At 34.4% G+C, this 124,064-nt stretch overlaps 6 protein-coding genes and 1 long non-coding RNA gene across 13 annotated transcripts; 4 read left to right on the top strand and 3 right to left on the bottom strand.

Annotated features, from left to right (window-relative positions):
• Positions 1 to 8,540: 8,540 nt before the first annotated feature.
• LOC117926575 lies at positions 8,541 to 13,654 on the top strand. Of its 2 annotated transcripts, none has more exons than XR_004653169.1 (3): positions 8,541 to 8,656; positions 10,207 to 10,496; positions 13,397 to 13,654. It is a non-coding gene; the product is annotated as an uncharacterized LOC117926575 (long non-coding RNA). The 2 variants fall into 2 exon arrangements; XR_004653168.1 differs by having other exon boundaries at positions 10,207 to 10,481.
• Positions 13,510 to 22,745, bottom strand: LOC117926572 (KH domain-containing protein At1g09660/At1g09670). 2 transcript variants are annotated; one of them, XR_004653167.1, is made up of 8 exons: positions 22,167 to 22,745; positions 20,854 to 20,939; positions 19,127 to 19,272; positions 18,066 to 18,200; positions 17,854 to 17,970; positions 14,364 to 14,507; positions 13,993 to 14,270; positions 13,510 to 13,751 (listed from the first exon to the last, which is right to left on the bottom strand). XR_004653167.1 is itself a non-coding variant. In XM_034845708.1 (7 exons), exons 1-7 carry the CDS (start codon positions 22,265 to 22,267, stop codon positions 14,112 to 14,114), a joined length of 888 nt encoding a protein of 295 aa, XP_034701599.1. In that variant the 5' UTR covers positions 22,268 to 22,745; the 3' UTR covers positions 13,771 to 14,111. The 2 variants fall into 2 exon arrangements, 1 of the variants encoding a protein (XP_034701599.1); XM_034845708.1 differs by lacking the exon at positions 13,510 to 13,751 and having other exon boundaries at positions 13,771 to 14,270.
• A 4,818-nt stretch (positions 22,746 to 27,563) lies between these two features.
• Positions 27,564 to 70,730, top strand: LOC117926773 (regulator of nonsense transcripts UPF3). 3 transcript variants are annotated; one of them, XM_034846063.1, is made up of 13 exons: positions 27,564 to 28,005; positions 30,776 to 30,882; positions 31,131 to 31,226; positions 31,333 to 31,431; positions 31,648 to 31,727; positions 35,232 to 35,345; positions 48,203 to 48,350; positions 63,821 to 63,894; positions 64,904 to 65,330; positions 65,602 to 65,700; positions 65,800 to 65,924; positions 66,032 to 66,083; positions 69,900 to 70,730. In XM_034846063.1, the coding sequence occupies exons 1-12, from the start codon at positions 27,866 to 27,868 to the stop codon at positions 66,068 to 66,070; spliced, it is 1,548 nt and encodes a 515-aa protein (XP_034701954.1). In that variant the 5' UTR covers positions 27,564 to 27,865; the 3' UTR covers positions 66,071 to 66,083; positions 69,900 to 70,730. The 3 variants fall into 3 exon arrangements, with proteins under 3 accessions (XP_034701954.1, XP_034701955.1, XP_034701953.1); XM_034846064.1 differs by having other exon boundaries at positions 64,907 to 65,330; XM_034846062.1 differs by having other exon boundaries at positions 27,565 to 28,005; positions 64,892 to 65,330.
• A 648-nt stretch (positions 70,731 to 71,378) lies between these two features.
• On the top strand, positions 71,379 to 76,752 carry LOC117926772 (prolycopene isomerase, chloroplastic). Its single transcript, XM_034846060.1, has 9 exons — positions 71,379 to 71,712; positions 72,334 to 72,557; positions 72,839 to 72,949; positions 73,363 to 73,416; positions 73,570 to 73,857; positions 74,553 to 74,744; positions 74,830 to 74,988; positions 75,531 to 75,767; positions 76,082 to 76,752. The coding sequence occupies exons 1-9, from the start codon at positions 71,580 to 71,582 to the stop codon at positions 76,394 to 76,396; spliced, it is 1,713 nt and encodes a 570-aa protein (XP_034701951.1). The 5' UTR covers positions 71,379 to 71,579; the 3' UTR covers positions 76,397 to 76,752.
• Positions 76,753 to 82,273: 5,521 nt separating this feature from the next.
• On the top strand, positions 82,274 to 97,726 carry LOC117926425 (shaggy-related protein kinase kappa). 2 transcript variants are annotated; one of them, XM_034845519.1, is made up of 13 exons: positions 82,274 to 82,541; positions 87,993 to 88,229; positions 88,415 to 88,507; positions 88,634 to 88,693; positions 88,788 to 89,060; positions 92,276 to 92,350; positions 93,781 to 93,837; positions 93,927 to 94,067; positions 94,168 to 94,218; positions 94,926 to 95,021; positions 95,335 to 95,418; positions 95,521 to 95,623; positions 97,036 to 97,726. In XM_034845519.1, exons 2-13 carry the CDS (start codon positions 88,083 to 88,085, stop codon positions 97,122 to 97,124), a joined length of 1,269 nt encoding a protein of 422 aa, XP_034701410.1. In that variant the 5' UTR covers positions 82,274 to 82,541; positions 87,993 to 88,082; the 3' UTR covers positions 97,125 to 97,726. The 2 variants fall into 2 exon arrangements, with proteins under 2 accessions (XP_034701410.1, XP_034701411.1); XM_034845520.1 differs by lacking the exon at positions 88,634 to 88,693.
• A 275-nt stretch (positions 97,727 to 98,001) lies between these two features.
• LOC117926426 lies at positions 98,002 to 100,616 on the bottom strand. Of its 2 annotated transcripts, none has more exons than XM_034845522.1 (3): positions 100,385 to 100,616; positions 100,062 to 100,292; positions 98,002 to 99,069 (listed from the first exon to the last, which is right to left on the bottom strand). In XM_034845522.1, exons 2-3 carry the CDS (start codon positions 100,288 to 100,290, stop codon positions 98,288 to 98,290), a joined length of 1,011 nt encoding a protein of 336 aa, XP_034701413.1. In that variant the 5' UTR covers positions 100,291 to 100,292; positions 100,385 to 100,616; the 3' UTR covers positions 98,002 to 98,287. The 2 variants fall into 2 exon arrangements, with proteins under 2 accessions (XP_034701413.1, XP_034701412.1); XM_034845521.1 differs by having other exon boundaries at positions 100,062 to 100,311; positions 100,385 to 100,428.
• Positions 100,617 to 104,708: 4,092 nt separating this feature from the next.
• LOC117927041 lies at positions 104,709 to 105,520 on the bottom strand. The gene has a single exon (XM_034846411.1). It carries the CDS (start codon positions 105,384 to 105,386, stop codon positions 104,895 to 104,897), a length of 492 nt encoding a protein of 163 aa, XP_034702302.1. The 5' UTR covers positions 105,387 to 105,520; the 3' UTR covers positions 104,709 to 104,894.
• Between the last annotated feature and the right edge of the window lie 18,544 nt (positions 105,521 to 124,064).

Genomic DNA, 124,064 nt, shown 5'->3' on the forward strand with positions numbered 1-124,064 from the left:
AAACCCAGGAAGGAGACCAATCTGCCCAATAGATTCATCTCATTGTATGATTCTGGTTTTTGGGTGAGAAAAGGAAACTACAGCTGTTCTGATGCTCTCATTGACAAGCCTAGAGAAGAACTACTGTGGAGATAGAGGTGTTCCTTCTTCAGTCTGTACCAACAGAATCTGTGTCCGTGCGTGCATGCCCGTGTTCTTAGAAGACGGGTATAAATCCTTTCAGGGTACCATAGGAAATCTGAGAGCCCACTTTGACTGGCAATCTTTGAATGCTGATGTGTTTTTCTTCTTTCTATTCTTGCATTAGCATTTAGAATTTAATTTCTCCGTTCTCAGATGAATTACCAAATGCCTGAAAGGATATCTCTCTCTGCATTATGATGTGTCCAAGGGAGCCTAGAAGAGGCTTAGATCTTGTTTGTATTGGCTTCTTAAAATGCCATGGGCTTTCCTCTTAGCTCTAGTTGCTCCATTAAAATAGTTTGTGATCAATGAGAAATATAATGAGCATTTCATTTCAAACTCTCCTAAATTCCTTGAATCACTATAAGTGATTTTTCAATTCTGTTTCATTGAAATGCTCTCTCTAAAAGCATTTTTTTTAACAATCGATTATCAGGTGTTTCTCACATAAGTATTGTAAGTGATTTTTCAACTTTTAAAAGTACTTTTTAAATTTTACCTAATTCTTGAACTTTTTTTTAAAATGTTTTCTTAGGCTAAAAGTGTTTTTGAAAGTTACTTTCATATGGAGTCTAAAAAGTGCATGATTATGAATAGTGTTTTTAGTTTTTTTAATATTTGAAAATTTTTATTTTTCAAGTATTAGAAAAGATAAAAACACTTTTTAGAATCATTGTTAAATGCACTTTAAGAATTTGATAGATAATGTTTTTTAAAAAATGTTTATACTCCTAAAAGCATTTAAAAACCTTTTTAAGGTAAAAAAAAAAAAAGATATTTGACAATATTTTAAAAAACACTTGAAAATAAATAAATAAAAACACTTAAAAGAGTGTTTTGTAGAGAAGCACTTCCATTTCTTTCTTACTCTCTTTTTTATAAAAGTGATTTTTGAGTGTTTTTTAACAATATAAATGTTTATATATATTTGTGTAATAAAAGTTTCGGGTTTATTATAATATTTTCTTTTTTAAATAATGGTCATTTTTAGTAATTCATTATTATTAAAAATGTTTTTTTTACTTATGCAATATATTATCAAAAACAATATTATAATTATTTTTCTGTTGTAAATGAAAAGAATGAATGACCACATTGATGGCCATTATGAACTCCCATTACTCATCTTAAAGATGAGTAAATGGAGTTCATATTATGAAGCCTATAAAAGGCTTCTTACCCCTCCATGTAAAGGCATCTCGAGAAAGAAAGAAAGCTCTTCCTCTCATTCTCTCTCTTTCTCTCTTTCTTTCACTTTCTCAATTCTCTTCTTTGATTCCTTCTTCCATATTATATATCAAAGTAAGATATATTTTATCTCTACTACTTTGATTTGCATTATATTTGTCTTTGTTTTACAACACGTTATCAGCACGAATTGCTCTGAAGGTAATTCTCGTATCTTAAACTTGAAGTTATTTATATAGAATAAAATTTTACATATTTATATTATTGTTGATTTGTTTTGTTACATATTGTTAAAAGTTATAAACAAATTATTTGATTTTGTTTATAATCAAAGTTATACCAATGCTATCAAGTTATTATAACTGATTTTAATAATATTGTTTTGTCATATATATGAAGTTATTTGACAATGTCGAATATCACAAAACTCGAATTTGTGGCACTTGACATTTCGGGAAAGAACTATCTATCTTGGATCCTTGATGCTGAATTACATCTTGATGCAATGAACCTTGGAGCTACGATCAAACAAGGAAATCAAGCATCCCTGCAGGATCGCGCAAAAGCATTGATTTTCCTTCGCCATCACCTCCATGAAGGTTTAAAAAATGAGTATCTTACGGTAAAGGACCCATTTACTCTATGGAGTAATTTGAAAGAAAGATATGACCACCAGAAAACTGTGATTCTCCCAAAAGCTCGATATGATTGGATGCACCTAAGGTTGCAAGATTTTAAAACTGTTAGTGAATACAACTCTGCACTTTTCAAAATCAGCTCTCAATTAAAGCTGTGTGGAGAAAAAATCACAGAGGAAGACATGTTAGAGAAAACTTTTACTACGTTTCATGCCTCGAATGTGCTCCTGCAGCAGCAATATCGAGAGCGTAGATTTACAAAATATTCTGAATTAATATCATGTCTTCTTGTTGCTGAACAAAATAATGAGCTTTTGATGAGAAATCACCAGTCTCGTCCAACTGGATCTGAACCATTCCCTGAAGTGAATGCAATATCGTCCCAAACTCGTGGACGTGGACGAGGACGAGGACGTGGTCGTGGTCGTGGAAGAAATCCCCGATACCATGGTTCTTATAGTAATAATTCTCAGAAAATGAAAGCCTCATTGCACCACCAGAAGTGGAACAATACTGAGACAATACAAGAAAATGGGAAGCGTATACAAGATAAACCTCCTAAGAACCATGAGAATAATTGTTATAGATGTGGTATGAAGGGGCATTGGTCGCGTACCTGTCGTACGCCCAAACATTTGGTCGACCTCTATCAAGCATCAATAAAAGCTAAAGGAAAAGAGATAGAGATGAACTTTACCGATGGTGATGGATTGGACCTAACCTACTATGACATTGATTTCTTTGGAGGTCCCAATGAAAAAACAGATCATTTGATAAATGATGAAAAAATTAACATTGATTGATGTTACTTTATATATAAAATAATATATTATTATGTCTTATATTTACATCTGATTTACTTTGTTATTTACATTATGCCCTGTTTTTTTTTGTTATATATGAAATCCATGTGTTATTTGGTCTCAAGATGAATGAGGATGATGTATGTCTCGCGGACTGTGCGACCACGCACACAATTCTTCGAGATAAAAGATATTTCCTCGAATTGACATTAATAAAAGCTAATGTAAGTACCATATCTGGTACTACAAACTTAGTTGAAGGCTCTGGAAGAGCAAACATAATGTTGCCAAATGGAACTAGATTCCATATAAATGATGCGTTATATTCTAGCAAATCCAGAAGAAATTTGCTCAGTTTTAAAGATATCCGCAGAAATGGATATCATATTGAAACTATGAATGAAGATAATGTAGAATATCTTTATATTACTTCCATCATATCTGGCCAGAAGCTTATAATGGAAAAACTCCCGGCTTTCTCCTCTGGGTTGTATCATACAACTATAAAGCCTATTGAATCATATGTTGTCGTGAACCAGAAGTTCAACGACCCAAAAGTTTTTGTCCTTTGGCATGACAGGCTAGGTCACCCAGGGTCTTCAATGATGCGTCGAATAATCGAACACTCACATGGGCATCCACTAAAGAACCAGAAGATTCTTTCGCCCAATGAATACTCATGTGCTGCCGCTCACAAGGTAAATTGATAATCAGACCATCTTTTACTAAAGTCATATCTGAGTCACCAATCTTTTTAGAAAGAATACATGGGGACATATGTGGGCCTATCCATCCACCATGTGGACCATTCCGTTATTTTATGATCTTAATAGATGCTTCTACTAGGTGGTCACATGTTTGTCTCCTTTCTACACGTAACGTAGCCTTTGCTAGACTCCTTGCACAAATAATCAGATTACGAGCACAATTTCCAGATTATCCAATTAAGACAATACGTCTTGATAATGCTGGCGAATTTACTTCTCAAACATTCATTGACTATTGCATGTCAGTAGGGATAAATATTGAGCATCCTGTTGCTCATACTCATACCCAGAATGGTTTAGCAGAATCCTTCATCAAACGTCTCCAATTAATAGCTCAACCATTACTAATGAAAACCAAATTACCTACTTCCGCCTGGGGACATGCTATTATGCATGCTGCAGCTTTAGTCCGTATTCGACCTACAACTTACCATGAATACTCCCCTTCACAACTTGTGCTTGGAAAACAACCAAATATCTCTCACTTACGAATCTTTGGTTGTGCAGTATATGTACCAATTGCACCTACACAACACACTAAAATGGGTCCCCAACGAAGACTTGGGGTTTATGTAGGTTTTGATTCTCCATCTATCATAAGATATCTTGAACCTTTGACAGGCGATGTTTTTACAGCCCGCTTTGCGGATTGTCATTTTAATGAGAGTGTTTTCCCATCATTAGGGAGAGAAAAGTCGATTCTTGAAGAACGACGAGAAATTAGTTGGAAGGCATCTACTATGACCCATCTTGATCCTCGTACAAATCAATGTGAACTAGAAGTTCAAAGGATCATTCATTTGCAAAATCTTGCAAATCAATTACCAGATGCATTCATTGATACCAAGAAAGTGACAAAGTCACATATCCCGGCTGCAAATACTCCAGCACGGATTGATGTCCCTGTAGGACAGTTAACAAATGAATCTAAGATACGCCTGAAGCGTGGTAGACCTGTCGGCTCAAAGGATGTAACTCCCCGGAAGAGGAGAACCCAAGAAAAACTTGGCACTCTAGAAGAGACCATCAAAATGACTGATCAATTTAAAATTGATAAATCTATAGCCCTAAAAGAGGCACAAATAATGCAGAAAGCCCCCAAGAGGCACAAATTGAACAAGAAGCCCCCGAAGAGGCACATATTGAACAAGAAGCCCCTGAAGAGGCACAGGTACCTGAAAATTGTGAGATCTCAGTAAGTTATGTACAAACGGGAGAAAAATGGGATTGAAATAATATTGTTATTAACAATATTTTTGCTTTCCAAGTGGCCTCTGATATCATAATAAATGATGAAGATCCCGAACCACGAAATGTGGAAGAATGTCGACATAGAAATGATTGGCCAAAATGGAAAGAAGCTATACAGGCAGAATTAAACTCATTAACAAAACGAGAAGTTTTTGGACCTGTAGTCCAAACACCTGAAGATGTAAAGCCTGTTGGGTACAAATGGGTATTTGTACGAAAGCGCAATGAGAATAATGAGATCATAAGATATAAAGCGCGATTAGTAGCACAAGGTTTCTCGCAGAGACCTGGTATTGACTACGAGGAAACATATTCTCCTGTCATGGACGCAATCACATTTCGTTTCTTAATTAGTTTGGCAGTCTCAGAAGAACTGGATATGCGTCTCATGGATGTTATTACAGCATATTTATATGGATCCATGGATAATGATATATACATGAAAATCCCCGAAGAATTTAAATTGCCTGATGCAAATAATACAAAGCCTCGTAGCATGTACTCAATCAAGTTACAACGATCCTTGTATGGATTAAAGCAATCTGGACACATGTGGTACAATCGCCTTAGCGAATACTTGCTAAAAGAAGGGTATGTGAATAACCCTATATGCCCATGCATCTTCATTAAGAAATCAGAAACCGGATTTGCAATTATTACAGTGTATGTTGATGACTTAAATCTTGTTGGAACTCCTGAAGAGCTCACAAGAACAACAAATTACTTGAAAAAGAATTTGAGATGAAAGATCTTGGAAAAACAAAATTTTGTCTCGGCCTGCAGATCGAGCATTTCCCAAATGGAGTTTTAGTACATCAATCAACATACATTAAGAAAGTTTTGAAGCGTTTTTATATGGATAAAGCGCATCCTTTAAGTTCTCCAATGGTTGTCCGATCACTTGATGTGAAAAAGGACCCATTTCGTCCTTGCGAAAAGGATGAAGAGTTACTTGGTCCTGAAGTACCGTATCTTAGTGCTATTGGTGCACTTATGTATCTTGCCAATTGTACACGTCCAGACATTGCTTTTTCTGTCAATTTATTAGCAAGATACAGTTCCGCTCCAACTCGAAGACATTGGAATGGTATCAAACATATATTGCGTTATCTTCGCGGAATTACTGATATGGGTTTATTTTACTCAAGGGAATCAAAGCAACAATTGCTTGGATATGCAGATGCAGGATATCTTTCAGATCCACATAAAGGCAGGTCACAAACAGGGTATGTGTTTAATTGCAATGGTACTGCTATTTCATGGAGATCTGTCAAACAAACAATGGTAGCCGCATCATCAAATCATTCGAAAATACTGGCAATTCATGAAGCAAGTCGTGAATGTATATGGCTAAAATCTATGATTCAGCATATTCGAGAATCATGTGGACTCTCCTCTATCAAAGGTGACCCGACAACATTATTTGAAGATAATGCTGCATGCATTGTACAAATAACAGGGGGTTATATTAAAGGAGATAGAACTAAACACATTTCACCAAAATTCTTTTATACACATGAACTCCAGAAGAGTGGTGAAATTGATGTGCAACAAATACGCTCAAGTGATAATCTAGCAGATTTATTCACAAAATCATTGCCAACCTCAACATTCAAGAAGTCAATACACAGGATTGGAATGCGTCAACTCAAGGATATCGACATGAGAGGGAGTATGCTTGTAAAAGGGTGTTAGTGTACTGTACTCTTTTTTCCTTCGTCCAGGTTTTGTCCTACTGGGTTTTACTGGCAAGGTTTTTAACGAGACAGTCCTAATATACCAAGAAAAGAATATTGTACTCTTTTTCCTTCGCTAGGTTTTTCCTATAGGGTTTTTTACTAGCAAGGTTTTAATGAGGCATATTTTTTTAATATGGTGGTCATCCAAGGGGGAGTGTTGTAAATGAAAAGAATGAATGACCACATTGATGGCCATTATGAACTCCCATTACTCATCTTAAAGATGAGTAAATGGAGTTCATATTATGAAGCCTATAAAAGGCTTCTTACCCCTCCATGTAAAGGCATCCCGAGAAAGAAAGAAAACTCTTCCTCTCATTCTCTCTCTTTCTCTCTTTCTTTCACTTTCTCAATTCTCTTCTTTGATTCCTTCTTCCATATTATATATCAAAGTAAGATATATTTTATCTCTACTACTTTGATTTGCATTATATTTGTCTTTGTTTTACAACATTTTCTAAATTCCCATAAAAATATTTCACTAGAAACCGGTTCTAAATTTCATTGAAATCCCTTTTTTGAGAATATTGTAATTTGCAAACATCTTAATGAAATTTTTACTTCTAATTTTGATTTTGATTTTTGATTTTTTCCCTTCCATTCCCTTTTTCAGAAACAAGGGCATAAGAATAAAATTATACATTCTTATTCAGGTTCTGTTTTTTAATAAATTTTATAATTTATAAACATCTCAATCTTGATTTCCTTATTCTCTTCCTTTATTTTAAAGTCGTAAAGCGTCGGTTTGAATATGAAAAAGCAAATAATATGCTACATTATGGAGCATATTAAGAAGGTGTGGATGCCGTTTAGTGCACTACAGTGAATATTGAGTGTTTGTCAAGGAAGAGACTGAAACTTTTTGGGTGGTTCCACTTCCACCACACACCACCCTACCTCACAATAATCCTTTGGAATATATGAAATTTGTTAATGAAGTTTTTTTTTTATTTTTTTGTTTTTTTATTTTTTTCTATATTAAAATAAAATACTAGAAAAAAAATCATTTTTTAGTCTTTTGAAAAATTAAACATATATCTTATTTAAGAACTGTTTTTGAAAATGATTTTTTTTAAAAATTGATAATAGTTTTTAAAAAATTGTTTTTTGATGTTTTATAAAATAAAAGTATGTTTGAAACCTAAAATATTTTTAAACTATTTTTAATATTTTTAAATATATTATAAAAACAATTTTTATATCTAAGGTCTTATTTATAGTCTTTAAAACAATTAAATTTTGAAAAACCTTAAATTAAGTTATTTAAAAATTCCGCTTGATAACTGTTTTTGAAGACAGTTATGAAAAATAATTTTTGAGAATATTTGAAACTTATTTTATGATATATTGCAAAATAAAAGTCTTTTTGAAAATCCGAAATGTTTTTAATCTCTTTTTAATATTTTTAAATAAGTTTTAAAAAATCATTTTTGTATCCGGTACTTTATTTTTAATTATTTTATATGCTTATATAATTATTTTTTAAAACAATAAAAAATAAGTAAAAATAATAGAAAATGGTCAAAAGATATTCTTTAAAAACACGCTATTTTATATTCTTAAAAACAAAAAACAATTTTCAGTTCTCAAATATGCTTTTTTTTTCTTTTTTAAGAACAAAACAAAAAAATATATATATTAAAAAAATAGAAAAAAAGTTTTAAAATTTTATTTATATTTTTAAAAATAATTTTAGGATATCAAAAAATGCATAAAGTCTATTTTGTACAATAATTACATCTTTTAAATTTCAATAATATTTTTTGTATTTTAGTTATATTTTTTATTATTTTATAATTATTATAATTTAATATTTTAATCACATTTTTCATATACGTTAGTACCTTCCAAGAAATAAAGCAAAACATGGGAGGAATACTACAAAAGGCCTATTCCTCCATTTTTCTGGCCAAAAACGACGGCGTTTAGGATCCAGAGGGCATTTTACAGGGAGAAAGAGAAAGAGAGAGAGAAAGAGAGAGAGGGCTTTAGAGAGAGAAAGTAGAGAGGGATGATGGAAGCTTCGAGCCGGAGATCTCTGCAAATCCTGTTGTTGTTCTCTTCGATTTCTCTGCAATTCTTTTCAGGTTTGTCTCTCAGATCTATTTCTCTCTCTTCCGAATCCAAATTTCACCAGTTATGTACAGGTCATTTTGATTTGTCTTTTCTGTTTCTGAAACCATTTTTTTCCGACAAATTTCATGATGTTTGTTACGGTTGTATGCTTTTGGACCTAATTCAGATCCAATTTTGGAATTAGAGTTGTTGTTGTTGTTTTTTTTTTTTTTTTTTTTTTTTCCGTTGGGAATAATTTTCTGAAATTATTATTATTATTATTATTTGTGCTCTAACCTCAAATTATGCTTTCATTTTTTGTTAGGATTGTAATTCTATACCGCGTATCTTTTTTTTTTCCTTCTTTGTGAAAGCTCTTTGGATTGATAAGTTGGTTTGCGGATCGGATTTTTTACACACTGTGATTGCTTGTGCCATCGGTTTGGTTGCTGAGAAAATTGAGGAAAATTAGAGAAAATAAAACGTTCCTTTGTTTTGTTTTTGTTTTATTTTTTATTTTTTCCTGGTGTCGGTTTGTAGGTTAAATAATTGAACATTTAATCTCGGCTACGGGGCATGGTAGTAGCGTACATTGGGAAGTCTTAAAGATTCATAATTGCTGAGAGAAGAGGAGAAAGAGAAGAAAATTTTGGACCTTTCTTTGGGTTTTGAATAATTCAAATAAGCCAACTGGTACTGGAGGGTCTTCTTTATTTTGGGTCACATATGTTGAAAATTTTGAAATTTTGGAAATTTTACCAAGTCACTCGGTTTGATTTCTGTAAGAAGAAGGAAAAGAGAACTTTGAAAGTTATGTTGCTTTTTGTTTTTATTTTCTGAAACCTGAAAGCTCAATTCAAATAAAGAAATAGTTTCCACAGAATCATTTGACCCAGAGTTTCTATTCTTGAAGGTTCCTGGATAATGGAAAACTTATATTTTTTTCTCCTTACACCTCCATGCAAATGATTTTGTTTTTTTTCCAAGTTAGGGTGATCTCAAAGCATATTGCTGTGAAACATAGCTTTAGCAGCATTCAATAATTGCCATGAAGCAATAGTATGTGCAATGTTAACAGGAAGGTGAAGAATTACCTTTTGATTTTCTTTTGTTGGCAAACATAGCAACTCTATTAAAAGAGCGCCAAAGAAAGGGGGTGCCAAAGAAAATACCTTTCATAATTGCATTGTTTGTAGCTTCTTTTGGAGACTTTGGAAGCAAAATTTTTTGGATCATCAGCATTAAATATATTTTGTATTTTATGAAGCATAATCTGTTATTTCATGTTTGGAAAACATTGAGCTCTGGACCAACATTTAGTCAGGGATTTGAGTTAATGGGTGGCCCAGTTCCACCTTAATTCATTATTGCTAACCTCTCTATCGATGATGAATACAAGCAATGAGTTAAATTGCCCTTGCTCAGGGTTTTTGTTCATGGATAATATTGGATATATTGTTACATGTTGAGCTCTACCACATGTGTACACCATAATTCTATGTTCCGGCCTATTGGAGCTCTTGTCCTATTAGAATTTCAGTGTATCCTTAGCTGGTCTCAGTCATTTTTCTTGTCTTTTCAGGCCTTTCTGATGACTCATCAAGTTCCAAAAAGAAGGTTGACTCTCATGCCACTTCACATAGCAGCACAGGCACTAAGGTAGTCATCATATGCCTTGCTCTTGTGGCAGTTGGGCTGTTTTCCTTTTTCCTTTTCAAGTTATATCAAAAGAAGAAAAGAGAAGAGCAGTATGCCCGCCTTTTAAAGTTGTTTGAAGAGGATGATGAGCTTGAGCTTGAACTTGGTCTTCGGGACTGAACACATGTTAAGTTGAAGATTGATTTGAGTGTGGTTGAGGTGCGCCTTCCAACTGTATGTACTGTATGCTTTTCTGATTCTCAATTGATACAGATTTCATTGCTTTTCCTTTTTAAATTTGGTTAGGAATTTTAACTTATTATTCGTCGTGCATTTTTTTCTATTTTTGTTGACTCTGTACCATCTTGTACAATCATTGCAATTTTCCAGTAGATGGATGTTCTTTAAATATTTCTAGATTTCCACTAGGATCCCACATTTCACTATTTACTTAATGGCGGTAAGGAAAAAAGGAATATAAAATGTTTGAGGATATTGAGCTTACGATCATTTTTTATTGGCATTAAAAAGGAATGCTATTTTATTGTTATATATATATATATATATGCTTACCAAAATAATAGAAAATAAAAAGAAAAGCATATATTGCTTCCAACCATGAAGTGGATACATGTTGGATATGGGAGAATTTTCTTTCAGCGTGGAACTAGTGTTTTAGGACACGAATAATCTTTTCTTGGTTTCTGTATCCCCTTTTTGAGTACCCACTTGCACATATCTCCCCTTTCTCTTCTATAAAAAATTCATTTTGTTTATGTGTTCCTAGTTTCGTATAAGTTGTCCTCTGTAGCCTTTGTACACCACCTGTGTATATAGGATGCTCCCTTTTTGTTAGGCGCTGCTTAACATATTCTCTGATTGCATATCAAAAACAAAAAGTTTTCTGTAATATAGAGTTTACAAAAATAAAATTTTAAAAAATCCTCATAATTTCATTCTATATTGCAGTTGACATCACTCTCAGAGATCAGTTTGTATATTTGTTTTGCAATCTAGATGCTCTTTAAGGCCCCATGTGCCTTAGTTGATGTTATACTGAAGTTGCAGTACCCATGTCAGAAATGACACAAATGGGTTAGGATATAGATTGTGTTTGACAATTGACATGCCTGCTACCAGATATGCAACCAAGAGTTAACAAAGGAAGAGAGAAAAAACTTCTTAATTTATATTAGTCCTCTGATATACTCTTTCCACTTGCTTTTTTCATGTGATAACCTTTCAATATGAGTAAAGGACTCATAGCAGACATGCCATGTTATATATATACACATTAGATCGTGCACGAGGATTTGAATAAAGTGAACAAAACTACTTGACACTGGGGTTGGATGTTTGTATTCCTTTCTCTCATGCTGTTTCTTGACGTATCTTATACCCCTTTATTTGAATGCCCGCCTGCTGAGGTCTCACATGGAACATTTTACAATGTGGATATGTTGAATTGTTGCTGATTTCTTTGTATAAGTATGATTGCTAATACGCTTATTTAATGAAATTATGAACTGCTTTGTGATGCCTTGGTGGATACCAAGTGAGGCTAGCAGATTTCCTTAATCACTTTTATCAACCTAGTTTATGCATCCTTAATGTCATGTTTTGGGAAATGACTTGAATGAGCATAGAAAACAGAGAAAGTTGTTATGGTATTTGAGAGCAAATACTCAAGCTGTGCAAACAAATGCTCGAAATATCGTGTCTCATCCTTAAAGGGGATTGTACTAGAAACGTTTTTTCTTTCTTTTTCTTTTTATTATTTTATTATTTTTTACTTTTGATTAGCAAACAAAGCAATTCTATTAAAGGAGTGCTAAAGAAAGTTGGCACACCATACGTATACAGGAAGTACACTCAAAAAAAAAAGAAAGAAAAACAAACAGGAAAAGGCCAAAAAACCACAGCTACCCACACAAATATCTATGAAATCAATTGTTGACAAGATTCCCAAATCTTGTGAGACATTTGTCCATTCCAAGAGGGCTCCGATGAGGTTCTCTGTTGTACTAGAAATGTTCTCCTTGACTCTAGAGCTCAAAAGCTGTAACCTATAAGATTTAAAACTGCCATTCACATCTCCTATCGTGTGGTAGTTGTCTCATTTAGGGTGTAAAATCTACTTCAAGAAACAAAATAGAATAAAAGTTAGAGATTGCTTAAAATTGTGAACTAAGGTAAGGGTGTAGAACTTAAAGCCCAAATTGGCACTTCTTAGGTAAGTTAGGACCTAAAAATCAGAATAGACCAACCTTACCAATATTAATCAACTTAGATTCACCAAGAAGTTTGTTGTAACAATTTGCAAACCAAATAATCTTATAACTACATAAGCTCTTTTTACTTTTAAAATATCAATGACTCTTCCTTTGGACTTTTTTTTAAACTAGAAAAACAGAGATGCAAAATGCTTAGCAACAAAGATTAAAATAGGTTGTAAAAATGTCAGCTTTTTAATTAATAAGATATTAGTAATTTGAAGTGAAATTAAGTAATGAATGTGTTTGTAATATTAGCTTGTAAACAATGCCGCTTAGTATAGCACTGCCCAGAAGTGATGTGGATATTGTGCTCCATGCACAAAGAAGAAGATTTGTTCTCAAATAAAAAGAATGTGGGGTAAAAACCTTACCTATGCTGCATCACATGGCAGAAATTGTAGTCCTACTTAGAGAGGATTTGCGAAATAGCATTCATGTAAATTAAGGCAATACCCAGGGAGTGATTTGGTCAAAGAATCAGGAAATTGAGTTCCATTGCAGTCTTTGAGGTGGATCCCATATGGATGGTGCTATTGTTCCTTGGTGCCATTGTCGGCTATACTCTTTCTAAGCTAGTAATGAGGTTTTGCAATTCGGGTTCTCTAAGATCCTGAATATTAACAAATCCTTACGCAATGTTTGGTTCATTAAAAAAAAAAACTTATACATTTTCAAATTATTTAATCTTCATACAAAAAAATTTAAATAAATCAAATAAATTTAATATAACTATATAAAAATAATTTATTAACTTTAAATCTATTTTTTATTTTCTTTTCTCAATTTTTCTGATCTGTTCAGCTACAATGAATATCAGTAGCATTATTTTTCTTAATCTGGGTTTCTTTTCTTTTGCAGGCTTCACAGTCATTCATTGTCTCAAAAACTAGTTCCACGGGTTGCGAGGCTTGGGATGTGGAAATGTGCTGACATGAGGTTTGCTATGATTCAAGGACAAGCTGTATTTGTAATGATATGTTGAAACCAAAAACAAAAAGACAAAATCCCACGAACATGAATTCTTTGTCTATGTTACAGATAGAAAACAATAAGATTTTGTATGACATATGCTTGTAAAAATGACATTCATTTTGATTCACATGTTCCATTGAAGTAGATGTTATGTGATGTGGCTGCATGAATAAGATGATCTGTTTTCTCCTCATGAAGCAGCTTTATGATCCGAGTGGAATCGATACGATAAAAGCCCACCCTGTTACCATGGAGCGCACTTCATTTGAATCGAACCAGTAACATTAAGATTTTTGTTTAATGTAGTATCAATGTCAGAGCAAATAATCGTCAGAGCAGTCTAATGATACATGAAAGAATAGAGATGATAGATGTTTGAGAAAGCATACTGAATTTCAATGATGCAGAAGAAACCTGTCTCAGATGCCAAACATCAGAAAAAGAAAAACCCCCCAAATCAAACTCAAAGGGTGTACGCTCACCGTTTGAGGACTCTCAGTCTCCTGACTTTTTGAAGGCAAATTCATGAAGAAACTATCAGGAAACCAATCAACCAGCTATACCATTGTCCAGAAATTTTGAAGAAGCTGCTGCCTGCATTTTATCGGCCAGTCTTGGCTCGTTTCATTCCTGCAGTGTTGAAGGGTGACATGCTAGGGCTCATGCTGGGGCTCATACTTGGGCTCTCTTCCCTTAGCGTGCCGTTGAGCATGGCCAGTTCCCTTAGCTGTTGCTTCTTGTACTGATCCAAGGACTCATCCTGAAAGCCAGAGAAACAAAGAGATTATTATTAAAAAGCCCTGGGAGGGTGAGCTGAGTAAGAATGAAGGCTGTGAGGGGATTAGTGTCGTACAACAGGCTTAAGAAGGTTTTCTAATATCGCCACTGCTTGCTCCAACCGGGAATTTATTATATCTTCTGGAAATTCAGCCTCTACCAAGACATGAAGCGGCTCATTAAGATGCTCGTACCCCGGTTTATCTTTCAGTTTCTCTTCCTACATTGAATCAAAATGGATATCAGTAAACAGGCATTCAACTTTATTTTATTTTTTATAAGTAAAGAGAGGTAAATATATATTAAAAAGAGGTGTCAAAACAGCGACTCAAAGTAAACAAAAAATATACATCAACCCCAACCCAGCCAGAACAAAAACAGCTGTCAAAAAGAAGGTTCTAAAAAAGACCCTACCCTGACAGCCCAACTAATCATTGAAACCAAAAGGACCATCTTTTATGTACAATTTCGTCACCAAAGAAAACAAGCAAAAGAACTTTTAAGTCTTTGGATGGACAACACATCATCTTCAAATGTAATTTTGTTCTTTGCCTTCCCAACCATCCAAAAAACGCATAAAGGGCTTACTCTCCAAACTTCCCTTCTCTTCTTTCCCACGAAGGACCCATCCCATCCCAAAAGTGTCGCCCATGAATGCAGCACCCACTACACCCTAAACAGGCATTCAAAATTTTCCACCCACTTTCCATGAATTCATAAGAAATGCAGTGAAGATGGGGAAGATATGAGATACGAGCTCAACTAGGAAAATTATAGAAGCCTCAAAATATATTTTTATCATCAAATTACATAGTTTCCCTTCCCTAATGGAAGGACCTAGTGAAGATGGATTCAGTACAAAGAACTTCCAAAAAGAATCAACAGCAAGGAGAAATTCTGTGTAGTAAAGAAAGTCCAAAAATGTAGAATTTTGGCCAGAAAAGAGACGAACAAACATTATAGAGGGATCTCCGTTTCTAATTCGGCCATCTCTAAGAGATAAAGACATACCCTTCGATTTATAGGGACATGATAACCAAGAAAAGGAAGCTACCCACTCAAAAGAAGCTATAGCTTTAACCTCAAAACTCCAAAATGGCAACCAGTTAATAATTTTTCTATAGCTTTCGGAGCTAATTTCACTCAAATGATCACTTTTAACTCCTAGAAAATTCAACTATTCCAAGGCTCTGATTCTATTTTAAGTTTAGTATGAGCTCCTTTCATCCGGCAAAGGACTAGGGTTTACGATTCAGCATTTTCTAGGGTTTAGGGTTTTGAGTTTTGAATCAACTTTCGAACAACCCTTGCCAGAGGAAAGATCATAGCCAGAGGCAATAACCTCATTACCAATGATTAAATCGGTTCAAGAGCAGCGAAAAATAATTGAATTCCGATGAGGAGGAATCACTGGGGAATTGATCTGCAGTTGCCCAAACATCATTTTCACAAATAAACCAGAACCCTCATCAAAGCAACAACCCAACATAAAGCAAATCTCAGAGTGCAGAATATGTCAAAAGGCAGGACAAAATAATGAAAAACAAACTAGTCAGGATTAGTTTTAAGGTCCAAAATAGTATACCATATAAATAAAAGCAAGAACATTGTATGATTAGGATTATATTAAATCCACACACACACTCACACACAAATATATATATATATATAAAGAGAGAGAGAAGAAAAAAAGTGTCAAAAAGACTCGTCATTGGTAAGAATTTAAATCAAAACACAACATTTTGGGAGTATCTAATTTTTTCACACTGGAAGGTACTTGTTGTGAGATCCGAGAAAAATGCACTACAAAGGAGCATGTGTGGATTAAGAAATAATTTTTTACTGAACTATTCTAATCATAGGAGAAGGAAACATAAGGAGTATGTTTGGTTGCAGAATGGCACAGGACAGGATATAGAAATACTTATCCTCGTATTTGATGCAGCACCATTAGACTTGATAAGAGGACAAGAAAAACCAAACATAAGGAGTATGTTTGGTTGCAGAATGGCACAGGACAGGATATAGAAATGCTCATCCTCGTATTTGATGCAGCACCATTAAACTTGATAAGAGTACAAGAAAAACCATTGACACCCTCATTTGTATTTCTTGTTTGTGCAATATAAAAATCCCATGCGGAATCCAAGATTCATATGTCTCACAGACAAAGCGTAATCAAGGTCTGGGTTTTAAATCCTATCAACAATATATTAAGACGTAAACAAGATTTCGGTTTGGATACTCCAAGCTATATATTAATTCTAAGCATCTCCATTCTCCAAACTACTCCACCTTCTCAATTAGAGAGCAGGAACTATATGATCACATTTTTTTCTCCAAATTAGTCCATCCTCTCAGATGAGAAGTCCATTTTTTTCTCTTGTAACAACTCCAGCAAGGGGTAGTATATCTCTGAAAATTATTCCATCTTCTGAGTTAAAGAGGTTTCTTCTCTTTGAACATCATCACCATAGCTTCTCATTTGGCCAGGAGGAGATATCCAATTAGCTTTCCTATGAGGATCGGTACGCATGAACATCCTTACTAATGTTGCAATGTAATCTATTAACTTATACATTCATCATCAGTATCATCCAACACTTGGCATACCATGTGAAGGCAGTTGCAAAGATAATACACTCTGCCAGCATGAAAGGCTTAGGAGAAAAGGCCCCTACATGTCAAGGTCGTAAATATTGAACAAACTTCTCATTATGGCTGCTAGTAGTCTCAAATGGCTTTTTGATAGTTCTATGAAGGAAATAAACATCCCCACTTCCCGAAAGCGCTACTTTACTATTATTGTGGAAGAAATTCAAAATGTGCATCGGTATTAGCCTCTTTCAGCCTTATCTCTTCAAATAGCATTTACTTACTAAAAGAAGAAAGCATTCCATCAGTATCTATCAATTTATTTTGGAAGTATCAATCATGTTGTTTTCTTTAATGAATTTAATAAGTTAAAGATCCTGAATTGTAGTTTTGTAGAACTCGCTCTATTCAACAGCAAACTCCACCTCATGCATTGAAAGCTATATTGGAGCCAAACCAGGATAGTAATGATCTTCAATCCCCGTCATCATAACCAATAGACTCTATCATGGAATAACTTATATCAAAATAATTATAGTGCTAATTAGATCATTAAAACTTTCTCGGCTAAGTGCACATGAATACTGTAAGTCTATGTATAAATATGTAACAGGAGACACCCATCACCATCAGTTAAAACATGCAATAGGACTAATTGTGCAATCAACTACAACATAGTATCCCCTCATTTACAAGATTGGATTAGGGGAGAGATTTGATTTAGAAAGAAATAATAATCTACTTAATATATCATTATGATGTACCATACTCCAACAAGCAAACAGGGAACAGAAACAACAATTTCATATGCTAACATGATGCCTATCAAAAAATAAATAAGCTAAAAAAAATTTATTTTTTTTTTTTGATTGGTAAGCTAAAAGATATGCACAACAATTGGATGCAAAGGTGCAACTTTCCACACAAAAAAACTTCATATTAACTGTTCATGCTGGGAATTATCAAAATACCTTAACAGCATCCTTCACTGACCCCTGACCTCTGATATACACTCTGCATTCAGTCATGGCTTCAACTCTTTTCAAGGAGTTCCCACGTGGTCCCAAAATTCGGCCAACAAAATTATACTGCCCAACCCTTGAGTTAGATTCTATTATTTCGAAATAGTTAACAAAATCTGAAACTCAACTCCAGATAAACACATACAACAAGTTTTACCCACATTTGGATATTTGTCCACAGGAACATCAAGTCTAATGACTCTCTTTACAACAGGAGTGGTCGGTATTCCAGGTGCCCGATGCCAACCTAGTGAGGAAGCTTGAAAAGGGGCCATTCTTCGTAGAGGTCCATTTTCCTAAAGCAAGACAACATAAACAAAAATTTCTCATAAGCAGGCAAAAACTTCTGATGAATCTCCTGCATATGACTTTCCTTACTACAAAATTGTTTTTTCTTTTGACAAGTTTGAAGAAGGATTTAGTCATACTTCAAAGATGCTTTTATTTAGTGCATATTTGTGTATATATACACATACATATGTATAGTACTTCAAATGATGCTGGTGAGCATCTGTTTGTGGGCACACATGTAAACAACATAACAAAAATATCCTAAAATAGAATGTGGGCATGAGTCAGAAATACTCTTTAATCGTTATCTAGAACACTTCCCAGCTCATTCAAAGGGAGATAATCCTGATGTTTAACAATCACCCAGCCAAATCTCAAAGAACCATCAAGGAACTTTATTTACTTATGAAGAAAGGCCCCAGTTAATCATCTTGTAGAACATAAGTTGCCTGTTGACAGTGTGCTTTAGAAAAAATTTATACATAACAAGATGTGTGAATCAGAACATTTTCTAGTCAACTAGGGGTGTTGGCAGTCACCATGTGTTTGTTACTCACCTTACATACCCTCCTCTACCCTCGTGTTGCTTTACAGTCACCACAGTAAGAGGTTCAAAATAGAAGCAGGATTGGTTAGCAAGGTTTTAATTTTCTCAAATTACTACTTCATCCTATTTTTCTTCAACACAGAGAAAGAGAACAGTTATTCGAGTTACTTACACAGGATATCCATAAGCAGTGTTCCCTTAAAATAATATTGTATATTAGTTGTGTATTACTTAAGGTGGTTATAATAGGGATAATGGAAAACTAAGATTGGCCACAGTAACATCAAGTTTGCTGCAGGATGGACGAACAATTAGAATCCATTTTCCATGTACAGTTTCAACAAGAGATAGTACAAAGCTCAATATAAGTATCAAGTAGCATACCTCTGTTTGCATCGCAGGCCAACCCTCCAAATCCATTGGTCCTCCATTCGGATGTTGACCTAATGACCTAAATGGACTATCATGCTCAATTCGTTCAAGATCCACAAAACCTTGATTGGGTGCTAAAGCTGAGAACTTTCTGATTTCTGCAATGAGATGAAAGAAACCATAAAACAGTTAAGTGCCCTGTACAGGATTACACAGAACTGTAAAGAGCAGTTGTTTATTAGGTGTACGTATGTCTAAGTGCTTTGCAAAACATTTAGATTGCCAACAAATATTACTAGCACGGTTTTAAGTATCAGAGAGCCTCACTTTGTATTTCTGATACATGTCATTGCCCCTGAAGAACAATACCATACAAACTCCTGATTTTCTTCTTTTAAGGAAGCATTAGGTATCAACCTATTATATTCTAATATTCTTGGCACAGTTCTGTCAGCAGCTTATATCTTAGCATAAGGCAATAATGACTGCATGATTTAAGAATTTTTGATAAATTCAACATTGGAACACATTGGTGCAGCCATAGGGAAGGACACAGTCAACTTCAGGTCACTCTTATCATGTCCTAAATCACAAAATGAAATAAAAATGCATATATGATGGTGGATCCCTTCCGACCTTCAAATCACCAACAATTATAAGTGACAGTGAAAATCATCCATTAGAAAAATCAGGTTTGACTTCTATGAATTAGAAGCAACTTTTAGCTAGGCCATGTAACAATTTATCTAAAAGATTATGATGTCTGGAAGGAGTGTAATAGAAGGAGAATAGGCATGCACTAGGCCATGGTATTTATAGCGCATCTAGCTGAAAGAAGCCAAACTCTTTGCAATTAAAGCATCAATCATTTCATTCCAGGCACAACTAAACCAAAGAGCCAAATTACAGAATTGGCTAGCACATGCCACCACTGATGTGATCTCCCGCTGTAAGTTGGTGAAGTGAAGATGAAATGGTAGCTTATAGTAAGGAGGCAAGAAAGCCTGAATAATGCAAACAACAATCTCCCTGTCAGTGGGCAAAATTCTAGGAAATGCTATTGTGTTATGCTTCTTGAAGATGGAAAACAATCTATAGGGTTTAAGACTAGGTCTTAAAGGTAAGTAGTTGCTAGGATTCCAGAAAACAGATTCCTGGGACTTCTTGACAGCAGCTAATTTATGGTTTTGGGATGTCTGCGAAACTATCCTGAATCTAAACGGGCCACTCTTAATTTGGCCCTCACATGTCTTATGATGCTAAACTTCTGTTTGTTCACGAAATATAAGTAATGAGGCAATCAATGTCCTGCCTTACTTGGAATCAGACTTGGCGTGTTTTTCGACCTGAGATTCATGCATACCCTCAGATTGTAGGACATAGGGACATGGCTAAATAACATAATTCCCACCTATTCTCTTGTTTAATACCCTGGTCCAAATTGAGTTATATGTCTGATATAGAACGTTTGACATGGGTACTTCACTCATATCCTAGTAATAAAAAGAACGTATCACGGGCTAAGTCAGAATGAACTAAACTTGCTCTTCTTCTTTATTGGACCCACCTGTTGGAGAAATATCAAAGCAATAGTAAGTTAGACAAATATCAATACCCAAGCCATAGCCATGTCATGTCGGATGACTAGATCACATCATTTAAAGCGTCTGTTTAACAAAGTCAACACACAAAGAATAAACCATTAATTGCAGCATAGCATAGGAAGAAGATTCAATAACCTTGATTCAGAAGCCTACTGCATTGTGGTAGAATTTGCATAAATGGACCCAACTTTTGCTTCTCCGCCAATAATTCAGCTAGATATCTGCAGTCATTAAACCAGCCAAATCATGTAACAAGACCTAGCATATCCCAAACAAGACTGGAACAATTGCTTGCACAACAGTAAAAATAACGCCCCAAAGTGTTCTAATATAAGATTAACATCTTTAAAAGAATAAATTAATTATTAATTTAGTTTCTGAAATTTAACATTTGAGCATTTGTAACTGGTTTGTTTAGGCTGAATACTTAAATACTCCCAAGCGTATACACTCTTTGATCCATGAATGAAGTAAATATGGACAGCAATATTTCAAACTAAAAAAAGATAACTACCATTTAAACTGACTCAATCAGCAAGCTTCGCAAGAAAAGAAAACAAAAATATGCATTGACCCAAATGAGCGTTTGCAATGGAACTCCCAAATGGAATCTTTTATCTTGATACACATGAAACTTCAAAGAAGAACCGCTTCGATTAACAGCATGATTCAGCATCCCCACAAAATTAGATGGCTTTAACTGTGGCAATTACAATCATTTTGATAGAGACATTCCATTTCATGTATTTCCCCCAAATGCTATGTGAAGCACAATGCAACCACCCAATTTTGAATGGGACGCCCAAACAAATGCCTAAAAAGTTTTGCTTAAAGTGATCCTATGTGAAAGCTACAATCACCTGTTATTTATGCTGATTCAAATCTGGACATTTTGGATGTTCAAACAAACTTACTCCTCTGAAATTTCTTGATTTGTAAATTATGTCCAGTCCCTTCAAATTAGATATAGAAAATAGGTTTCCAAGAAATATTTGAATGTTTATCAGAACTTATTCTTCCACTGAAATGTTTAATGGAACCAAATCAAAATTACACCAACATAAATCAGATTTGAAGCATGATGGAACTGTCCTTATAGTAGTCAAATTAAAAACAAATAAAGACGAAAAAAAAATAGTACATGAAAGAAAATCAAAAGCCATAATTAGTAGAATCACAGAAAGAACCCCCCAACCCATGTCATAAGCCCTACATCAAATTCTGAAGATTGGAAGAATCCATCAGACTAATTAATGCACCGTGTGGTTTCTGAGAAACTCCAGCAGAAAAGAAAAGGAAAATCAAGAATCCAGCAACAGCCACTTCAACGTCAACCGACTCCCAAATTTTCCTTCAGTTCTCACTCTTTTTATCGGGAACGAAACAAAACCCATCAACAAACAAAGAAAATAAAAGCACTAGCACACCAAACAAGAACTTGAACTCACCTTTCTCGATCTGATGAGACGGAAGATGACCTGTGAGGAGAAGCATGGAGTCCAGAGGGAGGGTACTGAAAGAAACTCCCATGTGGCCTCCTATCATCCATCACAGACCAATCAAAAAAACTCACCTCCACCCTCTTCGACACGCCCAAAAAAACTATCACCACGCCAAGAAAATTCAAACCAGAGAATTGGTTTACGCTGATCTTAACAAAAGGGTTTGAGAGAAACCCACAAACCAAACAGACTTCAGATTCAACTCTATTAAACAAAAAATAAAAATAAATTAAAAAACCCTCCTCTGCCCTCCTCAAAACGCTAAAAATCCATACTATAACAAGCAGGATCAAGGCAGAAGACGGAAGGATGATGGGTATTTTCAAAAGGGTGAGAGGGAATTGGAAACGAAAAGAGGGAGATGGGGTTAGAGTATGAGACGGAAGCAATGAAAATTCAACTTCCTCTTTACCCTTGTGGGTAGTGCATTGGGGGTGGGAAAGGGACAAGGAGAGAGAGGAGCCTCCCACTGAAATAGTACTGTAGGATCCTTTTGCTTTGCTGTATTTATACTCCCAACCATATCATTCAATTCTCTCTCTCCTTCCAAATCTTTGGGGCTCTCTTAATAGTTAATACCATCCAAGTCTTATAGATTCTAACCCTAGTCAATTATCCCAATTATTTTCTTTTTCTTTCAATTAGCTTTATAAGCCCATATTCACATTTAGGGTTAGGGTTAGGGTTATGAATAAGACTAGAACCAACAAAAACTAGGGTTGAAGATGCTCACATGAATGATATAATGGTAGTAGGTAAAGTGACATTTATTATATAATATACTTTATTGATGAATATTTAAATTAAAAAATAAAAGTCATAAATATAATTTATATAATATATGATTTATGAATATTTAAATTTGAAAATGAAAGCCATTTATGAAATTTTACTATTTGACTAAAATTGACTTTTTCCATTTAGCACAAAAACAAACATCACCTAAAATTGGGAATTTTGTATTTCTATGAAATTTTATTTTCCTTCCATGATTTAATTATCTAAGCAATTAATATAAATTTTTAGAAATTATATTATATTTTTAGAAATAAATTTTTTATAATTAATTTGATATTTCTATCAAGTTTTATTTTCCTTGGGTGAATATTCTTATTATATTGTGAAGGAAAAATGATGAGTGAGTAAACAAAAAGAAAAAAAAATGTTTTATTTGTTTATACTATTTTTTATTTTAATTTTCAAAGAAAAAAATAGACAAAAACATAGTTTGAATTATATTTTTCTATTTATTTTTAAGAAAATGAAAATACCAATTGGTATATTCAATTTTTTTTAAGAAAAATGAAGATATTTTTGTAAAAATAAATAAATAAAAACATATAAAAATACCTTCGAAGAAGGCTGATGATATAGAAAAATACAACTATTATAAAAACTAATATAAATAAGATATAATTCTTTTTTTTTATTTATGGAAGTGAACTTTAAAGCATAATATCTACACATTTAATTGAAATAAGAAAGGTTATAATCTTCAAAGTCAGATTTTATAACATTTAAAGTCAAAAATATTATCTCATATATATTTAAAGTCATATATTATCTTAAAGGTATTATATAAAAATGTTATGTATAGTTAATTATTATAAGTGGATATATTTTTATATTAAAATAATCTATTTGGTTTATTATAAGTATATTGGAATATTTTATTAAGTTATTTAATATATATATATATATATATATATAAATTTTTGACAAAATTATATATAAATGTAATATAATAATAATATCATATGAATATATAGAGGGTTATTTGATTAAAGTGATCATTTGAAATCCAATTTTTGAAATTTAACCCTCCGTTATTTTTTTATTTTATTTTAATAAAATACCCTAATTGTTTTCTTGTAAAAATAACTCTTTCTTTTAAAACTTACATATAAATACTTTTGATAAAATAAAGGTTGCTCTTAAAAGAGAAAACGCCAAAGAGGGTAGGTGAATTGGGATTTAAAAAAATATTTTTAAACACAACAAATTTAGGTATAAGAGAAACAAATATAAAACAATAAGGTTAGAGAAATCAAACTCAGATTTTATAGTGGTTCGACACTTTATTACCTACATCCACTCTCCTCAAACTCATAATCGAGTAAGGGTTTCACTAATTTGAAGTTTCAACCAAATTTCTAATCACATTTACACTTGATTCCACCTTCAACCGACTCTTACACAATTTTTTCAAGTTTCAACTCATTTTAAGGTTTTATTACTCAAATAATAAGTTTAAGTCTCTCAATCTAATTCAACAATGGCTTAAATACAACTCGATACTATGATAAATCACGAAGGTGCACTAAATAATATGCAAATGGAGATTTAATGCACCAATAAAATAATGAGAGCTTTTAAGACATCAACAAGTAAGTAAACAAATAAATGTAGGTGTTCTCTTACTCATAAATGAAGTGAAACTCTCCATTTATAAGTTTCTAAATCGAGAGCTAAAAAACCAAAAACAGTCTTAACCGGTCGAGTTAGGGGTTGACCAATTCATTAACCGTTGGAGCATTTAATTATTGGCAGGTGATTGTTACCCTCGATCGGACCTCAAACCTTGACCGAAAAGACAAATCCCTCGATCGAGAAATAAAGGCTACTAGAAGAGAGAGAAGAGAGAGAGAGAAGAGAGAGAGAGAGAGATAGAGAGTTTTTTGCGTCTCTCGACCAAACCTTGACCGGGAAGGAGTAACAGGTCGATCGGTACCCTAGCCGGTTTGGCCAGTACTTTAACCGGTTCACCATTTTTAGCTCGAAAACCTATATTTTTTCTGTTTTTTTGCTTCTAGCACTTAGGCAATGTCTTTAGGTAAAATTATATATCAATTTTGAAATGTTTTGCCTAAGGTTCATTTGATAGATCTCGGATTTTGATGGAAATGTAACTTTAAAACATAAACCAAATTTTTCAAAGATGCATGAAATGACATGTAAATTCTAAGTACACAAATGCATTAATCTTATATATGTTTCCTATTATTATAGGTCTTTCAAAAGTCTTGATCTTGCATCATTAGGTCATTTAATGAATTTTCAAACTAACACCTGAAATTCTTTATAATTCAAACTAATTAGTAATTTAATCATGATTTGTTATTATCAAAACATGATTAGAAGAACCTTTAGGCTAACAAATTTAAATAGTTAATAGCATTTGTGTAAAAAAATGAGTTATTTTTTAAAATAAATTTTACATTATATTTATTTTCATCATTTATAGCAATGAAAATTAAAACTCATATAAGATTTTACAATTTTCATTTTTTAATCAAATGTATTTTCAAAAAAATAAAAATATAAGAAATAAAAAAATATTTTTAGAAAATAAAAGCTATAAAATGTTTTATAATTCCTTATTATTTTGAGAGACCTCGCATACAAGGAAATAAAATTTTCCAAATACAAGTGAATCCTAATTAGGATGATATTATATTTTAATTTATTTTTTATCTTTTATTTGGAACACGTCTAATTTTTACTTTTTCTAAATAAAATAGTGAAAGTTTAATTAATTATTTTAAATCGTATTTGTTTTAATATAATGACCTACTTATAAATTGCACAAGTCCACTCCCCCAAATTGGAAATGCGAATGAGAAGTATTGAGACACCTTTATTCCCACCTTTCTAATAATAAAACTTATCATTAGAAATTAATCTCAAGTTCTAAAACTTATCGTATGGTAAGATCTTTAAGTATCAATTTTTATTTTTATTTTTTGATAATTTTTCATAAATACCATGATTATAATGGCATGAAATTCATCATCCTTTTTCCTCTTTTGGTTATTGTTACTTCAATGAAATGACATGTAACAACATTTAGTTAGGTGTAAAAGAACATTGATGCCGTTGAAAATACGATACTTTGATTATGAACTACCATTTATTTGAAAGTGAAATATCTACTTAGGCATCAATATTACTATACATTGATTTTATTTTGTTACGGCTTCTTCAAATATAATATTAATATACATCATTAGCGGTCATTTTATTCATGTAAACATCGATCTTTAATTGCACAAATTATGCATTTTTTGCATTACTTTAACTTATACCGTGACGAATAGACTTTAGACATGGACATGGTTTAAGACTAAGTTTGTTGTTTGCTTATACTCAAGCTTTTGAACAAGGCTTTAACATAACTTTGGAATTTATCACGATCATTTAGTTACATGGTATCAAGTAATAAGGTTGCACTCACAATTATGCGGAAATGATGTCAATGATTTTTAATATGAATTGTATGTTATCATGTTTATCGAAAAGAAAAAAACAACTCGTATTTTTAGTTTTATACAAATGATAAAAAACACGATTCAACTAACTTAAAAATATAAATTTTTAATAAATTGATCCATTCGGTTCATTTTACTTCCTTTTTACACATCAAATGCGCAAATTATACAAAAAAAAAAGGTTGAAATTAAGGTGCAATCAATAAAACGAAAACATTAGTCATTAGTCCAATACATTTTATTCATAAATTAAAGTAAAAGCTAAAATTTAATAAGACCATTATTTATATTCATAATAGTGTATTTTATAATTTCACAAAATTTGTGTGGTTTTATTCTTATCATACATTTTTGGGTACATCGATTATTTTTTCCGTCTTTCTTATATTGTTTTTCTCATTACCCAATAAGAAATTAACAAAATTTTCAAATTACAATAACTCATCTACTTCCATCCATGATAAATGACAATCAATGAACTTACACCTTTTTTTTTTGTTTTATACACAATTAAACCATTAGCTAATTAATGATACAATATTTGACCATAATAATTACATAACATGTTTAGCTTTATGACACCCTCACTATTAATCATCTACAATGTACAAATCAAGGGATCGTCACACTGAATATCAATAAACGTAGATTTGTAATTTAACATAATTAATAATATATCGTGAATAGTCTTAAAATTACTTCGAATACATTGATGATGTAGACTCGTAATTTAATACAATTAATAATATATCTAGTATAATTTTGTAATCACTTTCATTGATCTGTTACGATTGTGATAATATCAAATCATTATTTTTTTAAATTTATGTTATTTTTCAATACAAACTTATTAACAAGATAACCTAAAAGTTCAACTTTTTTATGGAATAAAAATTCAAATAAAATAAGTAAAATAAGAAATAAATACCAAAACCAAAAATTAAGAAAAAAAATTATAATTTTAACTTTTTTAAGTATTAACTTTTATAAAATAAATTAAAAAAAAAAGGGCAAATAAGCAAGCCTACAAATCAAACAATATGTATGGATGCTGAATAGGGGGAGAGAGAAAGTAGAGAGAGAAAGAGGCTCTCTCAACTCTCCAAGTCTCAACACCACACCACCGTATAAGTGAAACGCAAAGGCCCTTTTGTTCTCTTTATACGTTCGTTTGATTTTCTCTCTCTAGCTTCCGCATGCATGTCGATTGTGGATCAAATTCGAAGCTGGGGCACCGAACCCACCTTGATCGATGCCTAAAGAGATGTGATTTCTAGGAGTTTTTCGAATCTTTCTACCATTTGGGGCATCGAATCTGCGAAGCGTCGCCTTGTTTTCGTCAATTCTGATAGGGGTTCTGGGTTGGGAATTTCGCACATGAAGGGTCCGTTGGATCGAACCAAGGTCGTGGTCCGGCACTTGCCGCCGACGATTTCGGAGGCCGCGTTTTTAGAACAAATCGATACCGTCTTCAAGGGGCGCTACACCTTGGTCAAGTTTCGTCCCGGGAAAAACAGGTTAGGGTTAGGTTTTGTGTTTCATTTATTTATTTTGGCATTTAATCGGAACGGTGTTTTTGATGATGGGTTTGCTTTAATTTTCCGTGTAGTGTTTAGATTACGTGGTTTGACTCATTATGAAATTCAGATTGTTTGGTTTGATTGGCTGTAGAATTCCTTTTTTTGCTTTACGTTTATTGTAATCTGTAAGAGTTAGGGTTTATTGGGGTTGTTTCAGGGGGAAAAGTAACATTTTGGTCATTGTTGTTTCTGCAAACCCTAGAGTGAGCAAGGGTTTTGGATATCTGAATGCATGTCTGGCTTGTGGCTTCTAAACCGTTGGTACTCAAAATGTTTGAAGTAATCCATGGTTGAGGGTTTATATACATGTTATACAGCTTAAATTCTGCATGCATGTTTCTATTGTCACTGGGAGAAGGTTTGACAAGTGTTAGAAATGGTATGGAAAATACATTCCTGAAATAATCAGTTTTATTGATAGCTATGATGTAGGAAATGTTCAATCGGTTTGGGGGAAATTGGCAGGGCTTATGGGCTGGTGAGAGGATGGTTCAACCTTACGCCAGTGAGAGGAGGAGGTGAATTAGGGGCCTGGTGAGAGGATGGTAGAAATTTTACAGGAAAGGTGAGAGGACAGTGGAAATTTTTTGGGATGGTAGAAGTTTCATGGAACAGTGAGAAGATAGGGGAAGCTTTTTGGGGACGGTGAGAAGATGGTGGAAGTTTTATGGATATAGTGAACGCATGTGGCAATTTTATGAATTTTTGGGGATGATGAAGAGCACAGTGAGAACATGGGAGGAAATTGATGCTAGTTTATTTATGATACATGTGTGAGTGCATATATGTATTACCATGGTAATTGTTGGCTCTTACCGCTGGAAATACCTTTTACTTGTATTGCAAATAATTATGTGATTTAGTTTTGGCAATTAACATTTTGTTTTTGGTAACGATGTTACTTGAAACACGGACTGATATGCCACATGAATTGGGAACTGTTATTTTGTATCTCACTTTAGCTGCAATGTGGTGCAACAGGATCAGTCCGTTTTCATTACTCCAATTGGATCCTGATAAGTTAGTTTCAACGGCAACATTCTTGCTTGGTTTTATTTGATTTTATTCTGTGAGGTGCTATTCCTTGTAGAACTTAGAAATATGCAAGGAAGGATGGAAATAAAGTTCTAGATTTTTTCAACTCAGTCATGTGTGACAGATCATTGAAGGTTTTACGTTTTCCAACTCTCTAGTAGTTCACAAACTGCCTTTCCTCTATGGCGTAAACTCCCACTTAACATCTGTTTGGAAGAACATAAAGAAGTGCTAATCAAAGGATGCATGGGTTGTACATATTTGGAGTGGACAGGGGTGTGTGGACAATGGAGTCCATGTTTCTCAAGATAGTTTAATGAAGGAGTTAGAAAGTGTTGAGGCCTTTCTAGCAAATTTTGCGAAAGTATTCAGTGAAGTGAGGTTTAGGGATTCAAAGGGTGGATGTTTCTCTGTCAAAACCTTCTACCCTTGCTTGGTGCCAAAAAGAGAAGCTGTCTTTCCAGTAAAAGTAGTATGGAACCTGTGGGTGCCAGTGAAAGTAGGATTCTTTGCTTTAGAAGCAGTCCGGGGGAGAATTTTGACTCTAGATCAGTTAAAAAGAAGGTGATGACCTTTGGTGAATAAATGTAATCTTTGTAAAGTGGATGAGGAATTAACCAATCGAAATTAGAATATTATGACATTTATTATTCTCATTGTTTAAAGTAGAGTGGGTGATGCCTGCTACGGTTAGAGAAACGTTATCAAGTTGGCCATGGATGATTAGGCGAAGAAGTGCATGAAGGTGCAGAGGGTAGCTCTTTTATGCTTATTTGGATCATCTAGAAGGAGAGAAATTGTAGTCTCTTTGTCAATGAAGAACATTTGGTTCAAACTCTAAAAAATTATTTTCTTATGCTTTCTTTAGCTTTGGGCAAGAAAGTCTTTAGAGGGGGCCTCTATGTCCATTTTAGATTTTGTTGATTAGTTGGATTCTTGTTAATGTAAAAGGCTTGTCTTTTGTCAATCTCTCTGTCTAATGTAGAGAGGTTGTTTTTGGTGTACTCCTCTACTTGGTATGGCCTCATGGTGCCTTTGTACACACATGGTATGGCCTCGTAGCGCCTTTGTACGAACATGGTATGGCCTCGTGGCGCCTTTATATACACATGGTATGGCCTTGTGGTGCCTTTGTATGCACCATGTATACTGCAGTGCACTCTTTTGTTAGGTGCTATATTTACTTACAGAAAAAAGAAATTCTCTATACTCAATGTATTTTGGTGTGCCCTCTTTATATTTTTTCCCTATCAAAAAAAAAAAAAAAAAGTGCTAATTAGCGGGACACTCATTCCCACAAGGAAGGACATATTGTGGTTGCATTTAACATTTTGCCAGAGAAGCATAAGACATGTTTGGGTTGTATGAACCGTATTGCAGATTGCTAGCATCCTAGTCTTGTAGGGGTTTGTGGTGTTGTTTTTTGCTGACCACTTTCCACAATTCAAGGTTGTTCTAACAGATATTTAGCTCAACTTACCTTGTCAGTAGATAATTTTTTCATCCTCTTCTCAAGTTTTCTATCGTTGGAAATGTTGATCTTTACAGGGGCAAAACTCTTTTTCCCTTTTAGTTAATTGAAATTTTCAATGGTATTATCATCCACTGGATGGATTTCATATGTAGCTGAAAGCTTTCTTGCATTTATACTTGTGTTAAAATCATTTTGCAGCCAGAAGCGACAGTCCTATTCTAGAGCCTACCTTGACTTCAAGAGGCCAGAGGATGTTATTGAGTTTGCTGAGTTCTTTGATGGGCATGTTTTTGTTAATGAGAAAGGTAATACTGGAGCACATATTCTGAAGAGAGATTGATTATTCCTCTCATTTTTTGTTTCCTGAATTAATGTGACAATATCTTTCTATTCAAGTTAAGCTTTTGTATTTGGATGGTTTAATGAAGAGTATTCCTTCCTTCTGCTACTAACAGCTGAAGAAATTTATGAGATGTAGGGTAATTTTGGACAAAACTAAAATGGGGTTTCTGATGATTTTGATATTGAATTCAAACAAACTTGTCCTTTTCAGGTACTCAGTTTAAAACTATTGTTGAGTATGCTCCTTCACAACGCATTCCAAAACATTGGCCTAAAAAGGATGGCCGTGAAGGGACAATATTTAAAGGTAATTATTCACTTGCTTGTAAAATCTAACTCATACATTCATTGCACAGACTCGCAGATGTGATCAATTTTCTTTTTGTGCTCACAAAGTAACACTTGATATCTAGATCCTGAGTACATGGAGTTTGTTGAACTTCTTGCGAAGCCTGTTGAGAATCTTCCCAGTGCAGAAATACAATTGGAGAGAAGAGAAGCAGAACGAGCTGGTCAGTAGAAAATGTTCCCGGGATGTCATGCACATGCGTGATATTCTTGTTTCTTATCAAAATGAAAATTGCATCCACGTGTATCAAACTGAAATTATGTTAGGAAAAAGTATCAACTCGATAAACACAGAAGAGAGCAAATAGAATGAGGAAAGAATAAGGGTTTTTTTTTTTTTTGAATTATTATTAATTTTTTTCGTTCTTCTGCTTTTCTAGGTGCTGTGAAGGACACTCCTATAGTTACGCCTCTAATGGATTTTGTCCGTCAGAAAAGAGCTGCCAAGGGTGTATCCCGGGTTCGTCAAAATTTCAGTTATCTCATGAATTACTATTATATCATAAGATTTGGAGAAGCAAGCAAATTTGAGAACCTCAACCCCAAGCCTGGGAGAGAAAAGTGGTTCTATTATATTTTAAGATATTCTTTGGGAGTTTACTTAAAGCATCCTGTTAACATGGGTGTTGTGGATTTCCAAGGCAATGATTTGGCTGTTATTTTGCTGTCAAACACTTGTTTTGGAAGAATCCAGAAAGATTTATGAAATTTTATTATAAGGCAATAAAAGATTAAAGATACAAAGCAATTTCTAAAATTTTCATGTGAAATCCCCATTCGGAATGCTTCTAAAGTTGGGAGAATCCAGAAAATTTTTCTTTGATATGGTGTTGGGAAGAGAGCTTATTTAGATAATGGCTTTGGATATTTCCTAGTGGAGTGGCTTGTTATGGAATAGGCAAATTACAAGTATCTGTGGCATGCGCTCAAACAGGTGAGATACCGACATTGTGATTAGGTGGTCACCAGTTTTCTAGAAAATCATCATATGGAGCTTAGTAGACTTATCTAAGTTTGTTTGTTTCTCAGGAATTATCGGGGATGATCTCTTCCTTCTGCTTTTAGTTAGAGGCAAAAGTAAAAGCTAAAGCCATTAGTTTGATAGGGGAACATTGGAATTGTTGAAGTTCCTTAAACACAGAACTTCTACTTTTATAAGCTGAAACAGGACTGTTAAAAGAAGCAATCCTTTCCTTGTTTCCACATTAAGCTCTATTCAGCGCTTATTGAGCTTAAAAACTTACTTTGGCCTCTAAAGGTGATCCAAACATCGCATTAGTGGTTGATGGCTCAAAATTTTACTATGAGAGGACCTTTGTTGGGAGCAGTGACCTCTCAGTATTTTCTATCTCTACCTAGTTGTCAGTATTTTCTCATACCTAATATCCTTGACCAGTCTTGGCCTTCTCAGTCATGGAATTTTGATTTGCTGCATTAATTAGCAGATGCTGAAATTGGTTTTTTCCCCCTTTCTTGCTTTATTTGCATCATGTGTATTTCCCTCCATTTCTCTCCCTTCCTCCTCTCTCTCTCTGTCTCTCATAATTTTGTATCAGAAGCAAATCAATTCATTGATATTAGTTTTTAAGTACAAATGAAGGATGTGATATCCCTCCAAAATATGCAAAATCTGATCAAAAGAAGAAATACAAAAAATTTCTCCAATATAATTAGGAGTACAGCTATACATCACAAGAATACCGCATGAACTTGTATAAGGTAAAACAACTTTACACTCTTCAAGGGGGGTAATCAGTGACATTGTTAGTTGAATGAGAATTTAATATCCTTCCTCTATTTTAATTAGAGGTATGGATTTGGTTCTCTTTAGGCCTCTTTTTCTTTATGTCCCTTTTAAGAGTATTTTTCTTGGTGCCTTTCTTCAGGTTAATTTTATTCGAAAGTCTAAAGTTCTCCCTCATCATTGGTTGCTTTTGAAAGGGTTTAACACAAATGATTTGTTACAGAATAGGAGGCCCTTCAGGGCCGTCAGTTTCACATTTTTTGCTTGTGCTGTGATGAGGGGTGACCATTTTTCTCTCATTCATTGCCATATAACTTTGGGTAGAGGGCTTGACCTGGGTTCCTCCTAGAGTTGTTGCGGATTTGATGCTCATTGCATTTAGAGCGATAGAGGTATTGTGGTTTTGAAAGGGGCTGTGCTTGCTATTTTCTGGGTGATTTGGTTTAATAGAAACATCAAGATTTTTAGGCATAAGTGGAGGCCCCTCAAGTCATGGGAAGTTTACGGTATCTTGCATCTCTCTTACCTTTTCTGTTCTCATTAACTTAAGGGGCTTCATGTGGACATAATTCTGCCATATTTGGGAGGGGGTACAAAGGCCACAGGATTCGAGTTAGGGTTCTGGCAGATGGGGGAGCCTTCGGGGATTCTTGAGCTTAACTTTGTTGGGTGTCTGTTAAGAAATTTCATTCAGATGGTAATTGGAGGTGTTTTTGGAGAATGTTAGTTACAAAATGATTGGGGCTTTTGCACATTCTTATTCATTGCTCTAAGGCGAAGATTTTGTGGGATCTCGTGTTTTCTCTTTTTGGTGTTAATTGGGTCCTTCCTCTCACGGCTAGAGACACGCTTTTAGGTTGGCATATTACTTTTAAGGACAAGAAGCATAGAAAGGTTTGGCGGGCAGCTCCTCTTTGCTTATTTTGGACGGTTTGGAAGGAAAGAAATAGGATAGTTTTTGATAATGAGGTCCTGGTGGTTCAAAGATTGAAAAATTCCTTTATTTGTAATCTCTTTTCTTGGGCTATATCTTCTATAGCTGTAGGCCCCTTAACTTTGTTTAACTTTGTGGATTGGTTGGGTTCTTGTTAAGGGATGGTGAGGTTTTTTCCCTTTTGTTTTTTCTGTTTTTAGGTGGCAATTGTATACTCCCTGTATGCTCTGGGTAGCCTTTCAAGCTCCCTTTATCTAATATATCCTTGTGTGTTTATCTATCAAAAAATGACTGGGGCTTTTGCAAAGCCTATTGCTTATGGGTTGACCATTGAGATAGAAATTCTTGCCTTTCTAGAAGACTTGTTTGAGGTGAAGACATTAGGGATTAATAGTCTTAAACTGGAGGTGGATTTAACTAATTTTTTTTTTTTTTTTGCAAGCATCTTAGAGGAAGAGAGGGGCATGGAATCTCAAAATCAGGGATTTCTTTTGGTTGATGGGTTTCTCATTCTACTAGATGCCTATTTCTGCAAAGTGCAATTATTAGTTTGTTGGGAACTACCTTTCCCTGAATGCTTGTAGGGTGTGTTGGGTTTTTCAAATCCCTTTTTCGGTTCCCTGGTTTCTATTTTTTCTTTTTTCTAGTTTGCCATAAACGCACTAGCCTTCTTCCTTGTATCCATTTACCTTTGTGATTGGAAGCAGTTCCATGTTAGCTTCTGATCTTAAAAAAAATGGGAATGCTTATATTGGAAGAGGATATTTCCACTGCTGGAGCTTTAATTGACAGGGAAAGGAATAATTGCATTACTTATAGATGATATTTTGTTCTGAAATGTCTTCTGTATGGTAACAAGCAAGGAATGAATTTTGTATTCATCAGTGATTGTTGTGGTAGTTTGAGTCTATAGGTTTTATGATATTGACAGTTGAACTTTATATTTTTGGAGTCCTAGTGTCTTTTATCATCTTCTTCTTTGTCCTCCTCTTCTAATGTGATATCTAGCAACTCTTCTTCTTCCTCTATGATAATATCTCCTCAGTGTGTCTATGATTTCGGACTACTTTTCTAGTGTGATATCTCCCAAGTATTCTATGATCTCTGACAGAGATCTTCTCTTTCTCTAGTGTGATATCTCCTGAGTGTATTCTGTGATTGATGAGTTCTTCTTCTTCTTCTCTAATCTTATATATTCTGAGTATATTCTATGATTGAGGAGAGATCTTTTGCTTATTTAGTTTTTAGTGTGATATCGCCTAAGTATATTCTATAATTGGTGACAGAGATCATTATCTAATGGAAAACTAAGCAGAAGGGCCAGTGGGTCATCATCTGGAAATCCAAGTCTGGGCTCATCAAAACGGGGTTCTGAAAAGAGAAGACTCTCCACCACAATGGTATGTATTTTTCTCCATTAGTTTAATTCAGTCATGAAGGAAAAAGTAGTTATATTGATGATGGTGTTAGATATTGTTATTTCCCTAAAAGAGGTTGTAGTTTGGTAGCTTGGGTGGCATCAACCTCTCTGTGATCTTATTTGAAGTACTTATAACATATGTTGCGACCTTTATGTGATTTGTTGCTTAGGTTTGCTTGCCTTTTTGTATAGATTTATTGGCTGCTTTCGCTTTTATTTTTCAGTTTCATGAATCTCTTTCAATCTGTCTTTTATGTTTTCATGTTTGAAGTTTTAGTAGCATACATTTTTATCCACCCAAAATCAAATCTTGGACTACCTATTTTTCACCCTTGAAATCATACACGGAGGCAAAATCGGTGGATACTTGTTGCCTATTAGAAAAAAATTGGTTGATACTTGTTCTGCTATTAAATCATTCTTACAATTGGCTTGTGTTCATGAAAGGAGCCTAAGACACAGGCAACATCTTAAATTTGGTGAACCCACCCAACATACTATTTCATTGTTGTCATCAGTGTTGGCATTATTCATGATGATTATTGTTTTTTGAAGGAAAGAAACAGTCCTTTTGAAAATGAGGAGCTTTCGATCCAAAGGATGAAAAATTCTTTTGTTTGTAATTTGTGGTCTTGGACTAAGCTGTTTATAGATGATGGGCTTCTATCTTGCAATTTCTTTGATTGGTTGGGCTCTAGGTTGGGGCAGGTGTTGTTTTCTGTAGCCTTCTTTGCTTTTGGTTCTACCCTTAGGCGACTATTGTATACTTCTTGTATGCTTTGGGACGCCCCTTTCTTTTTATCTATACACTTTTGATTTTACCTATCAGTTCCTCTTTTTTTTGGTTTTTTGATAAGCAAGCTAAAAAGGATATACTAACAGCGCCTTTAAAAATTGCACATCAGAGTACATGGGTTGTATACAAGGGCACCAACAGCAAGATCAAAATGACGAAACAAAAAGCAAAAAACAATAACCTCCCTCCCCTTACGTAACACCCAACCAATGGACTAAGTCTACAATGGACATTGTTGCTTCATTTAGGCCCACCCTCACCTACTTCAAAATAAACATATAGGAGAAAATTTTAGCACTTGATCCTTTTGTTCCTGGTCCTTGAAGGACCTATTATTTATGTCATTCGAAACAGTCCAAAAAATGCACAAAGGGGCAGTCCTCCATGCTTTCTTTCTTCTCTTCCTGATGAAGGATCCCTGCTAGCTTAAGAGGACCCCTTTGCTGAAGTTTTTTTTTTTTTTTTTTTAATCTTTTCATTTTTTTGATACGTCTTTGACTGAAGTTGACACCACCCATTGTTCTGCGAACAATGAGAAAACTAGTTGCCACAAAATTAAGAGGACTTGTATTTTTTTTTTTTTTTTGATAGGAAACGGCAAAGGGATATATTGATAGAAAAAAAAAAGTACAAGAGAAGGATGAGAAATCCTCCCACTAAAGAAAACTAAACTACAAGAACACAAAAAAAAAAGAAAGTACATAGTTAAAACAAACAAACCCTCTAGATTAGACCAACCCTTTGGAATTACATACCGCTAACCAGTCAAGTTGTAACACATTAAGGAGAGTCCCCTTAAAAACCTTAGAATAGAAAGCCCAAAGAGATGAAAGGAAATAAATAGAATTCCAAAGATACTCTGAATTCACATATGCCTTTTGTGACTCTAGATTTATTTATTTATTTATTGAATGCTTAAATGTGTTTTTGGAACGCTCTAGGGTCAGCCTTAGGGGCTCCTAGTAGGGCCATCTCTGTGTGGGATGGGGTGGAACAGAAAGTGAGGAGGAGACTTGCGCTTTAGAAACAACAGTATATCTCCAAAGGGGGAAGAATTACCCTCATAAAAAGCACTCTAGCTAGCATGCCAATCTATCAAATGTCTCTTTTCTGGATGCCCAAGATTGTTGCTAGAAGGTTAGAGAAAGTTCAAAGGGACTTCCTAGGGTGGGTGGGGGGAACTTGGAGGGGAAAACCCATCTAGTTAATTGGGAGGTGGTTTGTATGGATAAGAATAAGGGGGGGCTAGGTCTAAGGAAGCTAGCCCTGTTGAACAAAGCCTTGCTAAGTAAGTGGATATGGAGGTATGCTTGTGAAAATGGCAACCTTTGGAAACAAGTAATCATGACGAAGTATGGGCAAGAGCGTCTTGGATGGAGGACAAAGAAGGTCAATGGGGCGGTTGGAGTAGGGGTTTGGAAGGAGATCTTGAAAGAATTTGATTGGTGCTGGGATAATATGGTGTTCTTAGCTGGGAAGGGCACAAAAATAAGATTCTGGACAGATATTTGGTGTACTGATACAACACTGTCCCATTGCTTCCCCCACCTCTTTGTCATGGTTGCTCATAGGAATGCAACAGTGGAGGAAATGTGGGACCAAAATTCTGGCCAAGGAGGTTGAAATCCAATTTTTTTGAGGGACTTCAATGATTGGGAGCTGGATATGGTAGGAGATTTGATCCATGTTTTGAGGGGTCATAGGCCATCTTTGGAGGAAGACTTAGGTTTGTGTAAGGGAGGAAGAAATGGACAGTTCAAGATCAAGGAGGCGTATAGCCTGCTGGAGAATCCTAATGAAACCGTTTTCCCTTCAAGGAGTATCTAGGTAGATAGAGTTCCTACCAAAGTCGCTTTCTTCGCTTGGGAGACGACGTGGGGGAAGGTGCTTACTCTTGATAGGCTCCAGAAAAGAGGGTTACAACTCCCAAATTGCTGTTTTTTGTGTGGTTGTGAAGAAGAAAATGTAAATCATATTCTTATACGTTGTATAGTGGTAAGAGTTTTGTGGGATATTGTTCTTGGGTTAGTAGATGTTAAGTGGGTCTTTCCAGAAACTGTAAAGAAGGTTTTAATTAGCTGGAGGGGCCCTTTTGTGGGGAAGAAAAGGAAAAAGGTTTGGAAATCCATCCCGTTGTGTATTTTTTGGACGGTTTGGAAGGAGAGAAATAGATTAACCTTTAGGGGTGTGTGTTGAATATTCAGAATTTAAAGAATTTTTTTGTTTGTAATTTATGGAGCTGGGCTAGATTGTATATAGGTGAGGAGTCTCTATCCCTTATAGGTTTTTTGGAGTGGTTAACATCCACTTAGGGGGTGGTGAGTCTCTCTTGGTTTTTTTTGTTTTGAGGCCTTAGCCGCCTTGTATACCACTTGTATACTATGTGGCTTTTTGCCTCTTCTTTAATGAATTCCTGATTTACTTATCCAAAAAAAAAAAAAAAAAGATACTCTGAATTTCTTGTTTTATCCTATAAAATCATCGCGTTTCTTTCCCGCCACACAATCCAAATTAAAGCGATGCTCGCAGCTTGCCACAACACTATCCCTCTCTTAGATAAACCAAAACCATTATACTTGATGGACAACATGTCAAAGATGCTCCTCGCGGGGACCCAATCCATCTTGGCTAATTGGAATAATTTGTGCCACAACCCCATCGTCAAAGAGTAATGTAAGAAAAGATGATCTGCTGATTCCCCATACTTCATGCACAGAATACAAATATCAGGACTAAGAGCTTTGTAGGGTCTTCTCAATTATAGCAAGTCATTAGTATTTACCTTTTTGTGTGCCACTAACCAGACAAAGGATTTGACTTTGAAAGGTACTTGAGAATTCCAAATGAACTTAGTAGGAAAGATCGAAGGAGAACCAGAAAATTGGGATAAGGCTAGAAAGAAAGATTTGACGGAAAAAAGCCTTGAAGAAGATAAAGGTTAGGATCTGGCATTTGAAACCAAAGGTGATAGATGCAAACCATCAAGTGATCGTATGAGGCCTTCTAAATCTTCTATCTTAGAATTTGAAAGGTTACGACGGAAATTAAAGTTTCAAGAGAAAGGATGAGTAGAACCGAGAATTGAAGAAATATGAATATTTTTATTGGAGACTACTCTAAATAGTCTTGGATATTGGGATCTCAAAGGTTGGTCCCCCAACCACAAATCTTCCCAAAACCGAATTCTTTCCCCATCTCCTACCACAAACTGAGTAAACTTGGAAAACTTCTGAAAGACTTGTGTAATAGCCTTCCAAGGACAACAATGTGACCATCTAACTATAGTGTTAGCATCCCAACCATTAGAGTATGATCCATAAATGCTTAAGATGACCTGATGCCATAGAGCTGAACCCTCTCTAGGGTACCTCTACAACCATTTCCCTAAGAGAGCGAGATTCCTTAGAGAAATTTTCCCAAATCCTAATCCCCCTTTTACCTTCGGATTACACACTACATCCCAACTAACTAGATAATCTCTTTTACCTTCCCAATCCTTGACCATAAAAAATCTCTTTGCAACCTCTCAATTTTTGCAACTATTGAAGCGGGTATCTTAAACAAGGAAAGGAAGTAACAGGGCACATGGGTGAGGCAAGATTGGATAAGAGTTATCCTTCCTCCAAAAGATAAATAAGCCTTTTGCCACCCATCTAATCTTCTCGATATTCTCTCAATCACTAGATCCCAAAAACCACAAGCCTTGGGATTCCCTCCCAAAGGAAGACCCAAATAGAGTATAGGCCAACCAGAAGCCTTGCAATCAAGCAATTCAGCCAACCTAGAAAGATGATTCTGAGCAAGATTGATGCCATAAATATTACTCTTTTCAAGGTTGACCTTGAGCCCAGAAATATGCCTAAACACTAACAAAAGACTCTTGAAAGTCTGCAATTCTTCCTCCCTAGTGTTAGAAAAGAAAATGATATCATCTGCAAATTGCAAATGGGACACCCTAGTTTTGTTCCTACCCACCCTGAAGCCCTCCAACAAATTTCTTTCCTCTGCTCTCAGTAACATCTTGCTCAGTACATTTGCGACTAAAGTAAACAAAAAAGGGGATAAAGGGTTGCCTTGTCTTAAGCCTCTAGAAGCCTTGACCCACCCTTTAGTGTTTCCATTCACCAAGACTGCATAAGATACCGTGGACAAACAACCACTCATCCATTTCCTCCATCTAGGACTAAACCCCTTCTTCTCCAACACGTGATCCAAAAAATCCCAACTCACATGGTCGAAAGCCTTTTCAAAGTCAATTTTGAATACGACTCCTTCCTCCCCCAATCGCCTTTTCTCATCCACTATCTCATTGACTATGAGAACTACATCCAATATTTGTCTCCCTTGAACAAAAGCGCCTTGAGTAGAATGGATGGTTTCATGTAGTACCCCTCTTAGACGCCCTAAAAGCACTTTGGCTATTATCTTGTAGAGACTAGTGATCAAGCTAATAGGTCTAAAGTCTGAAATTTTCTTTGTCAAGCTTTTTTTGGGTAATAGAACTATGAAGGAGGCGTTAGTGCTTTGATTGATAATCCCGCTTCTGTGAAACTCTGCAAACACTCTCACTAAATCCTCCTTGATCACATCCCAACAATCTTGAAATACTGCAATGGTAAAGCCATTAGGCCCCGGCGCCTTATCCTTATCCAATTGAAAAATGGCCTTAGAAATCTCTTCTTCAATGAAAGAGGAGTCCAACCTAGACGCAATCTCTTTCGATACAGGGGACCAATCTAAACCTTCAACACTCCAAGACTCTCCAGTAGGACTCGCGTAGAGCTTTTCAAAGTAAAGTAAAATGTCCTCTGTGATACTCTCAGAATTATTCAACACTAAGCAACTTTTATTCTCCAACACCTTGATAAATTTCCTATTTTGCTTGCTATCAGCCACTTTATGAAAAAACTTTGAGTTACAATCCCCTTCCTTAACCCATTTCACCCTAGCTTTTTGTCTCCAATGAATTTCTTCCCTTAAAATTAATTCCTCTAGCTCCCCTTTTCTTTAGGCTCTTTGAACTAAAAGTTTAGAAGTGAGACCCCCTACTTGCTCAATGGCATCAAAGTTAGCTAAATCATTGAGCATGCTTTTTTTCCTTTCATTTAACTCTCCAAAAGAAACCTTATTCCACTCTTTCAAATTAGCTTTAACAAATTGTAATCTCCTCCTGAACTTGTGACCTTCCCACCCATTTCCTTGAAAACCTCTCCACCAACTTTTAAAGCTCTCCTTGAAACTAGGATGTTGCAACCACATATTCTCAAACTTAAAAGGTGTTGGGCCCCACTTGAATGGGTTGGTATCCAAAACAATCGGCCAATGATCCAAGGTCCTTCTAGGAAGGGCTTCTTGAAGGCTTTGGGGAAAGAATTGCCCCCACTCATTTGAGTAAAGAAAACGATCCAAATCTCTTACACATGAGAGACTCTTGCATGTTTGACCAAGTGAAAGATGCGTTCCGTAAAGGTGGATCAAGCAATTCACATTTTCTTATAAAACCATCAAAGTCCTTCATGCTTGAAGTTAAATTAGAACCACCCAATTTTTTTGAACTTCTCCTTATGACATTAAAATCACCGTCCACACACCATAATGGGAAAGATAGGCTAAAAATGTCTAAATGCTCCACCCACAAATCCTTCCTAAGTAAGGGGCTGTTTGGACCATAAACTGCGAATAGCCAAAAAGGTCTGTATCCATCCAAAACAAACTTGACTGAGACCGAGAAGGATCCTATTACCACCTCTTCATTGCGCAGTTTTTTAGAGTCCCAAATAATCAAAATCCCACCTAAAGCCCCGCCCACAAACCTTCTGTTACACTCCACCCTTTTTATTTCTTGAATCATCACAACGTTCGGATTCTTTGACCTAAAAAAATCTTTAACCACCCTTCGCTTATTCCTTGATCCCAAACCTTTGATATTCCAATTGATTATTTTCATGGAGAAACCTTATAGACCCTAAACCACCAAACTAGTTCCAATAGGTCTCATATACCTGTGGAGCATTTGCTCTTCCTCCTGGAATAAACCTTAATATCCAGAGAACTTAAAACCTCACGCACTTTATCCATTTTCATGGGGGACAGACCATCTATTTGGAACTCGCCACCCTGGCTAACTGTAACCAGATTGGAGACCTCCTTAGGCAAAATGGGTTTAGACTTATTGGGGTTAACGCTCTCGGACATCTGGTTTGAAGAAGCAAACTGGGCCTCCACCTCATCACGGACAGGATTGCCATCATATTTTTGATAAAAAGTGCCAACAACGTCTTTTGTAGAAAAAATTTCAGAAATTACTTGATTTTCCATAGGAGACTGAGAATGAGAGACTAAACTAGGAAGATCTGGACCAGAGAGACTCGGCAAAGGAAGTGCCAAACCACAAGAAGGGGTAGAAGAAGACTTGGGTGATTGAGAAGGAGAAGAAAGGCATACCTCCAAGTTTTCAACTATCGGCATTTCACAATTCCCCTTAAAGCTGAGCCCTTTACCTCTGATTTATGGATTAGAAGGTAAATCCGTGATTGATGAACCATGGAGATACGACCCCACTCGACCCAAAAAACCTTCTTTGTCTTCTTCGAAATGGGGATTGCGCAAAACCGCTTCGCCCCTTGACGACGAGGCCCCTTCCCCCGAACACCACTTTCGATTCCTTGTTGATTGACAATGAAAGAGAGGACTCGCTCTTAGTCCTCGTTCCATCTGAGATCCCGCCCCGAAATCCTCTTCCATTAGACACTCTTCGCTGACTGACGATGACTTCCCGAGCAAAAGAGGCTCACTGCGACTTCGAAGTCCTTGACGACGATCAAAACTTGGAGGAAAAAGGGTAGTTCACAACTTCTTTGAAACGACCTTCTCTTCCTTCTGCACAAAGCCTCTCGTTTGAACCTCAGAAGCTTTCCCCTTTCTCATTGCAGAATCTTCTTCCCTTCGTAACAAACCTGTCTTAACAGAGGGCTTCATTCCTCCTATTCTTTGGCCCAACCACGACGGGCCTTTTAAGTTACAACCCACTATTGTGGCTGATGGTGGGCTATGGTTGGGAAGAGACTGGGCCTTTCTCTCAAAGGCCTGACCATCCTCATCAGAGAAAGCCTCGTCCTCGTTGGCCCTAAATTCAACTGGATCTTGCGAGTGTGCAAACAACAGAAGATCTTGCGCGCTAGAACGTTGAGGATGACAACGCTACAATCTCGTGGGCTTGAATACCAATTGGACCAGTAGGAAGCCCACAGTTTTTCGTCCCAATCTGGGCCTTAACAGGTCGGGCTTTAACCAAGGTCTCAGGCATAGTGGGCCCATTATTGTTTCCTTCCGCTGGGCCCAGGAGACTCCCTCCCCAGCCATTCTCCCTTTTGGAAGCCAAGTTTGAACTTGAATAACGATAATATGATCGGGGGAGAAGCCTCCTACTACAACACTCATTATCCCTAGTGTTACCGCATAGCCCCTCTGCATTTTTTGGCCTCTGAGAGACGCAACCTCCCGCTGGCATCAACTCGTCCCTGCTACGGGTTGACTCAGACTTGAAAAGGTTGTCTTCTTCATCTTCTCTGGTGACTGAAACTGTGATTGTGAATGACCAGGCCCCATCTTCCACCTCTAGCAATGTAGGTAGCACGACATTTGGAAGCATCTCCACCCACAATTTCACCTTCGACAAGTCTATAAGCTTCAAGGAGTCCCGTGCCACCTTTGTTACCCTCTCCCACTTCTTCAGAATGTATTTCAATTGAACTTCATCCCATAAATGAAAAGGAAGACCGTTTAGTTCTAACCAACCCCTTCTGAATTTTCCAAATACAACCATATTTTCTCTTGGCGACCATCTCCTCAAAAGAATAGACCTTCCTCCCACTAATAAACTTCCTTGCTCTTGGTACCATTTAGCTCTCCTTATAGAATCCACAAAGAAACACCCCTTGTAAGCGGAAATAAGGGTTACAGACACCATTCCTTTCGTATCCATCATCCTCGCAATATCTTTTCCTACATGAACCCAATCTTGAACTTTTTCTATGCATTCACAAATTACAGCTCTGGCCCATTTTCCAACTGGCAACAGAGCTCCATTCCTAGGTCCTCCCTTTGCAACCACGTTTGCGTAGGACCGACATCCTCTGTAAATGCCCTTACTCGCCTGAAAATCTTCAAACGTCTCCTTTGAAACTCTTCTAGCTTGATCAAAAAAATCTTGCACTGAAGAAATCGCCTTCCTAAGGGCTTCCCACCCATTGCCTTTAACACCCTCGGGAACAACAAGGATTAATGGTTTCCTTTTTGTAACAATTTCTGTAATTTTCATGAATCGCCCTCTATTATTGTGACAAATCTCCATCAAGTGAGTCCTAGTCTTGCCCCTAATCTTTCGAATAAAACCCCTGGAAGCCTCTAACTCCACAGATTTCTTCAAATGCTTCGACAACCATTCCAACTCCTCCTTTCCAAATCCTACTGAGACAACAAACCCTCGACTCCTCTCTGTTATTGAGATCCAAGTTCCCCCATTGGAACCTTCAAACTTTACCTAGAGAGCCTTTTTCTCCACTTCAAAAAACTTCGCCATCTTCTGAAAGATTCTTCTTTAGATAACCTGTACAATAGCCTTCCATGAGCAACAATGTAACTACCTGACTATGGTGTTGGCGATTTTGAACCATTTTTTCTGTTCCAGCTTATTTGAAACCATAATTCCAATAGTAATGTGTTTTCAGATATGTTGACAATCCAACCCATCTTGACAACCACAAACTCAAATTACTCAATCAATGGGGAAACCATCATTGATCTTCATGAAACATTAGATGGGTGCAACTGTGCACATGGGATCATTACGGCAACGGACATGGAAGGGATAGAAAGAGAGCTAAAATGTAAAAACTCTTTGAGACTTAAGTTAAGAGGACTTACTGTTCACGTTGGTCATTATTCTTGCTATAAGAAGAATGTTACAGTATTTTGGACTTCATTAACCTATACATAATGGTTTTTTAGGTTGATTTTTCCTATTTTTTGGGTTTTTGAATAGAAACTAACAACATGACAGAAATGAATACACATTGTACTAAGGATAGAAATAGAAGTGTTAATTAAAGGTGTGCAGACTATAGTGCTACTAAATTATGAGTAGCATAATGGAATTTGGGAGTGGTCAATCAAAGTGCAAGACATGAAATGGAGGTATAAAGAATTTCAATTGAGTTTCTTAGTCTAGGAGATTGACCTTGGAAATTATTTTCAAATTTATAAGATTGATATAACCATTTAGAAAGAAAATCCTTCTTATGGTACTCATGCATTGAGTTTGTAAAGGCATAATTATGCCTCTGACAAGATGATATGCATCTTTTTGAAAAAATAAAATAAAAAAGTAGGTCTCTTGAGAAGATGTGAGTTTTTGAAAGAGGGGTCTATCATTGTATGCTAATCTAGTGAATGTGAATTTTGTTTTTTGATTGGCAAATAGAGATATGGTAATCAACACTTAACTCAAGTGGTAAAGGGATGGGGAGGGTTTGTAGGAGGTTCTAGGTTCAAGTCCAAATGGGGACAAAAATTTACATATAAAAAAAAGAGGTTAGGGGGGTGGGGTGCTTCTGTGTACACTGGAAGTATACTGTGTACTAGAAACAGAATAAAAATAGTGAATGACATGGCATTTGGCTACATCCTTTTTTGGAATGGTTATGGATGAATTTAGTGGTATATTATGGAGGAATCCAAGGATTCTGTTGTCTATATGGAATATGATTTTGGTTGATGAAACTGGAGCATCGGTTAACTATGAATTTGAAATGGAGAGTTCCTGAATGATTTGGGAGTTCTAGGATAAACAAGATTAAGACCTAATGTATGGAAGTAAGTTTATCAAAACTAGGAGCAGAGTTGAGGGATGAGGGTGAGACTGAAAAGGATGTTTCCGCATAAGTAATTCAGGATGAACAAATTCCGAAGAGTTACTTGATTGTTTACTAAGCATCAAGGTTGGGATTTACAAATGGGGTTTTGTAATGTAGCTATACTTGTTGGCCATGCTTTACAGCATGGCATGCTGGCAATCGAGAAACAACTGTTCAATGAGCCTAACTAAAGTAAGGATGTTGAGATGCATGATTGGCGGTAAATGAATGCATCTTTTGAGAAGTGAGAGGTAGCACTGACTGAGGATGAAATGAAGGAAAGTTCTCTATGACGATTTTGTCACCCAACAAAGCCGATAGGAGTTTGTGATCCTCTTTGATTTCAGGAATGCATGGTATATAAGGACTGGTGATGCACCATGAAGAACCTATCTGCTTCCAGTTGAATGAGTTATATGATCTGGAGGACGGCTAAAAAGAATGTGGCCCTAGAGATTGAGAAAATGGCTGATAGCTGATGTATATATAAATAAGTGGTTTCCTTGTTGCCCAAAATATAGGATCTTTGGTGAATTCAGTTGACTCATATAAAACAATCTTGGACCTCCTTTTTTCTTTTATTTTTTTGTTTTTTGTTTTTAATTTTTGTTGTTGTTAGACTCATCATTATGGACCAATTGGTAGAAGAGAAATAGGTGAGGATTCAGTAATATTGCAAAAGTTGACCAATCAATCGAACAGTCATTTATGTATAATTTTTTGGAGCGAGTTAGAGTGTAAATGGGATGACTTTCTTTGTCCATGCTGGATTTTGTTGATGGACAGAGCTCTATGTAGTGGGTGGGAATTGTTTTTTGTGTATTCTACCACTATTAAGTGTGCTTTTGTGTATTCTACCATTAGGTATGACCTTTTGGTGCCTTTTTTATACTGTGTATTAAGTGCACTTTTTGTTAGGCACTATTAATATAATAGATATTCTCCTATAAAAAATAATGGTTCGTAGAGACTAACACTATTCCCCCAAGGAGTGACCCCTTGTGCTTGGATCTTTCATTCATCCATTTTCTGCCACTCTCTTTATATGGGGGATAGCTTACTCTACTCTTCCAAGATGGGGAAGCAAGATGGGCAAACATTCCTCTAATGTAAACTTCTAATTATGGGATTAATTCGTAGTCCACAGAGTGTACACTTTGATTGCTACGAATGCACACCTATCTTTTATTTTTTTTATTTATTTTTATTTTTTTATAGATAAAAGCAGAAGAAAATTTTATAAATGAAGAAAAAAGAGGCCCAAAGCATATAAGAAGTATACAGCAGGCGCCAAAAGGCAAAAATTAACAAAAAATAAGAGGGGATACAAAAAACCTTACCCACCCTCACCTAGAACCCAACCAATGAAAAATGTCGATTAAAGGTAAAGGTCCATCGTCTATATAAAACTTAATCCAAGACCAAAAGCTACACACAAAAGAATTCTTCATCCTATGTATTGAAAGCTCTTCATTGTCCAAAGTTATCCTATTTCCTTCCTTCCACACCTATCTTCTTGTCCCCAATTTTGACTGAAATATTGGTCCAGAGTTGCATCAGAGCTGTTAACCTGGGATCAGTCATAGTAATATTGGCACAAAGACATTCACTATGCCCCAGATGTATTTCCAAAAATTGTAGAGAGGTTATTCTCATTCTCTCTTTATGTAGGGTGGTTCTCCTTGCCGCTATTATCAAAGTCATCAAAATTTTGCAGATTGCATATGTGATCCATTTGACCTTTCATATGTAATATCTTATGTGAAGTGAGTGACCAACACTTCAGAAGCCCAAAAAAAAGAAAAGGAAAAATGGTACAGAATGTATAAAAATTGGAGAAAATCAAATTGTATCTGTTTGGCTTATAGATTGAACATGTAAGTGGAAGGATGCTTTGCCACCAGTAAACTCCATGCATGATTCTTTTCCAGGTGGAAATGGCTTTTATAGTCTTGTATCATTTTGTTGTGTGTGTGGCCTGTGCTTTGACCCTCATCCTCATTTTAGCAATGTTTATTGTATGTTCAATTTTTAGTCGTGTTTGCCCATCTAGATATCAATGGTTGATTGCAAGGTGAGATAACAGAAGTATAGTGGTAAGTAATGCTTCTCTTGTCTGATGAGCAGTATGTTTTACGGGATACTGCAAAGAACACAAGTGCAAAAGACAAGTCAACGTTCATTCTGGTTCCAAAGCGAGATGACCAGCTGCTGTCTGATAAGTCTGTTAATCTAGCTGCTGGAGGTGGAGCTGAAGCATTGGAAGAGGAAAGTGGTATGGCTGGGAAATGAATTCTAATTGCTCAGTGATGATGTGTCGTACTTTATATCATTGAACATTATAAATATTTGTGCACACACATTTTCTTGAGGTTATAATTATGTTTCACATGCACATACTCTTGCTGGTGACACTGCTGGAATCTGGATCAAGTATAATTTTGGGTCATTAATGCATGTTATTAGTGTACTATTATTATTATTTTTGTTGTTTTTGTTCTGATGAGTAAATTGTTGTCTTCACTGGGACTTGAACTGGGAACCTCTCACAAACCCTTCTCAACCCTTAACCACTTGAGCCAGGCCTCAAAGGCTTGGTGTATTGTTATTTATTAAAAATCTAATCATCTTGATTGCGTGCATCACTTTGCTTTTTTTCCTGCATTTCATTGTGAAGGTTTAACTTCAACCTGCTGTTGCTGTTCAATTATAGTAGAAACTAGAATTAATGTTCAAATGATACTCTGCTAGAACTGTAATTACCTGCTTAATTTAATTTTAAAGATTGCGTTTTGCCTATGGACTAAACTTTTATTTCTGATTTTTCAATTGAATTCTTTTAAAATATGCCCTTCTGTGGAAATATCACCTAGTCAATTTTTACATTTCCAACCTCACTTTTATTTTAGAAGGCAATTAAGAAAAACAAGAAGAATGTTTGTGATTCGGTAGGAATGGCATAGAAGATCCGCTTTTTCTTCGTTGTCGTATGGAGAGGGAGCTTTGGAACAGAACTTTTAGGCTTGCTTTTCTTGGGTTTGGAGGCAACCACAGGGGTAGGGTATGCTGGCCCATAGCTACACTTTATGTTGGTTGGGCTGGTTGAGAAGAATGCTGAGATTTTCTAGGATAGATGGAAACCTATGGATTCAGTTTGGGAATTGGGTTATATCTTTTCCCCAAAGTTGTTGGGCATCCCATTAAATGCAATTATGTTTGATTGATGAGAAGCTACGTATTGGCTAATGGTAGTGTTTTGTGTTTCTTCTCCAGTAGGCTGCCTGAACCTCTGCTTCGATGATAGTTCTCTAGGTGATCTAGGACAGTTAGGCATTGGTGGATTTAACAAAATCATGAGGGAGGGGTAGTTAGACTTTTTTCATTGGCCAATGTGCTAACCTTGTTGGAAGGGTTGACCTGGTAAAGATTTTGGATATCAGTACTTTGTTTGTGGGGGGAAATTAAGCGACAATTGTAGCCCAGATGTCTTAGAGAAAGAGAGATCATTCTTTGCTGCACAATATTTTGGATCTGTCTTTGGAGGTTGGTTGTTCTTTTTGGTCCACATTCCAAAAATAACCATTTGGTAACTTATTTGGCTCATGGTGCAATTAGGTAATAGATTTTTGCAGGGCAATCACATGCCTCTTTGAGTTGTTATAATGTTTGTTGTATGTTTTATTATATTGCTTTACTTTCAGGCTTCATTAAGGGTATCTTTTCACATCTCCACGTATTTATGGTTTGCAGGATCTTGTTGTTTCTGGTAAAAAATATTAAGGTTTTTTTTTTTCTTCAAAATTTTATGTACTCGATGTTTATTGCTTTCCTTCCTGCCTTACATTGTCTCGCATGAAGCATGACTAACTGAGTGCTTGACACAACATCCTTGTGGCCATTCAAACACTGCAGATGCATTCTCTTCTCTTAATCAGTCACGTATAATTTGATGAGCAAATATCCCCTTTTTTTGGTCAGAAAATCTTCATTCATCAATCAATTGATAAATACAAAAAGGATGAACAATCCTTCAAGGACGTACAAAGATTTGTTAGAAAGTAACCAAGAAACTGGATCCACAAAAACTAGCCCAACCTCAAAATGGAAAAAACCAACTTATGTACAGTAGATAAAAACAATAGACACTGAAGGGGGAAGAAAGTCCTCAACAAAGGAGGCAAAATGCTTAGCTCCTTGTTTGGCTAACCGATCTATGACTTGGTTGGCTGAGTGAGTAACCTAAAAGAAAGAACAAACCAACTCGCTTGCAATATTTATGATTTTGTGCGTCTTGTTGACAAATTTCTATGGGCCTCTTTCTCTATTAGTCACCAAAGATATTAAAGTGCCAGAATATCCTCTACAACTAGATTGGATAAGCATAAAGCTTTAGTCTGCAGCAAACCCTCCAATCATGTCGATATCCCTTCTTTGATAGCCAATCTTGCTTCTGCATTCTTAGAATAAGCTCTTGATACTTTATGAGAGTGATTTCTAATCACACCTCCAATACCTATCCGACCAAGGTTACTCAAAGAACATTTGTCAAAGTTTAACTTTGCTGAACCTATTGGAGGGGGTAACGAATTAATCATAACCAGTGTTGAAAATGTCAGGATATTTTGTCGAAATATCGGTAAAATTTCACGTATCAGAAGGGCTAGATACGGCATATGGAGGAGAAATCTTGATCCTTTGATTTTCCTAAGTTTCATTGTTTTGTCGATAAATCGTAGATATTTTGACATTTTGCCGATAATTTTTTATATTTGACCGATTTTCTGGAAATTTCGTCACCCGTGCTTCTCTTCTCTCAATTTTTTTAAGTAATTGGGCCTACAAAGAAACATGACTAATCAGACCCAATCCAAGCCCAACTCCACCCTAGGCCCATGTCCAATGTGTGAGTTGACATTGTGGCGATTCTTATTAAATGTAGCCTTTTTTCCTTTTAAACTTTCGATGTGGGATTGCCCACACTTAAACCCCACAAAAAATTCATAAAAGGCCAACTTCATAGGCAAGGTTCAAACCTAGTTAAAGGACATGAAAAGAAGTGGCTCCTACTATTGGACCATTGTTATAAATAAATAATTTAAAAAATATTATAAATTAATTAAAATAACATTATTAATTTTAATTAGTTTAATTTTTTATAATAATTAAATATAAGATAAATATAAATTTATAAATAAAAATATGAATATTTTTAAATAAAAAAAATATTTATACATATATTATCATTTTTTTATATCCTTTAATATATCCAGACTAAATAAATTATAATTTTAATATCAATATGTTTTTAAATTCGATATATCATTATATAATGTCACAAAATATATATAACAATTTAAATATGTATATTATTTCATATTTTATCATTTCTTGAAGTTTTCATGGACATTTCTATAAGTTTTCATCGATTTCTATCTCACTGATATTTTTTGTCAAACTTCCCACCAATATATATCAATATATCTGTAAAATTCAATGAACGATATATTCGTAAAAACCGGTATTTTCATTCTTGATCATAACTTTCTTCTTCGATCCGATCGAGTGGCTAACACTCTTCCGATCAAGTATTAAATGATACAAAGGAATATCAACGATAAGCTTGGTGATTGAGGCCTATAGGGGGGAGAAAAAGTAACTCAAGTCCTGCATGGCATCCACACATTTCCATCTATCCTAAAAGATCCTTAGATTCCTCTCTAGCCAAATAAACCAAATCAAGGTAAAAATAGCTACTTGCCAAAGAATCTTCCCTTTTGGTAGGCTTTCAAAGCCTTTAAAGGAGATTCCAAAATCTCTACCATGCCTTTGGGAGGAACCCATTTGAGATTGGCTATGCCAAACGATCTATTTTAATGTTCTAGTGCAATGGGACATTGAAGAAAAAGATAGTCGACTAATTCACTACTCTTTAAGCACATAGCACACTGGTTTGGTCTTAAGAGCTTTGTAGGGCCTCCTCATTTGAAAGAAGTTGTCAGTATTAACATTCTTATTAGCCACAAGCTAAGTAAAAGCCTGAACCTTAGCTGGAGCTTTTGTGTTCTAGATTAACTTAGTAGGAGCAAGCAAAAGAGGTCATAATAGTAGAGTGAGGAAAGTCTACAAGTGCTTTATAGAAAGAGGTACAGAAAAGTTTTGAGGGTGTCAATAACCAAACTCTTTTATTTAGAAAGGAAGGTAATATGTACACATGATGTAGGGATGATAGGAGGCTAGGTAGATCCTCAATCTCTGGATTAGAAAGGTTTTGATGAGAATTGAAATTTCAAGATAAATTTAAAGAGGATCTACAATTGAGGAAACAAACACATTCGTAGTTCTCATATCTTGTAAAAGATTTAGAAATTGAATCTTGAGAGGAAGCTCACCCAACCAAGAATCCTCTCAAAAATGAATTTTTATGCTATTTGCCATCAAGTACCCAATCAAATTTGAAAAATCATTGAAGACCTGTGATATGGCTTGCCAAGGGCAAAATGTGACCACTTAATAGCAATGTTAGCATTGTAGTCATTGGAGTGCAACCCACAAATGCTTAGGATGATACCAAAAAGTGTTGCAGTCTCTAGGAAACCTGTATAACCACTTACCTGGAAGGGCTATGTTCCTCAAGCAAATATCCTTTTTAGTATCCCTCTTTGCGAGTCATTAAACAAGGTTGTGGAATTGGTTTTTATGAAGTACCTCCCCATTTTTCTATAAGCTAATATAATTATAGTTGATAGGAACTTACAATGCATGATGGAATAATATGATTCCTACACTACTAACTATTTTTCATGGTTTCTAAAGAAAAAAAATTGAATTAGAATTTTTTTTCCTTAAAAGAATTATTATATTAATTGTTTAAAATATACTTTAAGGTTAATAATTTCTAGGAAAGAACATCTTCAAAAAATGAGTTGAATGCTCCTTGTTATCAAACGGCATGAAATTTCTTTCCTTCCAAACTGTCCAAAAGATACATAAAGGAACTACTCTCCAAACTTCTTTTCGTTTTTTTCCCATAAATGAATCGTGCCACCCTAATAGGGCCTCCTTAATGGTAGCAGCTTACACCCAGTGGATATTGAAAAGATCAAACAACAACTGGCAAAGGATCTGAACCATTGAACAATTGAGGAGAATGTGATCTATGGATTTTTCTTCTTCTTTACAAAGAAAACATCTATTGACCAAAGACCACCCTCTTTCCTAAAGTTGATCTAAAGTCTAAACTTTCTCCAAGTAGCCTCCCACGCAAAAAAGTTAACTTTAGAAGGAATCCAAGAATTCTAGACTACTTGCTTTGAAAATAAAACCAAAACCCTCGATTGCAAAGTGGCATATAATTGCTCAATGAAGAACTTATTATTGTACAAGTTCATCCACACCATTTTGTCATCCCTTGCACTATCAACTACCTTTCCTTACAACCTTAAAAATAAATCCTTGACTTTATCCACTTCCCAATCATTCAAGGGTCTTGAGAAACAAGAGTTCCAATGACCCCTCTCCCCTGTCTAAACGCAAAGATCTGACACCCATGCCCCTTTTGAAACAAATAAGGCATATAAAGAAGGGAAGAAAACATACAATAGTTCATCCTCACACCATTTGTTCTTTCAAAACTTCACCCTGCTCCCGTTTCTCACCATAGAAAAAGAATTACCCAAGAAAGTGTTCCATTCCTTCCTAATGGATTTCCAAAGTCCGACATCATACCCATATCTAACTTCATGGGACTACCACCCATCCTCTTCCTATTCATATTTTCCACTAATTACTTGTGTCCAAAAGGCACCTCTTTCAACTGCATACCTCCCGTTCCATTTGCACAAAAGTGTCTTACTCAACAAAGAAAGACACCTAATCCTTAACCCCCTTGCTCTTCTCCAAACACATTGTCAACCACTTCACAAGATATAACTTTTTCACCTACCCACCACCACCCCATAGAAACTCTCTTTGAATTTCCTCCAATCTCAACATTAAACTCATATTTTGATAAATTGAACTTCTCAAAGCTCTAGTGCCCAGTGTTTTTGTATGATATAACGCAATTTAACTTTTTAAATCCTATTATTTTTCATAAAAAAATGATTTTTTATTAGTATATTGATGCTTCCAATATATATGTATTTCATATATGCATGCTTATTTTTTTAATTTATTTTTCATTATTTAAATAAAACGTACAATACAAGATTCGATGTGATGTAGGATATGGAAAAATAAAAAATGATACACGATAGATTTTATGAGTTAATGACCATAATATAATATGTAAATGAGCTTGGGTATGCGTTGGCTTTTTCAAAGGAGGCTTAGGTGGGGGATTTATGGGAAGACTTAGGAGCCGGTGGTCATTAGATTTTGTGCTTCACTAGGCACTTTAATGATTGAGAGTTGGATGTTGTTGAGACCTTTTTCTCCACGTTGCTAGGAAAGACAATTAGAAGGGAAGAAAACAACAAGGTGTTTTGGAAGGATGCTGAAAAGAGTATGTTTTTAGTCAAATCTTTCTATTTTGTCTTGGAAATAGGGAGGGCAGTCCACTTTGCAACAAACATTATTTGGAATTCGTGGGTCTCGTCCAAAGTGAGTTTTTTTGCATGGAAAGCTAGTTGAGGAAAGTTTTGATTTTAGATAATCTTTGGAAGAGAGGGTGACCACTAGTGAATATTTGTTTTCCTTGTAAACTTGAGGGGGTCTATTGATCATATTCTACTTATTGCACCAAAACAAGGATTCTATGACATCTCTTGTTCTCCTTATTAGTGTAGTTTGGGTGTCCCTTCTTCGGTGGAAGATAACCTATTAAGTTGGCATGGTTCCTTCATATGGAAGGAAAAGAAAAAGGTGTGGAAAGCTGTCCCCTTTTGCATGTTTTGGACAATTTGGTGGAATGATTGGTCAAAAGATAAGGTGCTGGTTGGGAAGTCTTTTTGAAAACAGTTATGAAAAACAGTTTTTACAACAAAAGATAAGATGTTTTGTACAACAAAAGTGTATTTGGGAATTTGAAATGTTCTTTACACAATTTCTATGTTTTTAAATATGTTTTAAAAATAATTTTTATTTGTAGTGTTTTATTTTTAATCATTTTCTATATTTGTATAATTATCTTTTGGATTAGGCCTTAGAAAACAACTAAAAGATGTTCTTTGAAAACAATGTATTTTTGTTCTTAAAAATAGAAAACTGTTTTATGTTTTTTGGTTGTGAAATGTGTTTATCTGTTTTTTTTTTGTTGCAGAGAACAAAAAACTATTTTAAAAAATAGTTGCCAAATAGGTCCCTGTTTCCTGTTTTATATGCTTTCCTTTTTTTTTTTTTTTTTTGGTGGGGGGGAGAGAAATAGAAAACTGTTTTCAAAATATTTGTCAAACAGGGCCTAAAATTTTTGTTTCTTTGTACTCTTTCAGCTTAAGGTTAACATGTACAAGTGAAGGCTCAATGCTTTTGTTTGACTTTGTAGATTGAGGGGGTCTTGTTGAGAGTTAGGGTGGTTTATTGTGTCCTCTCTTTTGACGCCTTCCTTTAGGTGCTCCTTGTATATGTCATGTGTACTCTGGTGTGCTTTTTCCTATTGTTAAGTTATACATACCTATCTTTACCTATCAAAGAAGAAAAAAAAATTGTAAATGAGCTTGATCTCACCATTTCCCCATTTCTACTTCTAGATTTTGTAAATTGAAAATAATAGTGCATACATTCGATTCTAATCTTACTTGGTTTGAAACTTTTGATTATTAAAGCATCTTGTTACTTATTCTATTCCTATCTTGCTTTTTTTTGAAATATCTAATTCTTAATTTTTTTTTTTTTGTTTTGGATAGTTCTAGAAAGGGGGGCTTAGCCCATGTACACAGGATGTATACAAATAAAAGGAAAAGAAAAAGATCATTCACACCTTAATTACCACCAAATATGTCAATAAAATCTATACGCCTACTTTGTTAGGGAATTTAGTACTTATCTTCATGTTCAATACATATTTATCCGGCAAAATCATCCTTGTGCAGAGCAGCCAATGTTGTCACGCACCTGTTGTTTGCATTAAATCATTTTGGACATTGTAGAATGGTCTTAATTGCCGTTTCATCATTTTAGAGGAGTGGAGAAGTAAAACTGTTTAGGAGCAAAACAATGTGCTCCACCCACCTTTTACCACCTGAGCCAACTCTTTGGTGCAGATTAATATTATTCTTTGATTTTGGCTGTGTTTTGGTTTCTGATTGATGCTGATTCAGTTGTTGGAACTTGGATAAGTCAAGGACTCTAGATTATCTTCTATGGTGGTTCTGTTTCTTCAGAATTTTTGACAAATCTTTCTAATATCATTTTGTGAACTGCATGAATTTGACCTGTGTGAATATTGGAACTTTGGGCAGCCCTCATATGTTGGAGTAATGGCAGAGGCATCTGGCAGTGTTTTGTATTGCTTTGCTTTGGGTAATTTAACTTGATAAACATGACGAAATATTTGGGCATGAATGAAAGTCCATGAAGGCTCTATGGGAGGTTATGCGTTTTATTTTGACTCTCTGTGCTTCAGTCATGGATGCTTTTGGTGGAACCTTATCGAGCTTGATCTTGCTAGATTGTGGCCTTGGAGGTTTGTTTAGAAAGGGAGGGTTGAAGTTGCTTGCTGGACAAAAAACTCCTCTAGGCTACATACTCGAACTTAATCTTACTGGTTACTCATTGGGTGACTGGGGCTGGATTGGAGGATTGGTTACAGAGCATATGTAATGCATTGAGAGGATTCTCTAGATTTTCCTTTTTAGAATCAACTATTGAGGTGGAAATTAATACATTTTGTGGGTAATGCTTTTCACTAGATCTTTGGGACTGTCCAATCCCATAGTTCAGGGGGGGATTTAACTATTGTTGTGTCTTTGGAATCAAATGCAAAGCAAGGTCAATGATAGTATGGGGGTTGGTTGTGTCAAATCTTTGACATAGCTAGAGTTGATATTCTTTCACCTAGATTATTTTTCAGATATCAGATTATCTAGCTAACTTCAATTTTGACATTTTTATAAGGGATCCCTCACCTTCATAAGCACTGGTTTTTGTGCATGTTTCGCTGCTATTTTGTTTTCGTGGATTTTTCTTCTATCTCCTCTTTTTTTTTTACTATCTTTTCTAGTGGGTTTTTTCTTCAATCAGATTTTGCTTTTTGGGAAGGATAACTCATCTTTCCTATATATATATATATTTGATAGGTAAAGAAAAGACGTATATAAAGAATAGAGGAAACTTAAAAAACAGTGCCCTCATAGTATAGAGGAAGTATACAGTAAAAGCCTAGAGGCATAGCCCAACGGGGAAGGGAAAGAAGCAAAAAACATCACCTGCCCTTACTTAGAGCCTAACCAATCAATGAAGCTAACAAGAGAAATAGGGCTTGTATCCACAGACACCTTAGACCTAGATTACATATTACATACAAACGAATTTTTCAATCTTTGAATCGATAACTTCTTATTGTCAAATGCTAACATGTTCCTTTCCTTCCACACTATCCAAAATATACATAAAGGGGTCGTTTACCAAGCCTTTTTATGAGCTTTACCCACAAAAGAAGAATGCCACCCAGGAAGAGTTTCCTTCACTGAACAGGAGAGACCCCAAGACAAACCAAAGAGGGAGAAAAGAAGATTTCAAATAACCTAAGCCTTTGCACAGTGAATAAGAAGGTAATCAACCGCCTCTACTTCAAAGAGGCAAAGGAAACACCTATTTGCCAAATAGTGCCCCCTCCTTTGAAGTTAGTCCAGAGTTAAGACTTTCCCCCAACATGCCTCCCAAGCGAAGAAAGCCACCTTAGGTGTCGTGTTCGATCTCTTAATGCTCCCACAAGGAAACAAAAGAGAATTTCCGAGCTCCAAAATAAAGTAGAGAGAATGTTTGGGTGGCTTACAATCTGCTGGCAGCCCCTAATTCTTGTGTTTTTCCGGGAAAAAATGTTTGGGTGGATAAGGTCCCAACCAAAGTGGCTTTCTTCGCGTGGGAGGCTACTTGGGAAAAAATTCTTACGTTGGATAGGCTGCAAATGCGTGGTTGGCAGCTTCCAAATTGTTGTTTTTTGTGTGATTGTGAAGAGGAAAATGTAAATCACATTCTTTTACACTGTACAGTGGCTAGGACCCTTTGGGATATCGTCTTTGCCTTATTTGGGGTTCAGTGGGTGTTTCTAGAGAAGGTTAAAGAGGCGTTGTTCTGTTGGCGGGGTCCTTTTGTGGGCAAAAAGAGGAAGAAGATTTGGAAGACCATTCCGTTATGTATATTTTGGACGGTGTGGAAAGAAAGAAATAGGCTAGCCTTTAGAGGGGGTCTCTTGGCTATTCAGACTCTCAAGAAGTCTTTTGTAAGTAGTCTGTGGAGTTGGGCTAAGTTGTATAGGGGAGAGGAGTCCTCTTCGCTTATAGGCTTCTTGGAGTGGGTTGCGATCCCATAAGGGCTGGTGAGGTGTTTTTGTTTTTGGCTCTTTGGCCTTGTGGCTGCTTTGTATACTTCCTGTATTCGGTGCGGCCTTTCGGCCTTCTCTAATATATTTTCTGCTGATGCTTATAAAAAAAAATAAAGTAGAGAGAATTGACCAAAAAGGCCTCACACCTTGCAGTTGTCTAAATCACTCTTATCACCCACATCCCTCTTAATCCTATTTGCTTGAATTTTTTACAACTCCACCAAATCTAACTGCCAATCATTAAAGGCCTTAGAGAAAGAGGGGTCCATCCACCCCCTTTACCTTTAGGGTACCAAACATCAGCCATCCAAGCTTCCCTAGTCAAAGAAAGAGTAAATAAGGGAAGGACAACTCATTTCCTCACCACCCTCTAGAATCTCACTCTTTGCCCATTGCCCACTTGGAATGCCAACCTTCTACTCAAAATATCCCACTCCTTCCTAATAGATTTCCACAACCCCACATCAAACCTCTCACTCACCTCATGGGAATGCCGCCCCCATCATCTTCACCATACTTTTGATTGATGACTTGCCTCCAAAGGGCCTTTATTTCATTGATATACCACTAACTCCACTTGCATAAGAGGGCTATATTCATCAAAGAGAGATTTCTCACACCCAAACAACCTTTCCTTTTCTCCAAGCAAACCGATTTCCACCTTACTAGATGCGGTTTATGCACAAGAGGCTTACCACCCCAAAGAAAATCCCTTTGAATCTTCTCTAATCTCAACCTCACTTGTTTTGACATGCAAAAGAGAGACATGAAATAGATTGACATGCTAGATATAGTGCTTCGAATAAAGTGAGTCTCTCTCTCTTTGAGGTGTACTTACTTTTTCACAGGGCTAGCCTTTTTTGAAATCTCTCTCCAACACCATCCCAAACCTCCACAAATTTGAAGGGAGCCCCTAAAGGAAGACCCAAATAGCGAGAAGGGAGATTGCCTACTTTACAACCCAACTCCAAGGCCAAGTCACCTATATTATGCACCCTACCCACCGAAATTAGCTCACTTTTCTCCAAATTGATTTTCAAACCCGAACAAGCCTTAAACCAAATAAGAAGCCAACTCAGATAAGTCATCTAGTCTTGCAACGCCTCACAAAACACCAAAGTATCATCAACAAATAGCAAATGTGAGATCAAAATCTCATCACCACTCCTATCTCTCACCTGCCAACTAGATAAGTAGCCCTCACTATTTGCCCTTCTCAAGAGACAACTAAACACCTCCATGACAATCACAAATAAAGGGGAGAAGGGATCTCCTTGTCTCAAACCCCTCGAACTTGGGAAAAAACAAGAAGGGGAACCATTTACTAAAACATAAAACTTCATAGTAGAGATGCACCAATCTTCTCATTTAATCCATCTCTCTCTAAAGCCCATTTTTCTTAGCACTGCAAGTAAGAACTTCCAATTCACATGATCATACGCCTTCTCGATATTCAACTTGCACAAAACACCATCTTCTTTGCTTTTCTACCTTGAGTCCACAACCTCATTTGTAATCAAAATCTGCCTACCCTCCAGAAAAGCATTTTGGGACTCTGTAATCACTTTGCCCAAGACCTTTTTAAGTCTATTGGCCAACACCTTAGCCAACAACTTATATAGGCTACCCACAAGGCTGATCGGCCTAAAATCTTTCAAGTCTTCTGCACCTCCCTTCTTTGGAACAAGAGTTAGGAAAGTAGCATTCAAAGACTTGACAAATCTACCCCTCTCATGGAAGTCCCTAAAAAAACCCAAAACCTATATCTTCACAACATCCCAACAAAAAAGCCAAAACGTTATGGTGTAACCGTTCGAACCTGGAGCTTTGTCCTTACCCAAATAAGAGAGAGCAATGAACACCTCTTCTTTCGAAAAAGGAAGCTCAAGCCTCTTAACCTCACTACTATCTAACCCCTCAAAGGACAACCCGTCAATACTGGGTCTCCACCTCTCTTCTTTTGAAAAGATGTTATGAAATGCCCCAACCACACTAGCTTTTATTTCGTTCTCCTCAGTATGCCAACAACCACTTTCACCTTGGATAACCAATTTGTTCTGCTATGTGCATTCGCCATCATGTGGAAGAATCTGGTGTTGCTATCCCCCTCTTTCAACCACATTTCTCTTGATTTTTGTCTCCAAGAGATTTCCTCTCTCAAAACCCATTTCTTATAAGACTCTCTTGCCTCCTTTTTGGCTTCAGACTCTTCCAGGTTTAAGACTGAACCTTTCTCCTTCTCGTCCCAATACACAACTTGCCTAAGAGCTTCTCCCTTTCTAGCCTCAATTAAATTTAACACTTTTTTATTCTAAGTCTTCAATACTGCTTTTAAGGCTCTCAATTTTGCATCTAAAACAAAGCTGAAAGTCCCATTAAAATTAAAGCTCACCCACCAATTCTTAACCAGTTCTTTGAACCCCTCCTCTGACCATATGTTCTCAAATCTGAAAGGAGAGGTCCCCTCCTTAGACCTCCATAAAGCAAAATGGGAAAATGGTAAGAAACCGGTTTGGGTAAAACAACTTGCATAGACCCGTTAAACAGGTTGTCCCAATTATCTATCACTAAAAACCGGTCAAGTCAAGAATGGGATTGGTTATTCATCTCACCCCTCCCAAGTGAAAGGACCCCCCTACAGAGGAATTGTCCTTCAACTCCAGCTCCTCTTAACACCTCTGAAAATCTTCTCATTGTTGAAGTTAACCCTCCTCCCCTACTTCGTTCCCCAAGAAATCTTATCATGTTGAAATCCCCACCTACACACCAAAGGTTACTCCATAAACCTCATATTGCCCCAAGCTCATCCAAAAGTTCTCCCTTTCCCTACTGCAAACCGGGCCATACACACCAGTAAACACCCACAACACCATCCTCACAGTACTTGAAGCGACATGAAATTGAGTACTCCCTTATTTCCAAGCCAACTAATTCGAACACCCTTTTATCCCAGAACACAAGAATGCTACCAGCTGCTCCCCTTGAATTAATTGCACTCCAACCTAAACACCTACCCATCCCAAGGCTACGTACAAGCCCAGTAGTCATTTCTTTAATTTTGGTTTCCTACAAACACACCACATCCACCCTCTGTGATTTAATTATTGACTTTATTATCTTCCTTTTATCCCTGTCGTTTGTCCCTTTAACATTCCAGGATCACATTCTTATCTTCATTTACACCTCGACACAGAAACCCCATCGGATTTTCCAAATCCAATATCAATTCTAGCTTTTTTATAGCTCACTGTCCACTCCAACTTTTTAAGCTACCTATCAGATTTTGAAGACAGTGACTTCGCCTTTCTAGAAGTCTTGTCCTGCCCCTTTTGGTCAATTATCCCCTTCATCCACCTCAAAAGGTACAAAATTTCCTCTTTGAAACCTTTCGTCGACATGCCAAGACACTGACTGAACTTAGCGAGGCAACTAGTGTTCCGCCTTTCATCCTGCTCCCCCACTTTCGCTTGAAAATCAGTCAACGTCGCCAAGGGCCTAGAGGAATCCAACCCAAACGGAACAATTGCAAGCTCAGCCTATACATCACTGTCCACCGAGCCACAAGAAAGCTCCTTCCGGCCCTCAAGGACTAAAGCAGCTTCTGTTGATGCTAATCGCAGAGGGTCACAGTCCACTGCCACTGCCTCAGAACCATCCGACCCACCGAAAGCCCCTTCTCTCACCATCAAAGCTTCGTTGGGACTCAAGAAAGGAGTAGAAGAGAAAGCTAAAACCCCAAAGAAAAGAGTGAGCAGGAGTGAGAAACAGGGTACTTGGAGGCTTTCGTAGCAGCACCTCATTGGTGAGCGTCGGTCGGCCTGAAAGCGACCCCTTGACAGTCAAAGCTTCATCGGCCAACACCTCCGGCTCCTTCCCCATTGCTTCCACGAAGGTCTCTGAGGAAGCCCTAGGAGAAATGAGCCTCCCAAAGAAGACAGGGAGGATCTATTGTGATGCATAAGCAAGGACAAGCTGACAGTTGGTTATAGAAGTTCTGATAATGAGTGAACAAATGACATATTTCTTGTGCGGTATAATTCAATGAATTGTTTGTAATGAAGCGATGTTCTTGTTTTTCAAGAGGACAAGTGCTTCTGAAAGTTGGAATAGTAAATGTATAATTTCACTAGAGCCTAATATTTGTGCATATCAAGGTATAAAAATGAATAATAAAATGAAAAATTGTACCTAACTAGGGTTATTTATGGTTCTCTTTTCTTTACAGGTTCTGAAACATTGCATATTTTAGCCCAATTAAAACCAGATTTAACCTAGTAAAGTTTGATAGAATCCTTAGAAAATGGAGCCTCTGTCTTTATTAGATTTTATTAATTGGTTGGACACTTTTTTGATGGGAGAAAGATGCTTTTTGCAACTCTCTCATTTTCTTTGCCAGTTTGGCGCCTTTTGTAAACCCCATGTGTACTTTGGTGCATGCTCTTTTTTTTTTTTTTTTTTTTTCTGTGAATTGTTGTTAATAATATTCTTATTTATCCATCAAAAGGAAAAAAAAAAAAAAAAGAATTCTTTAGAGTAAAACATCCTTCTTGTTGCAGTTGACTTCTAGCCTGTTTGGAAGTGATTCTAGAGGGTTAGTAGCACTTCCTAATGCATGGGAGCACTTTCCTTACAAAAATTAGGCCTTTTGCGTAGTTCTAAAAATCTAGAGAGCAGAGAATCACTTGAACTGATTCTTAGACTAGTACTTGATAGGTGCTTCTTCTGAAAAGTGCTTTCTGTTATGTAAAACATTGCCGAAAACATTATGAAAAACACTTTATGGTTTATATCTAAACACTAATTCTTCAGGAAAGTGTTTCTCATAAAAGCACTGCTAAATCATTACACACTAAAATCGCTTTTACCAGAATCACTACCAAATGAACCCTTCTTCTAGTTGTCATGAAAAATATGTCTGCACATCAGAATTTGTGAAAACAAAAGAAAAAAAAAAAAATCATTAATGATCAGTATAGCCTTTAATGCAAGATTTTGGGAAAAAAAAAATCATTAATGATCAGTATTGCCTTTAATGCAAGATTTTGTTACACCCGATCTTCTTTTCCCCTTCTGTTGACAAGTAATTGGTAAAAGTTTTATATTTCTCCCAATTTGCATCTTTAGAATTTATTGGTAAATACCATATAGATTGATTATTATATATATATTTGTTGTGTAACAACTTTGTTCCTCTTCCAATGTATGATTTCTTATTCATAATGTTCTATTTGTTTGTTCACCACTGATGGTTCTGCTTGTTTCAGGAGTTTCTGGAGCTGTTGATGCTGGGAAGAAGAAAGTCCTCCTCCTGAAAGGAAAAGAGAGAGAAATTTCTCATGTAAGCATTTTTAAAAAGAATTAAGATTTATGTTTTTCATATAATAGAAATTTAAAAAGTTAAGATTTTTTAAAAACATTAATGAATTATGGTTTATTGCTTAATATCTGTAATAGAAGTTTAAGAGCCCTTTAAACAAGATTATCTAGGTCTGTTTGGTGGATCAAACATTAATGAATTCATTATAACTGCTGAACTAATTGGGAATGCAAATCGATAGAGAGGTTTCTGGATTTATGGATGATCATAGACATCTCATTATGAGATTTGATGGAAATGAATTTAGATTGAATTTTTTTTGGAAAAAGGAACATAGATATCCGTATGAAATGACATGGATATAATTTACAGTTCACTAGATAGTTACTATAGTGAAAAAGCTCTCCTATTTGTTTATCACTGCACCAGTCCTAGTTGTTGAAGTGCTTTTTCCTTTTATGTTGGTGCTGTTTGATGGCTTTCATATCCTTACCTTTTCATATTAGAAATATCCAATCCTATTGTAGTTGTCATTTACTGACTTATATTACCGACTTACAAGCTAAACTATATATTCCTCTTTTCCTTTAGAAGTTTATATATGTTGAAAACGTCATTTTTGGTGCTCTTAGAGAATTTCTTATTGTTTTCTTTCTGAGAGTAATTCTTGGGCATCAGTATCTACTGTATAATCATATTACAGATAACTTGCATTCACAAAGTTATGTTCTCATGTGCAAATGAGAAGTTTATATAACTGGTGCATACCAAAAGGTGGTGCAATGTAGATGTAGGAAGGATTCAAGGAAGCTTGAAACAAGAAAGAAAAGAAGCCAGGGCCACATCTTGTTTTTCATGAGAAGAATTGAGTGTGTTGTGTATTGTAAATATGTTTGAACGTTAAAGTCATATATGCCATTTGTAGTATATGTAAACTTTTGACTCTTCACATTTCAATTGATCTCCATCATAGTTTCAGTATGGAGTTTCTAACTATATGCATTGTTTAATTACATAGCATTTACTGCAGCAGAATGTAACATCTCCAGTAAAGAATATACTTGGTGCAAATGCTCCCAAGCAGAATCAGAGACGTGAAGGTAGTGGAAGGATAATCAGAAGCATACTTTTAAACAAGGATGCACGTCAAAGTCAATCTTCTATGTTCCAGATGGAGCAACAGTCCCAAGCCTCTAACTTAGAGAAGGAGAAACGACCTCCTCGCCCTCCACACATTCAATTGGCTTCAAAGGAGACAAATGGAGCTCAAGATGACAAGGTTGTTGGGAATGATGTGCATAGTTTTGTCAGTGAGAAGCAGGACAAACGTACAAGAAATAAGGATAGACCTGACCGTGGTGTATGGACTCCTCTTCGCCGTTCAGATGGATCACATGCAAGTGATGAGTCTTTGTCATCCTCTGCTTCTCAACCTACATCTTCAGATTTTCCTGAAGGTCTGACCATTCAACATAGATCTCATGGGGTTTGTAAGACTGGGGACATTGTAGTGCATAGTGTGACTAAACAAATAAATTGAAGTAATCATCCTCCGTCACTATCACTATCAAATTCCTCTGCAAGCACACATAATACACATGAGCACACATAAGAGAAAAAGACAAAACAGAAATGTTATACTTTCAAATTCTATAAACCCTTCTGTTGCCTTAAGCAATCGTGAATTAGTCAATCATTGTAACTTTTCTTCTCCATAATATATTTCAGGAAGTCTTGGAGAAATGAGATCTGACATGTCAAATGCAAGGAGTGGTGAAGTCAAAGCACTTGGAAGTGGACGTGGTGGCCATTCTGCATTAGATAATGGTGAGTTTTTTCGCTGCAATATTTTTAGCTACAAATTCTACTTACTCTTGGCATACATATATATATTCACGGTTCTTGTTATTTGCATACCCTATGTAGGATCCCATAAACACAGTGGTCGCCGTGGACCAACACACAGTGTAAAGGATGCTGATGGCTCTTCAATTGTAAGTGAGGGGAAGCATTCAAAAAGAGGAAGTGCTCCTGGATATGGTTCCCATGAGGTGCTTGGATTTAATCTTTTGCCTGTTAAACATGCACCATCTTTTCTATGTTATGCCCATATATTTTGTGCTAATAAATTTTGAGTCCTTTCAAATGTATATGTCAGAAACAAGTGTGGGTTCAGAAGTCAAGTTCAGGTCCTTAGACTTCCTTAAAAGGTGAGCTTTTATTCTTAAGAATAATCTGTGTTTTTATGTCATATATGTGATACAAAAACATAGATGTTAATTTCCAAATTAAATTGATCAAGAAATACTGAACAAATGACTTAATTGCCGTCATATTAAAATTTTCATTTCTCAGAGCAAATATCAAACTTTCAAAAAAGTTTCCAATTTCCTATCCCATTGTGCATGTTTTGGTCATGTGGAAGAAGAGGAGCCAAAGATCATTTGAAAGCAAAGAAATGTTTGATCAAGCACTAAAATTCATGGCTCTTTTTAATCTTTTATCATGGGTTAATATGTATATAGATGGGGGTTCCCTAAGCCTAATAAATTTTATAGATTTGTTGTGGTCTTTGTGAAGGGGCATTTTTTGTCTTGTTGCCCCTTCTTTTTTTGCTTTGCCTTTTGGCATTCTTTGTACATGACCCATGTTCTTTGGTGCACTCTTTGTTAGGTGCTGTTGATATATATTTTTTTGTTTTCCTATTAGAAAGGGAAAAAAAAATAAAAATCAAATTTACTGATAATTGGATGGAAAAAAAATTCCTTAGAATTTCAAATATGTTTGATCCTTATTGGAGTTTTCAGGAAAAGTATCTGGCATGATTGGTAATGGTAGGTGAAAAAAGTCCTTGCTTGTTATTACATTATCTTTATTGCTCATTGTTTTTCCTTTTTCTGCCTTTTGAAGCACTTTATTTACATACTGTCTACTTGGGTTAGTCCCCTGTTCTTTTGCTAGGCACCTGTTAATATATTCTTGATTTGCACGTCAAAAGGTTGATTTAAAATGAGGTCTTACATAGCTTTTTCTTAGAAATCAAAATATGAGGCAAAATATCTGTGGTCAAATGTTATATGATAGACTGTTTGATTAGTCCTTGGTGGAAGGATAGTTTCCGAGGTATTTCCTTTTGCTGCAAAGTGAATCTTATACATTAGACACATGTCAGACTAACATATGTAGCACCACATGTTCTAACTGCATCTGTGAGATGTGATTATTAGGAGGTTTAGTGCCCTGGAACTTCATGAGCAATTTACGAATTTTCACTCTATTAAAAAGCCAAAAGCTATTACATCCAATCAGCTGTTCACCCAGCTGGTTAACACTTGGTCTGCTAAAAGCAACTGGATTGAGCAGATCACAGTGGTTTTTACGAGGTGACAGTTCAGTTGTTGGACCGGCTGCTTTGTCTGTTTTTATGACCATAAATTTATTCCCTAGTATTTGTATTTAGTAATTTTGAGTGCTTCGTCTTTCTTTTCTCTGTTTTTGTTTCTTTTTACTGCTTTGGATTTTGTAGTTTGTCCCTCTTATAGGTTTCTATCCCTAGGCAATAGCATTCAAGGATTATGCTCAGCAAAATAGGAAGGGCCTTCTTGAACCTTCCACAAGTGCAAAAACTTTCTATTTGATAATGAAACTGGTATGACTGGCTTGGAGAATCCCAACTTGTGTGCCTTCATGATCCTCCATTTAACTGACCTGGAGTTTCTAGAACACAACCATGAGCATTCAGAGAACCAATTACTTGTAAAGATGATCTATCTTATGAAAATGAATTGCACACTGAATTCTTGATGTATGTATTCGTCAAGAAAAGGGGATACCAATAAAAGATCAAAGATCTGCTCCAACTTCTTGTAATTTGAAATTGGGGAGAGATACAGAATGAAGAAAAGAACAAGATGGTGATTTTACTGAAGTACAGAGAATTTATTGCTACTGCACAAATTTTCTCTCATACTCCTTGGTGACTAAACTGTAGAGAGCTTTTGAAGAATCCTATCTCATAAGGTCCTAAGCTGGAGTGATTCTATCAGTCATGTAACCGAAAGAGTAGCTAAAATGGCACTAAATGAGAGAACTTATTTCTTGTCCTCTTTTCTAAATTCTCTGAAAGTGATGTCCAGGAAGTTGGGTATTTCAGAGGGAGCTGCCCAACTTATCCTTACAAAAACAAACGGTTGGTTAATTTGTTTCCTTTGGAGTCCCCAAATAGGTTGTGTTAGGTCTATCTGATTTGGTGGATGACATAATTAATTCTTCAAAAATGAACCTTCCTGAAGTTGCAAAATTTTCTGCACTGAGTACTAATCAGGGAGTCTTGCTGAAATGTCAATGAGTTTGAACCGAGTGTCAAGTAGACATGAAGACAAACTTATCAAAAATAAGAGTATACATGAAGACAACAGGATCCAAGATGGGTGTAAAGAGACATCAAATTGACACAAACTAACAATTTCCCAGTTCCCTCTCTCTGAAAATCTGAGAGAACAACATAGAAACAAATGCAACTAGTAGTCACCATACACAGCTTTCTATTGCCTCAGCCTGTGACTTAGTCCTATTAAACTTTAGTCCTCTCCTTATGAACTGACCAAACATTTTCAAATTGGAAGCTCTGTGCCTAGTTGATTGGCCGAGACCGGGGGCCTGGTGGCTAATACTCAGAATCAGTTTCTCCATAAGGTCTTTAGGAGCCAAGTGATCCTGCATTGTATGGATGGAACAGGGGCTTATATTGTAGAGATGATATGCAAAGGAATAAGCAAGAGAAGGGGGACAGACTAGTAGGAATTTGAAATATATTGAAGGATCATCTCAAGAGAGAGATCAAGCTGTTTTGGGTTAGTTAGATGAATTTTGTTCAATTTAATTTCAGCATCATCCTTTTCTTTTTCAAATGTATGCATTCATATGTTTCACTACATTGCTCCATGTCCTTTTTGTGTTCCTTGGTCAGTGCAATGCCTTCCTTCTCATAAAAGAGTACTGCTGTAGTGGAAAATGCCATCATCAGAGGAAATAGCCACCATTAAAGTGGAAATCTGCAAGAAAGTTCCTTATTATCTTGTTTGGTTGTTGTGAGAAATGCATGAAAAGGAAATTGAAATTTTTGAACCTTAGATTTTTTGGATTGTTGTATGGGTTTTCACAGAGAAAAGAGCATTGCATTTAGTGAAAGTGAAGAAGGGACTTGATACTTCGCATATGAAGCCACATGCTGTGTTTTGACTCTTTATCAAATATAATTTGCCTCCAAACTCTTTTTTCCGCAAAGGAGACTTTTGTTTGGATGTTCAAGTTAATAGCATTAAACAAAATATCTTTTATTATCAATGCATTTTTTATTTTTTATTTTTTTTCTGATGAGAACGCAAATTTTTTTTTTAATACCATACAATGATAAATGGGTTGGTGACTTGTATTAGGAAATGTCTTTTTTTGGGCTTTCTTCTTCTTCTTTTTCTTTCTTTTATTTTGATAAGAAACAAGAAAGTATTGTGTATAGAAGAGAAGAATTGCAAAAAGGGACAAGGGATCCTTCAAAACAGAGACAGAAAAAAGAGAGAAGAAATAAAAAAAAACCACCAAAAACAATGCACTTAGCAAAATTATGGCACAATGAACTCAAAGGAGGATGATCCCCAAACAATTGGAGGTATAGCTTATACTGTTCCATCTTGGTGAGCTTATTGGCTTCCTAGGATTCTAATCTGGACAAGCAAGAAAAAAAGGCTATTCCAAAACTATGCTGACGGTCATCAGCCAAGGGTGTGGGGTTCCTATGCTGATATCAATTTACAAGCAAAGTTTCATTCCTTCCAGAATTTTAGAAATAATTTCACTGGAACTGCTGCATGATAAAATTACTGGAGCTCTGTCATGATAATTGAGGCTTTCTACTATGCTGTTTCACTCATGCCCTCAGTATCTTTTTGCTGACTGGGCCAATGTTCCTGACTAATCCTGTATGGCTTTTTGTGGAAATAATTGATTTTGGTTTCTTGTCTTATCAGTTTCTATGCAGTGAAATACTTGGGTCCTTTACCGTTTTGGAGCATGCATCTGCTAGTGAGTGGAGACTCTCTTTTTGCTAGGCAGATGATCAAATGTAAGCAAATTTTCAACGGCAGGGTAAGAGGTTCCTCTTGGAAAACCCTAGAGGAAAATTAAGTTGTTCTGGATGATGCAGATATTGATGTATCTACTACATGCTGATTGAAGAAACTCTGGTGTTCATCAAGGATGGCTCGGAATAGGAAGGAAAAAAAAAAAGAAAGAAAAAGATCATTGTTATAATGATATATAACCCTCAATTTTCATCAGGGTGTCCCTTTGATTGGGTTCTGCTTGCCAAAGGAGCTATGGGTGTCCTCATTCTTGCCATGACTCAGCTGGGTATCACAAAACTCTGGGTTTATAGATGGGTTTCTTCCTTTAGTTAAAACTGTAAATATGATACCAGAGAGATATGTACTGCTTGGTTTCTTTTAGTCCCTATATGCTGTCTTGTTGAGCAGGCTGCCATTTGGGTTTGGAGTGCATTTTGTCTATAGCCTCGGGTAAATATTAGCGCTCCTCTGTAATTATGCCTGTGTGAGGAGGAAAGCTGGAAGCTGTCAGTATGTTTTTCTTTGAATGTTTTTGACTGATCACAGTGCAGTGACTTTAGGAGAGGCTTGGAGGAAAATGTTAGGGCACCAAAAGAAACTCATTGGTATCTTTTAACTTTTGGGTGTGTGCTTTATGGTGTTTTTGGATGGAATGAGACACTGCGGACTCTGCTTTAATGCTATATATAACCTGTAACCCTTCTCATGGTGCTGCATTTATCAATAGTTGTGCTACACTAAATCTCTCCCTTTGTAGATATGTGGCTTATTTCATTTAGTTTATGGTTATGTGAGAAGCTTGGATGCAGTATGGTTTATCCTTTGCCCCAACTGTAACAGATAACAGAAGAAAGGTTCTGCTTTGGCTTTAGATGGAACTATGTTAAATCATAAACCCTAAACCCTAATGAATTGGTGGAGGGGAGAACTACTTGCATTTAATCCCCATTTATTTGAAGAAAAAGAAATCTAAAAATTGGCAAAATAAGGCTTATTTTGGGACTTTTGATCAATGTTTTGAAAACCCTACTAATGTTTTAAAAACCGGACTAGTGGATTCCAACCAGATGCTATCCCAATTAAACCAGTTATTCGCAGGTTGAACCAGCTGATCGTATGGACCCGTCACCATATTGGGCCGTCATCCAAATTAAACCGGTTATTTGATGATTGAACCGGCTGATTGCCTGAACCGGATGGTCCGGGTCCTGTTTTGGCCCAACATTCTCAGTTGCAAAATCTTGTTTGAAGTGAAAAGCTAAAAGGGAAGAATTATGTGCATTTTAAATCACATTTTTTCGAAGGAAAAGCAGCAATAAAGAATTGTCAAAATAAGGCTGATCTTGGTTCTTTCTAGCTTCTCAGCAACCAAACGGACCGAAGAGTCCAATCCATACACATGGATGACTAATGTGAGTGGAAGTGTGAAGTAACGTGGCTAATTTCAAACTACAAAACCCACATCCAAGTCCCTCCCTCAGACCCATCTTTGCCTTCCAATCTCTCTCTCTCTCTCTCTCTCTCTCTCTGTGAAATCATACAAATGTGTATATTTTAGAATTGTTTTCACGTCTTTAATCTTCTATGGCTTTGCCCATTTTCCCAAATTTCAGTATCAATTTGAAATCCAACACCGAACCCATTTTGGCGCGAATTTCCAACGGCTCAGTCCCCGCGACTGCCTCTCCATCTCCCAAACAATACAAACCCTTTCAAGGTCTCTCTCTCTCTCTCATATGCATATGGGTTTTTAGAATACAATGTTGGGTTTTGTTCTTTGTATGACTGTCGGATTGAAAGCTAGTATTTTCAGAATTAAAACATTGAATATGTGAGCAGGGGTTTCAATTTTGTTGACGGCAGATCTTAGAATGAGTTTTAGTTTCTGCAGAATTCAAGCAAAAATGGGACAACTTAATTTTTCTTGGGATAAGAAATGTCTGCTCAGTTTCAAACCACAAATTTAGTTTTGCTAGATGATGATGAATAATGCCTGGAGAAGATGGCAGATTCTGCATAACCCTAAAAATGCAGCTTAGCAGCTATTTGAAGCTATGAATTCATCGTCTATGGGGTCGATGGATCAGTTTTTATTTGATTCCTAGAAACATAACCATCTCTAGAAGACAGAAAATGGATTCTATTGCGTGAAATTCAAGGATTTTTCTTCCATCACCCCAAATTTCTCAAAAAGGGAAAGAAAAATAGGGTTTTTGAAGCACTTGGGAATGAAACAGAAGCAAGGTTGTATACTTTACAACAATTAGATAGCTGGTGTTCCTAAATTTTAGGTTAGATTGAAAGGAGACATGATAATCCAATCGTGATTGATGTGCAGGTAAGCCAGAGGCCGATGTTGTTGTGATTGGGAGCGGTATAGGTGGACTGTGTTGCGCCGGTCTTTTAGCTAGGTACCAGCAAGATGTTTTGGTGTTAGAAAGCCATGATCGACCTGGAGGTGCTGCTCATTCCTTTAAGATCAGAGACTATGAATTCGACTCGGGTCCATCTCTATTCTCTGGGTTCCAGTCAAGAGGCCCTCAGGCCAATCCCCTAGCACAAGTAATTTGTTCCATTCCAGTTTTTCCACTATGTTTGGTTCTGAAAAGTTTTTGAGAGAAAGAAAATAAAGAAGAAAAGAAAAAGGGTAAGAAAGCAGTATGCTACTTGTATCGAACTATATCTTTGTCTAACTTGTAATAGTATTGGTCCATTGTTTACCCTAGAAGGACATTTCACAGAATTGTTATAATTAGACAGTGCTACAAATTAAAGGTCTTAGAAAATTTTACTTGTGGATCTATATCTGATGACTCAAATCACCATGTTTGTATGATTTGCAGGTTCTTGATGCATTAGGTGAGTCAGTTCCATGTGCCAACTACGATTCATGGATGGTTTACATACCTGAAGGTGAATTCTTATCTCGCATTGGCGCCACAGAATTTTTCAAGGTGGATTCTCATTGTTCTTTCTTTTTCTTGTTTTTGATCCATATTGTTAGCATAAGAACTAATTTGGGATGTTTTTCGTAGGGCAGAGTTCTAAATTCATTGTAACGTTATGCGGTCAATCTCATCATTCTTAAACATATTTAACAAAAGAAAAGAAAGAAAAAGAAAAATAAACCTCAAGGATATATAGATACTTGAGTGACAAAGAACAGTAAAGAAACTGTGAAATCTAACGACTTGCATTTGAGCATATCAACTTGCATAGTGTTCAACATAGTACCTTCTAACCTCTTCAATATGATCATATTGTTTCAATGTGATTGCTTTCATTATATTGTTTTGGGCTCTGAAGTTTAGGTTGTGCCTAACTGCTTTTTCTTTGTCTATTTGCCCCCTTTTTTGTGATTACTCAGGATCTTGAGAAGTATGCAAGTCGGGATGCTGTGCGAGAATGGCAAAAACTTCTTGTAAGTTCCAAGAAACGTTTTTGGAAGTTCAAAAAATTAATTAGCAGATAGGATTGTGGAATCTCTTGATAATTCGTAAAACAAGTTTTTGTTTTCATGTTTCTTTTCTGTTGCTTCTTTATCTCTTGAATAAGAACTGCAATTCTTCCATAGGATGCAGTACTTCCAATGTCTGCAGCTGCAATGGCTCTGCCTCCTCTATCAATCCGGGGTGATTTGGGCGTTATTTCCACTGCTGCAACTAGATATGCCCCCTCGCTCTTGAAATCATTTGTTCAAATGGGACCTCAGGGAGCTCTTGGTGCTACTAAACTTCTCAGACCCTTCTCGGAAATCATGGATTCACTGGACCTGAAAGACCCCTTTATACGAAACTGGGTGGATCTCCTGGCTTTCCTGCTAGCAGGGGTGAAATCTAATGGTATACTCTCAGCAGAGATGGTAACTATTATGACTATAATATACACTCTTAGCATCTGTTCCTGTGGTTTGTTTTGAGTTTTGCATTTTAATCTAGAACTAATTACATGTGCAAACAGAAAAGAAAGTGCTAATTAATTACTGAAATTCTTGTACTTGAGTTTTTGGCATACACAATATGTAGAACAACATACTTTACCATATAAGGTTACTTGCTGGACGTTCACTTATATGATGCTTTAACCACTCATTCTCATGGTCTTGTTAAGAGATATATTAGCGCTTTTCTCGTGAAAATTGTAACTGTGCATCAGTAAACATGTCAATACTTGATTGCATCCAGGATTAAATATTTAGTTATAATTATTAATCTATGCACGTTCGGTTTCACATTTGAGAGATAAGTCTTACTATTAAATGCAAATCTATGCTGCTAAATAGGTTTGGTGTCCTTACCTGGTCTGTTGAATTAAACTTTAGAAACTGATGCAGGACATTTTTTATTTTTATGTCTCCATCTTCATATCACAAAGTAATATAGTTCATGCATTGCAACTTAAATTTCATGACCTAATCTCATTTCATGCACTTCTACTTTACATTTCCCTGTTATTACACATGAGTTTGATTTTTTTTTTTTAAGTAAGATCGTATTAAACAACTCTTGCTATGGATCTAACTGGTGATATGATATCTTTATTCTGCAATATTTTCAGGTTTACATGTTTGCAGAATGGTACAAGCCAGGTTGCACTCTTGAGTATCCTCTTCAAGGAACTGGGGCAGTGGTTGATGCACTTGTCCGGGGGATGCAGAAGTTTGGAGGGCGGCTATCTCTTGAAAGCCATGTTGAAAAAATTGTTGTTGAAAATGATCAAGCCATAGGAGTGAAGCTAAGAAGTGGTCAGGTAATAAATCAAGAACCTAGAACTGATCTATGTTTAATTCTACGTTACTTATCTTGTCATAATTAAAAACTAATCTATGTTGCAGTTCATACGTGCTAAGAAGGCTGTTGTCAGCAATGCATCTATGTGGGACACTTTGAATCTGTTACCTAAGGAAGTAGTTCCTAAATCATATCAAGACAGGATTAAGACAACCCCTCAATGTGAATCATTCATGCATCTCCATTTGGGTTTTGATGCAGAGGTGAGCGGTCACAGCAGCCAAAACTGGTTAATTATTCATTTAAAGAAAATCTTCATTTTATCACTCCTACTATTGGATGTTCTTGTCAAATCTATTGGTGGGAAACTCTAAACTTGTGGAAGATCTGTGTTCATGCCAAATGTTTCCTGCATGAATTCAAATCTACAAAGCATGGGCACAAATGCCTGTACAGGATACTAAAGCACATATTCATCCATATCAGAGACACTTCTAATATCAGAGCATCTCCTCCAGGAACATCTTTAGGGTCTATATTTATAATATTCATGTGCATTGATAAACACCAAAAAAACATGCACATGGATGTGTATGTGTGTGTTACGTGGTACATGAATCGTATTTTGTATTATGTGTATGATATCACTGTTCCATGGAATACGCCATGCAATCTTCTTCCTCTGTGGTATGAAGATTTTTCTTATTGTTAGGTAGCTTCATGACAAGCTCTTACAGGCCTCTGCTTTGGATAGAAACTCCCCACATCTAAATAACTTTGTTCCAATGTTTGTCTTATTAACCAGGGCATACCAGAGGACTTGGGAATTCATCATATAGTCGTAAACGATTGGGATAGAGGAGTTGACGCTGATCAGAATGTTGTTTTGATATCTGTACCTAGCGTACTTAGTCCCAATCTTGCACCTCCTGGGAAACATGTGTTGCATGCTTATACACCAGGAACTGAACCATTTGAACTCTGGGAAGGACTTGATCGTAGAAGTGGTGAATACAGAAAGCTCAAAGCTGAAAGATCAGAGGTGATTAAAAGAATTTACTGGCTTTAATTGTTGTTGGTTTTTCTCGTACTGTTAACAATTCATGACAACTCATAATTCAAAAACTTAAAAGAATTGATCCGATTCAACACATGATAATCATACAAGTGGATTTCGAAGAACAAGAAAATGGAGCTATTCATTTAGATTTCTTTGAACCTTACTGAGCTGACTGAAAAGAGCGGCCCTGGTTATGTTAACTTGAGCAACTTGACATGTTTTAATGAGAAGACAAAGTATATCAGATAGCTAATTTTTGTTAAGTGGAGTGTTTATGTGATTTGTATGTAAACCAGGTAATGTGGAGAGCGGTGGAGCGTGTACTTGGTCCAGGTTTTAAACGGGAGAAGTGTGAAGTGAAGTTGGTAGGAACGCCATTAACACATCAAAGGTTTCTCCGAAGGAACAGGGGAACCTATGGGCCAGCCATGCAAGCTGGCAAAGACACCTTCCCAGGACATTCAACTCCAATCTCACATCTCTATTGCTGTGGAGATTCTACATTTCCCGGAATTGGAGTCCCTGCAGTAGCTGCCAGCGGTGCCATCGTTGCTAACTCCCTGGTTTCTGTCTCTCAACATTCCCAGCTTCTTGATGCCATTGGAATTTGACTGCCCTGGTGAGTTCAATTTATCTTTTTCTGGAATATTCATTCATGTTGGTTACTTTCTCCGGATTTTAGCATACCCTCTCAAACTTTGGATTCTTTCCATGTACAACAATTGTATAGCACCAGATAATGTAAATCATAACATTACATGTTTGATGAGAGTATTTGGTTGCAATTCTTTCTACCATTGTCCCCTGAAGCCATACTAGAACATTCCCACAACCCTTTCCCGTTGTCTCTATTGATCAAGACACTCGTCTACTTATTTGTTCTTGAAGCATGTCCTTTTTTTGGGTCATCAACAGACTAATCTGTATTATTTAATGATTTATGAATACAATATAAATTATATGCGTATTTTTTGGGTAATAATGTGTGCTGCTTCATTATTGATATTGCATGTGTCTTGTTTCCCCCTTTGGTTTTTCTGAAAGAGTGGGGCTTTAGTGATCGATAGATGTAGATAGGGTCTTACAAGCTGCCAAACTGATCCAGGAGAGATGAGTTCACCTATTTCTGGTGGTGGGCACTGGCGGCTTGACTCTTCTTAGGCAGAGTAAAAGCTTGCGCGGTTTAGTTATCAATGATCTTAGAAGCTTAACTTGTTAGGATTTAGATCCATAATGAATATCATGTTCTAACAAGTATGATGGGTTTCTATGCAAGGACAGGTTGTCATTTAGAAGAAAATACTTGAGGGGGATGTTGTCTGATTATGATAACAGTTTCTAGGTGGCTTTCCATTGCCAAAATCATGGTTATAGTTGTACTTTTTAGATACTATTAGAGTTGTTTGAGAATGGTCCTAGTGAAATATGATCGATAACCCGAAAATTCAGTTTGAATTTTCTTGAAACTCAGGTGCTGGTTATGAAGACAAGAACCAGAAATGATGTTTGACTCATAAACAAAATATGTAGACAAAAAGGTAATGGAATTGTTCAGGATGATAGGTACTCCCAGGAAGTGCTTTTTCCTGTTTCCCTTTTGTACAAGTTCTAGGTCCATTTCTTTTAATAACACATTGCTTACTCTTAACCCTAATTGCCTCTTGATCATCACATCTTATATCCTGTGGTTAAAACTTAAAACTAAAAGAAAGATTCTTTTCTAATACTAAGCTTAGTCACAATTAGGTTCTAAAAATATAATCATGTGTATGAAGAAAATAATCAGACGTACGAAAAATATGAAGAAGGTAAGAAAAAAATAGTTATTGTATAGATGACAAAAGTGATTAGATACAAAAGAATGTGATAAGATGGTTAGCGTATAGATGAAAAAAGTGATTAGATACAAAAGAATGTGATCAGATACGAACGATATGATCAAGAACAAAATTTACAAAATTGAATTTTTCATAATGGTATTTTGAAATTAGGGTTTTCATAGAACTTGATTGAGTGAGATGGCCACTTGCACTTGATGATGGGTATTTATTCAATTTTGTTGAACAAGTGGCCATTTTGTTTCCCCTTTTGTCAAATGGGTTGGTGGAGTGGGGAAGAGGCTGTTCAATAATTGGTACATGGAAATAGTCTTTTTTTTCTTTTTCTTTTCTTTTTTCCTTTTTGGGTATCCAAATAATTCTCATTTGACCATTTTTCTCATCATGGGTTTGATTTTTATGACCCAAAAAATCACTTCCTTCTACCCTACATTAGAACTTCAATCACTAACAATGAGTATTGACAATGGTAGGTTACTAATTGGTCCTTTTTTCCATTTTATAATAATTTTTCAAAATAGTTTTTTTCCATTTTCTATTGTACTTATCTTTTAAATTTTTTATAAAGAAAAATTAATTTGAAGTCACATCTTAAAATTGTGGTTTAAACTATGATTGTAGTACATATTAAAAACTATATTTTAAAACAATACTTAATTTAATAAAAATAAATAAATAGAAAAGTCATCTCAAAAGGGTGTCACACAACAATTAACATGTCACCATCCAAAGGAAAAAGGAGGAGGCCCTCTACATGTAGTGGCATTAGGTGAAGTTTTTCAATGTGTCACACATCTCACTTTTAGGGGCTTTCAATTCATATTTTTTTCTTTGGACCACCAATGTATTTGCCCACATTTGTAGCCACTACCCTACTACATGGTGCAATTCATCAAACTCAAAATTGATGGCCCTTTTTGTGGAGGACCCCCCTAACCCTAGGACATATAGTCATCATGTAACAAATTCAACATCGATTCACGGACATCTTATTAAATACTATTATCGAATTATATCTCAATCTATGGATATTATCTGTTTTAGGTCTAATATCATATAGATTTAAAATGTGTCTAAAAGTGTGTTTGACAATAATTTTAGAAAGTATTTCTACTGTTTTTAAAATTTTAAAAATTTTACTTTTCAAATATTAAAATTACTAATAATGTTTCTTAGAATTTAAGCATATTCTAAATAACTATAACTAAGATGAGTCTATTACTTAGAAAATATTTGAAACTTATCTTTTAAATTTTATAAAGCTAATTTAAGAGTGATTTTAATAAAATTGTTTTTAGTCTATGATACTTTTGTCAATAATGCTTTCATTGAGGAGAGATAAGAGGTATATATATACACACACACGCCTATAAAAGAAAGAAAAACCAATAAAAAATAAAAATAGATTTAAAGTAAATAAGTTATATTTTATATATTTTTTAAAATTCATTTTATTTATTTTTCTTGTAATATATGAAAATTAAATCATTTGAAAATATATAAATTTTTAAGTGATTTGATTTTTTTTTTAAATTATTAGAAATAACTTTTAATCCTCTCAAATGTCTCCTGTAATTTTTCTTTTTATATTTTTTATGACCTAAAGACTCTTTCTATGTGACCAAAACCTCATGATACTTACCACCTCGCAACAGAGTAAATTTAGGGTATTATCAATGATGAGATTCATACTCAGCACTATATGTCACTTATTACGATCATACTTTTTAGTATTCGTCTTAATCAACTAGGCTATTTTGATGAATCAAATGTTTCCTATAAGATGTCCTTATATCATATAAATTCTCTTATTTTTTATATAATCTAAATAATATGAATGATTTTTCAAGAAGAAAAATGCTTTTTACTTGTGATGTGGATTTAAAAAAAAAATTCAAAAACAAATATTTTTTAATAAATAAATAAATAAATTTTTATGAAAGAGGTGAAAATAGATATTCCTCTTGGATAATAATATGCCAAAGTGTAGGTCTGCTTCATTAGGAAAAAAAAAAAAAAAGCAAAAGATTTATGGTGAGAGTGAGATCTTCTTTACAAGAAAACAAAGGTGACAAAAAAGTCAACAAACTGTGTGGTCCAAGATCTCCACATCATTTTGATGCTGACCTTAGTCTAACGAATCTAGTCCCCTGGGACCCACTGGCGTGCTCCGGCAATAGTATTTAGCTGCCACGTGTTAAGGATAAATCATAAAAATAAATTAATTAAAAATTAAAAAGATTTATGGTATACAACATATTATCATAAAATCAATCTTTTCATCGGGATTTATTTATATTTATTTTTATTAAATATTTTTTTTAATTACAAAATTTTAAAATTATTATTATCATTATTATTTAATAAAAATGCTTTTAAAATATGGGTTTTCAACATAAATTGCAAAAAGTTGAAAATAACAATTTTTTATTAAAAAAATTAATAAAAAAGTGTTTTATTTAGTGTTTGTTTCCTAAGAAAGTGATTCATTAGGTGACATGTGGGGAGAGGAGAGTGGACAAAAGAGAACACAAGTGGCTTTGTCATGTAGGAGAAAGCAGTTGAATCTTACCTCTCTCTCTCTCTCTCTCTCTCTCTCTCTCTCTCTCTCTCTCTCCTTATCTTCTTCTTCTCAATCATTTCCACATCCAATTTTTCTTTAGGGTTTTCCATGGTACCAAACTTTTCCTTAGCGTGAAGAAAGAAAAAGTGGTGACACAAGCACATGATAAAAAGAAAAAAAAAAAAAAAGTTTTTTTGTTAATTAGAATAGATAGATTTTTCCAACTTATAAAAATATACTTAATAAACCTTTGACTTTATTTTTTTTAGAAAATGTTATAAAAATAGAATATTTTTTAGAATAATTTTAAGGTAATTTTTATATAGTATTTGGTAAACAATCGAAAATAAATGTTTAATTTTAATAATTCAGATTTTTTTATATGATATAATTCAAATAATTTGTAACTCGATAATATTTTTTTATCGATGTTACTCATCAAATATTGTCAAAATCATTTTTTTTAATCGATTTTATTTATACTTTTCACTTAATTTTTTTTTTAATGATTAATATTCTTTTATTTTTTAATCTATTGAATTGGACCCCAATGGGATGATAGATGATATTTGATTCAATGTACATAGTAGTAGCCCACACTCAATAATTTCACTTAATTCCCAAAGTTGGTAGACCTAATTAATCAATGAATGTACATTTTCCATAATTTCATAATTTTTTTAATAATTTCTTGTGTTTTTTTCTCTCTAAATATTGACTACAGAATTCAATCAAATCCATAAATTTTTATTTATAATATAAAAAAAAATTGCATAGATTCCCTCTTTTCCAAATTTTTATGGGTTGGTAGAGTATTATTTTAATTTTGATTTTTTATATTTGGAAAAAATTATTATATAGTACATGGACAAAAAAAAATTCTTTTTTTTTTCTTTTCAAATTCTTATAATTTCATGTTCTTTATATCTCAGTTAGTTTCCAAATTAGGCTTAAAGCCAAAAAAAGAATTAAATCTTGTTATTGACTCTTTTTTTTTCTAAATAGAATTTAAATAATAATTGCTTTTGAAATGATTGCATCATTTCAAAGAAAAAATGATTAGAATGTTTCCTTTTGAAGCAATTTCGTTGTTAAATTGATTATATTTTGGAAAATTATCATAAGCACCACCTTCAAAACACATTTTTAGTACAACTATGTTTTAATTTAATTTAATTTAATTTATTTACATTTTTTATATAAAAATTAATTCTCATTTTTACCACCAAGTTCAACATTTTTTTTTACCATTAATATATTTACTATGAGATTCTAAAGTACTCTTAATAATTCTGAATATATATTTAGTAGTATTTTACTCGAAAGTGCTTCAATAATTATCAATAAAATGTTTCTTCAAAAAATGCTATTGGTCATTTTTACAAAACACAAAAATATTTTTTTAGTTTAAAAATATTTTTTAAAAACACTGCAAAATGGTAAGTTAAGTCATATAAAATTATTTGAAAAATTCGATATCTCAGTGTTGTGTTATATCTCAATCACATTTTTCATATATTAATTATCTTTTTCTCGTATTTTAGTCACATTATTTATATTTGATCGGATTTTTCACTTGATAGTGATATTTATTTACACATGTCAAGTGATATTGGATTATGTTTCGAAGTGTTATAAAGAAGTGTTTAACAATAAATTTTATCAAAATTTTACATCTCTTACAACTATGAATATTTTGAAGGGAAATTCATAAAAAATATTTTGACTAAAGAAAATGATAATTTTAGATATTTATCGAAAATGCATTGTTAATTAAGTGATACCATAAGAACTCGATTGGTTAATCCATCACCCGCGGGTGGACAAAGCAAACTCAAATGGTTTTAGAAGACCATGGGCAGAACTCGATTGGTTAATTCATCACCCGCGGGTGGACAAATCAAGCTCCAATGGTTTTAGAAGACCAGAGGCAGAACTCGATTGGTTAATCCATCACCTGCGGGTGACCAAATCAAACTCAAATGGTTTTCAGAAGACTAGAGGGAGAATCCGATCGGTTAATGCATCACCCGCGGGTAACCAAAGCAGCATCAGAATTTCTAGGAGCTACACACCCAAAACACTCCACACTCCAAAAACCGAGAAAACAAAACTCAAATATCGAAGGGAAAAAAAAAAAAAAAACCCAGAAAAAAAGGGAAAAACCAGAGGAATCTGAAGAAATTGCTCAAATTCGACGATTGAGAATCTCTTCCATCGGTCTATAAGTCGAGTCTCATCGCATATACGCAAACATCTGGAGTGAAACCGATACAAAATTTGGAGGATTAAGCTCAGCGTACAGATGCGCAAACTCTGCTTCGAATCGGCGTTTAAACGCTTCGAGGAAGATAGGTGAGTCGGTTTGGTGATGTTTGGGGTTTCTAGGGTTTGTGGGATCATTTTTTGAAGTTGGAGTGGCGGGTTTTGTTTTTTGGGGTTGGAACGTATGGTCTTTGTTTGATGCGATTCGAATGGGAAATTTTAGGGTTTGCGGGTTTTGGAATTTTGGAGAGCTTTTTTGCGGAAACTTGGATCTGATCTGATTATGTGATTTTGATCGGGAGTAGGCTCTGTTTGGTTGCGGAGAAAACTGAGGAAAAGAAAAGAAAATGAAGTTTTGAAAATTACGATTTGGGTTTTTTGTTATTTTTGTTTCCGGTGTTGTTTCAATTTCTTTTAGAATTTTTTTTTCTCCTTAATTTATTTTATTTTATTTTATTTGTTTGGAAGTTAAATTGGTAAAGCAGAGATATAAGAATAGAAATGGGATAACCTATTGGTCTTATAAATTTTACAAGAAGAAAAGCAGATGTTCTATTTTAAATCAACCATATGTGGAAGAACTGGAGTTGTTATAAATCCTTTCTGAAATTCCTCTGGTTCTTTGGATATTTATGTGATGTTCAAAAGATTGATTCACTGAACTTCTCTGTCGTAAATGCATTTCATAACTTGTTATAGCAATCCATGAGATTTCAATTTTTCCCCTGAATTTAGGATTGAGAATTTAGGTTATTGATGAACATCGAATGCACTTCCAGTATGCAATATTAGCTTGTCCAATCAAAGTAAAAGAAATTGTTTTAGTTTTTATTATCCCCTATACTTTCTGCAGCTTAAGTTTTTCTGAACAGCAATTTTAGCACTAAAGATTTGCAGTACTTGATTTTTGATCATATCAAATGCTGCCTAATTGACCCACATATTGGAGATGGTATAAAAAATTCGACCATCCCGTCATAATCTACCCACATTTCTTCCTTTGTTTCTTTCTTTTTATTTTTATAATTATATTTTGAATGAGAGGTACTGAATCTGTAGCTTGGATGAACCTGACTAAAATCCATGTATGCACCAAAAAACAACAATGTTGCAAGTTGATGTTTGACAGAAGTTAACAAAAAAATCATGGGTATCGATGACTATGTAAGCACTTTTGTTGTTTTCTTGTACTGGATAAGACCCAAGACTCTATATATGTAGTTTGCAAGTAGATGATAACTACGTGTTATTCATAAAATATTTAGTCAAATTCTGTGTCACATGGACTCAAATAATTGGGAACAAGTGTTTTATCCAGATGTGGAGTCATCTAATGCAAATCTTAGGAAACTGAAACATGGGAGTGTTTCATTTCATGTGTCTTGTTTCTACTTTTGTACCCTAGGGTAAAATGAATTGTTTATCTAACATGCTGTCTTCATTTTAAATAATAATATAATAAATGAACCATATGAGAATTCCAAGGAACTGTTGTTGAATTAGAAATACTCTGTTCACGTTCTTTGTTAGACACACCTATTGGGAAAGGCGTCAAACACACATCCTTGCCCCATACTTTTTGTGTTGTATATGAAATTTTTTCTGTTATATCTGACATAGGTTCTGTCTCGGTAGTTGGAACTATCCATTAATTCATGTAATTTAGGTTACATATGTAAAGCTTGATTTTATTTTTATTTTTTTTCCTCATAAAAAGGCTATAACCTAGAGCACATGGAGCAAAGTAAAATGAACGTTCTACTATTAGTTTAAACATTGATGTTAAGAAAGTGGTCTAGCACTTTCTTTCAGATTGAATACTAGCTTGTCAAGTAATCATATTATTCTAGAAAAATTTTGGAATTTTAATTTATTGGAGATAGAACATAAGGGTTGGTGATGGTGGAAGGAAATGTGTAATACTTGTTCCAAAGCCCATCTGGTGCCTAGTTGGTTAGGATGAATGCCAGGATGTGTGGTAGAGGTGCACAGTCCTCTCTCTATAATGAGAATTAAAATAATGAAAAGATCCCTCCTATCTCTATATTCTTCCCGTATACTAAATAAAAAATAAAAAGAGGAAAGAAACATTAAGAAGTTTAGAACTCATGGAGGAGGTATGGTTGTATAATTGATGGATGTAGATGTGAAAATTACTCTATTATGAAGAATTTCTTCATTGCTTCTTTGTTCAAACTTTATATTTTGTTTGGAATAGGCATTAGCATTGAAACTGACAATCATTTGCAGTTAGTCTAATTTACGATGGTATAAGATAAGACAAAGAAAGAGGAAAGAAGGTAGGTTGAGTTGTTTGACCTTAGGCTCATGGAATCTCATCACTAGTGTATGGTACAAAGCACTAAGCCACAATATTCTTTTCATTTAATTTATGATATAAAAGGCTGCGAGTCTACATAATTTTTTTAATGATGTTACTTAATGGTTGAATTTTCAAGGTTAACATCCGGAAGATGATGATGAAGTAATTTTAGCGTAGGTGTAGGTAAATCAACTTACAAAAGTACTTTTGTCTAATAAATTGTCTAAAATAGTAATTTGTTCTTTTAAGTTTTCTTCCTTTGACTTTCTTTTGCATAGGTAGAAGGAAATATATAGAGGTGCAAGAAAGTGGGGCCTGACCTATGTACATAGGCAGTATGCTTGTACATAGTTTTAAAAGACGCGCTTTAAGAGCACCTAGGCTCAAACTTTAGGGGTTACAAGAATATGTCTTGCAACACTTGCAATTAAATTGCATTTGGGGTTGGATCGTCTCCTTGCAAGTGTCTCTTATTTGAGAGAAAAGGTTAGATCTAGGATGGAGGAAAAGCATGTGCTTCCTTGAATGTGATGGAAGAAGCAAAGGTAAAGAAGATCTCTCCTGGTGGTAGATGCTGGTTTGGAGTGGAATCAAAATCTTTTGAACTTTTGTTGGAGTCGGTGAATGGTAAGGTGGCAGGGAAGATTGCAGAAAGGGGTCGGGGGTGTTCCTTGTGGATCAGATTTGGGGAGAGAAGTCTTGCTTGGCTCCTTGAGGGGATGGAAGATTGCATTGTAGGGAAGTTTAGGGAGCCTTTTAGAAGTGTGTGGAACGAAGGTGGAAGGGGCTACAAGATGCTGTTGCACAACAACAAAGCTCGAAGATTTCTGCCGTGTTCAACTGTGTGCATAGAAGAAAAAAGGTTCTCTTTGGTTTTCCTAGAGGGAAAAGTTTCCTAAGGGGGTTGGTAGATCCTTGCCTCCAAACTTAGGAGCATTGAGGTTGTCCCTGAGTCTAGGCCTTTAGAGGAGTTTAAGGAGCTGGTTAGGCGATGGGAAGAAAAGGGAGGTGGCCATTTGTTAAAGCATGCTTCCTATGCAAAGTGTTGAACAAAAGCAAGAGGGTTTTAGGTGATGTTGTGTGGATCGAGAGTTAGACGGAGGAGGTTGTAAACAACTTGGTGTTTCTCAAGAAGTGTTTGGTGGGGAGATGGGATGGTCCTTCAAACCATTTGCCAATTTTGGATGTGCTGAAATCTTGGGCTCAACATTTGTGGGGTGTGAAGGGTGATTTGAATTTGCTTTTGTTGGGAGACTCTCATTTTATTTGAGTTTGAAGATGTTTTTGAGACCAACAGGGATTTGCTTCTTAGGCCTAGTTTGTTGGAGGGAAGAAGATTGCAGTTGGACTGGTGAGGGATAGATGTTGGTTCCTTCAGGGAAGAAGCTCGTGGCGGGGAGTGTGGGTGAGGGTGCTGGGTTTACCGATGCATCTGTGGGGAAAAGAATTTTTTAAGAGGTTGGGCGATGCCTGTGGAGGTTATGTGACTATGGATGTAAAGACTGAGGAGAGGCGTCACCTGAAATGGGCTAGATTACTCATTAAATCTAATGGGAGAAATTCATCGTGCTGGTTTCTTGTTGTGGATAGAAAAGATGTCTTTGCCATAATTGTGGCGAGAAGTTCCACCATAGTTGTTGAGGGTGACTTCTAAGGAGAGTTTCAGAAGACCAGAAGTTAGAGATGGAAGGGAGAGAGGCCCATGTGTGACAAGGATAGTGGAAGGGGACAAAGGTAGACTTGAGTTTGAAAGTTTGCAGGCTTTGGAACTTGAGCCTAGTCTTCTGTTGCAAGCAACATCACGAGGCATTGTTAGTAGCTTAGATGGGGAGCTTTTTAGGCCCCCTTATGTGATGTTGGGCCGTAGGTCTTCAAAAGACAAGGCTTGGGGTGAAGGGAGCCCTTACAACTCCTTGGGCTAGCCCTTAGTCTATTCCTTAAGCCTGCTTGGAGGGAGCTAGAGTGGGCTTCCCAACTTTGGATTGTGTCTCTTGAGTTCGTTAATGAGCCAACCCATTGGCCATGGGCCCGTGGTTGAGAATGCCCAAGAAGGGCTTTTGAGACCTCTTGTCAAAGGAGTTTTTGACAAACTCTTGGAGCATTTCATTGACCCCCTCATAAAAGTGACGTCTCAAGGTCCAATGGAGTGGGTGTTAGGAGTCGATGAAGTCGTCGTGGTAGAAGCAGTAGGTTTGAAGGTAGGTTATCCTCCTCCCTTTCTCCTTTTTCGGATGGTTCACCCGTCATATCCGCATTGGGCCAGTATGTTAGGCAAGGGCGGGGCCTCCCTTAAGGACTCTGGGTTCTATTTTTCAACCACTAAGAATGTTGCTCCAAGATGGGAGGATCATGGATCTTATGGGGAGTGCAATGAAGGGCTCTTCGGGTAAGGGGTTGGTGGTTAGGGCTGAAGAGGTGGAGGTCATTAAAGCCTTGGAGGATTGTTGTGTTTCAGAGGGGGAGGAGCTTGGTTTTGTTAGTCTTCCTAGTAAGTTAGTCACTTTCAGTAGCTTTTTAGGATTGCCTATGGTGGGTTTTGCAAAAAGAAATTAGTTCCCTTTTGAGGAAGATGGTGTCAAGAAAAGGACGTAGTGTTAAGGTCTCAGGGGGAAAGAGGAAAACCTTCTTATGTACTTGGTTGGAGAGGGGAATTCAAAAATTAGAAAGCTTGGTCAATTACAATTAGGCTCATCTCTTAGTCAGGGAAAGGGGGAGGGGCAGAGGTTTGGGGTTTCAGCTCCCTTAATTTGAGATCGCTTTATTCACTCCTAGTTTGGTTGGGGGTGTTTGATATTAAAAGGGCTCAGGAGTGGTGTCTACTCCTTACTATGCTTTAGTTTTGTCCTTTAGTGTTGGTTTTGTTTGTGCTCTGGTCTTTCCTGCCAAGGAGAGCCCTGATTTTAGGGGGTTGTGGTTTGGTTGTTGTTCGGGTGGTTGGTTTTCGCTTCTCCCTTTCCTCTCTTGCTAGCCTTTTAGCATTTTTTGTTTACTTTGTGTGTACTCTGTTGTCCTTTTTGCTAGCACTTGTATTTGCTCATTCATAATTGATCCTTTTTTTTTCCCCTTCTTTTGCTTTCATCTTCTTTATTTGTAATCATCATGATACTCATTTCCTTCACATGTAAGACAGACAAAGACAAGTTGTTTCTTTATGTCTCTTGCTTACTTTTGTACTCTGTTTTTGGCTTAAGGATTTTGTTGTTCTATCAGGAAGATAGGTGCTTGGATGGGATGGAAGGCAGAATCACAAACAGTTATAAAGAGGGTTGCAAATATTAGTGTCTATTATACTCATCAGGAACTTACACATGGCATCTGCCAGCCTAGGACATGGGGGAGTAGGCAGTTCCAGGACTGCAAATGGCTTTAAGGGGTCATCAAGTTCAGTTGACTGGCTGGGGAGAGAGATGCTTGAGATGAGATTGAGAGACAGGGTGGACCAAGATGATGACAGAGTAAGCTGCTGCATCTGAAATTTCTGTATGTTTGTTGGTTGAACTTCTTGTGGTTCTGGAGCTATATATGGGCTCTTGGCCCAATTGGCAAGCATTTGGTTGAATTTATAAGATTGGACAGAACCATGGAAGCTTTCTGAATTTCGGCAAACATAATGGTAATTCTTCCTATATAACCCTTGCAGGATAGCGAACCCGATATTATTGATGGTGTGGGTGCTGAAGCAGGTCATGTAATAAGAACAACTTTTGGTGGTCGAAATGGTCAATCTAAGCAGGTAGGAAGCAAATTAGTTTGTAAGATTACAATATTTGACGTCAATTAACATAAATCATTAATGTCAAGGTAAACATCTTACATAAGAATATATATATTTTGGAACATGTCATGTTTGGATTTGCAGACTGTTAGTTACATAGCAGAACATGTGGTTGGAACTGGTTCTTTTGGTGTTGTTTTCCAAGTAAGCAGAACTTCTTTGGTTTTTCTTTTGAATTTACTTTCTAAACCTTTTGCAGTTATTTTACAGTGAGATAGTTTTTAACTGCTTTGTTCAGGCAAAATGTAGAGAGACTGGAGAGATTGTCGCCATCAAGAAGGTTCTCCAAGACAAGCGCTACAAGAATAGGGAGTTACAGATTATGCAAATGTTGGACCATCCTAATATTGTTGCCCTTAAGCATTGTTTCTTTTCTACAACCGACAAGGAAGAGCTGTACCTGAATCTTGTACTTGAATTTGTTCCGGAGACTGTTAATCGTATTGCAAGGAACTACAGCAGGATCAACCAGCGAATGCCCTTAATATATGTGAAACTCTATACCTATCAGGTTTGTAAAAGTTTTTCCTCTATGCTACCTTTTTTCATCAGTGCTTTTGATTTGAAAATTAACACAAATTACAGTTCCATTGTCCTTATTAAAAGAGAAAGCAAAGGGTCTTCGTCAATTCTGGCTGGTATACTAAAGAAAGACAACTTTTGTCTGGTGTAAATTTGCCTCCTAAGAGAACATGTTATATGAATTAGCTTGGAGAGAAGTAACTTCTCCACTTCCAAGTGAAGTGACTGCTTTACTAATCATTAGAGCACCGTGTTAGTTTAACTCTGGGTTAGTGATGAAGTAACTTGGACTGGGAGTTGGTAAAGTTGAGTCTGTCAGGTTTTCTTGTGAAATAGTCTGGAAGAGAGAAGAGGAAGAGAAGGTTAAGAGACATTAGGTTCTTCCTCCAACTTAGATTTGTATTAAAAGGAATTCAAATGACAGAAGTACCCCATGCTGCCCAATCATTAAAGATCAAGAAAATAGTAATAGAAAAGGGTACAACTATTCCACACTGTAAATTTCTTTACTTATCAGAAAAAAAAAAAAAAAGCTATTCCACACTTTAAACACCTTAATTTTTCCTCTAGTTGCTTAGCTTGAGGTAATGTTGAACGATTCTCAAATATTATCATAAAAATCCTCCTTTTTATTAAGTGATAATCTTCTAAATGATAGTTCATGGTTGAACTAGTGTACTCCTGTTGGGGATTAATCATGACTACAAAGATTATCACAATAAACATGGTTTTGGCTCTTTTGTGGGAACTCATTTGCCATTTATGGGCACCTAAATATATTTTCCCTTTACATAAAAAAGATGAAGCTCTTAGAAACACAATACCATTTACCAGTTACCAATTAGGTGATGATAATGCAACAATACTATGTATGGTGTATTCTTTGTGGCATTTATTTATGCTGTTGACAACTATGCTTTGTGGTTTGATGCTTGTCTATTTGACGTATGTAATGTTGGAAGGTTTTCTTCTAGTGGTTTTTGACTTATTTCTTCTAGTAGTTGCTTATATGGTTTGAGGTCGTATCGGGGTTGAGAATAAACTTGGAAAAGAGTGAACTAATTCTAGTAGGTAGGGTGGAGGATATTGATGATCTTGCTATGGATTTTGGTTGTAGAGTGGGTAATCTACCGTTCACTTAGTTGGGCCTTCCTTTGGGTGCACCATTTAAGTCAGTGACAGTTTGGGATGGAGTGGAAGAGCGGTTTCATAGAAGGTTGGCTATGTGGAAGAGACGATACATATCCAAAGGAGGGAGGGTGACCCTAATTCGAAGCACATTATTGAATTTACCCATTTATTTCATGTTCTTGCTGCACATGCCAAGCTCAATTAGACAGAGACTAGAGCAAATTGAAAGGGATTTCCTTTGGGGAGATGGAAATATGGAGCAAAAACCTCATTTAGTAAGATGGGGGTTGGTGTGCTTAAGTAAGAAGAAAGGGGGTTCGGGGGTCAAATGTCTTTTCCATCTCAATAAGGCTCTTCTTTGTAAATGGAATTGGTGTTTCGCAAATGAGAGAGAGGCCTTGTGGAATCAAGTGATTAGAGGGAAGTACGGGGAAGAAGGAGGGGGATGGTGTTCTCGGGAAGTGAGAGAGGCGCATGGTGTTAGGCTATGGAAAGGAATAAGGATGGACTGGGACTTTGTGGGTTCTAGGATTTCCTTCCTTGTAGGTAACGGGCGGAGGGTGAGATTTTGGAGGGATAGGTGGTGCAGGGATTCTCCTTTGTGTGTGTCCTTCCCTTCCTTGATTGCTTTAATTGATGATAAGGCAGCATGGGTGGTGGATATTTGGGACCCCTTGGCTGAGGGGGGTTGGTGGGGGTGGAACCCTTGTTTCTCAAGAGCCTTCAATGATTGAGAGGTGGAGGAGGCGGAAAGCTTCTTGGAGCAGCTGCATGGGAAGAGAGTGCGCAGAGATGTGGAAGACATGGTGCTTTGGACCGAAACAAAGAGTGAAAAGTTCTTGGTCAAATCCCTCTACTATGCTCTAGAGGCGACAACCCTTATTTTTTTTCAAGTTGCATTTGGAATGTGTGGGTGCAGCCCAAGATTAGCTTCTTTGATTGGGAGGCTATGTGAGGCAAAGCTTTAACCTTGGATTTAATTCAAAAAGAGGATGGGCCTTGGAAAATAGATTTTTTTTTTGTGCCATGAGAAGGAAGAGACTATAGACCATCTTCTTCTTCATTGGACAACAAGGGTCTTATGAGATTTGCTCTTTTCTTTGTTTGGGGTGTCATGGGTGCTGCCTTCTTTAGTTAGAAAGACTCTCCTTAGTTGACATGGTTCATTTGTGGGCAAAAAGCGCAAGAAGGTGTGGAGAGCAGCTCCTCTTTACATATTTTGGATGGTTTGGAAGGCGAGAAATAGATTGACCTTTAATGATGATGTGCTGTCAATCTAGAGACTCAAATAGTTTTTTGTTTTTTTCCCTTTGGTCAGAGGTCAAGTTGTTTATAGCCGATCGCCCTCTAACTTTAGTTAGTTTTATTGATTGATTGGACTCTAGCTAAGGTTGTTTTTTGGCCCAGCTGGGTGCTTGTTTATTTGTACTTTTTTGGCCGGTTTGGCGGTGGGTGTATAGGTATTGTATACCTTAAGTCGCTCTTTTGGCACTCTTTTTAATAGATCTTTTCTTACCTATCAAAAAAAAAAAAAAAATGTCTAGTTTATTCCCTGTTCGACCAATATGCCCATCAGAAAAAAAAACGTTCAAACAATATATTTCAGTTCTCATAGCTATGCTTAAGTTGAAAGCATATTCACAATTAAATTTCGATTTAATTAGGGGTATGTCATGGTTCTTTTTATTCGAGGATATATGGTGTTTTTTTGTCAGGATTCAGGAGAATTGGTGAAATTTTGAAAGTGACATGGGCAAATAACGAAGTTGAACTTTGTGCAGATATTGTGACTTATATGCTCAAAGATGCTAACATGTTAGCACACCATAGTGTGTTTGTTAAGCTAGAAGCTGTCATGTTAGTCCTATGCATAGTGACAAACATATCCTGATGCTCCTTTCCAGCTTCTTGTGTCTTTTCCCGTGCAAGATAGAGGCATTCTCTATAAATTTTGAGATGTTAATATGATTTGTTTTAACATATGTAGCTTATTTTATCACTGTAAGGGTTATGTACTGGAGTTGATAATTGATTTATCATGCATTACTAATTATTCTCTTACTCTGGTTGTAGATCTGCAGAGCGCTTGCGTATATACATAATTGCATTGGTATTTGTCACCGTGACATCAAGCCTCAGAACTTACTTGTAAGATTCTCCCTTCTTACGAGTTGAGGATTTGTTACTTACATACCTTTTCAGTGTAACTCTATGGTCATGAATTCATGTTGTATCCATTTTTTTGCCAACAGTTCTAGGGTTGTGATGTGTGAATGTCAAAAAAAAAAAAAAAAAGAAAGAAAGAAAGAAAGAAAAAAAGGAAAGAGAATGAAGGATGAACGAAAGGAAAGAAGGGAGTTTGTTCCAAATTTGTATATATTGTGCCCTAAAATTTGTTTTATGAAAAAGGTTTCAAGATATTCCAAGAATGTATATTCATAATATTGAGTATTGTTTTGATAGGTAACATTTATTTATTTATTTATTTGTCCATGCTGGGACAACAATATTGAGTATTTTTCCAACCAAACTCACTTCTGAGCTCTCCGACCCCTCTTTGAGCTGGCACATTATTTTACTCATGCCCAATCTGCCCAAGATATCATGGAAGAAAGACTTGACAATTTCTTTAATGGATGACTTCAGCAAAGTATTGCCTAAATGCCACGCCTTGAGTTTTTTGGCTCTAAAATGATAATCTAGCATGATGTGCTTATTCCCATGATGTTGAATTGAATTTGTTATTATGCTTACTGCACATTTCTAAACAATTTAAGCAATTACATTTCTGAGAGTTCCATGGGAACCAATCATCAATAAGTGCTATATGTCCCTTGTTTTCTCTTTTATCAATGGTGGGCACTTGTTGAGTCCTGAAGGTTTTCACTATAAATCCATGTTTCTCGTGCTGTGTTAATGAGTATCCACTTGTTTCATTTTGAAGGTTTCTCCTTCACCTTTGTATTTTATTATTGTGGTAGGGGTCTTGCTCTGACGATTATTAGAAGAGTGGGGTCAAGGGTTTTTCTGTTGGGATTATTTGTACTTTTTGCTCGCTTTCTTGTACTTGTAATGTGATTTTCCTACTAACCAGAGGACCTTGTGAAACTGTTGTGTGTGATTTAATTTTACATAAATAGCTTATGTAAGGAAAGGAAATGAGATCAAATTGCTCAACATAAACTAGCTAGCTGCATCAGTTTTTAACTTGACTTTCTTGCATTCCAGGGTTCCTGCAGGCCCTTATAGTTAGATATCAAAATTCCTTTAGAAAATTGAGAACATTTCCACTGAAGGTCTCATTTATGATCATGAAACCTTGGAATATTTGCACAACAATTTGAACTTCTTGTTTAAACTTGGTAACTTTCAGTAGAACTTGGATGACCACTGTCTTTAATGTTTGCCATGGGTTAAAAGAGTTAGGGTTGTTCCTTGTTACCAGAATTAATGAGTTTATTATTTTGTTTATTGAGTGTTTGGACAGACTTATCAGGCTAACTCCATGGTGACGACTTTTAAATTTTGATCTTGTTATCTTACTTTGTAAGACTGATTTGTTAAATTGTTATGTTCAGGTGAACCCACACACGCATCAGCTGAAACTTTGTGATTTTGGGAGTGCGAAAGTTTTGGTAAATTTTCATCCAGCACTGGTTATTAATGGTGTCACGAAGTCATCTTGTTTCATTGCTTGATGTTGGTCAGCTTTCCGTTTTATCAGGTAAAAGGAGAACCCAATGTTTCTTATATCTGCTCAAGATATTACCGTGCCCCAGAACTCATATTTGGTGCCACTGAATATACGACTGCTATAGATATTTGGTCTACTGGCTGTGTGATGGCTGAATTGCTTCTGGGACAGGTAGTACACTGTTAATTTCAGATGTAGTTGACTTGCCCTTGCTTTTCATCATTTCCAAGTCCTGTTATTTAGGCTTTTATCTAACCATCTTCTGGTACAGCCTTTGTTTCCTGGAGAAAGCGGAGTTGATCAACTAGTTGAGATCATCAAGGTGATATTATCTATCAATGATTGCACATTCTTGAAAAATATCTTATACAAAAACTCATCCTGTTTCAATGTATTGGTTGGACATGGGGTTGAACTTTGGATTATTATTGGAAGTGGAAATGATCAGTGAAATTCTGGTTCCTCCCCCTCTGGTTTGAGCCTTTTGGCTTCCTTTGTATACTTTCTATATACTCTGAGGGCGCTGTTTTTAGTGTCTCCTCTTTTCTTTATATACAACTTTTCTTTATCTATTAAAAAAAAAAAAAAAAAAAAATCAGTGAAATTCTGGAGTAGTTTGAAACTGAAACCAAGTTTTGGTATCAGATTCGAGACTTGAATTTTTGTTGAGCTTTCATAATTCTGAAATGAAATTGAATTCTGATGTTTATTATATTCTTTGGATAAGGTGCTTTTCTCAAAGAGAAATTACATCTGGATCTTGTGCAGTAACATTTAGTTTTGGGATCTCAGCTTGAAATTGCATGCTGTTTTTAAAACCAAAAATAAGAAAACTGGAATGTAAGAAATGATTTGAGATTTATTGGGAAAAAGGTAGGGCTTAAGCCTGCAATTTCAATAGAATTCTTGTCCTTCTCATACATCATCACATGCTACTTCTATTTACAGAAATTTTGAAAGCTCAAATCTGTCATTTAAACCCAAAGGAAGCCTCAGAATAAGATTCCATGTGTTTAAATTGCTGTGCAGGTCTTGGGAACACCTACCAGGGAGGAGATAAAATGTATGAATCCAAACTACACCGAATTTAAATTCCCACAAATAAAGCCTCATCCATGGCACAAGGTATGCTCTTTCCCTTTCCTTTGAAACCATAAGTTCAAATGTATCTGTCAATGTTTGTGCTCTCTTTCTCCCTCCCTCCACCCACCCCCCCTCCTCTCCCCTGAGTGTGCTCATACGAAGATGTTCAAATTAAATGATTTTTTTTTTCCTATGCATTCAAACCAGAACTTCAAATATAAAAGATTCTTTAAATTATATCTATCAATGATTATGCATATGACTTGGTTTTTGACTCGTATCAATTAGCATTTGAGGTTAGATAAGATATTCTTTTACATAGGAGATTCATCATGAACTTACTCTGGTGTACCAGGTCTTCCAAAAACGTTTACCTCCAGAAGCTGTGGATTTAGTTTGTAGGTTTTTCCAGTACTCCCCCAATCTGCGATGTACAGCTGTAAGTTTAATACTTTTTTAAGGATTCCTTCTCACAAATTTGCCTGAGTGGAGGTGATCTAATGGTAAAGCATGAATGATCATTTCTCTATTGATATTGCAGTTGGAAGCTTGCATCCACCCTTTCTTTGATGAGTTGAGGGACCCTAGCACTCGTCTTCCTAATGGCCGTCCTCTTCCTCCCCTCTTTAATTTCAAACCTCAAGGTAAGTTTGATCTGATCTGTATCCACCTTATCTACTTTTGAGGAACAATAATATTGTCCTTTAGGTGATGATGATTTTCAGAAATTTAGTAATTTTTATGATAGTTTTGTTGGAATTTCTTACTTAAAAGAAACTATTGATATTGAGCTTCAAAAGGGGGCTTGGTTGTGATGTGGTAACCTAACTTTCAAAAGGAGAAATTTTAGTTGAGTCTTTGCATCACAGTATAAGCTATAAGCCTTGAAGCTGCAAATACCTGAAAAGAAGGTGGAAAATAACTTGGATAAAGAGTAAATACAATGTCATTTACAATAATGGAAGTTTGAAAATTAGACACAATTTCAATGGAATTTTTTTTTTAAAATTCCTATAGAACTATGCAATTCAACATTTATTCCAACTTTTATGCATTGGCTAATATAATCTGTGATCGCCAACCTACTTTAGGCGGTCCACCAAGATAAAGGCTTCAGGTTATAACTATTATGGGCATGAGTTGCAACTGGCTATTGTCCAGTCTGAGTTAGACAATAAGGAAATAGGCGATCACAAGTTGCAGTACATTGGATCATAACGAAAGGAATTCTTTGCCTTTATGCATTTTGTATAATAATCCTTTATCCTTATACAAGTGGTTTTATACTTATATTCTTTGTGCAATAGTTTTATGTAGTCGAAACCATACAATGGGATCTAATTGATTAAAAGATGATATAACAAACTAACTTCTGCCATATAAACTTCATTGGTAAAAGCCAAACCTTGGTGAAATGATGAAATTGAGGCTTAATAAAATATGCTGAATATAGGTAAATGATGGAGGACAGAAACTATATGAAATGTATTCACGCCAAGCTCTGCATGGATGGTACTAATTCATGTCAAGTGACTTGGACAATTCATCATTATATATGCCATTCATATAGGGGCTGGAGTGAGTTCAGCACCTTCAGGCTCTGTAATTATCTGGCTGGTTTTAGGTGTTAGGCAATTAGTTAACCTAAACTAGCATAGTTGTTTTAAAGGTAATGCAGGCTTTAACCTGAGAGGATGATGATTATTTGGGATTGTCGTGGTAATCCTTCAAAAGCTAGCGATTCACACAATGATCAAGCCCAGGGCTAAGTGTTTGTAGGAACAAATACTTAAGGATCTTTGACATAGGCGCACTCATGGCCAAGGCATGCAATTCCCCAGCTTTGGTGCCTTGCCTACCAAGCATGCCTTGTGTATATGTATATTCATGGAAAAAGAATGTTCGCGATGGATCTTTCTATAAACTGAATTATGTTTGGTGATATACAAGCATTTGACAAATATTTGACTGTCATCATCACTCAAAACAGTTATAATCTGGCTTTACCCTGAGTTTTCATGCCATCTGATGTTCTTTTTCTTCTTGTTTCTAACAGAGCTCTCTGGCATCCCATCTGATATCCGCACACGGCTTATTCCAGAACATGCACGAAAGCAAAACTTATTCATGGCTCTGCACACCTAAGCAAAATCCTGTGTTTCTCCCCTCCTCTGGCAATTATCACAACACACCACTTGGGCCTGTCTTGCATCAATATCTGTAAAGTTCCTGTGCTCCCCTTCTTAATTATTGTCTCTTGTTTAGTGTGAGATTGTGTTGCAAATGTGGTTCCTACGACAATTTGGGAGAGCTGAGGCTTTGAGTTTGAAATATTGGTGAAGATACTGTTATCGTTCTTTTCTTCCTTTCTTCCTTTTCCTTCCCTCCCCCATTTTGCAGTTGTTGTTTCCGAATCTGAAAGGGAACCAGAAACCAGAAGCTATGATGTATATTTACCCCGACCCTATTACAGGGGCAGTTCCCGGTGCCAAAAAAATACGAGGATGCGAGAATGTATGTATTTTTTTTTTTTAAACATCCTGTATTGAATGTATGAATCCATGTTCTTCACCATCCCCTGCTGTAGTGTAAGAGGTAAATGCATCTCTGTTGCCACAGATGTGTCTGGTAGTGGCAGTCGTAAAGCCTACCACCCCGTTCTTCACACTAGTTACCATGTTTAACTCACAAACCACTGCAACTATCACATCAGTCTTGGTTATATTTGTCTTGGCTTTTGGTTTTTCCTTTCCTTTTGACAAAAAAATACTGATTTTTGAGCTTATGACATGTCGTTGAGCGTATTGAGTCCACTGACAAAGCAGTCTGTGGAATATGATTGAGCATTTCCAGTGGTGTCGTGGAATACTGACACTAGTCTGTGGAATACGACCCAAGTAGTGTCGTTGAGTGTATTGAGTCCTACTAACACTAGTCTCTGGAGTGTCACCGAGCGAATCATGAGCATTTCTATGTATTTCAAAAACTAATCATATGATTGAAATATTATAATTGAGATTGATTTTTACACGCTCTAATAGGATCTTAGGATTAACATTCATACACTTACGTAAATATTATTTGTATAAACTTGTATAGGATTCATTCGCAAGAAACCTTTTCCAACGCTCCAAACAGAAACAGGCACACTCGTTTTCCACCCTTCCAAACAGCCACAAACTTATTACAAAAAACCATGACCAAGAGATTCTGTATGAGAATAGATGATGAAAACTCACCCTATATCTTCTACATGGCTTCACTACCAGATGGCCGGCTGCAGGTTCCGGGGAAGCGTATCTGCCCTGTCAAGCCTTTTGACCTCCATGGCTACTCCCCTCCTCCAAGTGAACATACTTGTTGCTGCTCCCAAAACCCTTGTGTTGTCTTGCTGATGAGTAGTAGGAGCTCGGCCCGCTTCCCATCAGACCTCTCCCAGAATCCGTCCTGCCCTTTGACAGACCTGAAGTCGATCTTTCCCCTGCAGCTCCCTTGCTGGGATCCTGTGGTGGCCTGGCGGATTGGAAGCCCGGGTGGTGGTACTGCTGGTAGTTCTGGTGGTAATGGTTTGGGTGCTGGTAGACCAAGGGGCTGCTAAGATGGGTATCGGCCGTCTGCTGGTCCGGGCTGTATAAACTGGGAGAGCTTCGGACCTTATGCATGAGAGCTCCTCTAGGGACCACGCTTTCATGGCTAGTGGTCTGATCATGGGAGAAAGGGTCAGGGGAGAGGGAATTAGGGGAGGAGCAGGCGGAGGAAATGGTAAACGATGCGAAGGATGGTTTCGGGGGAATGATTTTGAGGGTGGGACGGATCCGGACGATTCCATTGATGGCGTCAATATAGCGCTGCTCAAGCGCATGGGGGTCTGTGGAGGTGATTTGGACGTCGAGAACGACGGGGGCGGAAGGGAAGAGGAAGGCTCGGAGCCTAGGGGTCCCTTCGCCCTCCTGTCGCTCATATTCATCGAGCATATGGCGGAGATCTTCATCGGATTTTACAGACACCAGGGCATCGAGATCTTCAGGGCTAAGCTGATACTTGAGGACCAAATCCCCATCAAATAGAGAAGTAACTTTTTGCTTGAGCTCTGCAAATAATTATAAAAGACTAGTTCGTAACATTCCCTTACCCATTGTTTGGTAGGAAAGAAAAAGTGAAAGGAAAAGAAACATGGATTTAATTTTATTTCACTCAATTTTAAGATTAAATAATTTTAAAACTTATAAATATTTAATTAGTTTTAGTTATAATGGTAAGTCAAACATAAACAAATTATTTTTTTAATATATATATATATATATATATATATATATATATATATATATATATATATATATATATATACTTTTTTGGAATTAAACCATTTTCTACAAAAATTGGAAAAAAATGTAAGAAAAAAAATTAAAGAGGATAAAAAGAAAAAAATATAAAATATATTTAAATACATTTGATATAAAGATTAAATATTTAAAAATATATAAGATTTTAATAAGTTTTAATTATATTTGATTTTATTTGATATTTAAAGTTATTTTTTTATTTATTTTCTTAGTATTTTATGGGAATTAAACATAATCTTAAGAACCAAACAATATTTACCGAAAAGAAAAAAAATGGGAAAAGGAGAAGAAGTTTAAGTAAGAAAAAGGTATGAAATTGAATTGTTTAAGAGTTTGTATTTCGAATTTTTAATCTGGGTTTTGAATTCTAGCACTTTATCGCTTAAGGCTATGTTTGGCTTTGGAAAATTTAAAAGAAAATGGAAGAAAGAGAAAATAAAGAAGAAAAATAGATATTAAATAATTTAAAAGTATATAAATTTTTAATTAATTTTAATTATATATTATTTTCTTTAACCTTTTTCATATTATAATTAAATATGAGAAAATTAATTTTCATCGTATTTTTTTCTTTGGTTAGTGCTTTCCGGAACCAAATATAATCTAAGAGAATGAATTTAAGCTATGTATTGATAATAGAAATTTGGTAAACATCATACAATGTTATTGAAAATGCTAGCGCACAAGTGTTTGCCCATCAAAACGCAGCGTTTTGAAAAAAAAAAAAAAGAGAAATCACCTGAGAAATTGATGTCGCGAGAAAATGCGACAACTCTGGTCTCGCCGCCGACGTACTTGAGGACGCCGTCCGTCGCCCGCGGCAGAATCTTCCCGCCGTGGCTGCAGAGCAGCTTCACCCTGTTCTTCGGCGACGTCCCCGCCATCTCATTCCCCCCTCCTCCTCCTCCTCCTCCGCCGCCGCATCCGCCGCCGTCACTTCCACCACCACCACCACCTTCCGCCGCCATCACTGCTGACAACCAAACAAACTAGAATTTTAAAAGAATAAAACCCCTGTGAATTCAAACACGCAAAAGAGCGAAAAAAAAAATCAAAACTTACGAATGGAAGAATGAGGTGATGAAGCGAAGATTGAAGAAGAAGAAGAAGAAGAACCGCTTCTTTTTTTTTTTTTTTTTTTCAATATTTTTCTACTTTTTTTTAGTTTTCTTTGGAGTGAACCCAAATGGCCAGAGGGATTATGGAGGTTGGTTTTCCCCCTTTCTTTTCCTTTCACTCTTTTGGGTTTCTTCCTTTTTTTTTTTTTTTTTTTTTTTTTTTCTCGGGGGGGTTTTTTGTTGGACGCAGCACCACCACCCGCCACCGCCAACCACAGGTTTCAATCCCTCCTCTGGTTTTTGGGTTTTGTTTTGTTTTTGGCTATAAATATGAGGCGACAGAAACCATCCTTAAAAAACAGAGGCAACCCCCACCCAATATTCCAAATTACCATTTTACCCTCTTTTTTTGCCTACCACAAAATGGCTACAAATTTTAATTGGTATTTTGTATTTATTTTTGGAAAATAACTAATTTCTACTTGAACATTATTTACAGCATTCCTATCTTTTTTCTTAAGAAATAAATTTTTTTTCTATTTTTAGTATTTTTAAAGCGTTTCAAATAACTAATTGAAAAAAATTAGGAAAGGGTATTTCAGTAAACTTGATTGTATGCCAAAAATAGTAAAAAAAATTGAACTTTACACGTCAATGGCCACCCTCGGTTCGACGCCCTCCATGAATTGGGGCTTTGTATTTATATCGAAGCTTGCCACGTGTCAATCTTGAGATGGCGACGGCAGTTTGCAGCTCACATCTACTGGGCCCTACGGGGTGAGGTGGCATCCTCTTTGCCACCTAAGTGGCCCTTGGTTTCTGGTGACGTGGTACAGAAGTCGCAGGATAACAAATTCGGCGGATTTGTTGGGATCTCTGAGTGGGCCCCGCAGCCGCTATGCGAGCTGTCATTGTCATTGTGGCGGCGCGGATCCTCTGCGTATGGCACCATGCTCTTCATCATGGACGCACGTATTAAATCACAGCCAATGGATGACTTTTATTATTATTCTTTAATCTTAATCTTATTTTTATTTTTATTTTTATTTTTTTCAAAATTTTGTTGGGGTTTTAAGAACAATTTTAATAATTTTTTAACCTTTTGGGTGGGAAATTAAATCCATATTAATTGGTTAAGTTCTTGAATAGATAACATTAAATTATATAAATATTTTTTATAAAAAATATATCATATTTTATTATTTTTTAAAATAAAATTTATAATATTTTATGCTAATGCAAGGGGGAATTTATTTTTTGATGGTTATTAATTGCCAAAAAATTAAATTCAAAGTGAAAAATATATTTTCAATATTAAATTCATGAAAAATTTAAAGGGTTGATTTTGAAAATCCATTACGCATGTCTAAGGAAGGCTAAATAAGGTAATTCAAATTTTCTTCGAATAATTCAAAGGTATCACCTATATTTTAATGCCAAAAACTTCTCCCATTTTAGCTATATTAGATATTATAATTCATCCTCTTATATAGGTATGATGTTTTCATCAATTCATAACTTACAAGGTTCTTGAGTATTAATTTCATGAACTCCTTTTAGGATATCATAACTTACCTTTACATGTGGATCTAATGTTCTCGGGACCCACAACTCAAAAGATGCTCAAGTTCATGTACTTTTTGATTAAAAATTGATTCTGATACTACTTGTCATATGATAACTATCTTGAGTCCAAAATTCATATAGTTTTAAAATGCTTCCGTACAATTTAGAAGCATTACTCCTCTTGCTCAAAACTTTTACTTTCTAGGTAATGTAGGATGTCACAAAGACCTTTATGCATGTGCCCAAAAAGCTAACTTGACTAAAATCATTTGCCCAACATTAAAGGCGACGAAACCCTTCTTAAAGTAGAAGGCCAAGGTATACCATTTTTTTGGACCAACACTTATTATCACTTGTTATTATCATATACCTTAGAACTGACCATTTTTTTTCACTGTATATTATATATTTCCATCATGTCCTATCCCCCTTCCCCAAGAGGTCACTGATTGGAAAAATTTCAAAACCTTATCTCAAGGAGCCTACCATGAACATGGGAAGTGAACCACTCAAAAGTTCACAACAAAAAAGGTGGAAAATGTCTAAAATGACAAACTCAAACCAACTTCCTCTCATGGAATACTTATTTTTGAGTTATGTATGAAGAATATGTACCATAGTGACCCTTTTCCCTAAATTTTTAAGAGTTAATTGGTTAAAAATGATAAAATAATCCCAAAATTTGTAAATTTAAACTCTTTCATGATTTTGCTTGAAAAATAATTCATATTTGATGTAAATCCCAAAACCCTGTATCAAAGAGCTTACCATGTCCATGGGAAATGAACCACTCACAACAAAAGTGGTGAAACATGCCTCTTTTTTATGGAATACTTATAATGAGTCATGACTCATGAGCTATGTGTTAGAGAGTGTGGACCGTAGTGGCTCTTTACCCTAAATTTTTAATAAGCTTATGCCGTTGGTGGGTTCATGGGTTCATTCCATTTTCATCTTTGGTTTGACCCTATGCTACTTGATTTTCATTGACATGCTTACAAAAGTGTATTGGGTAGATGAGCAACTAGGGTTCATTCCATTAACCTCTCATTTTTTTTACTTGAAAAGTAATTCATTTTTGACATAAATCTTAAAACCTCACATCAAAGAACCTACCATGTCCATGGGAAATGAACCACTCATAACAAAAGTGATGGGACATGCCTCTCTTTCAAAAATACTTATAATGAGTCATGACTCATGAGTGATGTGTAGAAAGTGTGGACCATAGGGGTGCTTTGCCCCAAATTTTTTATCAGCTTAGGCTGTTGGTGGGTTCATGGATTCATTCCATTTTCATCTTTGGTTTGGCCCCATGCTACTTGATTTTCACATCATGCTTGCAAAAGTGTGTTGGGTAGATGAGGAACTAGGGTTTAGTTTTGGTTGCTAAATGAATCAATACCTTCCAAATGATTGAAGATTAAACAATCAAAACCCTAAAATTAGCCTCTTTGTCTTTATCAAATATCATTAGTTCTTTTCTCATTCATGTAAACTTTTTATGGTACTTCCATTTTATTTTTTTTGGGACCAGAAGATGAAAATAAATCATAAAAGAGTTAGAAAAAAAAAATTGAAATGCAAATTTAACAACTTATTTTTCCTTTACTCCATTTATTTTTCTAAATAAAATAATTTTCTTAAACAAAAACACCTAGCTCAAAAACAAACAAATTTATCATCTAATTTACATGACATTTTCATTTGTTTTTATTATTCATCACAACTAGATATTTTTGAACCCTTGTTTCTAACATCCATATTTCCATATCCCTGATCGCTAAGTATTCAATATCTCACAATGATATGAAAACTGTTTTTCTTTTATTTTCCTTTTGGTTTTTCCCGAATGCCAAACACAAGAGTATAAATTAAGCAAATAAATTAGGGTTTTTTTTTTTTTTCAAATTAGGGTTTTTTTTTTCCTTTACATGTGTAAAATAGCATGCTACAATTACAATAAAGTAAATTCAACAAAACCGGCATGAGTCACATCCTCGTTTCAATTATTTGGGGACATATCATGATCAAAAAGCTTTATAATCGAATAATTTTTCAAATCTCAGCTATAAGAAAACACAAATTTTCAAGTATTTAAGGATGATTAAATCCATTTAAGCCGAATTTAATTCTAATAGCTCATCATTAATGAATACAAACTTTGCATTAAACACATCAAATAATTAGATTAAAATTGGATTAGGTGTGAAGTCATTCCTCACAAATTAAAACCCTAAATTCCATGATTGAAACAAAGAAGATGAATGATAGAAAGTAACTCAAAGGCAATCATGTTGTCAAAAGAAAAAGCAAAACTCACTCACCCACCATAGCTACATAGGTGCCATGTACCTAGGAATGTCATGTCCCAAGGAAATATCAATCAACCATGAGGGTTGATTGATTATTACAAATAATCACTCTATTTCATTTTAAACCCATCCCATCAAAATAAATGAATGGAAAAAGATTTTGTTTGAATTAAGAGTATGCTTTGAACTATAAAATAAGAAATGAGAATGAGAATTCTATAGAATTTTTTTAGAACAAGACTAGTAATGTTTAAATCTTATCAACAAAAACTAAAATTCACTTCATTGTTATAAAGATTCTTTATTTTTGTATGATATTATGATTTATCTTCATTCTCATCGATCTTATTCTCATTTTCGGGTATTAAACATATTAATCATATTAATTTAATTTAATTTAATACTATTCTTCAAAGGCAAAACATATATAATATTACGGCTGACAGAGGATCAAAACACCCAATAGTAGAAGTGTGTAAAAATGAAAAGAAAACAGTACAAAGCAGCTGACTTTTTCCTCTTTTTAATTTGAAGAAAAAGAGCAAAAGTAGATTCATTTCATTCACTCCATGTTAAAAAAAAGAAAAACATTAAAAAAGAAAAGAAAAGAAAAGAAAAGAAAAACAAAGGTCCTCAAAGTCCAAAAAGGCGCTTACAGGCTTTGAAGATCTTACCATTCTTCTGCTTCTTCTTCATCTTCTTCTCCATGGATCTTGTCTTCATTGTACCACCATCCATGGCTTCTTCATCATCAATATTATTGGGAGGTGATTGTAAGAAGGCAGTTGCAGACTGGTCATGGATCCTACAATACCTTTCAGAGACTGATGAAGATCTTCTCATAGAGAAGGCCCTTTTCACAGCAGACTGAAGTGAAGCAGCAGAAGTAACAGAGCTGTTTCTCCTCAAAACCCCACCAAAGCTCCCACCCTTTATCCCATCTTCATCATCTGGGTCAGAAACTGAGTCATGGGCAGTGGTGGGTTTGTTAGCATATGGGGTTTTGGAGGTGGGGTTTTGGGTATTTTTTGGGGTTTGAGGGAAAGACAGGAGATCTGCAAAATCCATGGATCTTGATTTGGTGCTTCTACATCTAAGGAACTTCATCTTTGGATACCCATTCATTTTTTGGAGGTGGGTCTTTGAGTATAGAGGAGTTGGAGAGGAGGTAGAGGTTAATATATATGTCAAGACAGTGGAGGCTGTGTAATGGGGCCTAAGTGATGAAAGCCAAGGATGGGGCACAGATGTGGATGAGAGTTGTAGTAATTGAAGGGTAGATTTGGAGGTGTGGAGGCAAGATAAAAAGGTGGAATGAATGTTAATTTTGGGAATGTCACGAGAGAGAGAGAGAGAGAGAGAGGGAGAGAGAGATTGTAAAGTTGCTACATGGACTCTTTTGGTGGGTAATTGTTATTTGATTTGTAACTCTTTGGCCTCTTCATATTAACATATTTTCTTAATTTAGTTGATATAATTTAAGTTTTGTTTGGTTAAGGGAATTACTAAGAATGGAAAAAAAATTAAAGGAAATGATTTTTTTTTTAATATTTGATTATAATATGAAAAATATAAATTCTTTTAATATAATTAAAATTAGTTAAAAATTTATGTATTTTTAAATTATTTAATCTTTATATCTAAAAATTAAAATAAATTTAAAGAAGTATATATCTAAAATAAGACAAGAAAATTGACAAAGCTTTTTAAATTTTGTGACATATACTAATTTAGAACAAGTGTCAAATGCTGCCTATTTTTAATAACTTATTGAAGAATCTTCTTTGACTAAAGTATAGTGACAATGTGATTTGGAAATTGGCTTTGAATGAGATGCAACTAAAATTTTAAAAGAGATTTGGATGAAGTAAATATGTGGGAGTAACAAATATAGCAAAAAAAAAAAAAAAAACAATGAAAAGAAAAGAAAAGAAAGGGCATTCAAAGCTTTTGGTAAACAAACTGTGGAGGTCATTGTATCATGGATTTTTTGTTTTCTTCCATTTGTTTATTTCTTGGTGGCTTATGATAGAAGAGACGAACCCTTAATTCCTGGTTTAGTCTAAGTGTATTGACTAAGAAACAATTAGGGATTATATCATGGTTGCCATTTTTTTTTTTTGGATCTTGACAAATTTTATATAAGATAAGGATAAAAATAAAAAAAATTAATTCCATAATTTTTTCTTACCCCTTTTCTAAATTTATTTTTCTTTTGTTATCATTTTAAATAAGGAATAAAGAATTTAAAAATTAATAATTATATTTGATATTTTTCATATTTCCCATCAACCAAACGGAGCCTAAAAAATAACCAAAAGTGACCACATGATATTTAGCCATGCATATACAACAAATGACATGATTACGAATGTCCAAACATGAAAAACATCACACATAAGCATTCATTTTCTCTTGAAAATGAATATAAGTTTGTGGAGGAGGAGAACCCATTAATGGCTTGATGGGGAAGGACTTTAATTCAATGAATGAGACATGAAGAGAAGAAAACATCATAAAAAACAACAAAATTTGATGGATATGCTATGAGAATTGTGTGTATTGTTGAAAGTGATCAAAGAGGGAATTTGCATGTGCATTATTGAGAGGGATGTGATAAGGAATTAGAGGTGGAAACCAAAGTCATACAAGGCATAGAGACCAACATCCACCTATGCCCACTTGAGTCACAATCTAATAAAATTTTTGTAGGAGTATGAATTGATATAAAAGATATGAAATAAGAGAGAGAGAAACCACATAATTTCAAGCTTTTGAACTCGAATAAACTTGTGTTTGGAAATGATTCTTTAAGATATTAAAGTGTTTTGTAATTCTTGGAAGCATATTCAGCGCAATAATTAGATGGTAAAATTTTCGATATCATTTGAAGTATGTTTTAAAGTATTTTTATTTGAAATACTTTTTTCTAAAAGTGTTTTTGAAAAATTCGTTTGTTAAGAGCTTTTCTATAAAGTACTGTGAATGAATCTTGAACATTTTACAAGTATTTTTAAAATTTTACTATATATGTGAATTTTCTTCAAAAGTACTTTTTACGTTAAAAGTATTTTCTAAAAGCACTGTTAAACAAAATTTGAATCACTTTTTTGCCATAAATTTTATTATCAAAATACTTTTGAAATAATTTTGTTTTTTAATTTATATCCATCAAATATAAATAAATCTGAATTTGACTTAAATTTAGATAGAACCAAATATCATTAATTATTTAGGCTATTTGGTTTTTATTAATATTTGAATATTGTCCAATATTAATTTTTATTTTTATTAATATCGAAATATTGTTAAGTGTTAAATTTATTTATTTTTATAAATTAAAATATATAAAATTAATTTTTAAATTTCTTCATATTTTAATTTATGAACTAATAATTTGAAAAAAAAAAGTATTTTAATATATTTTCAAATATCCTAAAATATCATAATTTATTACCATAATAAAAATTTTATAATGATTAATTATGTAATCAATAGAAAATTGATAATTAGATAATAAATAAAAATTTTAATTATATGGATTTATTTTAGCAACCATGCATAAATTTTAATTATGGGTTTATAATTGAAATATATGCTCCATTGTTAAGATTAATTCATTATTTTTTGGATTTTTAATTTGGGAAAAAGTATCAAATATTAACTTCTGATTCTTTTAAATTAATTTGAATTATTGATTTTAGTAGATATTTAGATGAATTTGAATTATGTTTTAGAGTTTTAATTAAAAATTTTCATTTGAATGATGATTATTAATTTATTTTTGTTTTTATTATATGGTATGTAACAAGTTAAATTTAAAAATTTTTATAATATAAAATTTACCCTTTTTAGTACCATTTATTTTTATTTTTGAATGATGAATTTTTTTTTAAAAATATATACCTATTTAATTTTATGGATAAGTTAAAAGAATCAACTTATTTTTAAGTTCATATCTTCATTTTACATTTTTATTCTCATTTGCTCTAGTTACCTTTACTAGCTTTTTTGTTATTCCATAACCTCTATTGTTACTTGAACTCCTTTGCCCTAGTCAAAATTTATGAGAATAAATATGTCAACGTGATAATTTAAAATAAATTTTAAGTTAATTTTATTAAACAACTTTAATAATTAAAATAAGAATTAAGTAATAAGTTATAAATCAACTACTTAGGTATAATTTAACTTAAAGTCAACTTAAATTATTAAGTACTAAACATTAAGTTTTACCAAACGCTCTTTAAAAGTTATTAGAATTTTCAAAAATAAATATAGTTTTATTGTTTTGTGAAAAATTAGATTTGAGTATTATAACAAAGTTAAAGGTTAAAAAAGAGAAATGAGAAAAAGTGACTTTTTCCATTAAGATAAAATTACTTTTAAAAAAAAGTGATAAAGTTTAAGAAAATGTCTCCCTTTTAATCTTAAAATAATCTGCTTTTAAGATTTTAAGTAAAAAAAAAAAAAAAAATGAAAAACCCTAACAGATAAAACCAAATCTCCTTCGCCATGTTGGATTATAAAAAAAAATAAAGAAAAATACAAAAGAAAGAAAACAGGTGAAAAAATAAAAATAAAGAAAAATAAAAATAGATTTTCAATTAAAAAAAAAACTAACCTTAATTCTATTTTAAACTCATTTTATTTATTTTAATTTGTTTATATAAAAATTAAATAATTTGAAAATACATGAATTTTAATTATATTTAATTTTCTTTAGGATTTTTTATAATAAAATCAAATATAAGAAAATAATTTTCCTTTAACATTTTTTTTTTCCGAACCTTCAAGATATCACTAATTATACCTATAAAGCAAATAGGGGTAAGAAACTCTCATGCCCACAATTATGAAGATTTTGCTGCCCACAACACATGAAATAAAGAAACAAAACAACTTGCAAAGATCACTTTTCAAAGGGGGAGCCAAGAAAAAAAGAGAGGTGAGATAGAAGACAAAGGAGTAGGCACATCTAGGACACAACTGAACTCTGCTGATCTATTTTGTATCCTATCTGAAGCAGCTTTGGTCCTACAGAAATTGAAATTCCACTATGCCAGTGGCTGCAACATCACTGTCCTGCAGGTTCACTTCATACTTAGATGTTGATGTCACATTCAGAACACCCCCCCCCCCCCCCCCCCCCCCCCCCCTCATCTCTCCTTTTCAACATTATTTTGCTCAGATCTCCTGCCCCTTCAAGATTTGTAACATGGCCCAAACATAACCAAGGAGCTCATTTTCATATCTCTTTACCAAAATCTTCTAGTTGGAGTATATAATTAGCCTTTCAAGGAGACAGCTAGCCTATGCTTCCAAAAGCTCCAACCCACTCTTGTTTCAATCAATCTCCATAAGGACATGTTGTGTTGCTCTACAATTCTAAGTTTCTAGTGACTTTTGATTGATCCATTTTGAGTCTCCATCTTCCTCTACTTGATTTTTTAATCCCATCTCATGTAGGTTGCATTATCCCACTTCTAATTACCATTTACTTCCTCCAAATCGTTTTTAAGGCCATGTTTGACATGTTGGATAAGAAGTCTAGATCGGATATTATTTTTCAAGTATGGTTATAAAACATATTTCATTCCTTAACCTTTGATGATTTGAATTTGGATATCGCAATCCCATGGATATGTATATTCCACTAGTTCCAGTGAGATTTTTAAAACCTATAAAGAGGGATTGGAAACATTGGTCAAGAAGCTTCTCCAACCCTTTCTCCCATTCTACCAATATCCAAATGCGGGAATAGGAATTTTAAACCTTATTGTACCCATTCTACTAAACAAACATAGCGTAAGTGATTTTGCAATAACTCTAATATTAGGCGTCTTTTCAATATATTGTTATTCAATTTCAAGGTCCAAGACAAAGACCTTTCTCAATGGGGGAGTTCTATTTACCTACATATATTGTAATTCTTTTGGTAGAGTTGTTTCATAGATTCTTAAGTTGCTCAAGGATTTAGGGCTATGATTTATATTTCTATAATTTCAAAAGTATTAGTATTAACATGGTATATCAAGATATTGTCCTGAATCTTTCAATTTCACCGAACATATCCATATCAATACGACATGACATGAGTAGTGGTATGATATCCTTGTTAAATATTCCAAATTTACTTTGGGTGTGATTGTTCGATTCTTTCATTTATATCCTATTATTCTTTTAATTTTATTAATAATAATTACATTAAACAAGAAGAGTTAGTCGAAAAGTAAATTTTTGTAAAAATATTTAAAAGGAAGAAAAAAAATGAGAACTATTAAAAATGATATTTTTTTACTTCCATTTATTTTTAATTAACTATTCTTTTAATTAACAAGCTGGGTCTTTTTCTTTTTTAACCTTTTTTAGTTGAGTCCCCGTGTATTAAAATTTGAGTTATGAAGGATCAAACATCTGAATACATACCATATCTAATACTCACATTTTAACCAATGCAACATAGATATCAAGGATGTCATCTTAAAAAATGAAAGGAAATATAAGAAATTATTTAAACAACTATTTTGAAGAAAATATGAGATCTTTTAGATGACACCACTTAGATGCACATGATGTCACCTATACAAATAGATAGAGAAGGAGAGTTCCCTTGACATCCATGATAAACAAAAGCCCATGTTTCATAGACATTTGGGTTACCCAAAGATTTACTTGGAAATAGGCATAAATGGATCTTCCAAAATTAAGCTTTTAACTATGAGAAGCATTCAAGGATGAACTAATAACTCTTCTCCAACCTGTCTTTGAAGTATATCTAGTAAGGGTTTACAAACTCCTCTAGGTATTAAAAAAAATCATTGAATAACTTAGAAGATTTCCCCTTAGGAAACCAAAGGAAGGAGTCATCATTCTTATCTTGAAATTTGACTTAAGAATACAACAACATCAAAGTTTCTATACAATGTCACTACAAACTTGTTACCAAATCAATAATCTTTATTGATCATGGGTAAGCCATTATGAGAAAAGACGATACATGAAAATCCAATTACCTTTGAGCTAAATCTAATATTGATCCACATAGCTCCTCTGTAGTCAATGTTAACAACAAATAAGCGACCGTTGGACGGTGCTTTTAGAGAACACTTTTAAGATAAAAATGTTTTTGAAAAAAAATCAAGCATTTGGCAAAATTTAAAAATGCTTTTAAAAAGTTAAAAATAAATTAATAATATTTTTTCTTAAAAAAACACTTGATAAGTGATTCTTCTAAAAATTTTTAAAAAATATTTTTACTGAAAACATTTCAAGTAAAAATACTGAAAAACGCATTCTAAGTTGATCTAAATTTTTTATATAAAAAAATATATATATAAACTCTGTGATCACGTTTCGAAGAATCTTGACCAGCTTGTCTGGTTAGAAAGCACTTATATACTATCCTATCTTATCCCGTCAAAACAATCTACATTTAATAGGATGGTTTTGAAGAGCATTACCAGCTTTCTATGGGCTGAATTATGGAGATTGGAAAAGAGTCCACATTGTCAACTAGAAAAACCAAAGTCTGTAGTAAAAGGAGACTTGAGTCTGGCCTTATATGAGAAAACTGATTTCTTGATCATTTTACTTTGTTGGCATGTTTTGGGCAATGTTGAAAAATAAAATAAAAGACAAAATCTCAGTTTGAAGTAGCAAGAAATATGTAGTGTAAGGCATGCATGTGGTGGAGCAAGGTTATTCAAGGGAAGTTGGCCCAGACCAACCACTACAAACCCCACCTTTGACCAAATGTGTTTGCAGTAAGAAGTATAAGATTCTATTTCACAGCAATTTTAGAAAACACTTCTAATATACAAAACGTTTTTAATAAAAAATAAGATGTTTAACAAAATCTAAAAAAGTATTTAAAAAAATAATTATGATGATAACTCGAAAGGGAAGAAAGGTGGAAAAAAAAAAGTTTGAGTGCAATAAGAATCTATTTAGTAGTGCTTTTAAAAAGTACTTCAAGCATAAAAAACTATTTTGAAGAAAAATAAGTGTTTTGTAAAATTTAGAAAGCATTTTTAAAAAATTTGAAAAATCATTTATAGTGTTTTTTAAAGATTGTTTAATAAGTGATTCTTTAAAAATTACTTTCACTGAAAGCATTTTAATAGAATCACTCTCGAACACATTTTAAACCTTTTTGTAAACTCTTCATAAAAATATTTTTTTTATTTTGAAACAACAAAATCCAATGTTACAAATTTTAAAAACATGTTTAACCAATGTTATTTTTCTTCTCTTTGACTCATTTTCCAACTATGTTGTCTTTATAAAATAAAGAACAAGGAATATGAAATTAGAAAAAATGAACAAAATAAATATATTCAAACATATTAAGACCATGTTTGATAATTGTTTTTGAAAACAATTAAAAAAAATAGTTTTTAAAAACAATTTTTGAAAGTTGTTCTCTATTATTTTGTAGAATAAAAATTTGTTTAGAACCTGAAACATTTTTAACTTATCTTTAATATTTTTAAAAATAATTTTTATATCTTGTTCTGTATTTTTAATCATTCTATATATTTACATAATTATTTTCTAAAATAACTATAAAAAAATCAGTGAAGATAATAGAATGATTAAAAACATAAAAAAAAAAAATACTTAAATTATTTTCTAAAACCAACTTAATAGCATAATTATTTTTTAAGAACAGAAATTAAAAAAAAAAATAGTTTCTAATTATTAAATGTGTTTTCTTGTTTTTTATAATAAAGAATAAAAAATTATTCTCGAAAATTGTTCCCAAACAAATCCTAAGACTTCGATTTTTAGAGAGTAACACAATTACCGTAATTTAACCCAAGGTCCCAATTCCATAAAAGTTAGACCACAACAATACAAACATCTTCTTAGAGGCTCTAAAATTTTTGCAACACTTCCAAATTCGAGCTCCAATCCAATGTTATATTATTGTTTTGAGCACTATCCCTTTTCTTCGAATTAGTCGAAAATCATACTAAGCAGTTAAGAATGCGTTGAGAGCGATTTTAGAAAATATTTTTAGTATTTTTAACACTTAATAATAAAAAATTTTAAATATTAAAAATATTAAAAACATTTTTTAAAAATATTATCAAATATATATGTTCAAGGTTTTCGGGTAGCGACTACAAAACTCAAGTCCTCCTACCCCAATCAAACACATGATGCTTTCACACTACCCTTATGAATTGTAATTTGTAAGTATCAGCAAGCCCAGCCATCCCATAAAGCTCAATGATTTATAAACTCCAAGCACAAAGTCCAATGCTAGGATAAATTTGTAGATGTATGCCACGTGGAGTCGACTACAAGTGTCGGATTCCTATAATTCTCGGGTCTCGTGGGACACTAAGGCTTTGTTTAGGAAATGTTATCAAAAAACAGTTTTTAAAGTAAAAATTCTATTTTTAAATATATTTTAAAAATAATTTTATTTATAATTTAATGATTTAAATTAATTTTAAGTTAAAATATATTTAAATTATTGACTTAAAAATTTATTATTTAAGTTTTTATTTTTGATAAAATTAATTTAAAATTGATTTTAAATCATTAAATTAATATATTTAGTCTCATAAATTATAAATAGGACAAAAAATGTCAAATAATAATAGATGTGGTAGAATAATAAAAGAGATCTTAGAGGTAATTAGGACAAATAAGATAAAAATATAAAATAAAGATGTTGATTTAAAAATAATTTAAATATTTTACTTATTATTTAAAGGAGACAGCTAGCCTATGCTTCCAAAAGCTCCAACCCACTCTTGTTTCAATCAATCTCCATAAGGACATGTTGTGTTGCTCTACAATTCTAAGTTTCTAGTGACTTTTGATTGATCCATTTTGAGTCTCCATCTTCCTCTACTTGATTTTTTTATCCCATCCCATGTGTAGGTTGCATTATCCCACTTCTGATTACTATTTACTTCCTCCGGATCGTTTTTAAGGCCATGTTTGACATGTTGGATAAGAAGTCTAGATCGGATATTATTTTTCAAGTATGGTTATAAAACATATATTTCATTCCTTAAACCTTTGATAATTTGAATTTGGATATCGCAATCCCATGGATATGTGTATTCCACTAGTTCAAGTGAGATTTTTAAAACCTATAAAGAGGGATTAGAAACATTGGTCAAGAAGCTTCTCCAACCCTTTCTCCCATTCTACCAATATCCAAATGCGGGAATAGGAATTTTAAACATAGCGAAAGTGATTTTGCAATAACTCTAATATTAGGCGTCTTTTCAATATATTGTTATTCAATTTCAAGGTCCAAGACAAAGACCTTTCTTAACGGGGGAGTTCTATTTACCTATATATATTGTAATTTTTTTGGTAGAGTTGTTTCATAGATTCTTAAGTTGCTCAAGGATTTAGGGCTATGATTTATATTTCTATAATTTCAAAAGTATTAGTATTAACATGGTATATCAAGATATTATCTTGAATCTTTCAATTTCACCCAACACATCCATATCAACACGACATGACATGAGTAGTGGTATGATATTCAAACGTTCCAAATTTACTTTGGGTGTGATTGTTCGATTCTTTCATTTATATCATGTTATTCTTTCAATTTTATTAATAATAATTACATTAAACAAAAAGAGTTAGTTGAAAAGTAAATTTTTGTAAAAATATTTAGAAGGAAGAAAAAAAATTACAAAAATGAGAACTTTTAAAAATGATATTTTTTTACTTCCGTTTATTTTTAATTAATTATTCTTTTATTTTGTTGCATCCTAGTGTCGGGATCTCTTTCTTTTTTGACCTTTTTTAGTTGAGTTCCCGTATATTAAAACTTGAGTTATGAATGATCAAACATTTGAATACATACCGGATCTGATACTCACTCATATTTGAACCAATGCAACATAGATATCAAGGATGTCATCTTCAAAAATGAAAGGAAATATAAGAAATTATTAAAACAGCTATTTTGAAGAAAATGTGAGGTCTTTTAGATGACACCACTTAAGATGCACATGATGTCACCTTTACAAATAGATAGAGAAGGAGAGTTCCCTTGACATCCATGATAAACAAAAGCCCATGTTTCATAGACATTTGGGTTACCCAAAGATTGACTTGGAAATAGGCATAAATGGATCTTCCAAAATTAAGCTTTTAACTATGAGAAGCATTCAAGGATGAACTAATAACTCTTCTCCAACCTGTCTTTGAAGTATATCTAGTAAGGGTTTACAAACTCCTCTAGGTATTAAAAAAAATCATTGAATAACTTAGAAGATTTCCCCTAGGAAACCAAAGGAAGGAGTCATCATTCTTATCTTCAAATTTGACTTAAGAATACAACGACATCAAAGTTTCTATACAATGTCACTACAAACTTGTTACCAAATCAATAATCTTTATTGATCATGGGTAAGCCATTACGAGAAAAGACGATACATGAAAATCCAATTACCTTTGAACTAAATCTAATATTGATCCACATAGCTCCTCTGTAGTCAATATTAACAACAAATAAGGGACCGTTGGACAGTGCTTTTAGAGAATACTTTTAAAATAAAAATGTTTTTTAAAAAAAATTAAGCATTTGGCAAAATTTAAAAATAATTTTAAAAAGTTAAAAATAAATTAATAATAATTTTTCTTAAAAAAACACTTGATAAGTGATTCTCCTAATTTTTAAAAAAATATATTTTTACTAAAAACATTTCAAGTAAAAATACTGAAAAACGCATTCTAAGTTGATCTAAATTTTTTTATATAAAATATATATATATATAAACTCTGTGATTACGTTTCGAAGAATCTTGACCAGCTTGTCTGGTTAGAAAGCGCTTATATACTATCCTATCTTATCCCGTAAAAACAATCTGCATCAAATAGGATGGTTTTGAAGAGCATTACCAACTTTCTATGGGCTGAATTATGGAGATTGGAAAAGAGTCCACATTGTCAACTAGAAAAACCAAAGTCTGTGGTAAAAGGAGAATTGAGTCTGGCCTTATATGAGAAAACTGATTTCTTGATCATTTTACTTTGTTGGCATGATTTGGGCAATGTTGAAAAATAAAATAAAAGACAAAATCTCAGTTTGAAGTAGCAAGAAATATGTAGTGTAAGGCATGCATGCGGTGGAGCAAGGCATTCAAGGGAAGTTGGCCCGGACCAACCACTACAAACCCCACCTTTGACCAAATGTGTTTGCAGTAAGAAGTATAAGATTCGATTTCACAGTAATTTTAGAAAACACTTCTAATATTTTTAATAAAAAATAAGATGTTTAACAAAATCTAGAAAAGTATTTTAAAAAATAATTATGATGATAACTCAAAAGGAAAGGAAGGTGGAAAAAAAAAGTTTTGAGTGCAATAAGAATCTATTTAGTAGTGCTTTTAAAAAGTATGTCAAGCATAAAAAACTATTTTGAAGAAAAATAAGTGTTTTGTAAAATTTAGAAAACATTTTTAAAAAATTTTAAAAATCATTTATAGCGTTTTTTAAAGATTGTTTAATGAGTGATTCTTTAAAAAATACTTTCACTAAAAGCATTTTAATAGAATCACTGTCGAACACGTTTTAAACCTTTTTGTAAACTCTTCATAAAAATATTTTTTTATTTTGAAACAACAAAAATCCAATGTTATAAATTTTAAAAACATGTTTAACCAATGTTATTTTTCTTCTCTTTGACTCATTTTCCAACTATTTTGTCTTTTTAAAATAAAGAACAAGGAATCTGAAATTAGAAAAAATGAACAAAATAAATATATTCAAACATATTAAGATCGTGTTTGATAATTGTTTTTGAAAACAATTTTTAAAAAATAGTTTTTAAAAATTGTTCTCTATTGTTCTGTAGAATAAAAATTTGTTTGGAACCTAAAACGTTTTTAACTTATCTTTTATATTTTTAAATATATTTTAAAAATAATTTTTATATCTCATACTGTATTTTTAATCATTCTATATATATGTGCATAATTATATCTAAAATAGCTATCAAAGAAATAAGTGAAGATAATAGAATGATTAAAAACAGTAATAAAAAAATACTTAAATTATTTTCTAAAACCAACTTAATAACATAATTAATTTTTAAGAATAGAAATAAAAAAAATAGTTTCTAATTATTAAATGTGTTTTCTTGTTTTTTATAATAAAGAATAAAAAATTATTCTCGAAAATTGTTCCCAAACAAATCCTAAGACTCCGACTTTAGAGAGTAACACAATTACTGTAATTTAACCCAAAGTCCCACTTCCATAAAACTTAGACCACAATAATACAAACATCTTCTTAGAGGCTCTAAAACTTTTGCAACACTTCCAAATTTAAGCTCCAATCCAATGTTGTATTATTGCTTTAAGCACTATCCCTTTCCTTCGAATTAGTCGGAAATCATATTAAACAGTTAAAAATGCGTTGAGAGCGATTTTATGAAACATTTTTAATACTTAATAATAAAAAATTTTAAATATTAAAAATATTAAAAACACTTTTTAAAATTATTATCAAACAAATATGTTCAAGTTTTTCGAGCAACGACTACAAAATTCAAGTCCTCCTTAGGAATGGCAACGGGGCGGGTTCGGGACGGGTCGCCCCTATCCCAACCCCGCCCCGTTTAGCAAAACCAATTCCCATCCCCGTCCCATTTAAAAAAATAAACGGGGCGGGGCGGGGCGGGGCGGGTATGGGAAATTCCCATACCCGCCCCGCCCCGCCCCGTTTAGCTTTTTTTTTTTTAATTACATTAAAATAAATATATTTTATAAATAATAAAATTATTATATTTTTTATAACTTATTTTATTAAAAAAATTTATTATTATCTATATATTAAAAATATTAAAATTAAATTAATTTTAAAATTAAATTAAATTAAATTTTAAAATTAATTTTATATGTAAACGGGGCGGGGCGGGGCGGGGCGGGGCGGGGTGGGCAATACCCGAACCCGCCCCGGGTTTAAAAAAAAAAATCCCAAACCCGTCCCAAACCCGTTTAATAAATTTTAACCCCGTCCCATTAGGGGCGGGGCGGGGCGGGTACCCGAAAAAACCCGCCCCGTTGCTATCCCTAGTCCTCCTACCCCAATCAAACACACGGTGCTTTCACACTACCCTTACGAATTGTAATTTGTGAGTATCAGCAAGCCCAGCCATCCCATAAAGCTCAATGATTTATAAACTCCAAGCACAAAGTCCAATGCTAGGATAAATTTGTAGATGTATGCCACGTGGAGTCGACTACAAGTGTCGGATTCATATAATTCTCGGGTCTCGTGGGACACTAAGGTTTTGTTTGGTAAATGTAATCAAAAAACAGTTTTTGAGGTTAGGTTTTGAAACTGTTATATGTTGTTTTATAAACTAAAAATTCTATTTTTAAATATATTTTAAAAATAATTTTATTTATAATTTAATGATTTAAATTAATTTTAAGTTAAAATATATTTAAATTATTAACTTAAAAATTTATTATTTAAATTTTCGTTTTTAATAAAATTAATTTAAAATTTATTTTAAATCATCAAATTAATATATTTGGTCTCATAAATTATAAATAAGACAAAAAAATGTCAAATAATAATAGATATGGTAGAATAATAAAAAAGATGTAGAGGTAATTAAGACAAATAAAATAAAAATGTAAAATAAAGATGTTGACTTAAAAATAATTTAATTATTTTATTTATTATTTAAAGTTGTTTTTTATTTTAAGTCATAAAATTATTTTATCAAATATACTTAATTTATTTAATAATTTAAATTAAATTATTAAACTACTTTAAGTTATTGAGTTGGTTTATCAAGCACCCATATATTATTTTAGTTTTTCATTATTATTTATATTTATAAAATTATTTTTAAAACTCCAGATAAAAAAAAAAAAAAAAAAAAACAATAACAACAACTAAAACAATTAAAAATGTTATCTAAAAACATTTTCTTTATTTTTGTCTTTATTTTTTTGGAACAGGATAAATTTGTTTGGATGTTGGGACAAGGCAAATAAAAGAAACGAATTGTCGAAAGTTTTTGAACTTATTTCTTTACTTCTCTTTCGTTTTCCTTGATTTTCTCGGATGCCAAACAGAGGGGTAGAAATTATTCAGCTGAAGGCCCAGCAAGAATAGTGAAGGCTGAAGGGAGCTTTGAACACTTGAAGTAAACGACGTCGTTTTGGTAATGGGAAAATTGGGTTTGGGCTCGTCGTCGATATGGCCCCTTGGTACTATGCTGGGCCAGGCCCAATTGTTGGCTGGGCCTGGGTTATCGGGAATTTGGGCCTGGCACAATATTACACTTACCTCGATTCAATTTAATTACGAAAATTATAATCTAATTTATAAAATACATTTCATTCTTTGAAAATAGCTCTTGAACGTTTTTATGCATGATGTTTTAAAATATAAATAACATTCAAATTTGTTTTAATTTTTACCAAATTTAGATGATTTGAAAGCTTTGATTATGATTCGAAAGAAATCGAAGATGTCAATATCATGATTAAAATGATTTGTTAAGTGCTTGTTTGGATGCATTTTCTCTTCTTTTTAGAAAAAAAAAAAACATAAAATAACAAATAATTTTTATATATACCACAATATTACTTATATAAAAAGTATGTGCGGAAATAAACGTTTTTTAATATCTTAATTTTTAAAAGTTATTATATTTTCAACCATATATTTTAGTCACTAACATAGTTAAGAAATTGCAACGAATGACTTACAATAAAAATTGAATTGTTACGGTCATGATTAGTTGAGACTGTTATAAGGATTCATTGGAGAGTGATTTTAATGAAAATATATTTAATTTGCAATATTTTTATTGATAGTACTTTTATTCAAAATGTTTTTCAGGAGAATTATTTGGTATTTATATTTTTTTAAATATATATATATATATTGATAGTTATTGAAATGATAGACATTCTCGAAATAAAGAAAGATAGAAAAAAAAAAAGGTTGATCAACCCACCTCAATGGAGACCTATTTGGGTGATTAGTCATTGAAACGATCAACATTGTTATTTTTTATTTTTTATTTATTTATTTTTTATTTATTTGTTTTTTTTAACATTGAAGTTTTGATATCTTCACGTGTATGATAAAGGGAAAACTATGATAAAAGTATCTTCATATATGTGACTATAAAATAATTTCTTCATTCTTAATCATAAGCAAACAAGTATTAAAGAAGCTTCATTTTTTTTTTCCATTATTTTATTTTATTGAAAAGTGAATATCTACACTATATGTCGTTGTATTTTATCACATGTACCAATAATTATATACTGAAAAAGATTGAATAAGATAACGGTATCTATATTGTATATTTTGTCGGAATTTGTTTCTTTATTTGAAAGTGAAAAAATGTTTAGGATGATTGAATTGACTCGTTAATGACACTTTAGAATATAGTATATTAGGGTTCAATCAAAATCCCGGGCCACATGAGACAAAACCTTTACTAGACAAAAGGTACATTGGTCAACTTTAATAGACCCCAATGAGTTTTTGTGTTGTTTCATGGGACGGTCACCTAACACAAATGCATGATTATAGAGCGGGAAAAAAGATGCTTCTACGTTTTATAACAATATTTTTAAAAGCTTTTGTTAAAACTAAACTTGCTAGAGTATGCAAGAAGTATCGATCGAAAAATTTGACCAATCATATCGTATCATATGTACATTTTGATGTTAATTTTTTATTTCCTTTGATTTTTACCTTACTCCAAATCATTTATGTCTTAAATTCATTCTGTGTACTTACTTTCATTTTTTGAACCTTTATTCCATTGTTTATGTCTTCATCTAATGATCTAAATTTTTTCTGCATTTTCAACGCTAGAGATTGGGAGTTCAATGGTTGTCTCTTTGGTACTTTAGTTTTTTCCACTAAGGAAAGTTTTTGTATTTTTTTTTTAAATCATTTTCAAAGGTTAAATTTTATTTAAAAATTTAGACATATGCACTATTTTTTCCATTTGTTCTAAAATATTTACATACAATAAAAAAACTTTTTAAATATTTTTCATCTTTTTAATTATTACTTAAAATAATTCAAAAAATAATTAATTTTACCATATGCATATCATTGAATAATTTTTTATATGCCATTTTTAGTTTTTGTATTTTTAAAACAAAAAAGAATATTAATCCTGATAACCCACCGAGTTTTTATGTTCTTAATATTTTGTAAAAAGTTAAATTCTTGTAAGCTTAATTTCCTTGGATTACTATATTGAACTTAATTAATTTGATCAAGTTTAATTCGATTAATTTAAACTTAATCTATGTTTAATTCGATCCATTCGAATTCAACTTGAGTTCAGAAACATGAGGTTGGTTGGACTTGGCTTAAGCATCTCGAGTTCCTGGTCAATTGGGTTGCGTTTAGGTTGATTATTTTTTAATTTAGATAGGGATCAACTTAGCAAAATTGTAGAATAGAGTAATTAAAGTAGATACTCCTACAAAGAATATACCCCTAATTTTACTTAAAATCACACTTAATGCCACTAAATATGCAAGTATGAGCTTTCTAATTGTGATGAAATGATCCACGGAGTAGGTTTACCAATTATTCATATGACAAAAATGTCCTTTAAACTAACTCAAAATTACATCCAATGCCATTGAATAATATACCTGGCAATTTGGAATTTCAAAACCACCGTACGTACGGTCATGTGCTCACGTGACCATAGCATTCAATTACAGTTGGCATTGGAATAAATTATTAAAATCAATTTCATTTGTGTTTAAATTTAATCTTTTAATTTTTCATTAGACAATATTACCCTTAAAATTATGTTTAAATATCAAATAAACTCTTCTATTTAAATTTTCCTTCTAGTTGATGAAAAAAAATGATATGACATATTATGTAAAATCTTAATTTATTTTTTATTTCCGTAAAATTTTTTATAAGAAAAATAATTTTGCCATATTTAATTATACCATAAAAGATAAAAAAAAATATTAAATATAATTAAAATTGGATAAAAATTTATGTACTTTTAAATTATTTAATCTTTATATAAAAAGTTAAATTTTATGAGAATAAAAAATAATTAATAAAATAATTTACTTAATATTTGATATTGATATTATTTAAGAAAAAAACAAAGTTTGGCACCAAATTAATTAAAGGACAACAAGATAACGATGATTATTATCGTAATTTATCCTTAATTACAGTAAGATGATTTGTGATTTGTAAAATATTTAAAAACACTTCTTTTTATTTGTAAATATTTTAATTTATTTTTAAATTATAAATATCCAAACATCAAGGGTTGTTTGGTAATTTTTTTTGAAAATAATTTAAAAAAATAGTTTTTGAAAGCTGTTTTATAATGTTTTATAAAATAAAAATATTTTTGAAAACTTAAAATGTTTTAAGCCTATTTGAAAATTTTTTAAATATTTTTTAAAAATAATTTTTATATTTTAAGTTTTATTTCTAATTATTTTACATATTTGTATAATAATTTTTGTAAATTAGTTCTTAAAAAATAAATGAAAACAAGCGAAAATAATAAAAAGATATTATTTGAAAACATTTGATTTTTTTATTTTTGAGAATAGAAAATAAAAAATAGTTGAAATTTTCAATAATTAATATTTTTTTAATTAAAAAAATATAAAAATATATATAAATGTCTATAATTGGAGGTATGACTCAAGCACATGACATATAAGTCAGCTACGTTGAGAGAGGGTGATATGGAGGTTGGGATGCTACTGAGGATGCTGAGTTGGAGAAACAGAGGGGCAATTTAGGTACAAAAAATGGAGTCGGTTCAGAGTGCACAAAAATGATAAAACTTTTCATATTAAAAGCTGATTGTCATATTTCCCATTGTTGGGTTTTGAAAATGCTATTATGTTGGGATGGGAAGCCCAAAGCACAACTTTCCCAATGAAAAAAAAAGAAAAAAGGAAAGAGAAGGAAAGCTAGGACCAAGGTTTGGGGTGAGTTTGGTGATAAAATGTTAGGCAAGACCCTTTGTCCATTCCATGAGGGTTAAGACTCTTTAAGCCCAGCATATAAATGCAAGTTGTGCATTTGCTATTAAGAGATAATAGCTTTTTTTGTGTTGTGGGGATGATGTTGAAGAAATTAAGACATGATATAGTTTCTTAAGAGCACAAAATTGATGGAGAAATGAGTGATTTTTCTTTCCTCCTTTGTGAGGATACTAGGTGATTGTTTTCACAAGTTTCCTCTTTGGTAGAATATTAATATTATTCATTTCTAAAATTGAAGAAATGTTTTTTTCTAAAAGAAAAAAGATGCATTTTCATAATAGACTAATAAGGTTAAGTTTCTATTTCTAAAAATTAGGTTTAAGGAAGCCAATAGTAGTATGGTGGGATAGGAAGTTTGGGTGGTATTAGTTAGGTGAGTTACCATATTAGTAGAAATTGAAAAGAAAAATAGAAATTGAAAGAAAAGTAATCGAGTTGATGATAGAATTATCTAGGGAAAGAGGGTTACCTATGTTGAGTTCTAATCATGGTAATTTTTTTAGATTATGGTGACAGAAAGAGTGATTAAAGAGCTTGCTAAAAATTGGAATTTGTTAAGATAAGGATAATGGTTATTAATTCAAAATATTGAAAATTATTCCTAAAAATATAGCTACATGGCTAGAGTCAGTTTGATAATTATCAAACAATTTCCTTAATTAAAACCATTTGAATTTTGAATTGCATATATTACAATTATTAGTGGGACATTCCGCTGTCAGTCTAGTTCTTATTTTACTAGGTGAATGACATGCATGGAAGGCCAAGG

Source organism: Vitis riparia, chromosome 12, assembly GCF_004353265.1.
Source record: "Vitis riparia cultivar Riparia Gloire de Montpellier isolate 1030 chromosome 12, EGFV_Vit.rip_1.0, whole genome shotgun sequence".
Classification (NCBI taxonomy): Eukaryota; Viridiplantae; Streptophyta; class Magnoliopsida; order Vitales; family Vitaceae; genus Vitis; species Vitis riparia.

Excerpts from the sequence above, each read along its gene's own strand:
- LOC117926572 (XM_034845708.1), bottom strand. The coding sequence starts at position 22,267 with ATGGATGATAGGAGGCCACATGGGAGTTTCTTTCAGTACCCTCCCTCT. Across the intron at positions 18,201-19,126 it reads GGCCTGCGATGCAAACAGAG|GAAAATGGACCTCTACGAAG; the intron begins GTATGCTACTTG and ends GTCTTGCTTTAG. Across the intron at positions 14,508-17,853 it reads CAGTGAAGGATGCTGTTAAG|GAAGAGAAACTGAAAGATAA; the intron begins GTATTTTGATAA and ends GATTCAATGTAG.
- LOC117926773 (XM_034846062.1), top strand. The coding sequence starts at position 27,866 with ATGAAGGGTCCGTTGGATCGAACCAAGGTCGTGGTCCGGCACTTGCCG. Across the intron at positions 28,006-30,775 it reads TTTCGTCCCGGGAAAAACAG|CCAGAAGCGACAGTCCTATT; the intron begins GTTAGGGTTAGG and ends ATCATTTTGCAG. Across the intron at positions 31,728-35,231 it reads CTGCCAAGGGTGTATCCCGG|AGATCATTATCTAATGGAAA; the intron begins GTTCGTCAAAAT and ends AATTGGTGACAG.
- LOC117926772 (XM_034846060.1), top strand. The coding sequence starts at position 71,580 with ATGGCTTTGCCCATTTTCCCAAATTTCAGTATCAATTTGAAATCCAAC. Across the intron at positions 72,950-73,362 it reads GCGCCACAGAATTTTTCAAG|GATCTTGAGAAGTATGCAAG; the intron begins GTGGATTCTCAT and ends GTGATTACTCAG. Across the intron at positions 74,989-75,530 it reads ATTTGGGTTTTGATGCAGAG|GGCATACCAGAGGACTTGGG; the intron begins GTGAGCGGTCAC and ends CTTATTAACCAG.
- LOC117926425 (XM_034845519.1), top strand. The coding sequence starts at position 88,083 with ATGGCATCTGCCAGCCTAGGACATGGGGGAGTAGGCAGTTCCAGGACT. Across the intron at positions 88,508-88,633 it reads GAAATGGTCAATCTAAGCAG|ACTGTTAGTTACATAGCAGA; the intron begins GTAGGAAGCAAA and ends TTGGATTTGCAG. Across the intron at positions 93,838-93,926 it reads TTGGGAGTGCGAAAGTTTTG|GTAAAAGGAGAACCCAATGT; the intron begins GTAAATTTTCAT and ends CCGTTTTATCAG.
- LOC117926426 (XM_034845522.1), bottom strand. The coding sequence starts at position 100,290 with ATGGCGGCGGAAGGTGGTGGTGGTGGTGGAAGTGACGGCGGCGGATGC. Across the intron at positions 99,070-100,061 it reads TCGCGACATCAATTTCTCAG|AGCTCAAGCAAAAAGTTACT; the intron begins GTGATTTCTCTT and ends AATTATTTGCAG.
- LOC117927041 (XM_034846411.1), bottom strand. The coding sequence starts at position 105,386 with ATGAATGGGTATCCAAAGATGAAGTTCCTTAGATGTAGAAGCACCAAA.